The sequence below is a fragment of the Pezoporus occidentalis genome, unplaced genomic scaffold (assembly GCF_034315485.1).
Source record: "Pezoporus occidentalis ecotype Australia unplaced genomic scaffold, CSIRO_AGI_Poc_V1 ctg91, whole genome shotgun sequence".
NCBI classification, from domain to species: Eukaryota; Metazoa; Chordata; class Aves; order Psittaciformes; family Psittacidae; genus Pezoporus; species Pezoporus occidentalis.
Genome location: NW_026916273.1, coordinates 2100816 through 2244994, shown reverse-complemented (window position 1 = coordinate 2244994; position 144179 = coordinate 2100816). Strand labels below are relative to the sequence as shown.

The window sequence follows — 144179 nt, the reverse complement described above, 5'->3', positions numbered from 1 at the left end:
ATCCATAATTTTAGGAGCATCACATTCAAATTTGATCACACAGTTCTAATAAGATTAGTCTGAAACAATTTTTTCTGCATTTTAGGCATTCACAATGACATGCTTAATTGCTGGTTTTAATCAAGCACTGGCTTCATGTTAAAGTTGCATGTTTTATTTATTCCTGTAACCAGTGAACTCCATAGAGATTACAAAAATGTCTCAGGCACTTTTCCATCAGCATGACTGAGAGTGTAAGTCTGAAACCAGTGTGCAGTGCAGCATGCACCAAATGAACGTCTCTGGTACAGCACAGAATCCCACCACATGGGTCAGTGACTTCACTATGGCAAATTCTGCTTTAGATACTCTTAATGATATGAATTCACATGGCTTTGAGCTCAAATGAGAGAAATTCATTTAAACTGGCTGAATAATGAACATCCTGCCTCTATAAAACATGCAAAGTAATAAAGGCAAAGAACAGTCTTAATTAACAGGTTAGATCCTTATTTTACACCATGTGAACCTCAGTCAAACTGATGAAAACAATGGAAGGGTTGAAAAAACACTGGGATAGGGTTATGCAGATAAGTGGAAGGTGACAGGGAAAGGAAATCTGGTATTATTACTGGAAATTTCATATGTCAAAATACATTAGCTTGACCAATGAAGAACATGCTCCCTATCTAGTAATTCCCATAATCACAGGACTCCAGCCAAGACATGAAGAAAAAGAGAATGGATGTTTAAAATTAATAAGAATTCTTCACAACTTCTTCAATAAATCAACCTAAAAAGCAGATGTAGTAACTTTAATTTATAGCTAGGATTAAAAAGCCTTTAAATGCCTTTAAAATGTTCTTTGGGAAGCACAATAATTTGATTCCACTGAGACTTGTGTGCAAATGTTTAATTCTTCCAAAGAACCTGAACTTTTTATGACCTCTGGAAATTTGTAATTATTTTTTCTTTGCTTGTTGAGCTTTGGTTTCTTCACTGTGAAGATAAAAAAGAATGTCTCAAAAAGTAAATTTAGCATATGCTCTGGAGCCTGAGGTAATTATTGAACAGTTCGCTCCTCTTAGTTAGCTTAAGAGTCCAGCCATACACTGACAGGGGAGCTTCCGCCCTGATTTCAATAGGAACCAGAGTGGTTTTACCAGGAAAGGAATGGGGACCTGGTTTTGAAAATCCAACATCGCCATCTATTGGATTTCTACTCCGGGTGAGCGACACAAATTCTCTAACCCAGCCGGATTCCCTGGGTTTTACACACCACAAATTCAGTCTCTTTAACAGTAAAATCAGGAATATTTTTCATAAGGCAGCAACAGAACTTACATATCGTATCTAAAATTTCAATGAAGTCTCTTCCAGAAGTGATTCTTTTCTTTTTCAGTAAATCCATGAGGTAAAGCTCATTGGCAAGTTTACTGAAAAAGAACTACATTCTGCAGATGCCTTTAAGAATCCCCCCCCCCCCCCCCCTTAAACTTTAAGTACCTGAAGTGGCAATTTGGTTTCCATGGGAATTCATGTGTCTTGAAGTTTTATTCTGTTTTATTTTTAAAAGGAGACTCCAACACAGGACTAGAACCTATAAAAAAATGAAAGCTGTGAAAAGCACCTCCTTTAACTGGAAGCTTCCAGATATAACACATTCTTTTAGTAGAAAATCATTCATTCATTCAGTGTTCATTTCTAAAGTAATTCCCCTCTTATGCAAAACATGAATTAGCATGAGTTGCTAAGTGTTAGCAACACAGACAGTACTCAGCTGCAGAACACACCCCATGGCCTGTCCGTACCCTACTGTGAGTGCAGTACTTCGTACACTGTTGTGCCAGTATTGCACCTAATGTGACTTCAAGCGCCGTAACATCCATGTCAGCAAACTCTTGTTGTATCCCTATTCATTTACATTATCCGTCTTAAGCAGCACAAGCCTGATGTTTTCTCAGGGAATGAATACTTCTAAGATACACCTGGAGTTTCTAGCAGCCAATGGTTTATAAACTTCAGTGTAAATTAGCCATTTCCACCAAACAACAAAGGCTCCTGCTTTGATGACTGGGTAAATACAGAGTCCAGTCCACTGATCCCAATGCAACAGTCTACTGTGAGGAGCTGAACTCAGGTGGGCAACAGAGTAAGCCTGAAATAGTCTACAAAGATAACATCTTTTTAATATGCAGAATTCATAATCCAAATTTGCTCTAGTCCTGCTGTGCCCCTCCTGCAAAGCTTAGCCATTGTGTGAAAAACAAGAACAGTGCATATACACTGCTCAGTTTGTGGGCCTCAGGTTGGCTCTACCTGGTGAATATTCTGCTGTAAATATTTAAAAATGGCTAAAGACTGTAAAATTCAACTGCAAATCCTCATAGTCTCTGCCTGTTTGAATCCAGGGGTTTTGTTCTGCTTGTTGGCAAAACTTAAACCTCCCTTCAAGCTCAGATTTGAAGTACCTTAACACCTTTAATAATATGAAACCAGAATGGTACACAAGATCAAACAAGTTTAGGATCATCTCAAAGTTACATCAAAAAATCCACGTAGTCCTGAGCTGTGTAAACATGAAAGGTTCATCCAGGGAGCTCAGAATTGGAATACCTCACAGTTCATGGAAACATTTAAAAAAAAAAGTGCAACTTTCTGGTATGAAATATTAGACAATTGTCATCCACAAAACCAAATGAAATATGTGGGTATCACCAGCCTGCAGGAGGAAGTGGAAGCTTTTACACGCTAAGATCTGCTTTTAGTCATCACAAGACCCAGAATATTTTTCAGAAGGCAGGTACATCTTTTTTCTGATGTTCAGCTTTCTGGCTTTTCATATAAATCAAGCAAATGAGCAAGCACATGAAATTCAGCAGTAAAATGCCACTCAATGTGTCCCTGAAATCAGTGTAATTATGCATGCAGATTAAATGCCTAATTGTGTGCAGAGCTGTCTGGGAAATGTGGCCATAAATACTGGAGCTACAAAGTCCCAGCGTGAGATTTAGTTCCCAGGTATTGTTCTCAGGAGTTTGCTCAGCATTAAATCAGCTAGCCTGCAATTGTATTGTATGTCTATTGTTACATTTTATGAACATCTTACCCTTGGAAGTATGAGAAATTGGGACCTCTTATTTGGTCTTGTCAGAAGGTATTAGTGAACTCAAGGATATTAGGCTATGACTAGCCATAGCTTTATTAAAACAGCAGAGTCATTTCACCAACAGTTAGGCATTGCTGCAAACTAAAGAATAACTATTATGAATCTTAAAAATATGTGTATCAACAATCAAGCAAAATGCTCTACTCCTCCCTGCTACCCTCTTGTCTTCTATAATAGTATTAGTATCTATAAAAGGTAGGTAAAATCTAAGCTTATCTTGAAAGCAGCAAGAAAAAAAAGTATTTGCATACAATCTAGTACAAAATGTTCATATCAGAAGCAAAAGAATATAAATCTTCTTTCACAATGGTCCTCTCTATATTTCTTTCAGCACTACTGAGACAGAGTCAACACAACATTCTTCACTTCCTGCAGCTTTTCTTTCAGCACACTGCATTGTACTTGAGTCTGTTGATCATACCAGATAAAATCACCACCATCATGCTGTGGGGTTGGAAACACACAGAAAAAAAATTGGAAGGAAAAAGAAGTTTTGCTGGAGTAAAGTCCTGAGATATAAACTCTTTCTCTAACTTCACCTCGTCATCTTATGCTTGGCTCAGTAAAAGTGCTGCAGTAATAAAGTGTTTCACTTGAGGTACTCAGTGACCCTCGATTCTGTTAAGTGCTTACCAGGAGAGCTAAACCCATTCAGAACAGCTAGTAAATCTCAACAATACAAGCTGAGGCTCCCATTGCTGAAATTTTATCCAAACACATCTACTTATTCAGGATTATATGTGCTTGATTTTTTTCAACAGGTGTTCACTTAAACAAACATCAATGCTCTGAAAAATCCCTTAGCACCAGGAAGATTAAACAAATGACAACAAGTATTCATTGTTTGTATATATACAATCTACAGCTGTTTATACACTTTCACTTACAGCAATGAATTAAGAGGTTCTGAAAAACTGATTAAAGCAGTAATATGTTCTGTGTTTGAACAAGTAAGATTTAGTGGTAAAAACTGGCAACTGCCCTATAACCTGTAGAGTAAGTGCTTTGTACTAAGACGTGTATGTTTGAAATAACAACTTGTTCTTGTGTTTTACAAGCATAAAGTAACCTATGAACACAACACTCCTGTAGGGGAGGTTGAAGTGTAAAGAGGAGAAAGTGAGACATACAGAAAATCAGCTCTGGGGAACCTTAATGCCAGAAGTCATGCAACATGGGCTATACAGATAGCTGATAAGGGGTTAGAAAGTCTCTGCCTCTTCACTTGCCAGCTGCACGCTTGGTCCCCTGACCGTGAGCAGAGAGCCTCCAGTTCTCCTGGTGGGTATCTGTTTCCTGAACACCAGAGAAGTCTTTGGGACTCTACTTCATAGTGGCACTGAGAAGCAGTTCCACAGGAGAGAGATTCAAAAGCTTTCACTGAGCTGCAGCTTGCTCAGGGCTAACCTCAGGGGAAACCAACAATCCTAAACGCAGCCATAAGGCTCAAGGGTCACTGCTAAAAAGGACTCTTGCTGATATCCCCATCTTTATTAAAATGTGAAAGCTCACCCTTCTTGGGAGATCTAGGGTGAAGATTCATAAAGGAATAATCACCCATACACGAAAGCAAGGAACTGGGATTCCAGGGAGTGGCAACCTTTCCCCTATGCTGGGCTGGAATTAAAAAAAATGCTAAATAGATTCCAGTGATAAAATCAGGGAGACCCAAAGTGTCTCCAGATCAGAGGAGATGAAGGCAGAAAATTCATGTAGTAAAATGTGCTAGTTTTTTCTCACACTTTTTCCTATGAAGTCAGTAAGATGGTACGCTTCATCAAAGTTGAGGAACTCTGTTTAAAAATGTGATGATAAGGAAAAATTGTCATTCATTTTGGAATAGTAACACCATGGGATAGAAGTCAAAGACAGCAGGTAGATTTTGGAGGGTGCACAACAGTGCTGGCCAGGGACTGAAATTGGGAACCATGGCATTCCTGAAAAGCAAATGTTCTTAATCTTGGCTCCCACTAAAGTTGGAGCTGTGTGGAAGCTAGAAAACCCTTCCTCACAGTGTCAAGGCAGTATCTTGCTTTGATCAGCAGCAGCTCAAAACTTCTTTGCAGTTCCAATTTCTGTGGAGCTTTTGCTGGTAAGTAAGGTCTCACCTGGAAAAAAGGGCTAGCATACCATCCTGGATAGGTTGCTGACCCAAATGTCCAGTGGTACTCTTACCACCTCAATTCCTTCTGGGGATAAAATACTGTAATTTACTCAACCCCCTGTGCTCTTCGCACAGCCAGAGGAGATTTAAACAGTATTTCAGCAAATTCAGGACTGCACAGATTGATTTTGTATCACAGCTGTAATCTCCCTTTTCAAATGACGTGGTATTTAACAGGACAGCAAGAAGGTTCAAAAATATTTTCTGTTAAGTTAGAATAAATTACACAGTGCTAGCAGAACAGCAGAAAGGCACATTTCTGTGGGCTAAATCATTGCAGCTGGGATACTGAGAATGCTGAATCTACTTTTTATCAAGAGAGAAAGGGAGAAAAATCAACCATAGAGCTTTTGTTTGCTTTCATTGTAACTAGCCATGCTCTTGCCAACTTACTGCAGTGTTCCTATCTCTCGTGAATACCCACATCCATCACTGGCACCAACAGGCTCAGTCGTCAGAAACATTCATTTAGAAGCAGCGATTAAACAAATTGAGACCAGAAATGAATCTGGCATCAGAATCTTTGAGCGCTACCCCAACTCTGACGTGCCAAACATCCCACCGCCCCTTCAGGCTTTAATCAAAGCCTTGGGATGTCAGTTAGAAGTTGTTCAGAAATCAGAACACATCTCAGAATATTTCTAAAGATGCACCTCCTCCTCAGCACCCTATCTGGGACACATACACTGAAGCCCAAAAATGGAGTTCTGCCAGATTTAGTACTGTCTTGGTATTTTATCAATGCTAACTCCAAAAGACCTGATATGGCTTCAACAGTCGGTATATTTCCCCACAGCATGAGGAGAAAGAAGAAAATCATCCTCTCAATAAAAGAATGGTCACCTTCTGTTTTTAAGAACCCATATTCTCTGAGGATAACCCTTGACCAAGTCCTACCCACCAGAACAGGTTCTACCTAACCCGAATCTTGAACAGCCTATATAATGGAGGGGCTTTCTGGTAGTTATAGCTGTGTTTTGATGTTGTGGTGGGGTTTGGGGTTTTTGTGTGGTGGGTTGTTTTGGCAGTTTTTGTGTTGGTTGGGGGTTGGTTGGTTGGTTTGTTGTTTTTTTATTTTTTTCTAAATTAGAGCATTTAAGAACTTTAGAGAAACATTTTGAATTTTACCTTTCATCAGAAGTTTTTTACAGAAAAGCTGTTTAGAGGAAGGAAAACCTCATGAGGATATGCCTTAACTGCCTCATGGCTTAGCATAGTGATTTTCAATAAAAGGCACTGCTTCACACACCTTTGACTCCAGAACGTGTGACAATTCAAGTTTTGTTTCAAGATTCAGGATTAACATTTGAAGGGTACACAAAGAATGCATGCAAAGCAAGGTGATAGGGAGCTTTATTCCATGGCTTAATTATACTAGATAAACGAACCACCAGGCAAAAGCAGCGCAGGCAAGAAAACCTGAACCACCATCACCACCTGCTGCTGTAAACAGGACCACTCATTTTGGCCACCTACCAAGCCTTTCCTGTTATCTTTTTCTTCACCCCGACTGATCTTTCCAAGCCAGGCGCTATCACCCGAGACCGCACCTCACCCACAGCATCCCTAGCTGCGCCCTGTGCCTTATTTACCACATACCCGCGCTCCTCACCCACTTCAGGTAAGCCTGGGGGGTTCCCTGACAGTGGGAGGTCTGGAGGGGTGGTCTACCATCCCACGGACCTCCCTTACATTTAACCGATCCCTTAAGGAGCCTCCGGGACGGCAGCCCCCGGCCTCCTCAGAGCCACCCTACACCAGCCTAACAGGGGCCTGGCCCGGTGCCTCCAGAAGTGCAGTTTCAAGGTGCAACTTCTAACTTTGCAGGGAGCTTACATAGCCACGAGTCGCTCTTTCAGGCGCGCAAAAGGGATGTATGTGCCCGCGTTAAAATACTCGGCGTCAGCGCCCCGAGGAAGAGCGCGACGGGGCACCTCGGGGCACCCCGGCTGCCCGCCCTCTGCCTGAAGGGAACGAGCCCGCCCGCCGCCGCCACGAGATGCGCCGAGCCCCGCTCGCGCCCTCCCCGCCCGCCTACAACTCCCAGCAGGCCACGCCAGGGCTCCTCCCATTGACTGTGCCCAGCAGGAAGCGATCGCGGGGTGAAGGGTGAGGAGCAGGTGCAGCCGGAAGGAAGCGGCGGCGGCGGGCGCAGGTCTGTGCTGAGGCAGGGAGCGCGCCCAGGGGTGGGCCGGGCCCGGCCGGGGTGAGGCGGCAGTGGCGGCGGTGGTGGCGTCATGGGGGGCGCTGGCTGCAGCCTGGCCCCTTTTGGCAGGGGCTGGGATAGGGCGGAGAAGACAGCCGGGAACGACTGCGCGGGGCCTGGCTCTGGGGGGTCGAGATGGGGCTGACGGGGAGCGTGGGGCCGGCGGCGGGGCTTGCTGCACGGCATCCGCAGGGTCCTGGCTGGGCGAGGGTCTGCTGAGGCCCGTGGGTACGCAAGTATGTGCGGCTTCCGCCCTAGTGCAGTGGAAAAGACGTAGTATAGCGCAGTTCCGAGCCGGTCCCAGGAGTCCGAGCTTGTCAGTTAACATGGGAATAGTGTGCTGGCCCCCATGTCGCTGTGTAGTGCATGGAAGAAGCATGTACAGGTTCCTCCCTTCCTTGAGGGATAATAAGTTTCCCTCGGGGGATTTCAAGAGTACTTTTAAGTGGTTTAGAGATTCATCTGCTGACAAGGCATTTCTGCTGTGTTTATGAGGGCTTTTTCTTTCACATTTGTAAAAACCTATCCCCTTCAAGGAGTCCAATATGGAAGAGTTTAAAGATGCAAATTCACCTGAAGAATTACTTGATCACTTAAAGCTTTCCGATCAGAAGAGTTCAGAGACTGGCCCCCAAGATTCACAGAATCGCCACAATATTGAAAGTGGATGCAGAGCATCTTCAGCCAAAGATATCACAACAGCAGATGAGTGTTTCCATGACTGTCATGACTCCTTTGATGCAAAAGAACCTGTGTTGGATGATGAAGGGAATTTACAGAATGATGAGACTAGCTCAAGGAAGCAGACGGAACTAGATGAAGAATACTTACTAGAACTAGAAAAAGATATGCCGGAGGAAGAAAAACAGGTAATCCAAAGTCCCCGTGCTGAATGTAAAAAGATATATTTTCAGTGTCACATTTCTGAATGGTCTGTGACTGGCAAGAATGTGGACCTTTAAAACTCTTATGTGTCTGGTTTTACTGTTCTTAATTTCTTCTTTAGGTAACAAACATTTTGTTAGCTTTCCTTGCTGTTCTTAATCATCACATTCCATTGCAGATTTTTGTCTATTTTCAGCAGTGTGTCACGGTACTGTGACTCAGATTATAAGAAACAAAAATTCCCTTGTTCTGTGTTCTTTAGTTTGTGTGCGTTCATTGTTTTCACCTAACATTTCACCTAATTGCTGCAAGGTGCTTTTCCAAAACTCAAAGCAGGTTTTGGGATACGTTTCATATCTGAAAGGCTAGCTCATGTAATACAATTTATTTGGATTAATGCTGAAAGTATCCCTATAGATTACTTAAGCTTTAATCAAACATAAAGCATGAAATGTTTTATTTACCTTCAGTGTGGTTACATTGGCCAAAATATTTGGATAACAAACTGGATAATGCTGTTCTTGGAAGAAGTCCAATAGTCTCTGTAATGGTGTTTACTCCCTGTAAGTCTGTGTGAACCAGTTTTTTTTGCCCCTCAGTCAGTGTTGTCACTTGACAGCAGTTAGTTTCAAGGTTCTAATATATTATGGTCATCAAGTAGCTAGAAAAAAAAGTACTTTTTTTTTTTTTCTTACCGTGGAGATAACTTATTAAATCACTTCCAGCATTTGACTCTGTTTGCTTAAGTGATGGGGTGAATTTCTGCTGGTAATTATGTTCTCATAGCAAATAGTGCAGGGCTTGCTACTCATTTGTTGAAAAAAATTAGGGAAAAAAAAAATCCACTTCAGTTTGCAGGTACTGGGGGAGTAAAGACACTAAACTGAAATCTGTGTCCCAATGTACAACTCGTGTAATTATTTTTTAACACTGTTTTTGACAAGTTAAATAGCTTTAGAAACAGATCATGTTTGAACAACTGAGCTAGCCTCTTAAAATCTGATTGAATTATCCAAACAAGCAGTTACTTGTACTGAAAATTGAAATAGTGACAGAAAGTACTACTGTAGTCTTTGGCATCTGGGGAAAAGATGGAATTCTGATGTATTGTAAATTATATGAAGGGAAGACCTCAGCAAACTTTAATAAATAGTCCTGTTGCCATGAATTGAATCTTACTTTACTAAAGGAAATAAAGTCCTTATTGGAGGGCAGGTTGTACAATTTGGATCATAAGTAACAATGAATAACTTATTATGATGAGGGAAGGAGAGAATGGAGTAAGGGAATGGTAGCTGACAAGAGAAGGCAGGCAGCATCTCAGGAAAGCATTACTTCATAGGGGAAGATACAGTATTGTGTAGCTCAGTAGTTTTTATTCTGGGAACTCCCAAATCACCAAGAACAGTAGAAAAACTATTACTGTAATGGATGAGTACTACTAAAATGAGTCATTTGATGAAAAAGAAGGAGCACAGGGTCATATAAAATTTATTTTTTTAAGTGCTTAAAATCTTATGAATTAATTTATAGGGGCTTATTACTCTTTTGTACAGACAGGCTGATCTTTGCTAATTCAACTGACTTAGTAAAGCTGGACCACAGTTTCTTAACTGTTAGCTAGCCCTGACTGTGTTATATAAGTAAATAAATGCTGGCTATACCTTGCCCAAAAAAGTTGGAAACAGGGAAGGGCTTGGCAGTGACTCAATTATGCCGTGGTCTTACTGTCAGCTACTGTAAATAGGGAATGAGAGGCAGAAGTACGCAGAGCTAAGATGTCACAGGTAACCAGACATATTGTTTGTTACAAATCAGTATAGAGAAGTTTAATCAAGTGGTGGCTGAAATAGTTCCCTTGCTGGTAGGATGGAATTTCTGACCAAAATACATCAGTGAAAACAAAAAGGTAGTTTTTTAATCTGTTGTACAGATAGTTACGTTAATGTAGAAGTTCCTTGAGATAGAAAAGCAGTATGGGACTAGTGGGTGAGGGGAACATGGAATATAATCTCCTTGAAGTAGGAATGAGTCTAAATGTAACACTTGTCTGCTGCTTGACCTTGTGGAAATCACTTCATATCTATCACTTTCAATTCTGATATCTGTAAAATGGGCATAAGAATGCTGGCCAGTTGTAATACTTTGAGATCTAATACTTAATAACGGGGGGGTGGGGAAGGAGGTAGAGGTTATTGGGTGCATCCTTTGCCCCAGAAGAACCTCTGGAGGTCATCTAGTCCAATGCTCTGCACAAAGATAGATCAAATACATCAGCCAGCCCAGAGCCACACTGGAATCTCAGAACCTGGGAGGGCTGCACAGCCTCTCTGGGCCCCTGTTCTAATGTTTAACTACCCTTGTGGTAGAAACATTTTTCCTTTTATTTAATTAGAATTGCCTTTGTTGCGACTTGTAACCACTGGCCCTTCTTTTTCTGCATGCCCACAGGAAGAGTCTGTCTTAATTTTCTCTAGTAATGAAGTCTCCCTGAGCCATCTTTTCTTAAGGCTGAACTCAGTTCTCCCAGGCTATTTGCTTAGGCCATGGTCTCCAATGTGCTGAACATCCTGGGGGCCCTCAGGACTCCTGAAAGTTGATGTCTTTTTATGGGGGTTCACCAAAACAGGGCACTCTCCAAATGCATTTTCTTTGCTGCTGAACACAGGGCAGTAATCGCTTTTCCTTGACCTACTCACTACAGATTAAAAACATTGCATTGCTCTTGCATCTTTTCCAGTTTAAACTAAACAGTCCTGTTTTTCTACTTGTGTTTATTGCTTGTACAACAAGGAGCAGTGTCATCATGAGTCATGATGGGGCTTCTTCAGCAGCCTATAACTTGAAGGCAGCTTGAGAGTTTCATTGGCAAAATGATAAAAGCTGGGAAGAAATTATGTCATAGAATTGAACTTTAGAAAGAGCAGCAGGACTGGAAATTGGGTGTCTTAGTTTTCATGTTGCTGTTGTTTCTGTTATATTGTTAGGTAATCATTTAATTTTGCACATCAATTTTTGACTCCTGTAAAATGAGCAGAAGAGTTGTGACTGTTCAGTACTTGCAGTCAGCTTTGTGGAACTTCATTGAAAGGTGCTATGGGTGTATAAAATAATAACTGTATAAAGCTGGAAAGATTTCCTTAGAGAAAGTATTGAGACAGCTGCAGTTCTCATATTTCTGTAGGTTTATTTCTAGTGGTATTGAGCAATTGTGCCCTTCAGCTTGATTTATGATTATACCTAATGAAATGGAAGAATTCCATCTCTTAGTATCACCATAACTATTAGACTGGGAGTACTTATATTTTGAACTTTATGTTCCACAGAGAGCTTTTCAGAGTGGGTTATAGAAATGGTCTTTAAGATACAGCTGTTTTTTTCTTAACAAAATATTGTTGGTGTCTCTTACAAGAAAAGCTTGAGAAATCCAGAAACTAGAGAGGAATTACAAGCTTACAACAGTTCTGACTATTGAAGTAGCCCATTTTCATGTTCTTACCCTGCATCACCTTACATTATCTCTGTAGTTAAACCATTATTCAGGGTTATTCCTTAATTGCCTCTCCAGTTTCCCTCATAGTATATGAAATCGATGTCTACAAATTTTATTTTCAAAAGTGAAATATTTTCTATATTTTGATTGTGAAAAGAATCTGTTAAATGATGCAGCTTTTAAGAAAAAATACTGCAGTTACATTTTAAACCTCCTTCCAATTACTTCAGAGGTCATTTTTGAGAAAGGCAACATGATTTTTCTTTATTTGGTTAGTTGGGGTTTTTTTTTTTGTTCTCAGCTGGAGAAAATGAGGCAGAAATATTCCAAACCTGTTTATTTGACTGTTTAGGTTGTGACCAGACACTCAGCAGCAGTGCTGTATTTGCCACTCAGGCAGTCCTTGATCAGTTATTCTCAGCCCCCTGCTGTCTCCTTCATTGTGCTAGCACACCTCTGTGAATGTGCACTGAACCACTTACAGGGAATGATTCAAATGAAAAATAATGCTGTATTTTTAGATCAAGGGCACCGCTGGTAAAAGTAGACATCAAATGGCAGCCTCGTGATGGCATACAAGGGGAGATGGATTTTCATCAATTACACTACTTGCCTAAATAAGACAAACTTCCTATGAACTGTGGTTGCAGCACCAACCATAAACTATATACTCAAGTCATAAAGAAAGCTGGATTTTACCCCTGCTCAGATCAAATTTATGGAGCTACACTGTAATGGTTTGTGGTTTGTTTCATGTTTTGTTTTTAAACTAAGCCCACTGTTATATTTTAGCAGCTTGGGTTGTTTTGAATGATGTAGAAAAGAAAGTGTCTCATTTAATCTGGAGATGCAAAGACTGATTCTAGTCCTTGCCCTGTGTATTTATGCATATCCCATGTGCAAGCTTTCATGGTAGCAGCTCTGAGTAGAATTTTCACCCATGCAGAAGCTGCTCCAGAGATCAGAGAGGGAGGAAGCAGTTGTACATTTTCTCTCAATTATATTTTAAAAGCCCTATACAGTGAGATTTCTAATTTTAAGCAATAGGAGTTATTCCCAGGGAAACAGTATTGATACCGTAAGAAGTCTTCTCTGCACAATGAAGCAAAATAAGAACTTGAAGCAATATTAAGACAGAAACCTGCAAGATGTATTCTTAAAAACAGACGCAGCACAGGGCCTGGTTACTTGCCTGGACTTGCAACTCTGAGCTTTTTAAGAATTAAGCAGCCTGAAACAAAATTCACTTAAAGATTTTGTTGTTTCAAAAGCATGCTGGTTGCTGCCTCAGCAGAGGCACTGAGCAGTAAATTGCTTTTGATTCGTTACAGACAGATTTTTCTGGTTAGTTGTCATTGACAGTGATGGCTTTGACGTTGGTCTAGTCTACAGAATTAATCAGAAGACACCCAACAGCTGCTGCATGGTAATTGTTTCAGTCTGACCTGGTCCTCTTCTGGAGGGACACCCATTAATTACGAGTTTATGCAGCAGCAAGATTCTGAATCCCTCATGCCTGTGCCATCATGACAGATGTCTTGTTCTTTGGGCCTTGACTGTCAAAGATTTAAGCACCTGGCCTAGTGAGCTCTTATTTTGGCTATAGAACACTCCCTTCTAACTGCTGTAAGACCCTGGAATAAATATCCAGTATTCCTCAAAAGCAGTTCCCTTCTTTGGGCTGTTGCGTGTGCATTTGAGCTACAGCTGGTTGTAATCATGCTCAACTTCTATTTTAACGCTAGGAAGTGTGTCAGCAAGACAAGGAACACAGCTCTGGTAGGTTCTTGATTAGTATATTTTTAGCAACTTTGTGAGAATTAAGTGAAACCCATCTTTGAGAAATAGAATTTTTGAGTTATACCTGAGATTCCTTTGCCCTTTTTTCCCCAGAAGTTCTAGGATGTGTTAGAAAAGATTGTCTTAATCAACAAATCTCCCCAAACTGCTTCCTGCCTCACTCTTTCTTCGCCATGTTTCAGGTTGATGCTATTGTTCTTCCATAAATTACAGCTTCTGTATAGAATTTGCTTTTCCAGAGCTGATCTGGAATTTCTTCTGGAATGGCTTCTCAGGTATAGGCATTCATTTCAGCATTTGGTTATTTCCTAGTTCCATATATCCAATATAATATAATAGCGACTTTGTCAAAGTTGCTAGTGTTTTTCTGTAGTATTTATAGACTCAAAGCTAAGGTACAAAATGGAAGATGGGGTACAGCAAAGTAAATCATATTTTGGAGCAGTCCTCAGACTTGAAGATGGTCTCAGAACTCTTTCCAAGAAGAATTATGTAGTTGGACAAAAAAAACCCCAGATTATTAATACATGAGATAACCCAACTGACTGAGCAGCAGTGAAACTTACTGGTATTTTTTCAGTAATTTATGTTATAAGGGACATATATTTTGTTAATTTGCATCAGCATTCAAAATAATTTGGTATAGCATTAAAACTCGGAATACAGTTGGGTTTTGAAGGTGTCACAATGGAGTGAAATATAAGAAAAGGTGATCCCCTTATTCAAATGACCTACTTTAATAACCTGAATTCTGTATACAGTACAGCACCAATACTAAATATGCTGTTTTGGTCAAATTGGAGAAAAAGACGGATTGTTAGAGTAAAACTGCCCTGTCCTATAGTTTGCAAAATGAAACAAAACATCCTGTTATATTTTCCAAGTTAATCAAAGCTTGAGAAGTATATCTGTATCTGCTGAAGTAATTAATTCCAAGTGCTGGTGAAAAGAACTTAGATAAAATCTGGAGTTATATTCTTCCTGTGTGATTTATAGTTTGAGTTATATTTTTAAATAAACATAAAAGTCTTTTGTTGCAGTTAAAAGGCATTTTAATTGTTGCATTAAAAGGCAACATGATCATTACCTACATCTTTCTTTCAGTGCTGGTATCTGATTAGAGTTATATAAACTGAATGGAAAGCCTTATATTCAGTTTACATTTCTCTGGAAGATGCTGATACTGTCATATTGGGATCTTTTCAACTTGTGGTGGTGGTGGATTAAGTGGTCAGGTCCACTTTTCTTTCTGGGGCTGTTGCCTCTGGAACAGGAGGGACTGGATGGCATGTATTGTCACTCAGGAGTAGTCACAGACTGGCATATTAAACTGTCTGTCAAGGATGGATGTGATCTGTTGTCTCTGGAAGTGTGCTTATAGTTTCAGGAAAAGGTAGTGATTTGGCAGGAGAAAGTCTAACCTGTCTTTACCAAAGTGTTACAGTGGGCAAGAGATCAGCCAGTATTCAGCAATGCTTATTACTCTGCCTCTAAGTGTAGAGGGCAGATTGGGCAGTTTCCAAGCGACAGCTCTAGCAAGATTTGAAAAAGGATATTTGAGTGACTACAACCTTACATTGAAATTCAAATCCTTAAATGCATGATACAGCAATAGCTTCACAAAACTGCAGGGGGAAGCAGATGACTACTAATGGATGCTTTAGAAATAGAATTGGTATTTGAAGCTGAAAAATATATTCCTTATCTGTTTAAATTCCTCACTTCCATGCACCCTTTGAACTCCAGTAATTTTAAATTGACTTCTACTTGGTTACCTTACAAAAGGGTATATGAAACGCAGGTGTGTATTGTCACACTGTATAAATAGCCTTACAGAGAAGAGAGAGTACACATTTGCTGCTCTTGACAAAACTGGGGCCAAGAACAATTCCCTAGCAAAGTTAAATCAATTGATCAAATAAAATGCATAGGAACAAGCAGAGGAAGCATAGTTTGAGGCATTACAACCCAAGGGTGTTCGTCCTTCAGCTCTCATCAGCTATATTTAAGGATTTTACTTCCAGCTTATTATATTGGTTACTTTTTAAACAGGGAAAATGTGTAGATTTTCTTTTTTAATAGTATAATAATGCTTTAGTACTTTTATTTTTAACACAGAAGTTTTTTTGAGTTCCAGGGACTGTATTTGATGGCCTTTCTTTTGAATTGTTTATTGTCAGAAGGTCAAGCTGTCTTTTCTTATTACTTCAGATCAGGCCTTAATCTTCAGTACCTCTTGCTTGCCGGGCAGGTTTATGTTAAAAATCCTGATTTCTTCATAATATGGATGATTTTAATTCAGTATCCAAACTGTAAACATTTCTAAATGGATCCTTTAAGAATCTTATTACTAGTTAAATGTAGTTATTTCTTCTAGACTTAAAATATTTTTGACTTTGTACATCAAAAACTAATGCCTCTCTGCCACTTGGAATTGTCATCTTTGTGTTAATAAAATTGGCAAAACCCAGTCCTTAATATTTGACTGTCTATGAAGAGCAGAAAATCATAATAAATTGGGGAAGCTGTGCCTGACCCCGTTGTTGTGTATGAGCAGCCTCAGGGAATGTAGTGGGTCAAGATGTCTTTTCCTTAGGCAGAGCATTCTAGGAGTTCAGTCTGACCTACTTCCCTCCTGAGGAAAGGGTAGCCTGCCCTGCAGCTACTGAAATCCTTTCCTGAAAAATGAAAGGGTGGGGACACTGAAATGACAGTGTGCAGAATTTGTCCCAAGGACAAGTCACTTGCAATTTTTTCACTCAGAGCTGATACGATCACAGTAAACTGATGACCAGTCAGTTTGCAATTGTCCATCCAAGCTGGAAATTTAGCATACTGCATGAGAAGGTTAAGTCTTCTAACACTGGTTTAGGTTTTGGGTTGGTTTTGTTTGCTTGTGTGTTTTGTGGGTTTGGGAGTTGGCTTTTTCACCCTGAATTTGAATAGAAGACAGCATCCATTGGAGTGGTCCTTTCAGGTTAAATGTAAATTCATCCAAAGTAGTTGATTTTCACTGCTTTTGTGTTAGGATTTTCTGTTAAAGAAATGTATATATGGAAGAATAGATGATACACGTATTTCACAAATACACAGTATGCTTTGGAGAACGGTACATTTAGGATGTGACGTGGCAATATGTGTGCTTTTACGTTTTGTGGAAAAGGCAGAGGAATTTGCTTTTATGGATAGTCTGCTACTATGTATTGCTTAGGGGTCATGCTTCAAATGCAAATCCAGAATGATGCATGAGACTCTATAGACTTTATATATAAACTTTAGCTATAGGCTTTACCTTTGTGAAAAATATGGTGAGAACTTGTACAACTTGGATCTTAAGGGACAGCCTGAAACCCATCATGCAGAGATATCTTGAAAACATTGGTCAGGCTGTAACAGAAATACTGGTTGTGAAGCAGGACTGCATTGCTTGCATTGCTGCTTTCCCGAGTAAGCTGCAAAGCCATATACGGTGTTCTTAACAATGCTGCTGGCTTCTGAAACATGCTTAGACAACACCTTTTCTGGTCAAATAGTCAGAAGTGACCACAAAACTGTCACTGACATTTGAGTGCCTCTAACAGTTATGTGACTAATAGCCTCTGTCCTTCAAGTTTGATTTGCAGGCAAGAGGACATGCCAGGGAACAGGCTCTCAGAGGAGGAGTTGTTGTATGAATCATCAGCTTCCCAGTGTGATAGTTGTTAAACTCTTCTGTTGCTCAGAACTTTGATCTGCCCATGTTTCCCCAGGGAATACGGCCATACAGCCACCTTGGTCTTTCTCTGTGCTGTTGGAGGTCACAATCCTCTTGGCTACCTGAGAAGGAATCCCACAATGGAAGAATTTTCCTTTTATCTTTTTTAGGATAAAGCTTATTTTCCTGAAGCCTTCTTGCTGCAAATCGCCTTTTAGCATTTAATACTTACCTGGGGTAAACATGTGATATTTTGTAATAATTTTAATAGAATGGAACAACATAATGATAGTATAGGTAAAGCTTTTCAGCCAGTTTTCCTTGATTTTAGGGTTTCTGCATCAGGAGTACTGCCACCATGTCATTTTATACAAGCAAAGCTCTTTCGTTACTGTAGAGTTATAACTCTACCTTATGCAACAGTGAATCAGTTAATGGCACTTAAAGGCCGGTTCTAAATAGGTCATGAGCAATGAAGTCAGTAGGGCTGGTGTTTCAGACATTTCTTTTCTTGAATGAGGCTTGTCTATGTAGATCTTTTATGTTTTCCAGTAGGATCATCCTCTCCAAACCTGTTCTGTGCTGAAATCTGGCTGCTTTGTTCACTGGTATGAAAATCATACCAGTTCTGTTGTGCTTTCATTATATGCATTCAAGATGTTAAAAATTTCTTTCTGTGGAAGGCTGACTGTGTGTGGCAGTGGCCTTACTGGAGTGGAGCTATTCTGTCTGGCACTTGGGAAGTTTGGGAACAGCTTTCAAATGTAGTTAAGCACTCCCTGCGTGAATAGCAGAATCCTGCATAGATGATTTCGTGCTTGTGCCCTAAGTGCCTAAATTTGTTTGTACGCTCATATTTAGAAAGCACCAACTGGCTTGTGTACATTCGTGCGAGTGACATTGTGGAAGAACTGCTGTAGGTTTCTCAATCCATGCTGGAGGCAAGCCAGTTTCTAAATAGTCTGACCTATGTTTTCTTTGGTTTTGTTTTTTAAATATGAGGAGTAATGAGTATTAGAAAATGTTTACTAGGCAATAGGAAAAAAAAATTATCGATCTAGGCATATATTGAAAGGGTCAGATGATACTTTGCTGTGTAATTTTGTGTGTCACAGCTGAACGCCATTCTGCAGAGCCTTGTTTTCAGATCATTGTGATCTGTTACTACTAAGATGGTGACAGTGGTCAGGTGAATTAATTTCTAAAGCTAATAAAAGCAAGAGGAGAGAACCTCTGATTTTGTATTGTTTGTCAGCTACTTGGCATCGCTGTGAGATGGTGCAGCGCTCTACAAAGAGTACTATATTTAGCTGTTTCCAAGGAGATGTTCTGTGCGATATTGATAATTGCATTAATCCTTGATTTACACAATCTGCAGGAAGGGAAACTGCTCCTTTTCCTAGTGCTGGCTTTTTAATTGCTCAATGATCTGTAATTTATAGACACCTTGATGCAGGTCCTTTGTGTATGCACGTGTATTGAGGGCAAAACCAGTGGCAAAATGATCATTTTTCTACCATAGAAATGATTCGTGAACATGAGCATTGCTTTTTGATGTTACTGTCTGGCTTATACTGCTTTGTTTTTACTTGTGTGAGGTATGTGTGCATGTGAAAGGCTTCCATTGTAAATAGATTGAAGAGATGGCTTGGTGACATCCTGTGTTTTCTGTTAAAGGCTAAGAGCATTCATGTCAACTTCACTGCTGCCAAGAGTACTGTTAAGATATTCATGGTTGAAAACACAGCTCTGCTCAGCATGTGCAATTTTCAGTGTATAACAGAACAATCTTCCTGTCTCTAGGTCTGATGTTTAGTCACTCACTGCGTAAGAAATTTTTCCGCACAGTATCATCCATGGACCTGTTTCTAATGCAGTCAGTTCAACATGCTTTGTGCATGTAACTATGAATTTCAAGGAAACCTTCAAGACTTCATCTAAAATATATTCTACATAGTTGACCTGCACTGATTGGATTGGATTGGATTGGATTGGATTGAATTAAATGGAGTTGAAAAAGGAGCAAACAACCAGCTAAAAAGCTAATGTATTAGTTTAAACCATGTTATTCACTATGAATGCTCTTTCTGCATTTTGTTGTCCGTGAATTGGAGCTTTTTAATTGCCTTGTTCTACAGCAGTGTTTTATGGATATATATGAAGTGTATCATGTCACAGTGACTACAAGCAAGTGATCTTGGTGCTACTTAAAATTCTTCAGGTTCTATTTTATTCTGATTTCCATTCATACTTTATTTGGAACTGCAGCTGACCTACTTGTTCATTTCAATTAAATACTTTGAGACATTGTCTTTTCTTTTGTAGAAAAGAAGAAAGGAGAGCACAATGCTGAAAGAGAAAGGAAATGAGCAGTTCAAGAAAGGAGGTGGGTTGATAATCTTTTAACACCATGTGGATGTTAGAGAATCTTAATTAATACTTAGGTGATGTAGAAAACTCATGGGAAGATTTCACACCTATCATTATTCAGATTTATCATCTATATCATTTTTCATCCAGCTCTAGAGAACAGAAGGAGATAGGAGACCTCCTTAAGAGTTAAGTTGAAATCACAAAAGACTTGGATTACTAAAGCAGGGTTCTCATGAAAGCTAAGTGTTTAAAATCTAAGAACATAATACAGAATTTACTGGTTTCCAGTGCCATGATTTCTTTTGCTAATCAAAAAAAAGCTTCCACTAGGCTCTGAGTTTTGCTGCTGTGTGTGCTCAGAATTGATGCAGGACTCAGTGGTTCAGTAGCTCTCGTATCTTTGTACATGTTTCTTTTTCTCCACTGGCTCTATCTATGTTTTATTTGTGTATGCGTGCGTGTATCTATACAGACATCTATATACACGTATGTACATCTATATGTACTTCATATACATATGCAAATGTGTATATAGAGATGTATACATGTAACACAAATACATATATTTAAAAAATCTAGAGGCATGTACTTTTCTAGTTTATGCCACAACTGGATGTGTTCTGAACGTAACAGAAGGGTTGACCTGAGTAATAAATAACTGTACCAATGCTTTTAATTAAAAAGGGGGAAGTGTTTTTGACACCTGCCTTTCATTTAATGTTCTGGTGGGTAGAGATTTCACAAAGAAACCAGGAAATGCAGATTCATATTTTCTTCAGTCAGCAGGGACACAACCAAGTGACTTCGCCTTTCTAGAAGTATATCCTGATAACAAGACAGTGGCCTTTCTGTTGGAGGTCTCTTACTGTGTGCTAAAAAAGCAGGATTCCCGGGGAATGATTTACCAATTCAAGCAAACATCAGAACAGGCAGAAGGGAACTGCTGAGACCATGAAAGCAGCAAAACTGTAGTTTTGGCTGAATCATCCTATGAAGTCTTATCCTTCACATGTAGTTTCTTGACAAATTCTTTGGCAGATCTTTTCAGTGTGCCTGTGCCTGCCAGAGTGCTTACTAATGAGAAATACAAAACCTTTTAAGCACCTGGATGGTCACCAGCTAATATGCACAGCAAGAATTGCTCTGTATTGAGGCCAATGAACTTGTCAGCTGGCAGGGCATTGTTCAGTCCGTATAGGGCCTTTTCCTTAGAGGTGACTCTATCTTTATTGGAAAATGTATAACTTGATAATCCCACGTGGTTTACCACTGGTCCTTGCTTTAAACCAGACTTGATGATGGATGACCTTCAGGTGATAATGGGTTTGCCGTGACTGACCTTGAAGTCAGTCATTGAAGATGATGTGCCAAATGAAATATCCCTGTAGCTGCTTTGAACAGGTATCAGTGCAATGATGTTTTTCAGCACACGATTCATTTCAGATCAAGGATATGCTTAATCTAAAGTGATTCTACCTCTAAGGCTGGTACTCAAACAGAATGAAACAATTTCAAGGATAAGAATTATATGCACATCATGCTGCATTTGTTACATTAAGCTCAGTACTATATTTCTGCTTTAAAATCTGTTGATTTTAAAATAATGAATTGTCATTGATCTATGTACTACTTAGTAATGTAGTTTCTCTGAGAGCAGCTACCGATTATGCTTTAATACTGCATCATATACTGAGAAGTGTTTCCAAAGAAATCTTAGCCATGTGGTTCACTGACTGTACTGGAATTTGAAATAAATGGTCTGTTTTAGTTTTTTTTGCTATTGCATCTGCAGACTTTGGAGAGGCAGAAGACTCTTACACGAAGGCCCTGCAGATTTGTCCAGCCTGCTTCCAAAAAGATAGGGCTGTTTTATTTTCAAACAGAGCTGCTGCAAAAATGAAACAGGTGAATATTTTTTTTTATTTTATGAAACACCATGTATTGATTATCTGACAAATGCAGTAACGAAATCATTAGGGGTGTATGAAGGAGGGCAAAGAATAAAGCTGTTTGCTCAGTCTGTCATGCTCCCAGTAGAAATGCTCTTGGTTTTACTGAGGATGAATACAAACCTGTTAGAGTTGCCACTGGAACAGCTGTTCAAAGTCGCTCTGGTGCATTATGTTTAAAACGCTAATTTTGCTTTCATTTGCTCTGTTTTAATGAAATTCAAAGTTCATGTCTACAAGCATGTTCAGTGGGTGCAGACCATGTATTAAATTGTTTAGTATTATAGCTAGTTAGTGGTTTGGTTTGTTTTTTTTTTCCTAAAAGCCTGGATTGTCATATACTTGTCATTACTTAATTTGCTCAGATGCTTTGAGGCATAAGCAGCACTTCCTAACTTTATTAATTGGTTTTATTAATTCAGTTAGTCTGCTTCCTATACAGTTCCTTTATAACAGGTCAGACCTATGTAGTAGCACCTGGTCTGGATAGAATGGATATGGCTGTGTTGTTTATTCCATGACCAGGGACAAGGAAAAAAATTGAATAAACTCTAAACTGAGAAACCTCCCCATAATCCAGATGTTAACTATTCATGTAACTTGAAAAATAATCCAATAGTCCCCAAAGAAGCCCAAGGTGACAGAAGAACTGTGCATGTACTAGTGTATCTCGCCAGTATTGGTCAGTGAAACTTGACAGACTGATACATTACTCTGAAAATGGAGTCATGTTATTAATATTATGAATAGCTTCTCCATTAAATTTGTTCTTCCATATCTGCTGCACCCATTTGCTTTGCACTATAGTAGAAGCTTGTGAGGCAGATTTTGTTTTATGGAGAAGATAGTTCCTTGGGTGCGGAAAGATTACAGCTACTTAGATCAACAGTACAAGCACAGAATAGCCTGATGTTTTATTTATATTTTTTAAGCCCTTTTAGTTTGGATGAACATAAGATCTCTGTCTCAGCTCTTTTGCTTTCCTTCTTGTTTCATTACAAGCAGATTGCTTGGCTCTCATCTTCTAACTATGGTTGTCTGGGTGCACTAAAATCTTGTCCCTACCACTTCTGGACATCTCACGCATTGTCCCTATCAGCAAAAGCTGTATTAGTGCAGTATCTGCTCTCCAAATGTCTTAGCTCATACAGACAAGAATTTATCTGTGATTCTTGGGAAATGCCTATTCCAACCCCTTAATTAATTGACAAAGGTAGAAAAGCTGTAGCTCAGCTAAGCCAAGGCCTGCAGATGTGACTCAGCCTTTTGACTGGAGCCTGCTGCCGGCTGTGCAGTGCAGGCAGATTAGTGGGGCAGCCCTGCAATTTGAACACTGGCAGCCTTCACAGAGAGGAAGCTAATCGCTGGTAAAGAGCTTTGCATCAGAAGCAACGGTATGAAAAGCCTTGATTACATGAACATCCCAATTCCTTGGAATGCCAAAGTTTTTTGCTTGCAATTGTACATAATCTGTTTTGCAATAATTTCCAAATAGGTCTTTAATATAGCAAAACTATTTTGTGTTCTAGGACAAGACAGAAGCTGCCCTAAGTGACTGCAGCAAAGGTATGATTTTTTTCCTGTATGCTGCTTTTGTGCCAGATCTTTCATGCATAAATTACGCCATTTAGTGCCTTACTGCAGCACTGTAAATTCAGGCATACAGGTCTTTAAAGAATTTAAAGAAAAGCTCTGATGGGAGACACCTGAATCTAGACTTATTTATAGTATTTATTTTTTAAAATGTGTATCTTTTCCTGTCTGAAATAATTAAACCTGCATCCACCTGCCATTCCCCCTCCAAATCTTGGTTTAATCCCAGATTCCAAAGAACCATGAGGACTTAACAGAATTAAAAGTATCATCAAGTCCCTTTTATGCATGGTTTTTGCTTTATCACAAGGGCTTATGCTCTCCTGTTCTTGTTCTGCATAGTTTTCTCCCTGCAACTTGTGGCGAAATCATTTCAGCTGTGCATTGTTTTATTGCTGCCACCCACTCATCCATGCTCAAGTATTTGTTAAACTCCCTATGACAGCTGGGGAAAATATTCCAAATCCCCAATCAGAAAACTGATCCAATGGCTGTGTGCCAGTGCTGCTTGTACAGTAAACAGGAGTTTGTACATGCTCAAAGTACTGTTGAAGGTAACAAATTCTAGCTGGCCTCTGCATTTTGGGGGTTTCCTTGTTTTGGTGGTGGTGCATTTTGAAAAACACTTCTGATTTTGTAGTGGCTGAAAGGCACTCGCTCTGCTTTGCAGCAGTGAGACTTGACCTACCAGCGCCTGACATTCCCCAGGGACTTTGCTTACAAACTGCAATGCAACACTTGGAGCACAGCAGAGCAATTCACACTAACCTGCAACTTGCTGACTGTAGCATTGTCTTTGTCCTTCCAGAAGGACTGAGCTAGAATACTTAGCTAAATAATCCTAGATTTAATTGTCCCAAGAACAGTTAGTAATTATCAAATGGGCAGTCTCTCATATTGCCTCTTTCGGTGATGAAAAATGGATTAGGAAATTTTTGAGAAATTACCATTTGCAGGTTACTGTTAAGTTTAGCATTCAGTCTTAACTGCATCTGTAAACAGGGCTGCCAAGGGAATAAGGAGAGGAAAAGCTTAAATTCAGACAGTATGCCCCTCTGCTAACTTGTAGAGCTAATATAACTGTGGATTCCCAACCCAGTTTTGACTGCTTGATATTAAATTCAGAAGAACACCAGAAGTTCTCCTGGAGTTTGTCTCCACTTGAACTGAGAGAAGCAGAGAAATGCTTATTTTCCCTGCTCATCATAGGTATATTTAACTCTAGTGGTAATCTAACAATATAAACGTATTAAATATACAAAAGCTGAAAGATATCTTACAGGTCCTTAAAATTTCTGAAGTATCAACAAAAATATAGTATTGCAAAATTAAATGTTTGTGCACTATAAATCACTTCTATCCGTGATAGGCTGTAGACTTTAAATGAAACATGATCATTTGCATTAGACTTTCACAGGCAGATGTATGCCTTTCTGAAATATGACTTAGCTTTCAAACAGACTGTCGTTGATTCTAAGCTACATTATAAAGATGACTATTAAGAATGTAATACACACTTAAGAATTCATTTGAAGGATGTAGAAATGTTTCAAATAAAATACTATGCTTTGTTTTTGTTTTCTAGCAGTGGAATTGGATCCTAACTATATTAGAGCTTTGCTGAGGAGAGCAGAACTATATGAAAAAACAGAAAAACTAGATGAAGCTCTGGAAGATTATAAGGCAGTCCTAGAAAAAGACCCATCAGTTCATCAAGCCAGAGAAGCATGCATGGTAAGCCTTTTTAGTATACTTTGGCTTCATTTTAAGCCGAGGTCTTGTCTTCTTTTCCCGTGCACACACACACCCCATTCTAGTTTTCTGACTGAGGCTGTTAATTGTATTTTTGCATGTTCTAGAAAAGGTTGCCCAAACCACTCGTGCATTTTAGTAGCCATCACTTCAATATGGATCTGCAGTTTGGAGATCAGATACTTCTTGCTGGCTGTTAATTGTTTGGAGTCTTGTTTTCGATAGAATTATTTCCCTGATTGGTAAATTTGCAGTTGAATACCTGAATTATAAAATAATGACTTTCTTTTTTTATGACTTGATTATGTAATTTTGGCAACGAACAGGATTCTGTCAGCCTGTATCTATGTTTGTATCTACCTTAAAGTGTTGATATTTTTGTTTCTTCATTTAGCCGTTTTCTGTTCTTGTTCTTTGCTATGTCTTGTGTGTGTATTGGCCACTTAGAGTTATTTTACTAATAGTGACTGAAGTCTACTATTAGTCTTCAGAAACTTAGCCTTTCACTTGAAGAGCAAGGCCCTTTATGGTTGCTAACAGCAGTCTCTCCTGAATTCAGTTACTTTATTCATTCTTCAAAAAAGAATTAAAAAGATCTGCAGCTTAGTACTGTGTTCCAGTGTCCATTTTCACCACTTTCAATCAAATTACAAATACTTCAGGATTAAACTTTTATTGCAGAATCTTTGCCATATCTCTACAAGTGTAAGGAAATGCTTTAAAAGCTTCCTTTGCAAGGTAACCCCCATGCACTTCCTGAAACCCCAATCTAACATGTAGATAATCCCTAGTCAGTGGGGATTTAAAGCCACTGCCACAGCCTGCTGATCTGAGGTTTCAAGTAACTCTTTGTGGAACCAGCAGGAAGCGATTTTTCTAGCAATACTTAGGAAATTAATGCTCAGTGTGGAAAATAGATGTGGATTTGACAAGTTCAGAGGGTCTTTTCACAAAGGTAGCAAGAAAGGAAATTTATTTTGTGCAGAAGGCTCCTATGACAGGCTGCTTGCTGTTCTGATTTTTGAAAAGAGGTTATGAAGGCTCTATTGAAAGCACAAATGTGCTAGAGATGTAGCTAGACAGCCTGTGGTTTTGAAGGAACACTAATGCTAATGAAAGGTAGCCACTATGAGAAGTACAGTGGTGGTCACTTTTTACCAAAGTGGGAGCTTCAGGTCATGGTAGGTGAATGGTTTGCTGGCACCAGGGAGCCTGGAAAGAGCTGACCATTTTCTGCAGGGAAAACAACATCCAATCTATTCTTCACTTACATTTTATGGTAAATGGATGCTATTTTGAAATGTAATTCTTATTTGGACACCAAAATCCTTATGCCAATGCCTGACTTTGTACCATGTTAAATTTTCAAATGGTGTCATTGTTTTAGTTCAGCTTCACATCAGTGAAATCATTTGCTTCACCTGCCAGCTTATCTCTAAAACCACTTTGAATATGTTGATGCAGAAGTATTTTTAAAACACTTAGGTTTGCTTTAATTCTTCATTTGGGAAAATAAATCATTAGTAGTGATTCCTCCCTCCCCTCTCCTTTCCCCATACTATGGTGTTGGAAGTGACAGATTAGAAACCGCTTTTATAGCGTATTAGGCAAGAAGCCTTGCCTGAAATTACTTCCTTTGGGACCGGATCAGTTGCCCTGATGGCAGAAAAATATTCTGCTTAACTGTGTAACTCCTGTTAATGGTAAGGGTTTCACAGAACAGCTAAACTGATGTACTAACTGCTGCTTACAAAGCTGTCCCATTGCTTTCCTTGTGCTAACACTGCTACTAGCTCATGTCTGGCCCTAGGGGATGGCTGGCTCTATACGTGAGTCTGTCAGAAAACTAACTCTGCTAAAGAGAAAAATAGCAACAACAAGCAAGCAAAATAACCTAACAACCAAAAAGCCCCAAAGCAAATACTTACATAGTTGGCTTTTTGCAGTCAGATAAGTCCTGCCACAAATACTAGTGAGAAGGAAAGATGTGGTCAAGGCAGTACAGGAATTGGGGCCATCCCTTTTGGCAGCACCCATTGACAAGGTCGGTTTACTGTACTGTGAAACAACCCCTGATGCTTGTTGCATGCAGCTAGTTGAGAGCAGGAGAGCACTTTATCACCTAGCTCTTGGCAGTGGCTTATTAAATGACAAGCTTGTCAAACATCATTACTGCATGGGTAGTGACTGTGATGGGTCCATCACAGTCTAGAAAAGAGTATTTGTGTTGGCCTTTTTTACAGTCTCCTAGCTGAGAGTGCGGTTTATTTGGTCCAGGAATTCAGCCAATGAGTCTGCTGACTTTTCTAAAGGAAAGGATGGGGTTTACTTTCTGTAGCTTGTAGTCCTTTTAGCATGAGATCAGCTCCAGAGTGAGACCTAGAGTAATCTAGCCAGTTACTTGGTAGAATAGTACTAGCATATAAGGAATGTGTTTTAGCAGCTCATCATACAAAGAACAGCTGTGAACATCATACACATTTTTATGAACTCCACAGATTAACACTTGACAGTGCTGTTCTTCTTCCTGGCCATCTTTCAGGAATGCTTTAGAACAATCTGTAATATATTCTTAATTTTTATAGCTGGGAAGTACAGAGGTTGACTCTTACATCTACCTTCTGCTTCTTGACCTCATTTTACTAGGCAGAGGCTTTAGGCTCACATGTGGTGCAGAATACTTTGTACAAAATGCCCTTAATTTACACTGCAGTGGGATTCTGCCCCTGGGTTGGTCCTGTTCTTTGTCAAGTTGCAGGGTAGAAGCAATCTTCTGAGACTGAAACTTAAAATGCCCCTCTTAAAAAATTGTTAAGGAAATACAGACAGCTAGTTCTACAATTGTTAGAATATTCATAGTAAATCTCTAAATTTCATAATACAAAAAAACAGTTCCAGCTCTAATGTTGACTCCCATACGTGGCTAACGTATCTAATGTGTAGGAGACTAAGGAGCTTTGCTTTATTGTAAGGTAAAGTGCATTGCTCTCTGCAGCGTTTCTCTGCAGTGTTTTTTCCCCCTCACTGGTAATGGAAATGGTGCATCAAGAGAATCTGCAAATTAGCTTCTTTCAGTGTTAGAGCAACTCTCTCTCCTTCCTGTAGAGAATATATAGAAAATATTTCACATGCTGCTTTAGGGAATGTCATGATCTTGCTAAACGGCAGTTTAAAAATACTAAATGCAGAGTAGTTCTTTGCTTTTATTCCTGATTTGGTAACTTCTTTAAAATTTCAGTACTGTTTATACTGCAGGAGTACAGTGCTAGTATTTTGATTTAAATCCTGGTCTCACTTCAGTTACTTTTGACATCTTCAATGCTAAATTAAACAGTTTGAAATTGTAGTGTTTTGTGGATAAATAATCCCTACTGATGCTTTCCCAGAAAGTGTTTAATTATACAGGATCAATCTTTGGGTTTTGTTTTTAGCAGGTGGGTAACAGTGTTGTGTGAATTTTAGCTTCAGCACAGTTTTTAAGGGATTGGCAGGCAAGATAAACTTATTTGCCAAAAGAAGCTGCACTTTGAGATAAGGACAGCTATTTATCTGGTGTCTATGGTACTTGCAGACATCTTCCTGTAGATAACTAACCCTGCAAATACATTTCTGGAGTGAGAAATGCTGAGTTTTTCTAATACAAGTATTGAAACAAACAAAACATGGAGTATGTATTTCAGATCAAGGATATGTATCTTCATTTCCTGCCAAAGCCTTATGTCCAAATGTGAGAGAGACATGCTATGTATGCCAGACTCATGCAAGATACAACAAATTGCACAGCCACAGTGCAAACTGAATTTAGAGCCTGGGGATATTCACATGTTTTCATGCAGGCATCTTAGGTCCAGATCTGCACCCAACTTAATAAGGCCCTCTGGGTCAGCAGGATTCAGATGAGGTCTGACTGGGCTAATTAGATCTGGCTCAGTGGTGGTGGTGCTGGGCCTGGCTGGTTTCAAGCTTAGCCATCCATGTATAGCTGCGTTTTATTCCTTAACACTCGTTTTTCTGTTGTGATTTTTTTTCTGGGGTATACCACCTCTCTTCCCCACCACTATAGAAAATGAACTGTATTTGCCTGCGTTCACCAGTGTGTCCTGTATTGAAAAGGAATAGCCAGGCAGCCTTGTCCATGGGCTTTTTCTTGAGGTGAACAACTCATTTCATTGTGGCAATGGTATCAGAGTGATAGATCTATCCATGGTGACTGGAGCTGTAAATGACAAGAAGACACAAGCTTGGGAGAGTAATTCTTTAACAATGTTGAGAAGCCAGTTATCACAAGGGAAGTGTATCTGGAGTGAATTGCCATAGTCTGCAATAGTAATTAGTTTACTGGTAGCACCATTACAATACATTTGTTTTATTTGTGATGACCTCCACAAGAAGAGACTGCATAGTTATGCATGTAAGTGCATGCTGAGCTGCCAGAATTACACAGGAATAAGCATAGTGTAAAAGCTTGAAGTAGTACTGCGGAAAAATATGAGAAAGGATGTGTAAAAAAGTGACTGTCATTTGTAATATATTTTGGTTTAATGTTGTATTTAACGGATGTATAGAAAATGCAAAATCTAATTATACAGTGGTAAATTTAGTTATGTGACTACAAAGTTCTAATTAAAAACGATCATTACAATCATATAGCAGAGCACCAGTACTGCGTAAGGCTGGAAGATGAGTCACAGCTGTTCTAGGCATAAATGGGAAGGAACCTTTTGGAACCAAACTGTTAGGAATGCGTAGACCATGTGGTTATGTAATGGTCATTGGAAACATGTGCTAAGTTTGCTTGTGATGGTACAACAGATTTTAACACTGGTGCCAGTTTTGAGAAGGGAAAAGCACGTTAATGAGCTGTTACTTGGACTAGTACCTTGCTCAGGACAGGGTGTTGGAGTTACCTCCCCATGATGAACTGCCAGATCAAGGCTCTCATTTATATAATACCCTCTCCTCCTTAGAGCTATGCTATATCTTGCATAAAATCTACTCATTGAACTATGTCCCGAAGTTTGCAGCAAGTTACTTCAGTGATCTGATAAAGTATTTGTATTTAGAAAACCTTCATGTCTTCACAGTGCAGATTTCCCTCAGGTGTTATGCCACTGAGAATGGACGTTATGGATGTTTTCCTCAAATGCTGTGCCTGCATAGTCTCTTTACCAAATATAATGCATACAGCTGAGGAAATAGGGCTAAAATATACTTTAATTGTAAGTCTCTTGAATTCCATAAGCTTTTCAGTTAAAATTCCAAGCAAGCAGATCAGGTCTGGTTTTCAGCAGTAAAAATGCATGCCTATTTGAAACCTGCACTTACAAGTTACAACTTACTGTTTATGTGAACTGATGTCATAGGATGAATTGCAGGTTTCCAAAATAAGATGAAAGGGTGGTTTGACATAAGGATTTGTTTTAAGCCACAAACAGTGTATCCTGGGTATGTGCATGAAAAATTCCGTTAGCTTAACCTACAGAATTACTGAAAGCATGGGTCTGATTCCAATTTTTATCTCTGTCCACAGCGATTACCTAGACAAATTGAAGAGCGGAATGAAAAATTAAAGAAAGAAATGCTAGGTAAGTAGTGTGTACACATAACCTACAGAATAATCTTTATAGTCTACTAGAAAAACACAAATGCACGAGTAGAATGTCTTGTAGAAAATTTAGAGAAGGTAAAGCTTTAAGGAAATACTTGTTCAGTGTTAGACGAAACTCCTGATTTCTTCGTAGTTCTCTATTGCTTGGTTTCACCTACAGTATGTTCCAGCCAAATAATTTGCCCTTTCCGAAAAGGCTAATAGTTAAAGAAAGAACACTCAGGACCTTCTAAAACAAATCAATATTAACGCATGTTAAAATAAGGGAAAGTGGTTTGAAACAGACCAACTGCTCTGCCCCTTCTCTCTGCAAGTAAAACACTCCCGCGAAAGGGATCTCCTAAACCTTTGCGTAGAAGGAGTTGACCAGGTGTAATAACTGAATGTGTTTGATCTTTTGTCTGAAGAAATAAATTTGGTTCTTCTAACAGCACTTGCAGCCTATAGACCTCCAAGTCTTCATGTTTACTTTGATTTATATAGTATTTTGGTTCTCTTTATTTGGAGGCTGAATTAGACCCACCCAGCGTTACAAACAGGCATCTGGCTTTACTAGGAGTGCAGTTAGATTTCCTAACTCACTGTCTCTTGACTTTTTACAACTCTATACCAAATGACACTGTTGACTGTACCTGTTTGAGGGAAAGATAACTTAATCAATACAACTCATTTGAACCTACTTGCCTCCACCATCACGTTCTGTGGTGTTTGTATATGTAATATCTGAACTGGACTGATGTATTTCAAATGGATAACTACTTAAATAAGGTTGCCCAAGCAAGCCTGGTTTTCACGTGTAATACAAAGGTTAAAGCACTTCCTTGAATCACAGACTAACGGTTCTGGGGGAAAATGTCCTGCCCCAAAGAAGACTACTGTTGACATTGTCTGCTGTCTCCTACTTAACAGGGTTTGTTGATTCTCACGAGTTCAGACACTCTATAAGCCAATCTGACAACCTGGTGCTTTTAAAACAAGTTTTTATTTTGATAGAATATTTTGATTTGTATTGTTTAGAAAATCCACACAAAAGAGCAAGGACAAAAGACAATATAAGATAAACTAAGTGTACCTAACCCATTTCATACATCGCTTGCCATAGTTACCTGTTTGCTCGTTCTAGGTGTCACAAGTAGTAGATGAAATGCTATTCTGAGTAGGCTTTGAGGGTTTGGGATGGGAAAGGGGAAGACTGTTTTGCTGTTCTGCAGAGAATCAGGTTAAATGAACTCAGTCTGTCTTACATACTGTAACACTAATCCTTCAGGTATTTTTGAAGACTGTTTCAAGTTCTTATGCTGATATTTTTTCTTGCTGTGCAGGAGTCTGATTTGCTCTTGCTTTGTACCTGTTTTGACCTAGTAAAGTTGCACTGAGGCTTTCTGGAGCTTTACATCATCAGATTCTGTTTCCACCATTGTACTTATAACAAGCCATAAATAAAGAAGGTTAAGTGTGATAGTGCTAAAGATAAATGACAAATGCAGAAAGTGTCCAGAAGGATCATGACTATTTGTAGGATACGGGATGAGTTTCAACACAAAGTAATCTGAAAACAATTCCTGATCTTTTTTGAACTCTCCCTTTGTACCATTGTTACAGATGTCTAAAGGGCCTCACTGAAACAATAAATCCAGCTTTATAAAGTGTCTTTACAAACCTCATTCTATACTGCTAATCCTTGCCTAGATTTCAGACTGGATGTAATCTGTTTAAGTGTTAATCAAGTGGCAGTTAGGATTTCGGAACTGAACTGGTCTTTTTGGGAACCAGTTCAGACTGTTTATATTGGGATTCTCTAGAAAGGAATTCCTTCTCAATCATGTCATATACATGCAAGGAGATACACTGATGTTTAATGGTGTAAAAGACAGGAAAACCAGGCCAAGAGTGGGGTAGACAGTGTATGACCCTGTGTTCATCCACAGCCTCTGTATGTGACAGGTTCAAATAAGTTGTCACGAGTATTATTAAAATTATCTGGTGTCAATTGGGTGATATTTTAGTCTTAGCACTGCTTGTGATCTCTTAACACGAATTGAGAAGTTGTTTTTCTATAATACATTCACTTATTAGAACACTCAAAATTAAGTTAGGAATAGAGGCAGCAACCAGACTAATCTTTTGAGTATTAAAAAGCTCTCTGTATCTTGTTGGTAAGAGAGAGCAGTGATGGGTCTGGCAATGAAGGCCTGGGAAGGAAATACCTCCCAAGGTTTACAAAATGCTGCTGTTTTGTCTGAGGACAAAGAAAAACACTTACTATTGAAGGGAGATCAGATGGGAGTTCTGTAAGGAAAAACAAACTTGATACAGTGTGATAGTTAAGAGATTTCTTTGGATTATTTTTGTTGCACAATGTATATGTTTTAAGCTATTTCAGCTTTTCTTTTTCAAGAACTTCATTAATGCTATTTACCAACTGAGTACTGTATCAGAATAGACAAATGCTTGTGGTAGTCTGTTAGGAGATTATCTGACTGCTGGTTAAACAGTGCCAGGTATGCATGGATTCATTCTTGCTTTCTCACAGGCGGCTTAGCTCAGGTGTCTGGGTTGTACTCAAGATTTTTTGGTTCCAGTAGAGCAAGTCAGATGCATCTTAATAGTTCCAGACTGGGCCTGGTCCAGGAGCACTCACACTAAAACTAATCACCAGCAAAATCTTTCGAGTGAATGTCACAGTTCATGCTTTGACTCCTTTGAAATTTGGATATTCAACTGAATTCTTATTTTTGTCAATGAATCAGCCAGTAATGTGGCTTTTCTATGTTCTTATTCTTTCAACTGAAACTAAGCCCTGCTATACGCAACTAACAAACACTGTCATGAAAATGAGCTGTGTACAAACAGACTGAAATAAATGAAGTGCATCTTCCTCCTTCCCCAAGCGTGTTTCCTGTTTTCCAGTGCTGCAGCTCATTACCACATAGATTTGTCAGAAGCTGAAACCACTTCTTAAGTGATTGTGTGTAAATAAATCAGGGTACACATTCTTGGGGATTTTTCTTCCAGACTACCTAACCATGAATACTTGTTTGCAAGTGGTAGTGCAGTGAGATCGATGTCCCTAGAAAAAACATATTTTATTACCAAACCAAGTCCATTTCTGTTCTGTTCTGTAGGGGTCTAACTTTTCCAAAGCTGACATTTGTGCTTATTATTTTCATATTTTCCATTCAGTCTTTGCAGGTTAACGCTGCCACTTGCCACTAAGGTTTGCTCATTGCTGAGTTTCAATGTTAAAGAAAGGTTAACTTACAGCACACTTAAAAAATAGCTTTTAAATCCATGTGGCTCTTTCCCTTTATGCTTTCATAACGTGAGCATCCTCTGCCTTAGTGATTGCCCAGGATGTGAACATACACTGACTATTTTCTGTGTTATTTCTCTTCTGACTTTAAAGCCGAAGATTTCCAGCTATTGTGCAACAAGCTAGTTTTTGTTTAGAGAAACTATAATTATTGTGATAACTAGAACCAGCTCCTTTGGGGAGAGGATATGAGAAGAGGAGAAGTTTGGAACAGCTTTAGCAAGGTTTAGCAGGCTGGGAGCTCTGACAATAGTTTTCTGCTTGGCTACAAGGAGAGGCAAGTACACTGGAGATAAAAAACTGGAATAGAACATATGGCAGTCTGTGTAACCCATCTTACACACACAAAGTTCATCAAATCTAATTAAAACCTATTGGGACTTTCATCTTAAGTTACAAAGGAGTGCATTTTAGAAAACAGAGAGATGTACTTGGTTATCGGTGTGATTAATGGGAAGGCCTATGGGAGCATATTGCCTGGGCCTTCGTGCCAGCAAGAGATATTTCCAGCTACTTGAGATCAGCAAAGATATTTACTAGTCTTAGTGCCTGAAGAATTGCTCTCTTCTTTCTTTTTTTTGATACTGAAGAGTACATGTTGTATTTGCAATTACACTGCTAAACCCCAATACTGTACACAGGGAGGTCACTTTAAATAGTTCAAACCAGAGCTAATATAATTACTTTTAGTTCAGTCCTCACCATTTAGGGAAGGGAAAAGGATTTGCTCTTGCTCTTTTAATTGCTTAAGAAATGTTGTTGGTAATACAGCGAGTTAGAGAAAGATGAGACCTCATCAGGAAATTTGTCTTTTATCCAACAAAAATTCTTAACCCAAATAATACCCAGCTTTTCAAGTTCCAAATACCACATTAACACTAGCAGCTCTACTGGAAGTTTTGCCAGAAAGACTGAATGGCAGTTACTTTTTGGCTGTTACATCTTCATGTAAATCATGAGAAATCTTTCTGTGAATCTGCCTTTTGCAGCAGGATGTTAAATTGCAGTTTAGGTGAGTAATGAATCACAGACTTCTGAGCTGTGAATTGATCTTTACCAGTTGGTTTTCTTGTTAACCTCTGAATGTTGCTCTGCTGAAGGAACTTAACATGTGGAGTTCCAGGTGAAATGTAGACACAGGCCCTCTAAAATGTAAAGATCAAGATCTGTGAAAACAGTCTCACAGAGGAGAATGTGACCCTGCTCAGGGACAAGTGCGTGTTTGATTGCTGAGAACTCTTTGCAGCTGAGTCACAGCTCCACGTGCCTTCTTCCTTCCTTCAAGCACAGTCTCTGTCTTAAGAGAGCTTCTCTTTGGGGGGAGGGGGAGGTTGGACTTAACTACAGATCTTAATTTAGGGATGAAAGGAGTGGGGGAGGAGGAAATAGTGCTTTCCTACAATGATGGGTTTATGTGTGCCAAGACAGCAGGAGCAGTGCTTTGGGCTTGAGTTCCCGGAAAAGGCAAAGGCTTGCTTCTGCTTCATTAGCAATTTATGAAATGTGACTGCACCAAAAGGCATTGCTGTATGTGGATTTAAGTGAGAGAGCAGGAAGGTGACCTGTGACTGTATTGTTTTAATTATTCAATCCCCGTGAGATGAAGAATGAAGAATTATATATATCATATGGTCTTCAGCTTCTCCCAAAGAGCTGGCCTAGCAACAAACAAGAATACCAAGGCAGTTGTTCTGTGTTTATTGGCTCTAGTACAGCCGGAAAAGAGCCATCCTACTGACTCCAATTAGAAAAGACCTTTCACAGTTTCCTGAAACAGGGAAATTTGTCTGCCTGGCTCCTGAGCCAGCTGCAGCACCTGGAGAGCTTGGGAGCTGTTTACAACTGACTCGAGCAATGCTGGAGTATGCCAGGATACTTCCACCAGTAGACAAAGACACTTCTCACCCCAACGGAAAGCTAAGCATGACCAAATGTTTGCCTAGAAGTACAATAGCAACTATTCATCCCAACAGAGAGATGCTATGAACAACTTTATCGTTTTATAACCAAAATGGCTTTAGGATGCAGGATAAAATTATGAACTTAATAGCTAAATTAAACAGGGTGTAACTTAAGGAAGAAAACCACCATCAGTACAAAGCAGCTCACCTAGTATTAGATGACTTTGAGTCATCTGACTCTCAAAGACTCATATTGCTTTAAAATAGTTCCACAAATCCCTGAAAGATACTTGCTTGTGAACCAGCACTTAGATGCAAGATCTTACTTACTATGGCATATTTAGGAGTACTCTAATAATGGTGTTAGTTTTGTTATGTAGGATGGAGTTGTTCCTCAGAATAAACTGTTTACATGTTTACCAGCACAGTCACTTGTTTTCAACCCCAAAGCTGACAGTACCCACATCACAATGGAGATTGTTTCTAATTCATGTTGAGAGCCTATAAATACTCAACAAATTGCAGAGATTTACACAGCATTTACCTTAAATTAATAGATAAATCAGTAGAGCTGGACTGTGTAGTTGGGCATAATTCAATGGAGTTTTCCTTCTGCTTAACACTTGATGTGTTCTCTCCCCTTTTCATTGTAGGCAAACTGAAGGATCTGGGGAATTTGGTTCTCCGCCCCTTTGGCCTGTCAACAGAAAATTTCCAGATAAAACAGGATTCATCAACTGGTTCATACTCCATCAATTTTGTTCAAAATCCAAACAACAATAGATAACATGAATTCAATCTAGTTCTGCTGCCTTTTAGGCTTTGTGACCATGTGCTTGCACGTACCAGTAGAAGGATGCAGCAAACATTCTTCACGCTCCCCAAGTGAAGATAAGACTCAAGCATATTCATTTCCCTGCCAGTGAAATTATTTACAGTGTGGATGTCAAGCAAGTCATTTGACTTCTCTTAGTGATAACTGTGCCCACTGTGTGATTTTTATTTTCGTTCAATTTTCTTTTCTTTCCTTGTGGCATTTGGCTTTCCCACCAGTCAGGTTTGTTATTTTGGCTCATTCAATGCTGGCAACAACATTCTAGGAAGCAATTCAGTTGAACCAAAATGCTCACGCACCTGTAGCCAAGAACAAAGCTTTATGGTGTCTTGGGGAATTAATGAATCTAGCAGAAGCCTTTCTCCATGCTCAGCAAGTGGATGTGACTGAGAGCATGCATGGAAGCAAGCCAACCTCTTCTGTGGAATCATTTTTCTTTGTAATAAAGGCTTGGTATTTCTGTTGGTTTGTGAAGGTCTTGCCTTATTTGAGTCCTTCCCATGGTGGGATTGTTGTTAAAAGTGCTTAGAGCCACCCACAAATAATGTACTTGCAAGACATTAACTTGAAGCACTTGATTTGTTTTTGTCTTATTTACAGCAATATCAGTAAATTATGCTCAGGTTCCCCTGCACATCCCAGTTTGTTCACTTTTTATTTTTCTGGAGGCAACAAGGAAATTTTGTGCCTATATACACATGTTGGTGTGTAATGGTACTATGAAATCCATTAAATGTGCTTATCTGAGATTCATTTCTATTACAGATATCCATAGTGGCAAACAAGTAAGTGATGTTGAAGTTGATTGCAAAAGATCTTCAAGGCCTAGTATGTTATAAAGACTTTAAAGTATTTATATATATATATATATATATAGGTGCTGTTGAAGTAGTTAATTCAGACTTTGGAGAAGGGATGTCTTTTGTAATTGCTGCTTACTGGGGTATATATCAATGCTGAAATGTTTACATCGGAGGCAGATTTTCCTGTTGTCTCCATGCAGATTTCAATAGATGATTTAATGAAATCATTAGTGGTGGCTGTTGGTTGCTGGTTGTCATCTTGAATTTGTTTCAGGAAGTCTCAGTGTGTGTTCCTAAGACTGATATTGTAGCACTCCAGTCTTTACAGTAATATGCCTGAAAGGAACAGCCTCTCAAGCTAAGAGTTCTCAGTGCTTTATTTTTATTTCTGTCTCTGCAGCTGTGGAGGGTTTTTTGATTGTTGTTTAACTCTGTCCTGCTGCATTCTTCATTTGGACTTTGTAGTTACCTGCTCGCAATCTCAAGTCTGCAGTGAGCATTAAGTCTATGGGAAATAAAATGTCACTGTCAAGAGAAGAGAGAAGCCCTAATTCACAGCAAGGCCTATGCAGCCTCTAACATCGTCTGCATAATTAAAATGTCACTTAAGTAAATAACAGTGAACAGCCTCTAGGATTTCCATGTGCTGAACTGTAACTGTGCCGTGCTTTACTGGAGTAAAGTTTCTGATGTGCAAGGCTGAATTTCCTTTACTGATGAAGTTTGGGCAAATGGGCAGGGGTTGGATGGGAGGTTTTAAAGGAAGATTCTGCTCCTGAGAGCAGCCAGGGTGCTGCTGGAGATGGGTTTGCCCCCTGCAGATGGGTGTGCCAGGCTCTGGTATCCAGGCAGTGTGGGTACCAGGAAATGTGCTGGCAGAAGAGCGTGCTCACACCCAAGAGGCTGCGCAGGTCTGGGTAGGCTCATTAGCTGTAAAACCACTCTGCTTTGTGATCTGAGCCCTCTGGATTTAGGGAAGGCTTATTAGGTTGGCAGAGTGTTGGGACTAGCATAAATGTTAATAATGTTTCCTGAAATCTGGAATACTACAGACCAAAGGTGTCTAAGCTGTGCCAGAGCCCTGGGCAGAAGCAGCACTGGGCTGAAGCTCTTAAGTTTGGCTTGTGCCCAGGTGCTCAGTTATGGCTGAATCATGCTTTCCTATTTCTCCTTGTTCAGCAGAGGGTGGGTAGAGCTGTTGGTTCCTGCTGCTGCAGGCTCCATGTTGCTTGGAAGCAGGGGAGTCTGCATGCCCTTGGAGACAGGCACTGACTCGTGGGCTGCAGCAGCAAATGTTCCACTGGGGCTGGAGCATGGGGAAAGGAGCACAGCTCGGCTTTTTCTCATTTACCAACATCAGCACTAGTCCTGCATCACTCAGGGTGAAACAGATGAGGTCTGGGCCCTGGGTTCCACTCAGCTGCAACATATGCACACAGCCTTGAACATACATAAGTAAAACCACTTTACATTTTCTCTGTATCTTTGTTACAACCAAATAATCACCATCCTTACACAGGCAGACACCATGTGTATATATCATTTACCTGTGTATGGCTGTTGTGCAGTTACAAGCAACGGCTTTTAGGAACCTGCTGCTTGTCTTGCAGATGAGTTCAGTGACACATTTTCTTCCTTCCATTCTGTTCCTGCTTCATGTCTTTAAAGGGCTGGAGGGCTGCAGATGTGCCTTCTTGAGTGGGAGCTGGTTCACTTATTCTGGAAAATGAAAGCACAACAGAACTTTCAAGGTGATTACAACACACCATCAGGTAAGTGTGCAGCTTCCCTGCTGGGTGCCTGATGGGTACCTATAGTTTTAAAATGAAGAACAAGCGATGCTGAAGGATTGCAGCTGATTTGCTTTCCACACTTGTGTCTGATGTAATTGCATGGTGCAAAAGAGGCAGGTTTGTGTCACTGGAAACTGGGCACACTGTTACCAAGGAATCAAATCTGTATGTCAGACCTACTCGAAGTGCTGCTCTCCAGCTAAACCAGGAACCTCTGTAATGCCTTATCTGCCATTACAGCATGTTTTTTTCTAGGTAAAATTCCAATTAATTGTCTGAAAGAAATCCTTTTGCGTTGTCCAAATCCCAAACAATTGCATTTGCTTTGCTTTTTAAGGGTTTTTTTATTCTGTCTACACCAGTCATCACAGCTGCCACCAGAAGGGTAACTGGTACTTCCTCCTGGTGTAATTGGCCACAATTCCACAGCAGTGCCAGGGTGTTTGAGTCACACATGTCGGGCTTATAATAGGAAAAAAAATGTGTTATGAAACATAATGTTTTAAATACAAGTTCTCCTACACCACCAAGTTCCTTGCTAGTCTGTTCCAATACTTACTCACCCTTATTGTAACAATCCCGTGCCTTTTTTTCCGCTTTGAGTTGTCTGTCCTCAGCTCCCAGCCTTTGTTGCTTCCTACTCTGCCTGCCAAATGAAACCCTTCTCTCCGTGAGCATGTTTGCACAGAGATGAAGGGGCCCGTTGATCTGCATAAGCTGAAGAGACAGGGCTGCTGCAAGTCTCTCCCTACAAAGAAATTTATCCAGGATTTCTGTAATGTTTGTGTTTCAGACCTTACATTTTGTGACATTTAGGAAACAACATCAGAACCAACACTGAGATTTGTCTCCCTTTTGCTCTGCACAGCAGCTTTGTCACTCTTACTTCTTTCTTTGTACCCTCAAAGACTGTCTTAACCCTTTTGGCAAGAGATGAGCTAAGGTTTAGACCTCCCCTCAGCTTTTTCTGGGTAGGTGAATTACAGACTCCCTTTCCTGCAGGTGTGGATGATACTTTCTTCCTTGTGTTAATGCAGCTAAATGCAAAATTAAGGCCCACTTTGACTGGCAGGCCTGTCTTACTGAGGAATACAGGTTTTAATGTGTTTTTTCCACCATGCTTTTGCTTACCAGCATTTCAGGAATGACTTTAGCTTTGCTTCTCAATCACTGATGCAAGTATCGAATAAAACAGGGTCCAGCAGTGATTTGAGCAGAATCTCACAGGAAACATCCCTGTTCAAAGAACAGGGTCAAACTGTTCAGATCTGTCAGAGGACAGTCTTCATCCATGTGTGGATCATTTGCTTTATGTTGCAGACAGTTACCTGTAGATAACTGCATACACTGTAGAGTGTGCTATGCCAGGCGATGTGTCTTTACAATTAACTAAGCCTGGTTGAATGACAGGGTCTATTTTTGATAGAGTTTAATTGCATGTTTGCCTTTAATTCTTTATTAATGGATTTCTGATGCTGTTTTCTGATTCCTACCTCTCTCAGATTAACTGGCCTTTATCTGAGTTAACATCTTTGCCCTCTGTTGCTCCACTGACCTGCCTGAACCCAGCACACACTGAAGTGGGTGAGCGGGGCGGCTGTTGTAGGTGAAATACCTGGGCTTGTTTCCAGTCCTGTTACTGTTCTGCCTGGTTGCTAAGAGTGGCAAATACATCATCCCACTTGCTTCCAGCTGAAATACCAGACTCCAGTACCTCTATGGTCTGCAGCAGGCCCCCACTGCATTTGAACACTGCTTTTGTTCCTAATAGATTAAAATTTCTCTTGTATAATCCTTATCTTTTCAGTCATTTCTTTTTAAGCTTTGTCAAGATTACAGAAACTATCACTTTTACCTTCCTATATGCATTGTTTTTTTAACTGCTGCCTTTATATCACTGTTGAACCTCCTGGTCTACAGCCAAAGATTACCTCATTTTAGTTTTAAAAATATACCTATTTCCTTTCTCTAGCATCTTGTAAATGTCCATTATTTCTTTTTCATGCCTTATTTCTAGTAAAGTTTCCCAATTTTTCCTTCTAGTTTTACACTTTTTAAAGCAATGGTAGAAATGGAAAAACTGCATACATTTATATGTGGGTAGATGGGTGTAGATCTGTGGGTAACTCCAGATTCTCCTTCTGTAACCACCAACCTCCAGGACACACACACTTTTGTCTCTGAACATTGTGATGTGCCTCAAAGGAACACATCCAGGATCTTGTATTAGAAAACCTTTCTAGAAATAATGGTAGGAACCTCGGAGTGTCTCCAGCACTTTATCTTTTCATTACAAGGGCACTTGTAAAGTAGCTCAGCTGTTTTCTGATGGGCTTTTTTCCTCAGCTTTATCACAATCATTGAGACGTGCTCAGTAACCAGTTTAGTCTATTTAAAATAGCTGCTGCTTCTACTTACTCTGCCCTCCCTGAGCAGGTCATACCCAGTAATTGCCAGGCCAGTCATTTAAGTCATCCCATTACATTACCATAACCTAAAGGTTATGTTATTTTTTTTTCCATTTATAAGACTGTTTAAGCCTTCTTATTTTACAGGAATATTAAGAATGAGGAACCAGATCCTCTCTGATAATTCCATGTGGATTATTTACAGCACTAAATTTCAGATTGTATCCCTTTTGTTACCTCTGCCTCTTCACGTGTGATGGGAGTGGGATACCAAGAGAGATGTCTTCACCTCCTCTGCTGCTGCTCCAGCCAGCTCCACCTCCTGAATCAAACCTGGACACAGAAGCAGCTCAGAGTGAGTGTTGGGTTAGCACAGAACCTAAATTACTAAATCTAAACTACTACAAACCAGCAGGTGAGCTGGGCTCAGCCTGCTCAAGAGGACCTTCCCCACAACGGAGCTCTGCACACCATAAAATCCAAGATGTGCAGTACCTCCATTTCCATCACCTGTCTTCATTTACCCAAGGGATTGGAAGAATTGCTGAGGCTTTTCAAATAGCTTTACAGGGTCCCTGTGTTGTCCCATCCTCAGTAATTCAGCCTGTTCTCCTTCCTGCTGTTATCCCAGGCAGCAGACACTTGCTGGGTCTCTGTAATTCCCCAGCCATGGGTCTGCATTTCTGCACTTGCACCACCACCATACTCAGCAGTGGCCGACCCACAGGGCTTCCAGAATTGACACTGCACAAAGCTCTAGGTTTCCCAAGAAAGCAAACACTCCCTCAGCCCCAGAGAAATCCTTGTCTTCCCATCTCCTCAGCAAAGCACAGCTACTGAAGCGGCTCCACAAACCTTGTCAACATCCTGGTTGCTTTCATTTGATGTCCCTTTGCTGCAGTGGGAGGTGGGATGCCTTGAGGAGGTCTCTTCCTCCAAACGCTCACTCTGCCACCCCTTGCCACATACCCTGGTGACCAAACCCCATGCAGCATCATGACCAAGTCGGCAGCAGAACAAACCCCGTTACCACCATGCAGTGGGGGCCCTTTTGCTTTCTTTGCTCTTTCTGCCCGTGTGAGAGTGCCAAGGCCTGGCCTTTGGAGGAGCCGAACACCTGCAGTTCCCTCAATCGCAGCAAAGACGTGTGGGATTTAGCACCCCTTTAAAGAAAGAACAGACCAGCAGCTCTCCATTCACATCATAGGGTCTGTGTCCCAAAACACCAGCCCCGGTGGCAGGAGGCAACTGGAGTGGGACTGACATGAGCCGTGTCCATGACTGACCGTAGGCACAGTGCAGCCCATTCCCTCCCACCAGCAGCTGGGCAGGGATCTGAGACCTCTCTCTCAGCTCATCACATTGGGATATTCAGGACTCAACAAAGCGCCAAGCTTTGAAGCCGAGTCCTTCCTTCCTTGATTAGCACAAAACTTCCTTAAGATCTACCTACACCTCTGATTAGCACCGACATAGCCAGAGAGAAAGGAACTGCTGGCCACCAGTTCCAAGGCTTTAATTAGCTGTGCTATTCCCAAGGGATTACTGCAACAGCCAAGCTCTGTCGCTGGCTGCTGCAGCCAAGAACCAATTATATCAAAGTGCCACCTCTTTTCAGCAGTAGGTAAAGATGTGTAGGGGCACATTTAATGTGCAGCATTAATACGTTGCTCATTCACAAGCTTTCCCTGCCTGGAAGGATCCCAGCATTTCCTTGTTCAGCAACTTCATTTCTTTCAGATCTGTGCAGCCTCCTGCTCGACAGGATGTAATTGCTGGGGAGTATCTTTCATCAGCAGAAGCTCTGGTCAGCCCGTTTGTCTGCTGAGGCACAGTAAATTGTCAGGCTCTCGGCTGCTGTGGCATTAAGCCAGAGTCATTACAGCCTGCCCTGAAAAAGCAAAGCCCTTTATACATTGAAGGTCCTAAACCAACTGAAAACTAAACTAAACCACATTTTTCTGATTCTCTGTTCTAATGCCCCAGTTGGAAACCTCACTGTCTGCAGCCACGATTCCAGGCTGGAATCCCCAGACCTGCCCATTTCCCATTTTAGGAAGACAATTTACAAAGCCAGGATTCCTTCAGCAGAAGCAGCAGCAATAGGTTTGTCTTTCCTAACAACTGAGATCAGTACTCTGGTCCTGCCTCCAAGCAGTGCCTGCACCGCGTCCCCAAGCTCCCTGCAGTGCCTGGATGGGTCCCTATTTATAACACTACGTTTCAGATTGCATCACTTCTTTACCTCTTCCTTTTCACGCACGATGGGAGTGATACCCAAGAGAGAGAGGTGCACAAGTGTGGGTCCCCCACAGTTGCTGACAACCCAGCCCTTCACCAGCCACAGCAAATGAGACCAGGAGTGCCCAGGCTTTGGTCGTGCCCATTCAGCTGGGACAAACACACATGGTCGGGCAGGTTTTCCGTTCTGTTGCTAACCCTGGCATGCGAAATGCCACCTGACCCCGTACAGCCCCATACATGGCTTTGTGGGAGGTGCTCCTGAGCATCACCCTCCCTGCAGACTGAGACATCCATGAAGTGGGATGTCAGGAAGAGGGGAAATGGCATTATCTACTCTAGGCGGTAGCTGCTGGAATAGCTTCCTAAATGTATTCCTGAAGTGGTGCTGGCAAGCGCCAAGTGATAAAATGGGTCCCTGGAGAGGCAGTGGAGTATGGGCTCTGCTGCCTAATTGCATTTGAGCACAGCTTCTCATGAGTGCATCTTTCCTTATCTCAGGGAGAACGGCTACGTTTCCATTAGCTCACTTGGCTGTGGTGCTCCATTGTGGGGCTTTTTCTACCTCAGGAAGGAAGAACTGCAGTATTTGGAAACTTTGGGAAAGGAGGAGGCTGGAAGCTGATGGATTTACTGCCTACAGCTATGGCCCTGACCTGCCCTTGACGCAGCGGTTCTCTCTGTGCACAAATGTACTTTCTTGTTCCTGTTCCAAGCTCAAATACAGCTGAGGCCACGGTCCTTGCAGCCAGCAGTAAGTTTACTAAGCCAAGACATGACCAGTGAATGGCCTCTGGTATGATTCTGCAGTATCAATGAAAAGGCATAGGAAGTACAGCTACCCCAGCCCCTGCCCTCACAGCTCATTCCAATGTCTTTGTAAAGGTAAGCAGAGCACACCGAGTGAATCACAAAAGACTTGTCCATATCCATCTGAACAGCGTAGTATTTCTGGGATCTTATCTTTAGCATGGTTCAGTATTCACCCTTTTACACTATGGTGCCTCCAGCCCCTTCCTCTGATGGCTCAGAGAGCTTCAACATCTGAATGAGCCCTCCAGCAGCCTGTTTAATATTTAATGACCAAGACAACCACATTTGGAAGTTCCAGTCCCTAAGCTCTTAAGATGCAGAGCTCTTAGCTGGGTATCAGAATCAGAGCTACCCCTCCTGGGCTTTGAATATTTACCCCAAACACATCTGCAGGGATGTCCAGCCTGCCCAGCACGGAGCACCCACTGCTTGTGCTCCAAACCCAGCAAGGGAGGAAAACAAAGACCACAGAAACACTCAAGGGAAAAGCAGGATCAGAACCCTCAAAGCGGGCTGTGGAACATGAATTAAACCCAGCTGCCAGCACCGTCTGAACCAGCAAACAATGTGAGCCTTTTCCTACTGCCACCTTTCAGCACACACTGAAGCTCACTGCACGTGGCCTTCAGAAAGCCCTGCCTCCACTTGCCCTCCCGGCACCAAGAGGGAGGATAACGAATCCACCCACCATGACTTGAGCAAGGACAAGGGAGCAAGAGGCAAAGCCTGACAGCAATGAGCAGCAGTTGACCCCAAGGCCACACATTCACATGGGTCTGTTTCTGCCCCAGCAGTGGCTGCCAGGTCTGCTGCACCGGGCTTTGGCAGTCTGAGCATTGCTTTACCTTTGGCTGTGCAAGGGGCGAGCTGCTCAGCTTCCCTGCTGCACTACAGGGCTCCTCACAATACACAGCCACAGCCTGGTGCCATTCCCAACCTCCCAGGCACCGCAAAAGCACAGGAAGGACCTCGCCATGCAGACCCTTAACGCTGTCAGCAGCCCTGGAGGATACTGTCAGTCAGGGATATTAGCCCAGGGAGCACAAAGGTACCAGGAGAGCATCTCCTGTGTGATCTCCTTAACCACAGCTGAGGCTTCAGGCAGGTGAAGCATCCCATGTAATGCTTAAAAATAATGAGTATGGACAGCGACTGAGTTTACTGCATCAATCATCTGTTACTGATCTAGCCTCCAATTTCCTTAATAAATCTGCCCGTTGCTCTCACCCTTATTTCTCTGCACTCATCCCTCACGCTGTAGCTGGCACTGGCAAGCTACCACAAAACCCTCCTGCGCCAGAAGCTGCACTGAGCAGCTGCTCCGTGCACTTTTGCCCTCATTAAGTATCACCCTTTTGATGCTTCAGGGCAGCAGTAAACACTATTGCTGAGTGCCATTGTGCAGGACTGGCTTCATAGCCGAAGGTTGGGTTACTTTTATACTTTTGTCACCGAACCACTGGAGTGAAGCTTAATCAATGGCGTGATTGCAGAACTCTGAAATGTGCCTGGCTAACCTCTCTTGTGGGCTTCACAGTCACGCAGCAAATCCAGCAGACTCCCACAGCGAGACGCTACCAACACAATGTCACAAAGGAAAAGCCATTAGTGAGCAATTACATTTCAGCAGGATTTCCCTTCTCCACCACAGCCTAATGAGGATAACCAATTCAAGAGGAACTGCTGCAAGGATGAATGAATAATGAGAGAAAGAGGATGGGAGTTCCCTTCATCTGGACAGAGTAAGGAACAAGCCCATGAAGGAAAAGAAAAACACATATGCTGGAGCTCTGCTCCAAGCAACAGACAGATGTGGACGTTTGCTCACAGTTATAGGAGGCACCAACTGGTTTCGAAAGCATCATGAGGCCCAGGGTAGAGACAACGGTCGCTACAGACAGTGTACAAGCACACAATGGCTTCACTCCAGGAGTTAATTCAATTCTGGGGAAAGACTTCTGACTGTCAACAACGGCCACTGCAACAACACACCTTACTTACAAAAGGGTCAGTACCTCTGCATCACCCATGAGTTCCTGCACCGTAAAAGAAGTAACGCTTCCTTGAAATAAGAACTTTCTAGAAACCAAGTTTACCTGAGCACCTTCTCTTTTGTGTGGCCCAGGAACTGAACTGAAATGAGGCTATCTTTTCTTTACAGTCATAAAAATGCAAATGGAAAAATAAAAACCATGTAAATGCTACCTTCTATTTAATGGCAGAGTGCAGCTCTACACCTTCTGCCATTTGAAGAAATACTTGCTGACATGGCCCTCCTGTGACTGCAGTGCCAGAGAAGGCACCACGGCAAGGGAACGCAACTCAGCGCGAGTCATTTCTTCCCTAAATGAAGAAATACGCAGTTACACTTACCTGCAATGGACAGATTTGTCTGACACTGTTCATGCTGCAGGAAAAGCCAGCCAAAGAACAGATGAGCAGGCAGTGTGCAGGTGTACCCTTCCTATGCTTGTCTGGTCGCAGTGAGATCGGCTCAGCCCAGCAGGGCTGGGAGGCCCTGAGCTCACACTCACCGACTGCACTGGAATCACGTCTGCAAGGGGCAGCAACCTCTTCCCAGGACATCCACCTTCCTCCTTTAACCGGGACTTGGTGTGCCTCAGTGGCAGGCACAGAACAGAGCCATCAGTGCTTCTTTGTCTCTACAACGTACATAAAACCTTTTCTTGCTGATTTACACAAGAAAAAGAGAAGTTTTTTTTCCTATTGCTTGTTGGGAAGCATCCGGCTGATTGAGCATGAGTTGGTATCTTTTATCCACTGTGATGAAAGGTAAGGCTGGATAGAGACTCGTCCACATGATAGACTTCCAGCAGTGGGCCAGTAACCTCAGTTCAATCTTTGTTTCATTCAGGAAAAGAAAAATAAATAAAAATAGCATAAATCCAAGGCTTTCGGGTCAAGAACCAGTAAATCAAGAAAGTTATGACATCAAAACATTATTCAACATCATTTCCCTTTAAAAGAGCACTGAAAAAAATCAAGGCTTTATTTGAATAAATGTTACACAACATTCTTTATCATTTACTTCTCAGCAAACCTTAAAGGGTGAATCATATTTTCCTCATTCAAGTCTACAAAATGAAAGAGGCATAGTGACCATTCAATATACAGACAAGAAGGTAGCACGGAGCAAAGCTTAAATATTAAGCAACTAAAGCAAAAAAGTGAAAAGCAATACATTACTGTAATTCTCTATCATTAGAATATCCCTGACAATTTCATTTCAAAATGAAAATCTGGTTTCAAACAAAATGGCTGCAATACTTTCTGTGAAAACAAACGCAAATACAGTTAGCTACCTTGTCTATTTTTAGGCTATTTGCTTATATACCCATATTCTCCAATGCAGAGACCTGCATCTCTCTTAAATGTATTCTTTATATTTCAGCTGCTGTGCACAAGTGCTCACAAGGTGAGGAAACGAGAGCACTGGTTAAGAGTCAGATGTCACACAGGCAGGCACTACTGGCTTCTACTTACAACATCAATCAGTTTTCAATCCAATGTGCAATAACCCTGCTATTACAGTCCTGGGCGTTTTTCCTGAGCAGAAACTGTTTTGTGCCATGTTGTTTGGTGGCTTCTTTTTTTGTTTGTTTGGTTGGGTTTTTTTGGTGGGGGGTAAAAATGCCATTTATTAGGCTAAGACCTTTATTCATTGTCAATACAATCAGGGTTGGGTGTCTGGAGGTGAAAGGCTGGCACATACATGGCATCAAATTGCCTCCCCTTTCCTTGTAGAACAAACATTAATCTCAGATTCAGAAAAAAAATCTTTGTGGTTGATTATGAAAAATGGTACGATTTGAACCTACTGCACAGCTTTGTACAGCTCATTTGTAAGAAGCAGGCTTAAGTATTCAATTGCTGGCTTTATAAATAAGGAATTTGCCTCTGAAAAACAGAAACTGAACCAGCACGAAGCATGAACCGCCTCAGTATGTGTGCCATTGATCCACCTACCCTGGATTTAGATTCCTGTCGCAGCCTCTCACTTGCCTGCTCTCTGATTGTTTAACAAGTATAAACCTGTTGCCAATATCAAAACCAAATGATAGAGTTGTCTGAACCCCAGATTCTATGTGATTAATTTAGGCTCCATAGTGAAGGCTAGGAAACTGTCTCTGTGCTGACACAGACACCTCTCAGAAAGGTGTCTCTGTTTTTCAGTGAGCTAGACAAAGCCTGTATTTTCTCCAATCAGATCAGGAGATTAGTAAGGAGGAAAAGAGTTTACTACAAGTCTTTTCACTTCTATAGAAACAGAAATTTGACTTTTCGTAGATTATGTGCACATTTCCACTTCTTCAAAACAAATAATTGTTTCCCCAGGTTGTATCATAAAACCCCTGCTAAGAATTTTGTAAGAAATGATACTGCTGAGAAAGTGTGCACACAATGTCAAATAAGTAGTGACAAATAAATTACTATTTAATAACTCAATATTTCAGCAGTGTGTCCAGCATTCACAAGCTCCACTGAAATAAGTCTTACCAAACACCTCTGGGGGAGGGGAATAAAATGGATAAAACCCACTGGGTTCCTTTGTTTTTGATTTACAGCTATTCAAAGAAGTCAATGCAACTCAGCTCAACAACCACCAGCAACACTAATAAACCCTTTGCTCTACTAGTTACCTATCTGAAAAATGTTTATGTCAAAAGAAAAACAATAACCCATGATTTGAAATAGAAATGCCATTCCATTTGATCACTCTCCATTCATGATTCCCGTCTTGTTATGGTATTATAAGCAAAATGCTGCTCTCTGCGTTGTAGCCCTTCTTAACGTTATTCCACAATCCTCAATTCCCTAAGTGTTACAATAGCATAAATAAAATGCAACCATATTCACACAGAAGGAGCTTTCCCATAATACAGAGATACATAGAGCTTGTGGTCACTGTCCCTTCCATCACCTCTATGGGAAATATTGGTCTCATATAGCAGGACTGTTCATATTTTACAATACAATTGGTTTTGGACATGCTTTTGATCACAGATCACAGCTCTGCTAACACCTGCACTAAATACTAACTAAGCCTCATAGAATGGAAAACTGCAATGCTAAAGTTAAGAATTAAAAGAAAAGTTCAAAAGTTACAGTCAACTTCCCAGGCAATTGGCTCCATCACTGGCACCTATCAAAACATACAAACGTGACTGTCACATTACAAAAAAAACCCAGTTATTTGCAGTGATTCTTCATACTAATAATTCAAGTGGTTCCTTGCATGTAAGTGTCAGAGTCTTTCATCATTTCATGCGCCATTTATTGCAAAAAAAGTTTTATAAAATATTTCCTAACATCTTTTTAAATTTTAAAGAAAATGTACATTAGGTACAGGTACCCTAGCAGGGTGCAAGGGGCTTTTAACAGATTCACCCCCTTTCCCCTTCAAAAAACGTTTACTACTTGGTGAAGATTTCAGAGGAAAAATAGGACAATTCAGTCTCAGATTTCTTTCAGTCCTGATGAGCTGGTGCTCTTCGTGGCAGTGTAGTGAGGTTCCATAAAAACAGCAGTTGACTAGTGTCTCTGCGCTGAAAAGGGGAGAGAAAGGGAAAATGGTTAAATGCCTTCCAGTACATACTGCAAAAGGAGGTAAGCAAAGTGCCCAGAAAGGTTACCAGTTCACCTGCTTTGTGCATTGCTTGCAGAAGACAATGAAAATCTTGACATTATCACAAGACACACACAAGTGAACAAACTCCTCAGTCGACTGGAGTTTTAGGAGGAGCTCCCATACCAATCCATGTTCTATCTCATCCCATTTCAGCATCCAGAGAGAATTTTTAAAGATATTTAAAGATTGCTGACGGAGGGGATTAACGCACAAAGTCTACACAATGCTGCATAATTCGCAATACAAAGCTAAATCTGACACTGTAATGGCATTCCAAATGCAAGACCAAAGTGTGCATGAGAGCACTGAAGTATAAACCTGCTTACAGTGGTTTTTCAGCATTATTGCTTATGTTTTCCCATTTCCGCCACAGAACTGCAATAAAATGATGATAAACCAGACAGAAGCAGTCCAAGTAATAACTGCTGCATGAGACCACCACCAGTGAGTACCCATTTGGGGCAGCACAGAATCAGCACAGCCTGCACTAACCTGTCTCTTATGTAGGCTGGAGAAAACATTGCTCTGGAATAAACCACATTGGAGGAGATCTCTGGAGATCATCTGCTCCAATCCTTTTGTTCAAAACCACACAGGAGAACAAAATAGGTTCCAACAGGACCAGGCCAGCCTGGCTGATTCCTTTTACCATCCTGTTGAGCTTTTGGCTGCTAGGATTATTTGAAAGGTACATACACATTTTCCTGTAGTGACAACAGCATTCTGAGGAACACAGCTGAATTTTAAAAAAGACTTGTAATACTGTCAGGAAAATCCTGAAGTTCTTTCTAAACAGACCATTATTCTGAGTAATATGCAAAATAACTACAAGAAAGGACAAGTAGGAGAGAGGATTTTGTGGAAAGGGTCCTGCCACAAGACAAAGGGGTAACTACGGAGTTTCTAAATTGCTCAGTCATTCTCTGTGCCAGAAAAGGAAAACATAAACCATAGAAACCCATTTTATATCCTATACAAAGCAGTATAATGAAAATAGGAATGAAATTTTGGAAAAGTTGTAACAGAGCAATGATGGATAATTATGAAATTTAAAAGACCCAGGCAAAGATGCACTGAGCTGCTATCGGCTGACAGTACACTAGCATGCACTCATTCCAATACCCAATGGGTCTTCATTTGGGTAGATATCAGAACTGATATCTAATTAAACCTATTTTAGGTATGGTCCACTCCAAGATGCATGAGATAAACCTGCAGAGGCTCTACAAAGAGAAGGATGCTAGACAAAGTCCCACTGTATTCAGCAGTACTTACTGTTGGTGCAGGTAACTAAACACCACAGTATTCCAGGCTGCAAAACAACCAATCTCTGGGTTTCCCAGAGATCTTCCTGCTCCTGGTTTCCTTGTTTTAGTTACTAGTACTTCATTTAAAAGACTAAAATGTTGCTAAATTCTTTCCCAATGTTACTTTTACACATCAGCAAAGGCAGAAAGCTGTGCCTACAATCACCAGCAGCAGATGTACTGCCTGCAGGTACATCCTACAAAGATGCGATCCACATAGCAAAAATGTTTGAGGATTGCTGGTTTAGGAGAAAAAATACATAGTTTTTAATTTTATTTCTGCTTTATTTTTACATTATACCTGTCAAGTTATTTAATCTGATCATGTAATGCAAATTTCAAGAAGCAAGCCTAAAGATTAAGTTAGTGAGGATCTTTTAAATAAAATATATAGCAATCCTGACCTATGGTAGTAAAAGACCCAGTTAACAGGAGTCCAGAACTGAGGATGATTAACTTCCTTGCCATACCATTTCTGCTTTCCAGAAAACAGCATACCATGAAAAGATGCTAAAAACACTCAGAAAAATGAGGTACCAACTTTTTTTGAGCTTAAACTAGGCTTTACTGGCAAAATTAAACTACAACGCATTTAGCAAACAAAGCAGCAGACAGCAAAACAAAGTGTCTACCTATGCAAACACTGTACTGCCCACTGAAGAACTCTGTGCTCAGAGCCAGTCTGATACCATGAAATTCTGCTGGACAAAGTAGCTACTCCAAGTTGAAACTGAAGCAATGGATTAGAATTCATGATGAGTATGATCTTTTTGCATTTTTGAGTAAAAAAAAAAGGCAATCTTAGGGCACTACCTATACAACATTAATAGCATTTTACATCCATTGTGCAATGCAGCCTGTGATAAACCCATTTTTTCATATCCTGAGAAATACAAATAACTGTGGCAGCAATACAACTGCAGGAAATCCAGTTCATCATCACTTTCTTCCATGTCTTAGATTTGTCGTGCTGTCTAAAATGCAAAACCCACCAGCTATTCCTCCCCTTGTTAGGGCATGACTCAGATGAAACACCAGTTTTCCCCTCCAGGTAAAAACCATAAAGATGAGATTGTGCCTTCTTTTGGCTTTGTGTCTTCACACAAAACTGTGCATACACACTGCATTTGTTATGGTTGAGCTCCCAAGAATTCCTTTATTATAGTAAGTAAATTTGCTTAAAAGAGAAGCAGATGATTCACAGTTGTGGAGTATGTTGGAGTTTCTTTGTATTTTGCTTCTCATTCTTTATTACAAGTACTATAAAAACTATTCCTAATTAGTCGCTCACACAGTCTTTACACTGAAATTCAAAGCCCTCTTGCCAGTGGCATTATAATCTTTGTTGAAGTGATTATAGGATGGAAGAAAGCTGAGACAACAGAAGGTGAAAGAGCAAAGGGACCAGTTGCTCTCATGGATGTTATGATTTGAAGGCAAAAACCCAGGCTAAAAAGTAGATTAAAAAATACAGGTTTAACTTATTTCAAGAGAGCTTTTCCAACTGTTGCAGAATCTCATTATTCTAACACATACCAACCATACACTTCTTACCTGCATGTTTGGCAAAAATAATGAATGAGTTTGTGTGGGAAACTTTGCGTTGCCACAGTGAAGTTGACCTCAGAGTGCTGTACAGATTTAGCCTAGACCAGTGAGGAATAACCTCAGGCTAGATTGCTATAAGGTATGAAAACCGATTAGGGGATTTCTGGCCTGCCCAGTTAAAATATAATTGGTTTTACGTTGTTTAATTTGGATCAACAGCAGAATTTTGTATAGAAAAAGTTTAAGGCAAGAATACAAGACCAGGTTCAGATATAGTGACTGAAAAATAAAGCCACACGTGCAGTCACATATCTTATTCTCCTTGTATTGTGGAGGAACATTTCTTACCCTGCGGATTTCCCTGGTGTGAACCATGCGGAGCTTGGACTGGTGACCCAGAGAACAAAAGGTACAAAGAGTAAAGTTACAACAAAGGCTGTAGTGTCCCTGGGTCCTCACAGACAGCACTTCTACCCCTGCAGACCGCCTGTGTCAGCTCAATATCCATGTCATTAAATTCCCCGGCCCTTGTGAACGCAGCAAGTTGTCTGTTTTATCAGTCACACAGCGAGTTCATTCACTTTGTGTAACCCACGATTTGGAGGTGAGGGATGCCAAAGCCTGTTTCTGAGGGTACAGCTCTCCCATGATGTACAGTAAACTCACAGCAGCCTGGGCTCTGTTTTGAAGCAGTTTCATTCAACTGCTAGAGACTATGGACTCACCATAAAAGTTACCACCAGTAACAAACCTCAGTACTTGTGTTAGGACGAGCACTGACTTACGGCCTTTCACTACAGCTGTCCCACTCAACTGCATTTTACTCAGCCACTTTCCTGGGAGTCATCCCTGTAATGTGGATTCCAACTTTCACATGAACATTTTCATGATCCTGTGTATTTGCTGCTGTCAAAAGAGAAGCAGTGTTTTTGAAAGGCTATTTTCTTTCTCAAAGGAGAAACAGAAAGACAACAGGCAGCCATCAAGAGGAAGGAAAGGCAGCCCAGAAGGACAAGGAAAACAAAAATAGCAGTATCTCCCACCACATACTGTGAAAGGGAAGACACACAGTTCTTAGTTACAGTAACATATATGCAACTTCTTTAGGGGACTAATATTTTGCCTACATGCAAAACTACGTAACAGAATAAATAGCACATGCTATTTTACTGCTATGGATACCAGTTAGGGGTTGTTGAAACAGGCTTCTCTTCCAGATCATGAAGTACTAAAAGCCAGCAGAACTGCTGCATTCTTCTGCACCCCAAGACACTGTTCAACAACAGGGTCTCATCTACAAAGAAAACCAAGAGCAGTAACACTTTCTTTAGCTTACATGCCTAATTCCCTGCACATGTAACACAGTATCAAGGATTAGGTCCCTAAATCCTTCAACACTTGAAAAATCTCCAGAAAAATATCTTTTTTTTTTTCCTCAAAAACTAATCAAATATTGCTTTAGAATCCCGAACCACTGCAGAAGTACAATTAAACACCGGAGCTTCCGACAGTCAAACAAAAATCCTAAATGCTACTGACTAAAAAATGATGCAAAATTAACATTTAAGTAAATATTTGCTTTGAAATGTAACTCTTTAGTGACAAAGCCCTTCCCCTTTATGCACCTGTTAAAAGCAGGCAATGACAATTCTGTCATCAGAATTATGCTGTGTTTTTGTTACAGAATCTTTTAGTGGTGATAAAAAGCTAGTGAGCACACAGCTTGCCATCCAAATCACAGTTTCACAGCATACGGCCAGCATGGATAAGAATATTTCTTATTCTACTGCATACCTTGACATCAAAACCATTAGTAAGCAAACACGAAAACTGACCTAGATCTATTAAAAAACCAAAACCCATACCACACTAATTCAAAGTTAACGTGTTACTTAAATGATGTCATCCAAACACAATTTTCCATAGAAGAGGCCCCAGGCAGGAGATGCAGTGCAGTTTTACCACACGTGGAAGCTAAGAGTGTGGTTCAAAGGCCATACTCCCAGTGTACCAAGCGTTATTGCTGCGTGACTGAACAGGACACAGGAGGCTGAATCCCTCATTTTATGCATACTTCTACAAAGATTCCATTTTTCCAAAATCAAAATTGTTAATAACAAAATTACAGGAAAGAGAGCTGTGACAGGCTCAGGATAGATCATCTAACCTATTGCAGGCCCAGCCGCAGGATGAACATAACCCACTGCTGACAGAGGTTAGTCACATCTATTGTCTTTACAAACTGTAATTACAAAACCAAAGCAACTCTCCAAACAAGACCCAGGGTTCCACTGGAACAACTGGAGTAAATATTCTACTGCCCAATCTTAACTCCCTATCTTGTAATTTTAAACATTCCTTCTTGTCCTAGTCACAAGTAAACAGGTGCCCCTGCACCTATCCCGCTGGCAGTTACAGACCTGGCATATTCTCAGTTCCAATAGTCCTTTCTTCCTTCTCGGGGCTGAAGAATAAAATCACTGACATAGGAACTGCATTGCAGTTGTTTAAAACATGCATGGTCCTGATGCTGAAAATAACTTTTCAAGCATGTAGCCCAGGTAATTCCTGCAGATACATTTCTCTTCATGCACTGAACGAGCAAAGCCCAAATTTAAACTTGCAACAGGGGATCATAATTTGTTCCCTGCACCAACGTATACCTGCAGCCTGTGTTGTTGACATCATCCCCTTGGACCACAGGTAGGTGTGTAGGTAGAGAAGATCAAGGACTACACACCTCTGCTGGCACAAGCACAGGAAACCAGTTTTCAGCCCTGTGTGTACAGCAACTATGCAGGAAGGTTATGCAGGCGCACAAGACCATCTCTTATTCCCATTTGTCTCCCTACTGGATGTGCAAGGTGGCTCAGGTCTTCTCAGGTAGGAAAGTCCTGGTCTTACCAATGACATTCATTTCCATGAAGCTGCTTATCCTACTTCATGCCAAGAACGTTAATTGCTTTTCCCTGGGGAAAAAAACAGGCCCATGGATTTGAGTTCCCTCCAACTGGTACCTGGCATTAAGCTTGCCAGCACTGCCCCAGGGAGTCATCCCCAGCTGCCAAATCTGGTAGCAAACAACAAAACTATTCAGGGAAAAAGCGTGATAGCAAGCTAGTCACCAAATCACTGTCTCCATAGCCATGCCTGGGAACTGCTATTTTGCCTTGTGTTCACAGAAGGGCACTTGTGTCACAGTTTAAGATAAAAATCCATAACTTAATCTAAGCCAGACAATTGGTATACACATCCCAGGTGTTATGGGGAAAAGACTGAAATGTATGAGTAAATCATAGGGAAGTATAAGCTGCTACTACGATATAAAAATTAAAAATCAATAATCAGAAATATTTCAGACTAAGGGGAAAAAAACAATGCCATTCAGTAAGAGTTTCATAAAACCTCACTTCTTACCACTGATGTCAGAGAAAGAGGAGCTCAAACTAGAAGAGGTGCATGGAAACACCAGTAAGATGAGAGGGAACAGAAAAGCCATCTTACAAGGGGATCGTCTTTTATCTAAATGGCCACACTCTATAAATACACTAACAGGATGACACCATAGGAGGGAACTATTTAAAATACAAAGTTGTTACAAATAACACTAGCTGAGGTATTATAAATGTTGAATAGGAACATGTTGTCTTAACTACTAAGGACATGTATCAAGTTTCTTCCCATTACATATTAAGAATAATTTGAAGCTGAATACATCCACATTTCACAAGCTTGGATCCAACAGATCTTTAGCTAGTTTGACAGCTACTACAAAACTTTTCAATGCTACAGCCACTACCTGTCCTCACGTTAAGCATGGATGATCTCTTATCCCTACGGTCATGTCAGAAGAAGCTTTAAGGCAGCTAGTAAAACTTTCAAGTTTGTTTTTAAACACTATACCTGCATTTCTACCAAATGGCTTACAACACAAAATATGGCCATCTCACTGTCCTTTACGCATAAACTCCCTCAACTTCCAGTTCACAGTCTTCACCTACAAGTCAGTGTAGTAATTCCACTGCATCAGATGAATTTGCTTATTCCTACAGGCATTTATTAGAATTATAAAGAGGAGATGAACTAAAATAGCTTTCCACTGATTGTCAGCCTCCTCCTTTCCAGAATTCTTCAGCCAAGAAGGCAGCTCTATTTTTTCCACTGTACTTTGGAGAACATGCATAAGGACAGATGATAATGCTCCTAAGGGCTAGCTACTAAGATTTATCTTTCAAAATCCATGTTCCTATTCTTCTCTGACAACTTTAGCAAGAGCTTATAAAAGACATAAATGGAAATGAGAGTTAACCAGAAACAAACCTAAGGCCAGCAATGTAGAAAGCAACTCGTACCCCTTCCTCACCTGTGCTATTTCTTAAATCACATTTAGAAACAACTTGATAAAAAAAGAGAAGCATTTTATAACATGCTGAAAAAAAAAGGCTTCTTGGCCTTGTATAGTTGACCTAAATTACCCTCACTAAACACACCTCTCCTGCTAAGGTAGCTGTTGGATATGTAGGTTTCAAACTAAAGACAGCACTAACAAAAAAAAACCCAACCCACCACCATCATATAATGAAAAGTGATTATCTTATTTAAGAGTTGACATAAAATTGCAACTGATTAGAAAAATAACAAAGATTTGTTCAATTTCCTGTGGAACTGCAATTCAGACACATAACAATCATTTCACATTTGTTTCTAGCTTCACTCATAAAGTGATCACACCTTCCAAAACTCCTCTTGAAAGAAAACTTTAAGTTTTGGTATAACTACTCTCTCCCAAAACATTTTAACTGAAGCTAAAGATCTTCAAAGAAAAAGTAGGCTTGTGCTATAAATTCATCACCGCCCATCGAGTTTTCCCCCTAAACTGAAAGGCCATGCATATTCAACAACCACACTGAGGAATCGCCTTAACTTAAAAAGACATCATTTGGAATTTTGTATATTAAGCTGATGGAAAAGTAACAGTCACTCTACTGATGCTTGCCTTCTCCAGACACAGGCTGCTCACAACAGTTGCACAGCTTAACTACACAGATGCACTATCCTAGCACGGCACACGCATGCTCTGTCACGAGTTATTTGACAAGCCATTTAAACTGTCAGGCTAACACAGCCATGGTAGATGTGAATCCAACGCAAGAACAGCAGCACACGTTCAACGTGTAGGCATTGTTGAGAGCACAGAGGCACATAAAAGCATGGCAGCTTTTTGCAGTTTACAGCTAAAGTAGCACTTAGCTTTGTCCAAGTCTACAAAGCTAATTGCCAGGGAGCATCCATACTGCGATAACCACGGTTATCTATTGTTATCAGATTTTACATTAAGCCCAACATTTTTTCCACAGTAACCTGGTTTTAAACTGGATTATAGCTAGTTGTTAGCTATTTCAGAACGAAAAGAAAATCACAGATGAGTATGAATAGAATATTTTCAACCTAACGTAAAACACAGTGGTGTAAAAAAAAATAAAACTGTTTTGAGACCTGCTAAGTCTGAAATGATAACATACATTCACTACAAAACTCAAGAAAGACTTCTTAAAGACAGATCAACTACAAAATAAAACTAAAACAATCTAAGAAACCCCTTTCGTACCTGTTACTCTGCATTTCACCAGTGAACTCCTGAGCGAACTACGTATGCTTTAGTCCTATTCTTACTGTATTAGAGATAAGAGTACAAAGCTTCCAGGTCCATTTAAAGAAAAGTTAACAATGTAAATATTGATTTCACTGCTACTTGGCTCAGAACTACTTGCAACCAGTTCTCCTGAGCTTCAGAAACTCAAGGAACTAGTGTAGACATCTAAATCACATTATATGGGTTCTGGACTTCAAAAAGCAGCCTTGCTCTAATAACAAAGTACGGCTTATTTAAGTAAATGAATAACTGTTTCTGTTTGCAGGAAAGAATACAGAGAAGTGAAACAGGATTTTTTTTTTCCCCCAATTGCTTTTTCCACATTTTGAAATTTATTGTGTGTTTATCACATTCAAAAAGCATTGACCAGTGGGGCTTTTGGGTAACTGTTAGAATGCCAAAGAAAAACTGGTGTATTTGGAAGCTTAACTAGCACCTAACAGAGATGACTGTAAACTTGAACAGCCATGTATTTGACACTTTATAGACTTCCAATAGTTCTGTGGGCACAACAGAATAATTTGAAAAGGTAAAAAGAAACTGAATGCTTTGGAAAGACCAGACAGTATCGTGGACATATGAAACTAAAATTAAAAAGATTTTAAGGGTTTGACGATTAAATCCTTACCCCCGATTTCACATCTGTTTAAAATCTAGTTTCAGTCTAAGCTTAAGTTTTTACATGTCATGATTGCCTACATGGGCAATTATGGAAAAAACAGGATGAAAACTGCTTTGGGATGAACGCTGAGAGATTCTTCACAAGGCATTGTAAGGCTGAAACAGGAGTGGGCTGGAGAGGAGACAGTAATTCAGTAATTCACATGGTCAGATAAGGACCAAAACTAGAAGGAAAAAAAATAATAAATGCAAAGTCAGTTGCATGAAAATGCCCCAACACTGAGCAAAAGACATGCAAGAAAAGCTGCAGCACCAGTGGAGAGTGGGTCTGATTAGGTTTTGATAGCTGGGAGAAAACTGAAAACATTTCCCCACTGTGTAAGTGACATTATCCACAGTCTTCATTCAAATATATGGAACAAAATCTAATTAAGGGAGAAATTTGATAAACTTTACAGAAAGCCCTTTACAGAGCCAGGTTTGAAACCAAAGGGACAGATGATTGCTTCATCTCAAAATTAAGACTGAAATATACCAGTAGTACTTTACAGCGAGCAGTTATCTTTAGGAATGCGTGAAAAAGGACAATTTACTTTTTTAAAGGGTGTCCTCAAAATCCGGCATACAGATAAAGTACTCTAACATCCTGGACTTTTTTTTTTTCCAAAGCTTTTTGAGAAACACACACAAATAATTCAGATTTAGTCAATTTTATTTACAGTTTGTTTTTACATTGCAGAGCATTACACAATTACATATTCTCATTTTCTGACCTGCAAACAGATACCTTAAACGGAAATATTTAAAAAAAAATAAAAATGAAGTTAGATACATCCAAAAAATGCAACAATTACACATCTGACAATTCACAAAGTGTAATTTACTAGGACGTATCCTAAGAATTTAGGAACAACCAGTCAGGAGAAAATCTGACCAATTTCAGCAATCAATTATTTACACATTCAAAACAAAGCCTCTCTTAATCTAAACCTCCAGGCAAATGGCCTGAAAGATTTCTTCAGGAAGAAAGACCAGAAGTTATGATTCACACCTATGCAGCATTAACAGCCCTTGATCCCAAATACTGAGTGACTTCTCAGCTTTGTCTTAGAGCTACAGGCATCCCTCTCAGCTTTTCAGACCCTGAAGTGTTATATTTGTGCCCCCATGTGCATAGAAAGGTTGAGTGTTTAAGTGGTCACTACGATAAAACCCCATTTAATCTGGTCTTTAAGCTACACGAATTCCTCTTCCTTAAAAGTTTCAGCAAGCCTTCTAACGCCATTTAAACTGGCCAGTGTAGATTGGGGCATGCCTGCCTAAGATGTTTAAGCACACTTTGAACCAACTTGCACTGGCCAGACTAAATACATTAGAGACTATTTAAAATAATCTTTAAAGACCATTTAGACAAGGCTTACATTTCTACACTTCCCTGATGGGCCACCTAATTAAAACAAACAAAGAAAAAAAGTCACAGATACTACTTTCATCCCTTGTGTTAACCTTTTGTCACACAGCAACTAGTTATATACTGGGTAGAAACTACTAAAAAATTCCCTGCAAATAAGCTGCCTTTCAGCTGAGGCTATGGCTCCTATGCATTGGGTGTTTGAGGAGGTTTTTCTTATTTAAAAAAAAAATCTCACTTGAAAAATACTGAAGTTCTTACTTTCAGCTAATTTTGATTGCATGTTCAATTTGTTTAACTGTCAAGAAACCCCTACAAATGGAACAACTTTCGTATAAAAAGAGCAGTCAACCGAGTGCAACTTCTGACTTGGCAAGTCCTTCATGGTACTTATCTAACTAGGCTATGAATTTTGTGGAGCCTCCAGATTTCTTGCCTACCTTACTTTCCATGCTCACGTTTCAAACTGTGTCAGCAGGGCCCGAACTTCGGGAGTCAGCTGCTTAGCAGCTTTAGCTGCCTCTGTGACGGCCTTGCGGTAAAGACCCTTTCTCTTCTTATTAAAGCGCAACTGGAAGCTTTCTAAAAAGGGGGATAGCTGTGCAAGAGCAAGAAAAGATGTTGTTGTGGAGCCAAACCATGAGATACGAGCCTCCTGTCGAACTAAAAGGCCATTATCTTTCCGGCTCACAGTTATGGTAAGAATACGGGCTGGCCACCAAGGGAAGCCATAAATCTTGGCCCAAACAATGTCCCCTACACATACAGTCCTGCCATCTGGTGTAACACATTTAGAGACGTTTTTGGAAAAGACTTCTGTTTTCAAGGAATTACTGAGCTTTTTCTCTTCCTTTGAAGAAGAGGAGGAGGAGGAAGGTGCATGCATGCTGCCTGGAGGAAAATCAAAGCTTTCAGTAGAGCTACACTCAGAGTTGGTAGATTTCAAATCATCTGTGCTATCACTACTACAAACTGATGCACTGGAAGAGTCAGATTTCTTTTGATTAAGGGTCATGTAAACCGTTATATTGCTTTTGCTGCCTCTCTTGCCCAATGTCTGGTGTTCATCCTGATCAACAGTTACATGCACTTCACTTGTGTCCTGAACCTCACTGCTGGCCTCTTCAGGGCCTTCTGAGGGGCTCTGATTTTCTGAAGGGGCCTCACCTGCTGAGCGGGTGGAGGAGCAGCGAGACTGGGGCTTAGTTGCCATCTTGCCACTCCGTATTTTCTCAAGTCCTGTCTTGAGAGAAGAGTCATTTTCTTCATTCCGATACCTTTGTGGCTTTAAACGCAATCGGGGTGGGAGGGAACCTGAGCTGGTGTTCTGAAGACGCCGTGTGAAGTGGACCTTTGAATGTGCATTTTTGGAAGAGGAGGTTGCACTCTGCTTCTTTTGTGCCTTTTCTTTGGCCATTTTCAAGACTTCCCGAGCTTTTGCATGATCCATGTTTTTGCTCTGGAGAACTTTTTTTGTATTTAACTGCGCTTTTGAAGTATTTGCTTGTGCGGAAACTTTAACTACTCTGCTTCTGCTGTGGGCAATATTTGAAACCTTGACCACAGCATTCCTTTTCTGGCTTTCATTTTGGCTTTTTCCATCCACTTTATGGTCAGTCTTAAGTTTTTTATTCACAGTAGTCACACTCTCATTTCTTCGTTTTTTGTTATCCTCATATTTTGAAGAGTCACTTGCATTGCCACCTTTTTTTATTTCCTTTTTTTCTGCAACAACACTGTTTTTGCACTTGTCACATAAGACCTGCCGGGGTCGTAGTTTGATAGCATTCATGATAGAAGTGGGTTCCTCCCTGTACATTTTACGCTTGGGCCGCTTAATTTTCCGGGGTGGAGGCTGAGGTATTGACTGGTTATATGTGTCCCTGATAAACAAAGGAGGAGGATATGGCGCTCCCTCATGAAAGAGAGGAGGTGGTTTAGAAGTCCATAGGCTTTTAGCTATGCTAGGTTCTGATGGCTGTGTGAGAGAAGAGTCATCAGGGACTGCAGCATTAGATTCACACTTCACCTGTGCCTCATCTTGGAATGGTTTACTTTGGAGCTGCATGGCTTCAGGTTTATCCTTGTATTCCCTTTTCGGAAATATGGTCACAGGGATTCCATGGGGTCCAAACCTTAAAGAGAAAAAAAAACAACATAGAAAAAATTAAAGGTTTTGAGGGATCTTTTGCTTCACTTATTAAAAAGCATTTGAAAACCTGTCCACATTATGTAGCCATGAAAGACACGAGTCCCAGGAAAACCAAAGCTTCATATCCAGCCTTACAGAAAGCTTGAAAAAGCAGAACAAAACCAAGTCAGTAGAGAATATGAAATGATCAGCAAGATGCCCTGAAAATGTAATTAAAAAAACATCACCTAGAGACAGCAGTAAAAGAATTAACTTTGTACTTTCAGAAAATGCTCATAAGTATATAAACTACACACTCATCCCGTCAACTCCAGATCTACGCAAGAGTCATTTCCATACTAAATCAGCTTATGTGAAGAAAGCATCTTCAGTAAGATTTATAAAATTCTGCTATCTTTAGCAAGGCACAACAGGTCAAGCATGTTCCAGATTTAACTGAGGCAATGAACTGCATCAATGCTTGCACTGAACAAGGAGTGCCCTCATTCTTTCTCCACAAAAGATTAGCACTTCACCACCTGATGCACTACAGCCACAAATTCGCTAGCCTATTAGTATGGGGTTTCCTCCAGCAAAACTACCCATTTTTTTCAACGGAGTAGAAACCATTCATCCTGGTTTATGAACAAACAATATTTAAAGCCTTTGTCTACTTTTCTCTGGACAGCTCTAGATCTCTGCTGCCCCATTTGACCCACACAGGACTACACACTCTGATCAGAATGAAAAACCCCAGCATGATCTGCACATTAGCTCAGCTTTGCTACAGGAACAGGAATAGCCTGCTGCCTGACAGGTAACTAATACATACTGCAAAGGGTTGTGCTATGGGAAACATTTTATCTGTTTGCAAGGTGCCTTCTCTGCAGAGGACACCAAATGATAAATACATTCATTTTACAACAAGGTATCTTTTAATCCCCAACACAGGGTAGGAGGGATTATAAAAGCTTTAACCTTCCTTCTGTTCTACTCTACAACCAGCTGAGGTACCAGCCTCACACAGAGCTCTCACTAGGCTGCCCACTACTCTTGAGCTCCGTCTGACCCCAGCTCCATTACACACACTAGGGTTTAGCTTAGATTAGTTGGTATTTTAATAGTTAAGACCTTACTGCAGTAACAACATGATAGACAGGATTGAAATTCAAATGCCAAATCATCCATTTTGATCACTAAACAAACACCATTATATTTATCCCACCCCATCTGACAGGAGAATGAAGTAATTACCCAAAATTTGTCCTCAGGTTAACGTTAGTTCATGTTGCACTGCAGCTCCTCAACTGCAACGTCCTTTTAACTGGCTAAAATTTATTTACAATCTATGGTTGCCTCTCAACTGAAGATAAATGCTGAACACTGGTTTATTTTCCATTCACACTCCAGCAAGAAACATGCAACTTCCACAAGTGCTTACACGTTGGCTTTGTATCTTCAACACTGGTTTTGAAAAAATGTCATCATATGTGTTAGATGATTTTTTACACTGTCACCAACAAAAGCCATCACTTTTTTGTCCTTTTGCTTATCTGTTGAGTCTCTTTTTACACTTAAAAATTGCAATTGAAGCTAACAACCCATCCAAGATTAAATTATCTATCCAGCTTGCACTTCATTACAAAAGAACAGAAAACTGTAGGCAACCTAAGCAAGAGTCAACCAAACAATTTGGAAGGGAAGTTGAACATGTGACAGTTTACAGTTCAGTATCAACATGGGCAATGTTGTTACCCTATACCTAGGTACTATTACATTCATACCACTGAACTCTGGAGACAAAGGCAGAAGCCCAGGTGGGCATTTAGAGCAGTCCCACCCCTTCCTGTGGGTTGCTGATGAGTGCTCTTTACCACAGAATATCCCACCATCCTATGAAAATTCATTTCTAAGGTTTGGAATGACTCCAGTCAAATTCCACATGTCCCTCCAGAAATGAGCAGCCTAAACAAATGCAGTCTACTGAACTAGTGATGCTACAGTGAATTATAAACATTTAGCAGCTGATACAGGCTTTTCTTCAGCCTACAGTCTGGCACTGAACCACAAAGGACTAACTCATAAGCAAGTTTTAAGTTCTCTGAAGTCCCAGAAGTCCACCAAGTGTAAAGAAGTTGCTTTTCCACAAACAATTTTCCTTCTGCTAAGGATTATGAGTAAGTTACTGAATTCCAGGTAGGGCTTTAAAAAAAACCTATCAGCTGATCATTAAATTAGCAATATTATCAAGTATTACTTGCATCAAGAACCTCAGCTTCTTTAACAGCAATAAGATCCAGACCCCATCTTTCACCACCTGATAAAGGTGACAGGATCTGGGGAAAAGTTCATTTACTGTAAGAGTTGAGAACAAGACAGAGCCAGATCTCTACTGTGCAAACTCCAATCCTAAAAACCTCAAAAGCAGAACAAGACAGGAGCGTGATATCAAATGGGCAAAACCCATGCAGAACACTTACAACTCTTTCACTGTCTCAGGAACTGCATTTCCTAGCCCCTCACAAGACACTTCCCTAGTCTAATGCACAAGCATTCCTTCTAGAAAAGATTTATGCCGACTCCATGTTAGGAAATCAAGCACTGACCAGGGAAGAAGTGGATGAAAAGGACTATAAGGAGGGTCTCCAGAAGGATCCCATTTCAGTACTTCATCTCTTTTTCTAGATTTTCTTTCTACTGCCTCACAAGCAACTCCAGTACAATTAGTACTTCAAATGCACAAAAAAAAAGCCTAATGGAAAGCCCTGCATGAGTGATACCATGCAGGCACCGAAGATTAATACTGCACCTTAATCCTTTCCTTCAAGCATCTGCATTACACACAGGCCAAACAGCTGAAGTGGAATTTTTATCTAAGCAACAAACCTGCTTTAGCAAGATACAAAGCCAATCCAGACAATCTCTGAAGCCAGAGTCTGGCTCACAAAAGGCACTGTTCTAAGACACAAACTAGAATCTCCCATCCTTCTCTACCTTAAAATTAAGGAATTGTAGATTTAGAGAACGTTCACAGATATTGCCCAATTATGTGAGAGCAAACAAAGAGACTATTCTTGTAACTGCTGTGTCAATACATAAAGACATGACTAGTCAAAGACACAGTCCATTTGAAGGACAGTCTCTTGGCTTGCCAAATGTACTGAGTATTACTTCCAGCAGCTGAGCATATGATGCCTTCTCTTTGGCCTCATCCAACAGTAGGTTGTGTTCATAAACATTCAGTTTTTAGATGATCTTTGTTTCCCCCATGATGAATGAAGATCTCCAGCTATGCAACTTGGACAAACATGAAAAAATAATGAAAATTGAGGAGAACAGCAGCAGAAAACCTTAGGAATGAAACAGGAGAGAATAAAGATAAGGAACTAGGTAAGAGAATGAAGGCAAAACAAAGAATGCCCTATTTTTCTTAAAAGGGGTAGAATAAAGATGTGATATTAAACCTATTCAAGACAAGGCATGACACAGCATGTAATTACTTCAAGAGCAAACACAAGTATTTATTGCACATACTAGAATTTCAAGCCCTACTTACATGCACCCAGTCGGTAGACCTTGAAGACAAGTACTTTTCATATAGTCACAGTAATTTTTGCCACACCAACTACATGTTTGAACTAGTTAGGAGTGCCACATGTATGCAGTTGTGAAATTTGGTCCATCTACAACAGACATGAAGATGGACTAAAAGGCTACCATATAAAAAAAAAAAGGTTAAAAAAATCCAAACAAGGTAACTCAGTTGTATCATGCCATTTACTGATGCACACTGGTCAATGCCTGATTAATGACTGGCAGTAGATCACCTCTTCAAAGAAACCATCAGTGAGACTATCTACATATTTCTTGTGTCACATATTGCACATTTAAGTACTCCTAGAAATTGCCTTGTCTTTATTCTAACAACAAACTAAGTAATTTTTTTTAGTATACTGATGCCAAGTTATCACCTGTCTCTATAATAATATTCTTCTCCTCCAGAACACACTATTCTTGGAAAGACATACTCCAATTACTGTTTGCTTGGGGAAAAAAAAAAATAATCCATTTGTAAATAAGTATCAGCTGTTCATTGTATAGCCCACTCGTGTTATACAGTTCTACTTCATACTAGCCTTTGAAGGAATAGGATTCATTGATAGGGGATCTAAAATTGAAGTGTTAGGAAAAGCAAAGTAACAAATAGGTATTTCAACCTAATATAAGGCAGTTTGTGAAAGCAGAGCATGGCTGCTTCATACTTATTCAAAATTAGAACCAGTTTTTCATGATGCCAGCTTCCTCTCCTATAAAGGTGTATCCTGGCGCTTATTTGCTTTGAAAAGGCACCTCTAAAAGACAAGACAGTCAAGACCCACTGTAAGAAACTTATCTCCAAGAAGTTTTACCAGTAACCAGTGCAATCAGTAGGATCTAATTATATTTCTGCTATACATAGCACTTCAATATACATATGCATTAAAGACATAAATAGCAACAGGAATATCAGGAGCTATATTTAAATAAGAGACTAATGAGGGAGGCAAGATCAAGTCAGGCAGTCCAGTGATCAATTGACTAGGGTATGCAGAGACAGAAACGTGATTAGAAGTCAGATTTTAGTTCCACAGTTTGCCAACTGCAAGTTAATGAACAGGTAGCTGTGGCATCTTTTTTAACTACGTATAGTTAAGAGTTTGGGTATAAAACCTAGAAGACTGTCACTTAAAGCTACACGGATCTGTATAGCAGGTTGGTATTATGGACATGTAAACTTCTTTAAGCAAAGTAAAAACACTTCTTTCAAATCTAAGTTGTATAGCAGAATTACTGCAATGAATACATATTACTATTCAATTTGCATGCAAAACAGTACTGTTTAAGAGTATTTTTTTAAATAAACGAGATAAAGAACAAATGCCATTTAAATTCATAACTGTATGCAAATAAACATCTAAAAAGTACATCCTGCGGCGAAGTATTTTTACATTACTACATAGTCTTAAGCTCTCATCTTTAGCCTCCAACATCTAACTTCTACTTCTCTATTAAAAGAAGCAAGAAGGAAAAAGCACCTCGTTCTGCCAAGAAGAAGACCCACTGAACTGGTTCAGAAATATGCCACTGCAAGCACACTAAATTACCATCAACAAAGCACAGTAACTTCCAGTGTTGTGATGAGTATTAAATCAAGTCTGTTGTCTTTGAACTGTGTTCAAAGCTCATCTTCACTAAATCAAACTATGGTAATCTCTTACACTAAATACCATCCTTGGTGTTGCATGTCTTGGCTTTTGCAAAACAACAGTTTTTATTGCATGGATAAAAGTTCAAAGACACTTAATGCTGTGAGTACAACAACATGCTGAAATAATGTAGAGCTAAGTATATATATATATATTTCATCCATGTAGCTAAACTAAGGGTTTAAATTATAATATTCAGTGTAACATACAATTAGATCATAGCTATTTGAACAAAATATTTCAGAGCATTTTCAAATAACCTGCATTCAACACACAGATTATGCAATAACCTATTTTTAATATACAATTTACGTGGTGTGATAAAGTATGATATAGAATACACTGCACGATGGCAGGCACCTTACTGAAAAAAGTATTCAGAAGCCGAACTATCAACTCAGTGGTTTACTCACCTCCCAGGCAATGTAACACAAGGCTAAATAGACTAGAAAATGCATATTTCACAGAGCTCTAAAAACATATCAAAGGACTGAACTGTCAGAGACTTTTCGGAAATAACACATCATCAAAAATAGATGATGCCTCACAATCTCAAACTCTCAGAATCAAGAAAAATTTGGTTAAAGATGCAATAAAGCAAATTAAATAACACCACAATCCATATCTAAACAAACTAGTAGGACACTTACTCAAAGACTTTTGCTAATCACTGTCAGCTTAGTGGTTTTCAGACAGGTACACTTGCCTGAAATCCAAACTCTTGTTTCTGGGACACTTCCAAGTCAGAGGAAAGACAAGAGCAGGGTATGTGTAGAATTGAGTTTGACAGAGTATCTCAGGAAAGCTGGTTAGAAGTACCCAAGGTAGCAGCTGATCTTAATAATTCCTAACCACCATCATCTAGGTCTTCTACTGCAACCATTAACCAAGTGGAAAACAACTACTGGATACCAAACAAAAGCCGTATTAGCTTACAGTACACCTCTCCACAAAGTTAGGAGCCCTTTGGAAGTCTTCAACTTCCAGGAAACTGATTCCACTCAGGATGCCGATGCAGACTTTGAAGAATTATCCACTGTAGAGGCAGAAGAATCTCTATACATCGATAAACCTGAAGAGTACAAAAATAATCACTTCTTTCCTCCCCTAAAGTGGGAAGCTACCTCTCACCTTTTCACTGGAAGGTTTTCTGTAACTTGGGAGTTCTATCAAGGATATAAAAGTAAACTTTAAAAGATAGAATACTTTAAGTTTAGGCTTCCTGCTAACTATAACAATTTTACTGGAATGCTTATGAAGCTGAAAGTCTGTTTAAACTGAAATTATCTTTTAATTCTCACATCTGTTAGCATTACTAGTTTCAAGTCGGTTCCATTTTAAAGTATTTTGCTAATATATTTGAAAGCATTACACAATTGCACAACTTTATGATTAAAGCTGAATATACACTTCAAGATCATCCACATACCAGTCAGAACAAAGACACGTGGAAGAGAATGGTATCATTTCTTAATGGATGAGCTGCAAGCCAATTCAGCATCAAGATGGATAAGATTCACCAGAAAAAAAAAATAAAGCATACTGAAAATTTCACCTCCACCCTGTCTCTCAACACTTCACAAATCAAGTCAAGCAACTCTTAGAAAGCACTGGCAATCCATGCTGTTTGAATGCAGAAAAGCACACCAGAAGAGGATGGTTTAATCATTATCTTTTTCATCATAGTCCAACAAAAACAGTAGTAGACTGTTTAGAAAGTTTGAGCCATAATCCACAGATGCTTATTTACAAGCAATATCAGGATTTACTGGTTTGAGAAAGGGGAAAGTCACACCCCTTGCACTGGCAGAAGCAGATAGGCAAGTGTTTTCAGGATAAGCAGCAGCTTTAACATACATTATACCTATACTGGCAAAATCCTAAGCGCCAGCCCAGTTTTGTTAGCCATCTTCACTTTCCTAGTGGAAAGTTGGAAATGAGTAAGCCTTTCAAAAAAAAACATTTGATAAGTGACCACAAATAACATTATAAAATTTTGGATAAAGACACAAGAAAAGCTATTCTCATCTAGAAGCTGAAATATTACAAAAAAATAGAAAAATTTAGGTTGAAAGCAGCATCACAAGGTCTTCTGATCCAACCCTGTCCTCTAAGCGAGGCTAAATTTGTCGCTATACCATTCATTACAGCCTCTGTCAGTCACAGAAAGATACACACAATTTAAGTACACACACTCACATCACTCCTGTGCTTCCAGTGTTCTGGGGACAAAAGCAAATATCAAAGTGTTATGGATATTCCTTAAACACTAGAATTTCACCAAGATCCTTTACACTTGTCAGAAGCAACAAGAGATCAGGTGATGAGCTGGAGGAACACCTTGCAAACTGAGTGTAAGTTATAAACAACCCAAACCCAACTAACCAAAAAGCTTCAGAGTTCACAATCCTGAGTAAGACATTTTTTACTGTTGAGACATCATAGAGCATCAGTACTTCTATAGAACTTTAACCTTACCCAGACAAAGTCAACCAAATATTGTCCTATTTATTAAATGAAGTTATTAGTAAAATAGATCTTAAGAGCAAGGAGAAAGGTGCTGTATTCTTTTCAAGTAAAACTTCTGCTGTTTCCTTCTTGCATCAATTCGAGAGTACTATTTTTCCCCCCTCCAAGCTTTCTTGACATACATGGTTACAACACACTAGATTCACCATGTGGAGTTCATACCAACCAAAAGGGAGCATTCATAGACCTCAAGTTTCAAGAAGTGCTAAATGTAAATTATTTTTAAAAGCCAACAGATGTTCTGCAGATTGAGACAACACAAACTAGGGAATGGATGCAACGGTTCATTATTTATCCTTATCCTTCTGCATAGACAGTTCCATGAATAAATGGGTAAAACTGTAGAATTCAAGAGTTGCCAAGAAAGAATGTTGGAATTGAAAACTGCTACTAGGATTACATGAATTTGAAGCTGTCTGCAAGAGTTTGTTTTCATCGTATAGTTCATGTGTACCTTGCTGCAGGAAGTCCTTCCTTATCTTCCACAACCAAACCCCAATTAGGATATCATTTCAGACACCTGACTACTAGCAACACACCGGGCATGTTCTGGATATCTAAGGCTTTTAGGTAACAATAACTTTTTGCTCTCCCCTCCCCCCCCAAGAGCTATTATGATGACACACAAGGCAGAAGGGAAACAGCTTGGAGAAAAAGACAATAGGAAGACATGCGTGTCTATCACATTTAGGACTAGAAGGTAAATTTTAGTGAAATGGTAAAGCAACAGAGTCCAAGTCCTGACTGTTGGCAAAATAGCAGAATATAAATTTAAACCCCCTCCTACCCTTAATCTTTGGGAAGGGGGAAAAAAAAAAAAAAGAATTGTAGAAATAATTATCTTAGAAGAGCAAACTAAACCCAGGACTTCTTAATCCTACATTTGCAGGTTTACAAATGCTACGTTCATCAACTATTTCCATACTGTTTACTTCCTCCAGGTGCAAAGCAAGATTTACACTAATTCTGAGCCAGCAGGTGGCATTAACATCTCATATACCCTAAGCAGTGCTGCTCAAATGCTGGAGACAGGAAAGCTTACCAGCTCTATTTAAGCCCTACACCTAAGGAGTAGTTTTCAATGGCAGTTTGTACAGTGGAATGGGAAGTTAACTACATGCATGAAGCATTCCATTACCCACCCTAACAATGCAAGTATTGCCTTCTCCTCCCTGATGCTTGGCTGCAATTCCTGTCTCTCCTACCTGCATGACTCCATTAGGCATACACTACAGGACTCATATCAGAACCTTACCCTAGCACACAATAAAACACTTAAAAAGTAATGAAAATAGTAGTAATAAACTTTAACAGCAAAATCACATTATTTTATTTGTGCAATGAGCCTTTATAATAAGAAAAGTGGGAATGTGTCCCTCTAAATTATTATTTACTGCATAGGAAATGCATTTGGGACTCAGATGTGGGTTCCTGTTTTCTGCTGATTTTTAAAACTTCCTGTGGAGTTGCTAAGACTGCCATTAGTACAGGCAAATACTTCCTTACCTCAAATAAATCTAGGAAGAAAGTCCACTTAACACCAATGCGCTTGTGTTCTTGTGTTATAAATTCCTAAATGAACATCCTATTTACAGCATATAGGAGAAGATGAAACCAGACCTTTAATATAAACACCACTGACTTCATATCAGCATCCACAAGAATAAAATGCAAAGTCAGTGAAAATCCACCCCAAAAAAAAAAAAATCTTTAAAGCCAGAAATATATGGGGACATTCTTGCTTTTCTCTCACCTTGAAGTACAAGTAATGCAGAACAAGACTTGAGAAGGCTGAAAAAAAAAAAAAAAGAGTCTAGTGGACAGGTTTTAAAACAGTCATTAAAACTTAACTCTTCTTAGTACTGTATGGAAGTAGCACCTTCACTGCCCTGGACGGGAAAGAAGAAATTAAGATCCAAAGAGGACCAGGAATTATTTTCTTCCCAGTATACAACGAAAACAGTATCTGCATGTGCAGTGAACACATCAGCCACTTTCTAAAGCTACTGAGTAAATTCTAATACAAAGTTTTACTTTTACTTAATAAGAACTGGCAGGTTTAAGATATAAACTTTTCTAATGCAAAAGAGATCAGTAAGATTATTCCCCTGTACTTGAGTGAGCTAGTGAAGATGGCTTTCTTTTTTGGTCCAGTGGAAAAACTTAGTTATAAGAATTCCAGGGCCTGCCACAGATCCAGAAGGAAGTTCATGAAAAACTAATGTTCTACAAGCTGCTATACAAAAAAAAAAAAAAAAAAAAAAAAAAGAGCTGATATCTAAACTGTACTATCATTCAGTCACTTATCACCAAAGTTATAAAGTCTAGAATAAAATTTATGTCTTGAGTACTCATTTAAATCTTGGGACCACCTGTTTTCTGACAGTGCTTCACTTTTCTTACAGGTAGCAAGCTCTTGGTTTATTTCTAGAGTTTGCTTACCACTTCATTTCCTGCCCTGGGACACCTGAACAGAGACTTCTATTCATCTACTTATATTTACCTGTCACCAGGCAAATACTGTGGACCCTACGTCTTGAAATTCAATTCTTGTCCAGGCACACTGAAGAGCTTGGCTTTTAGAATTTAAATTTCACCTTTTGGATTCCCATGCCACAAGCACCTCTGAAAGAGGTCACATATCATATGAATGGGGAGAAAGGAGGAAGTGCACTGCAAAGGAGAATCTGCGAGTAACAGCACAAGCCTTCATGTATCACTCTTCCACAGTTGTTACTGTGAAGACTTGCCTCAGGGCCTGTGCTTAAAAACAGGGGCATTGAGATGCGTGCTTCCACTGAAGCCACAATGTAAATGCCCACATTTTGCCTGCTACAGATGACCTTCACTGTACAGGGCTGCAGTAGATGTGCACTGAAGTTCCTTTTCTCATGCAGAAGAAAACCTCAGGCGAACGAGATGTTTGTGGTCAATGCATGTTTAGTAACATATGATGTCTTTCAGAAGGGAGAAGCTGATATTTTCCTTCTTCATATATACAGACTCACAGAAGTACACAAGCATGCGCTTTGTCACTCTGCTAACCAGAGCAACAATGCAATGTGCTGATATAACTTCAGACCTACAAAAGAATCGATGTTAAGTAGCATTACAACTTCAGCTGTAATGCCTTCTGGCCTGCTCTGAGACATTTCAGATTTCACACTAGAAGCGAGTACAGTTTACAGAACACATTTTACTACTTGGCTTCAAAAGATAAACAGGTAACTTAGCATTTCAAACCGCAACTACTGACGAATTTAAAAACTTGCTTCCATAACATTATCCAGAACGTGGGTTTCAGAAAAGGCCTTCTGTTTCAAAAATCAAGAAGCGAGGTCCAGGGCAAGTGTGAAGCTTAATACCTTTCTTTTTAGAAAGCACTGACAATATTGATGTCACAGCAAGTTATTAAACAGCTACTAGTAATGTAAAAGGGAGTTGTAAAAGGCATATGACCACATACAAAGCTTAAAATTTTGGGGGGGGGAAAAAAAAAACCCAAAGCACTGCATTTTTTGCATACCAATTATTCTAAATAACAACTCTGGTCAGATTTCACTTTTCTCTTATGCACTTGCCTAGTCTTTATATGTCTAGAAAAGAAACACTAAACCAGAAAGTTATTTTCACCTGTACATGGTAGTTAGATTAGTTATAAGATATACAGTGTCAATGATGACTTCTGGCCTCCCAAGAACTCCTTCCTATAGGAAGGCAATGAAAAAACGCAACCCCTAAACCTTACATTCTGACAAGGCTTTAGGTTATTTTGTGATACACAACAGGCCTCCCCAAAAAGGGTATTTAAGAACCTTTTAAACTCCACCTCATTCATTGCATACAAGGGGCAATCAGTACTAATGACTGTACTTCACGGCTGTAATAGCCTGCTTGAAAACCATTATTCTGAAAAATAGTATGTAGTGAAAAATAAGGTTACCAAGGCAATACAAGGCACGAGTCAATCAGATCTCTAGGTCTTTACGGTGGTAGAAAGGCTGGAATAAAAGCCAGCATCTGTAGTTCAGGTCCTCTTTCCCTGGCAGACAGAGAAGCTGGATGCCCTACGTTAATCTCAACCCAATTGAAAGGGAGTGACCATGTGCTCGCCACTCTTCCGGCTCCCCCCTTTTCTCATTCCCACTCGGGACTACTTTTGTCAAGGACAGCACAGTGAGGCAGGTACCCACGGGCCAGCCGCCGGCACCGCTCGCACGCCGGCAGAGCCCGCTGCCCGTTCCGCGCTTTAAGGCCGGAGGCGGGCGGGGAGCAAGTGGAACCTGCCAGCCTGTCCGCGCTCCCTCTGTCCTCTGCTAGAAGGGTCGAGGAGGATGCCCGTGGGCTGCTGTCTCTGCTCCCCGGGGAGGACGCGGGGGCAGGAGCCGCTGTGCTCCCAGGTGGACCCTGGATGGAAAGGGAGAGCGGGCGGCTACCATCGTGCCCCTGGGCCCCTGCTCAAGCCACTACCGCCGCAGGGCGAGCCCACGCGGGCCTCGGGGGAGGGCCCCCCCCCCCCCGGGCAGGAAAGGAGCAGAGCAGAGCGGTCAGGCGGCCCCGAGCTCGCTCGCTGGCCCCGTCGGTGGGTGGGGGCTCAGGAGGGCTCCCCAGTGAGCTCTCACCTTTTAGAGAGGTCCATGAGGACCCCGGAAAAAAGCTTCTCTCCCAGCCGAAACGAGACCACCAGGGCATCCTCGATGATGTGATCCAGGGTGACCCGCACCTCGGAGCCAGGCAGCAGCGGAGCCTCCGCCTCCCCTCCGGCCGGAGCCACGGACACCGGGGACTTGGGCTCGACAGCGGCGGCATCAGCAGCATCCGGCTCCTCCTCCTCCGGCCGGGACGGCTCCTCCCCGGGCTCCGGCTCCGCGGAGCCCCCAGTAGCCGGCGGGCAGGGCTGCGGCTCCTCCTCGGGAAGTTCGGGGTGCCCAGCAGGCGGCGGGCAGGGCTGCGGCTCCTCCTCGGACTCCGGGCTCGGCGCTCCCCGGTGCTCGGCCTGGGGCGAGTCCACATCTGGGGTGGAGAGCGGCAGCTTCTCCGTCCTCTCAGCTTCCGGCTCCCGAGTCCCGGCGGGGCTCCGGGCTCGCTGCACAGGCGGCGGCTCCTCGGCCTCGCCGGGAGCAGCCTTTCCCCCGTCGGCCTCCTCCCCATCAGGCACCACCGACTCCACGGCCTCAGTGACGGCAGGGAGAGGGTCCGCGCCGGCCTCGCTGCCCGGGATAGGCTCCATCTCGGGCTCCGCTTCGCCGGCCCCCCCATCGCCCGGCACCGCTGCAGTTGCTGCCGCCTCCGCAGCCATGGCCGCCATTTTCTCTGCTGCTTCACCGCCGCCTCCCTCCAGCAGCGGGATCGATAACCACGGCCTTCCCCGCCCGCCTGGGAGGGAGAGCCCGCCCCCTAAGCTCGCATCCGGCAGCCTATTGGCGGACGCGGTGCGATTCTCTACTTCTATTGGAGAGCGGAGCAGTCCTTTAAGCCCAGCGGGAACTTCTGGTTGGCTAGAGGGGTCTTCATTCAATGAAGAGTCGGGAAGAGGAAGGAGGGGCGGGGCTCGGTGCTTTGCAGGCCGTTACAGATTAGAGGGGTTGGGCCCCAGGGGCTGCTCCGCCGCCTCATTGGCTGCAGGAGGAGACGCTCCCGCGGGAGGCCGGTAATTGGCGGAGCAGAACGTCCGTCAGGGAGGAGGCGCGGATCAGGAGCCGCGCGGTGACCGGCGGCCGGGAGAGGGCGTGAGGGAAGATAGCGAGGGCGGGAGAGCAGCGGGAGGGGTTGGCTAGCCCAGGAGGGGCAGCCCCGCGGGACAGGGGCAGCGCCCGCACCTCACCTGTGCTGCGGGGCGCCGTGTGGCAGGCGGGGAGTGCCACGTGCTGCGGGGGCGAACGGGGCCCCCTCTGATGGGAGTGGAGGGGGGCCAGTGAAAACCTGTGGTGAGCGGGCGGGTCCCTGGGGAGAGTGGGAAATGTGTGGAAGGCAGAGGGCCTGGTGCCTTTTGTGAGGTAAATTAACGCTGTACAAGATTAAGTAGCACGAGTTAGGTGCATCAGGTGAAGGTGAAAAGCGCACTGTCAAAAATGGGATAAAAAGTCTCAACGATTTCCCCCAAGGTGGTACTCACAGTCAGTGAACTAACCTTGTGGGATCAGTAGTTGCTACCGTGTGGGCATACCCTCTCTCCCATATCTGCCCCCATCTTCTTCCTTCACCCCAAGGTAGAAAATCTTGTATTTCCTAAAAAAAAAAATAAAAAAAAAAAAAAAAAAAAAATTGTCTGTTGCACCCATGATTTTACATTTTGGGAAGTCGAGTCCTTTGTAGAAAGGAGCAATTTGTTATGAGGAAGGATGGATGAGAAAGAAAAGTGGGAGCAGCTGGAGGCAAAAATACAAGTGCTCTTACAGTGTGAGTTGCTTTACTTTTCCTAGTGCTATTATGAGAGATTTATTGTTTAGCAGCAAATGAAATTTTCTGAAAATACAATTCGGTGAGATTTTTTTTAAAGTATTCCTTTCTTTCATGATAGTGACTGTTATTGGCAGGCTTCAAAGTTGCTACCAACTGTGCAAACAGCTACACCCCGCGTTGTCAAGTGAAAAAAAAAATAAATAATGGGCATGAAGAAGTAACAAATTTTTTGCAAGAAGTATAAGGAAAAAAAAATGATCGGTTTTAGGGCTTCATATTACACTCTATTTTCTTCTTTGTAACAAAAGTGAGTTATATGTAGTTAAAGGACTACAGTAATGCAAAGAATTTTTTTGGTAATAATAAACGAGGGCATGGAATAGTGTCCTATAACAGTAAAAAAGTTTTGTACAATTGTATGCAAGTAAAATGATCTTGCAAGCTGCTAGCAATAGGATTTTAATAAGTAACAAATGCAATTAGTAACTTCTCTGTTGTCCTGAGCGTAGTTTGACTTGCATAATAGACCTAAAGACTCCGCTTTGTATCTGCTAGTGGTTTACATGGTGAACATAATGTTTTTGTTATTGGTGGTGTAAAGCTTGTAAGCAATATATAGGAACATCACAAGAAAGCTAGACACGTTTTGGGGGACAAATACATTCGAAATATAGTTCACAGAATTTGCTAAAGATAAAACTGCTTCATAATTTTTTTTTAATGTTTTACCACCATATCTGTTAAATGGTTTGGTAGTGTGGGTGGGTAAAATAGAATATGTTTATCGGGGGAAGGAGTAGTAGATACTGAATTACGAATTTCTTTTTTTCCAGTCATGCTTGCAGCTTTGTGAGTCTGTCTCACAGAGAAACAGCAGATGGATTTAGCGTATGATCTGTGGCTTGAAAGAAACCAGAGTTGGTAAGCTTTCCAAAACTACCTACCATAATATTACTTCCTAAATAATTTTGATGCAATTTCGTTAGAACATATTTGTAAACGATCTGTATTCCATATCCTGAGGCTATAATGCTTTGAAAATGGCAACTGTTTAGGCACCCCTAAGGCTGAATATGTTCTTTGCCAGAATTCTGGAGAATTGAGATTTGTGTTGCTACTGAGTTACCTTCATTTCAAAGCTATCCCTGTGCAAGGCTTTCAGTTTTAATTCAGATCTGAGATTTCAGGGTTTTCTGTATGTTCTGCGAAGTAGAATACAGTAGTGGCTCTGGAAGGTTCAGAGTTGCAAATGGTTCATGAAGAGTTCTCATCTTGAAGGAGAATGGTATAAAAGAAGTGGTTGTAGGAGTGGAAGGAGGCCTCTGCTGTTCTTTCCTCACTTTTCTTTTTTTTTTTTTTTGTTCTGTGCAATTATGACACATATGACATGTAGAAAATGATGATTTGTTTCCCAGAAACTTTTTACCTTATTCAGATGAGTTATAGAACAGATTAAAGAAACACATTGATGAGGATAGCTCATACGTAACACCAGAACTGTTTTTACATTGCTCTCCTACGCAAAGAACCTCGTTGTGCTTGGAGGTATTCCAACTGTATTTCAACAGACCAAACTACACTCTGCATGCATAGGACTGTTCTGCACATTAGAGGTATGGTCATCTGCTCAAATGCTGTTTTCCTTATTACTGTCTTACACTAGTAATAATCTATTTGTTCATCCCAGTACTAATATTGTGAGGAATAGGCATAACATTAGCTGGAAGGGCTGGCAGAGTACAGAGGTATGTATTGTCATGTATTCTAATCTTTTGTAATTATTTTTTACTCAGGAGATAGACAGAAGTTTGCAGAAACAAAGTTGCCAGACAGCTTTCACCCAAGGGAGGCCAGACTGTCATGCCTTTTATATAAACCAGCATGGCTCATGTAGATACTTTGTAAGGTTGGTGATTTTAATTGTGCTGGCTGGTCAGTTCGGTTAGCCGCAGTTCATTTCTCTGGTGTTGCTGTGCCATGGCATAGAATAATGGCAGTAAATTCTGAGCCTACAAGAAATTGCCAACTAATACAAAGAGACTACTCAACCCTTGAGCTGATGGGACATTAAGATCCAATAGCTCCGCCCAGCAGGCTTTTTGTTATGTTAAGTTCATACTTAGGTAGAGGATAGGCGTAAAATGGAAGATTTCCACTTGCAAAACGTCTGCCAGGTTAGTGCTTATTGAAATCCACCTTGCTTTTCAGCAGGTGTTGTTTATGGCAGACTGTTAAAATGCTAACTAACATCATTTACATTTGCTGGAATCCCTGGCAATCCTTATCAGCGTAGGAAACAAATCTGGATCTATGGCTTCTTAACATTCTCAGTTGTTTCATTGAGACAACAGAAGAGATTATGTGCTTGACCAAAGCAGTTTAAACTACTGGGGGCCAGGAGTCTTAAAATGGAATATAAACAGCTCTTTTGTAGTTCCATTTGAATCTTGAAAGGTGCTGTATGTGGTTTTAAAAAGGTAAATAGGGACATTTATATACCACTCTAATGGCCAAGAGAAATGTAGTACCATAGGTACTACTTTCATAAATGAAAGTATGCTAACAAAAGGCATGTAGATGCAGGATGAAACTAGTAAGTTAAACAAAAAAAGTGTTAGCTATATATCCTTTTTTCATCCCAAATTCCTTTCATGACCATTTAATTTCTGTTTATTTTAAATACAGCCTGTAATCCCTTTAGGATAGGGTTTGTCTTTCTGTGGCTGATTTGTATAGTGATTGGTGTAGCTGGGGCCTTGTTTGTATCCTGGAAGCTTTAGAAACTGCCAAAATAAAATGAATGAAGTTAATGAAAGAAATTGTACTAGCCCACTTACTGTAGATTTCTGCCAGCAAGTGGCAGAAAGGACAGAAGTAGAAATAAGAAACTGGATTTGAGAGAGGAACTGATACAATTGGAGTGAACAAAATTATTAACCTGGAGGCAGGAAAAATGCAAAGCTCTATGAAGATGTGTTAACAGCATATTGACAGGTTGGGTAGCTGAAGAAGTTGTAGGAAGTTTGGGCTGAGTGAGTGAATGATGCCTGGAAGAAGCAGATATGATTGTATCTGTATGCCTGGGTATAGATGGGTGAAAGAACTGTTTCTGTGTGTAAGCTGGGATGCAGCAAGGATCAGGTCTGGCAGACTTGATTGCTTCTCAGTATTAGTGATACTGATTTGTTCAGTCATGACCAAAACGTATTATTGCATTGACTTAACTATGAATGGAAGATTTTGATGTCTGTAAATGGTCACGGTATGTATGTGTGCTTCAATTAATTAGTGCATCGGGTTAGGGTGTGTATCATTGAAGATGATGTATAGTGGTAACTTCATTCTCTGGGCACCAAGTTCTGTAGAAGGGCATTACCATGAAAGAGCCAACACAAAATGTAAGATTGTAATGGAACAATATACATAAATGGAGTGTCATCAGGGTTGCAGTGAAGCCAATGTGTGTGATTGCAGCATAGCTACAAATAGCTTCCTTGGAGCTGATTTAGCTCCCGGTAACAGAAACTATGATAGCAGTCCTCAGAACAGGCTGCACCCTGGTAATTACCTAGCAGTTGGAATTTGTGGTGTTACTGATATCCAAGCTAGCTGGATATGTGTGAGGTCACTACATCTGTTCATGCCACAACTGATCTGTCTTAGAATAAGCATATGAAAGCTATAAAATAGTTTGTGGATTTAAAGGGAGTGCTTATAGTGTCTTGGTAGAATTGTAGATACTTTTCCTAATATGTAGACCAGGGTGTAAGAATTAGATGAGGGTGTAAGAATTTTAGATTAGAGATTTACAATCTGAAGTTCTGACAACCTTGCTGTGACTTTGTAACTCCTCACATAAAAGATATTGTGGTTTATATACATCCAATAGCTTCAGTCTTTGCTGGGTCTTCAGCAACAACACCAAGAAATAGTGTGCTACAGGAAGCATCCTGCTTTTCTGCCTGTGTCATTCAGAATCATAGTAGCAATAGCTTCTGCTGTTGTCATTGAGTAATCTGCTTCTGTGACCCCTAGGAAAAGCAAGGTCTCACAAAAACCTCAGGGTTTTATGCTGTGTTAAAAACCCATTTTAATGTTATTCAGTGTTTGATCTGCTATTGTTGTGACATTTTCAAGGCTTTCCTGTTTAAAAAGAAAGTGTAACCAGCGAAAGGCAATATATGTAAGCAATGCAGGAGTATAAGCAAGCAATCAGAAAGTAAAGATTGAGTCTTGAATGTGCTGCAGACTCACTGCTTCTCTAATGTTAGGAAAGTGATGAGATTAAAACAATTGTTAATTACATGTAAGCTATTTTGAAACTTCATCATTGATTTATTATAGAAAATTGGTATGGAAGGAAAAAATAACGATTCCTTCCCAAAATGTTTGGTAACTGATTTTTGAAGCCATATGAATGTAGGACTCATTTGTTAGGTTTATAAATGATCATTAAAGGATCATTAAAATCTCACTGCATGCACATGTGCCCCAGAACGGAGAACTGATTTAAACCAATCTCCAATAGCTGGGGGTGCTTAAAGAAAAATTGCAACTATAAGTGAGCCCTTGGGGTGAAGCAGTGACATTAGCACACTGCTGACATGTCTCACACTTTATCATTTTAAAGAAATTTGAGTCTAGAACTTCTTGTATTATCTGATTTCTGCTTTCTTCTGAAATGTGTGCATCTGTAGGTACTGCTGGTATCTACAATGTATCTCCACATATTTTTCCATTCAGATAAAATGACTTTGAAGATGCAAAATTACTAATATTATTATTGTTTCATGTTTTGGCATCTAAAACCTTATCTCTAGTTTTGCATGCATACGTTATAACTGTCTTTATTGAAAGATCTTTCAATAGTTTAGTATAAATTTTAAAAAGTAAAGTCATCATGTGCTGAAACCTAGGTTTATAGTGTCTCTTATACAGTAATCATTGTTACTAAATGATGAACTTATTGATTATAGCTGCTTCTTTGTAGATAAAGTGCCAGTCCTTTTCTCACATGTATATGCTAGTTCTCTTCGCAATTACTTATTTTCAGTACTAAATGTTAGAGGGGTGGAATGAATTTGTTCATTTGTATGATACATTTTGTAGTACCCATCTAGAACAATCAATTTTATTGAGTCTTGGAGACTCAGTAAGCTAAAATGTGACCTTCTTATTGGAACTGCAAACCTGGCTGGCAGCTGGGCTGACCACCTCTTCATCAAGCATGGCATGCCGTTCAAGTAGTCTGTCCCTCTGTTGTGGCAGACCAGGTGGTTAACGTGGGCTTAAATTACTAAGAAAGTTCATTTTCAGTAGTGGTTTAGGTATAGAGGAAGATATTAACATGGCCTAATTTCAGTGCCTAGATTAAATGGACAGTTCAGGATTGCTGTCAGGACAGTGGTTCAGAAAGGGATGCTAAGGTAGCTCTGAAGTGATCTGTCCTTTTGACTATTCAGGAACTTAAATTTCACAGTTTACACATTTAAATTGTGATTATCACCTGTACTGCCCTATTCTCAAGATGTAAGAACAGTTCTACATATGTTAACAAGTGTCTCTTTGGGCAGTGAGTGACCATTCTATTCAGGGATCCAGTTTCATTTTGCCTTGATTTTGATGCTAAGGTTAAGCATATTTCGAAAACATAAAGGCCTTGGGCTCTGAATAACTTCATAACTAAAAAAATATTTATGTTTTCAAGGCTTATATGAAACATAATGCAATTTCTGACTATTCAGGAATCAAATTGCTTACATTATTTTAAGCAGATGAGTATTACTTATAGAAGTGTTCTATAAGTAATGGTTTTATATGATTTTTTTGTTAATTTTTCTTTATGGTTTTAGGAAAGTTTAATTTTCCAGTTCTAAAATAATGTGTACTGCATTTTCTGTGCTTTGCAAAAAGCAAAACTTTAGCTAATGTATTGTTTTGGGTGGCCCTTAGTGCCAGATCAGCACACCTGGGCACTGTGTTACTGAATTTAAGATCTAAGGAAACTGAAAATTAGTTTCCTTCACATTTTATTTTTTTTCTTCCTGTGTAAGAGTTGTAGTGAACAGAAAATGTTTTCAGTAGGACATAACTGTCACTTTGTTGTTCTTTCTTAGGTAATCTAACACTGAATATTGAAGTTTTCTTTTGTCTTACGACTGAACTGAGTTGGGGGAAAAATGCACTCTGATAAGCAAGTTGGAAAGAAGATTCAGAGTTTTACTTGCCCCTTTTGATTTCCATTTCTTTCTATTTTTTTTTTTTTTTTTTTTTTACTAAGCCCATATAGTACCTAATTCATCTGGGACTTGTAAACTTTATTTGCAAATTATATGAGCATATGATTAAGTAACAGTGCTTTAACACATTGCCCAGTGTGTGACTCAAAAAACTGTAGCAGCTGCTATGAATCCACTCCAAGGGAGAGATAGAACACTTAGTTTAAACACTGTTTCTCTTCTACAAGAAAGAGTCCTTCTAGAAGAAGTCCTCACAAGGGGGTGTATTTTACTGCTGTGTAAGCTATTATTCATTTTGTGGCACAGAAGGACTAAGATCCAATGTCTCATGCAGTGGCTCAGCTGACTGCTTTCAATCTCTTAAGCTGCTGGAAGTTGTGTTTGATCATAACTGTTCTAAAGTGGTTTTGTTTGGAAGGGACCAAATTGCAGAAAGTGAAAGTACTGTTGAAAAGTTTCTCAGGATTTTCCCTGCCATTCCGAAACCTTTCCCCAAAATAATTTTTGGTGTTGAACACATGCATTGCTATGTACAGTAATATGGAGTTAGAGTAAAATATATGAACATTTACCTTTAAATTATATACAGTGTACTTGTTTGCTGAGTGAGATGGGATACACCTTCCTTTAAAGATGAGTGTTGAGGGGTTTTCGTGTGTGAAAAAGCACACGAATAGTTCCTCTAATTATTTCCTCTTCATAAATGTTACTGCGTTGGGTAAGCAGCAGATAAGAAACATTTTATGTCCCTCTGTTGAAGCACTGACATGAAAATACAAAATATATTCTAATGTGTGATGGATGAACACATCCTTCCTTCAGGGTAGGGATTAAACCCATTTGCTAGAATGTCTTTATACATATTTCAAAGGCATTTAGGGCCTTTGAAAACAGACTTTAAATCAGTTGGTAAAAATCCTCAATGTCCAAAGCAGATGCTAATTTTGAAAATTTGTAATTGTTTTTTCTCCATAGTCATCTGGCAAATCCTTGACAGAGGTGTAAAAACCGCCGTGTTCATGTAGCTGCTGGAGGCAAGAACACCTCTCTTAAATCCATGACTTCAGTTCGTGTCTGCTAAGCATCAAAGACCTAGTTTGTTTCTGGCAGTTAAATGTAATCCTGTGATGTGTTTGTGTATGAATGACATGAACTTTATTAGCTTTTGTTTACCATGGAAGTGCACAACTCAAGCAGGCAGTAGCAGGATTTTATTCTCCAGCCCATACTTTAACTGCAGTGTTGTTCTTATTCTGATCCCTGCCTGCTTCCCAAGCAAAAATACCCACCTCAAATTAATTACTATAATGTTCAAGCTGGCTTGGTGTAGGCTATGAGTTGAAACTCATATGCTACTGACATGCCTCTAATGCATTGGTGACATGGGATATGCAATTTATCTCACTTGTCACTATTTGGCCACATTATCACTGGAGCTAGGATAAAGTTGAAGGTCTGAAAGCAAGTATAGGTAATTTTGCATGGTAATTAATTTAGTATTTCTCATAGAAGTGTTCTGAGCAAATTACATGTCTCTTTAGTCTTAAACAGTATGTCAAAGCAACTCTTTTGTTCCTTGGTTGTGGAAACACAGTAGTTTTTCTGAGGTCATTCTTTCTGCATCTGTAGACAAACTCTGTTGACCCCAAGATTAACAGAAATTAGAACTGTTGCAGTGTGGCTTCTCCCTACCTGTGGTCTCTGGGGATAAATCTCATGTCAAATAGAAATAACAAGAATGGTAAAATACTGACTATAATTACTTAAGGAAGTGGCAGTCCTATGTAGTCTATTCTCATTTAGGTTTTTATGCTGACAGAGCTTAAGAGGATAGGACAATAGAGGAAATAGAATTGGCTAGTAATCATTTGGAGCCATTGTACCTCCCGAGCTGAAGCAAGCAGTTGCCAACACATCTCTTACACTGTGTCCTTCTCTGTCACTTATTTGTAGCCTCAGCTTTGCTGGCTGTGAAATATGGACAATAACTTTTCATTCACCAAAGTGTAATGTGGTTTAGTAATAATGAATGTTTAAAAACAACTTGAGGATGAAAAGTGATGTGTAAATGCTAAATGTTATCCTTGACAAAGGCACAATAACAAGATAATTAGTCTTTCATATGCATCTAGTTATTCCATACATTAAAGATTAATTTCTCTCCTTAAATTAAGAGTTATTACCACATTCAGCTTTCTTACTAATTGGTTTACATACCAATTGAATGTATTTCAGTAAAATGGCTGGTGAAGGCTGGTGAATCACATCAATATAAAGATATTCAGGGTAACATTAATTTCTAATTCCACTGACTTTTTAATCCAATTACACTGACGCTGAATTTGTCTCTTATGGTATCTGCAAATACAAACACACAAAAGCACTAACAACAGTTGGAGAGGTTAAGGCCCTTTTGTGTATGCTAATGTCTCTGTGCCTTATGTGTACATTTCATCTCTTTATCAGATGCGCTGCTCTCTGACTAAAATTAGAATGAAAACTTACAGTTAGCAGTTTTTAATGCCAATTTGGTTTTGGTTTGTGTTTTTTTTTCTGGTGGGTATTGGTTGGGTTTTGGTTTTTTTTGGTACCATTTTGCCAGAGGATTGGTTCTCATTCCTACTTTGTCTATCTGTTTCTTTTCTGTTTCAGTCTTTCCACAGAGTTCCCTTTTATCCACCCTCTTACTTCCTCAGGCCCCATCTGATGTGCACAGTTTACCAAGTCAAGAAATTCTATCATCACAGACAAGCATTTTCAACTCTTCCGATCTTGAAAATGTCTCCTCTTTGTATTTCTGCATTCTTGATAAAAATAATGAATGGTCACAAGTGTTTAATAATAATGATGACAAGTTTATGATTAATTTTAAAATATCACAGGTATTGAGGAGGAATATATAGGGAAATAAACTGGAGAGATTGCTCTCAGTAACCTTTTGGGGAGGAGGGTGGAAGAGGAGAGTTGTTGTGTCCTTGTGTCCCTACTTTCTTTGGAAGGCAGTACAGATTTTTAGGTATTGAAATTAAGGTCCTTCTCACCCTTCACCTCCTCCCCTAAAATGAGAACTAGCTGAGGACAGTGCTGCCATCTTGTCAGTAGTCTAGGGGCATGCATATGGAATTGAGCAGCTGGAGCTGAGTGCTGTCGTCCCATCTCATCTTTAACAGGGAAGTTAATCTTGCAAAATCTTGTAATTTCTCTGCTGCTTGCTTAACAGCTCTTCATTTGGATCAAGAAATGTGTGGTACTTGAAGTTTCAGGTGGGAAATACCTTCCTTCACCTAATAAAGGGTAGCTATGCTATAACATTGTGTTGTCACATGCCTTAATTCCATCAGCAGTTTTGTATTTGTACCACTGTCTAACCAGACTTGGTTAGCCTAAAGTTGTAGAGACCTTTCTTTGCTGAACCCCCATAAGCATTAAGTATGCAACAGGGAAAATGCTGTACTGTTTTCAAGACACAAACATTCTCCTGCACACTGACAGCAAAATATGCTCGGCATGCAGTGACATTAGTGCTCCCTGAAATAAGAACACTTGAAAGACAGTCTGGCCACAAGACTGCAGAGGTCAGTCATTAACACGGTGAAATGACAATGTGAATGTTAGGTCTAGTTCTTTCTCGATCTTAAACCATTTTGCTCTTTTCAATACATCACGTTGTGTTCTCTTACAGATCTTTATTTTCATAGGTGTCTCATGCTATTTTCTTGTGGACTTGAAGTTGTAGAACCTGTTGTGCTAAATGTATTTCAAAACAAATTGTATCACCTGTATTTTATGCATATCTGATACTCTTGTTTTCTTACCATTACCTAATCTAATTCCAGGTAGGATCAATTTATGGACTGTTCAGGCTCAGCCTATTGTTATGTCAGAGCTCATCAGCACTACCCAGCATGGTCCTTGGCAGTTCACTTCCTTTGATAAAGTCAGCTCACTTCTTAATTGCTTTTCCGAGGTTATCTTGTAACTTCTAAGCCTGAGAAAACAGTATTTGCAATTGGTTTGCATGTCAAGAGGAAGAATCCTTCAAGCTAAGAGCTTGCTTTTTTATCTTTCAAGGGTGTGCTTGGTTATCAATGGGAAATTGTGTTGTGTTAAAGAGACTCCCTTTAACTCAAGCCTTATAGCCATAGAAAAAATATTACATCATCTCCAAAACAAAACAGGCAGTAGTTCTGATACTGTGATCAATAAACCACTGTTGTTTGTGTCCATCAGCAGGTCCACAAACCCATCTCAGAGATGATTAACTTAAGAGACTTGATTATCCTGTCAATGATAAGGACACATGGCTGTCAGTGAAAAAAATTGCAAGATAGTAGCTATTGCTTGTCCAAAAGTTTGGGGAATCTAAAGTTGGAGTGACTCCCTCAGAACGAAATGCTAAGAAATCCTTTTCCTTGGTCCTGTCACAGGCAAGTCCATAAAATTACAAATGCCAAAGTAGAATAACATCTGTGTTACTGTGTCATCCAACCTGTGTTTAGCCATGACTTCTGCATATCTATCTGTTGGCAACTCTAAAGGCAGATGATGTATGTCATTAGAACTGACATGATAACTTGCAAAACCTTGTTTGTTCCTTTTAACTGCATTCCCTAAGATAAGAGTGGCTGGATCTTGAGGTTGAGCTCCTGCGTTTGTTGTTTGTCGTGATTGTCTGTATTCTGCTTGACAGTTGAAGTTGATGGAAGTTTTGCCAAAGCACAATATGCAGAACTGGATTCTTGTTTATATCAGAGAAGCTTGTTTTGTTAGCAGGAATCTGTGACATTCTGACAGGCGATTTGGGGACATTGAGCAGGGTTTCAGAGCATTTCAATGAAATCTGAACTGTTGCATTAAAGGCAGTACAAGGACCTAAGCAGGAAATGGTGGTGTCTCACAGAATGCTTTTACCCACATGACGCAGTTCTCCAGAGCTGTGTGCAGCCCATGGAGCCTCACAGCCAGGCTGAATTCAGGATGTTGTGAATGTGTGCCTCTGTCATAAAGCTGGAATGTGGTTCTCCAGATTTTTGCGATTCTTCCATTGGTCAAGTGACTTTCTAAAGCTGCAAAAGCCCAGTTTTTGTATTGTTGAGGTTATCAGGAATGCTTGTGGTTTTGTCATGTACCAGAGTCCTGGCTTTTCTGTTTTTTTCTGCCTGGTTAATGTCAGCTCTTCAGTGTGGAATCTGCTGAGGCTGTATAGTATTTTCTACCAAGTATCTTGTGGTATCTGTAGGCTAGGAGTTTCAGTGCTGTAATTAAAGAATATAACTGTATTTTCTACGCAGTTGCTCAATGTCACCACACTTCTTTGCTTTGTTACTGGCTAATTTAAATATGAGAGAATAGGTAGTGGAGTAAAGTAATGTGCCTGCCTTAGGGAAGGAAACTTGAATTGTAGGTACTGCAGATTCTTAAACTGTAGTAAAATGCATAAAAGTAGTGCAGAATGTTTAAACACATGCTATTTCACTGGGATGATAGCAGTACTACCTGATTTTGAATTACATATGAAGGATGATTCAGTATTAGTACCTTTTATAAACCCAGTTTTCTTATTTCTAGAGTTGTTCAACAGAAACTCTCCCTCTAACCCCCCCAACAAATAATGAAAAGAATAATGCAAGTCTTCAGCAATCATTTCACTATTCTTGTGAGGAAATATGTTGGTGTAACTATGCTGCTCTTCTCTATAGTTCTACTAATCAAATTCCCCATGTGGAGTTAATCACAGAATAAGGGCCAGGTGTGCAGTAGCACAGATATGCTGATGTAGCTGTAGAACAGTTGTTTTTAACAGATGGGAGTTCCTTCCCCACTACAGCTAAAACCATCATGCTGAATAGTATGTACTCCACTTGGAAAAGATACCTTTGCCAGCCTAAATTTATTTCCGTTCACTGGAATGGTTGGTTAGAAGTGTGGTGGCTTTACTTCAAGCTTCTAGTAGGCATAATGAGGATGCAAAACCATTGAGAACTGATTTTAAAATGTGTTTTTGCCAGCATAGTTTATATTAGTTTGAAAATACAGAAATTAAACTGCAATATGGATACTTCATTCTGAAAAGGGAAGACACATTAATGACTGCTTTTTTTGCAAGATTATAGGATTCCTCTAGTTAGGCTCAACCTAAGTAATGGAATAAAAAGAGAGGGAAAATTGTTAAAAAAACAAATTAACTGTACCTTGTCATTCTGTTTGTTGTGGGGGAAAGATTGAGAATGATGTAAAACTGCAACACTGCTTCCAAGCAAGCTGCCCTTCATACAAGGTTCATTCTTTGTGGTTTTGAGATCTGCAGTCTAGATAATTAATGCTGGAGCATTTAGTGTTACTTTCACCCCCATGTCATTGATTACTGTGTCAGTTAGATGTTACATTTACTGAATGTTCCATCACCAGTTCCTCTACTTCAAGCTAGTGTATGGATGAGGGTGGTCAGTTTGTTTTGCTTTGGCATCCATTTGAGTGGCAAAAGTGTCCTGATATGCGCCTTGAATTTCATGATGCAACCTGTAAAGCCCATGGAATTTTACCCGATGTTTTTCACCTGCCAGTGTCCTTTTATGCATATTTCCTAACATGACCTGTGCTGTGCTTGCAGGCATAGAACAGACTTTGCTACTGTCTCATGTATGAAATACGAAAGGTTTAAATGCTTGTTTAAGCCACTGTATTTTATAAAAATACAAAGTATTTTATAATTCAAAGCACTGATGTCTACTTTAATATATTGTAATGGTGGAAATTTGACACTATTTCTCTGTATTTTTCATCATGGGTTCATATATATATGTATGAATGGGCTTCTTACTGTGGTACAGTGAAATTTTTAGAATTGCAAGTGTTTTTTTGTCCTCTACGGCATAAATTTTGTGTAAAAGGAATTCATGATACTCCCTGTATTTTTTCCTTCAGAATACAATCAAATTGGCTGATTGATAAAAGCTTGGACCAGTGATAGACCAGGCAAATACGGCTTCTGCATTCAGATTGGAAGCCAGGAATTCTTTGTTGCATCAGCAAAGAGATTGTAGTTACAATTTGACTGTAGATTTGCTTTTTCTACAACAGTATCGATTTTATCCTAATTTCTGAAGTCACCCATGGTGAGTTAGAGCTGGTCAAGGCAGAATAAGCTCTTGAATCATTCCCAAATGATGGAAAAAATGAGTCAATTCAGAGAGCTAAGAAAGTAAAGACAGCCATTATAGGCATAAAGCAACCACAAAGCTTTAGATGGTTCAGTGGGAGAGAAGGTCCACCCAGTGAGTCAAGGTTGAATATAACTGATTTCAGGACTCTTATTAGAGCTGGTGAATGACCAGAAGAGAGGTTTGAGAGCCTATGAATGGGTAGGAAAAATGGACCAATACTTAAGTTACGGGATTGGGTTTGGATTAATGTAAAGCAATACATCCAGAAGGGAACATGTTTGAGCTGTGGCTTGGACTTGAACATTGCTCTGAGGGGAGACCGGGGTAATTAACAGCATGTAAATAGGCAGTGGGCTTAAAACTCTGAGGCAGTGGTACAATTCCTTGCATTCGTTAGCATTTGTGTTGCCAACTGTATCAGCCTGGGTACACAGACTGCAATTAATAACTGTGCTTTCTCAAGAGTTCTGGGAAAAATCTGTGCTGCTGTCATAGACCACAGGGAGTAGTTATTATTTTGCTGTTAGCTGTGGGAAAACTTCTCATGCAGAGATCTAGAAAACAGGAGAACCTGATGCACACCAATAATACATCAAAAGTTATGTTTAAATATGCTTTATTTTTTGATAGTAGTGCTTCCTGACTGATCATAGGCAATATACAGTGCATGCCCTGAGTCAAGAATCAAGAAAAGCTACTGTAATACAGAGTGTGGTACAAAATTTGCTGAAAATTCCTTATCTAAAGGCAGGACCCCGATAATTTAAATTTACAGTTAGGTATGTACTGAGACAAAATTCTTTCTTTCAGTTCTTTTTTCCTCATTTGTAGCCTATTGCTGCTACCTCATTACTCCACTGTTCTTTGCTAGTGCAGTAAATCTGGAGACCTAATGGTGCACAAGCCCCTTTGAGGACAGCATTGACTTTTAAAATATTCATTTCTATGCGGATCAGGGATATCCCAGTCTGGCTGTAATCAGAGGAAGAAGGAAGGAGACAAATAATCACTGAACATGACTGTTTAGGGAGCAATTTCTGTCAAGAAAACAATCAGCAGCAAAGGTGGATATGAGCTGGCCTTGCACCCCCAAGCACAAGTAAGAGTGATGTGGGCTTGTTTGATAGCCATAATAGTATAATTGCTTCTTTCTATTCCTTCATCCCCAGCCAGCTGCTTCTCTCTCACTATGCTGAAATACCTGTTGTTTCTCTCTCTAACTGCTGAGCAATGTAGGGGTGGTGAAAGGTGCCAGACAGACAGCAGTGGGATCTGCACATCTTTGTTTATACCCGGTGTGCAGGTATATCTCAAGCCCTAACAGGCTCCTTGCTCTACTGGGGAGATCCAGCCCTGACCTGCAGGGAAAAATCGTGCAGCAGATTCAGGGCAGTTCAGGTCTTGGTTATTTTTTAGTTTGTCAAAATGGTGCCAGCTGTGGTAGTGAATTGCCTATTGTGGGACTGCAGGACAACTCTGCTTCCAGCCAGTGATCCAGAGATCAGTTCATAGCTTGAGTTATTCCAAATGGAATAGACCTTTGTGCTATGAAATCAGTTTGCAGCAGCTCTCCAGCCGCTGGGAGTTGAGCTGACTACCAAATTTATCTCAGCCAGACTTAATGAGCAGTCATCAGGTGGTAATGATCCTACCCATCTTGATTTAAATGTAAGTTATGGCAGGGGTTGGATTCCATATCCCTAGAGTAATTTCTTGCACCATCCAAACCTCATCAAAGTGTCTTGGTGAAAATGATTTAAGCTAACATGTGCTGCTTGTTGGCAAGCAGCTAAGGGAATCCGTGTATCAGTACATCTGTGGTGTATAGTACGTGGCTCAGTGATAACATGTTAACTTACAGTAACTTCCTTATGTGCCTCAGTCCTGTGTTTTATTTCAGACAGAGGAATAACTCTAAGGTTTGGGATTTCTTTTAATATCAGGATAACAACACTGGCAAAAGTGTGTCCATCAGTGCCACCTTCAGTGGGTAAACTCTCAATTTTATTCTTTTGAGAGAGAGGTATTTGATCATTCATTATGATAGTGAAGAAAATAAACAAATTATATAAACTCATACCCTGTGTGAAAAAATAATACAGAGGCTACAGCAACTCCAGAGCTGCCTCAGCCAGGCATGTCACATAAAGCTCTCTTTCTTGTTAATTTTTTATTTGGTTCATGTCTGTATGTAGGTCACAATGACTTTAAAGAGAAAGTACTGACCAAACAAAAAAAAACCTTTCAGGAAACCCCCACTATTGTTGTAGGAAACAACAAACAGAAGACTAAAAATTAATACAGAAAGAATTTCCCTGTTCACTGCTATCTTGGTTAGTTTTGATTCCAGTTACTGGTGACTGAGCAAAGGGGACCTGCAGCGGTTGTGTTCTCAGCTTGCCTGTCTCCTGTTTGTAAGCTTATCCAGTGCACAGCAGCAAGATGCTATGAAGCTGATTCAAGCCATTTCTCTTCCTGGCTTTTTGTGCTGTGATGACCCCATATAAATCAGGTCTAGCTTGGTCATTCTTCCTCAGGAATAGAGAAGAGATGTGAAACCTCTTGCTGCAGCTCTCCGTACCAGGCTACATTTCTGTATTCCTTCAGTCCCTAATTATAGGGTATGGACAAAAACCTCTCCAGCTGCTTCCATGCTTGTGAACATCACTCAAAGGCCAATAGCCACCCTCTGATTGTGTGCTTCTGTAAGAATTATTCCTTAATGCAGGGACCTACATAGTGCATACATCTTTTCTGAGAAAACTACATTTCAGCTTTGAGGAGCCTGAAGAGTCGGGGGAAAGCAGATCTTCTCTCTAGTCTTCTGGTCAGCCTCAGTGCAAGCACAAGAGTAGCAGCATGTGACCATAATCTAATAAGCTTTCTTCTTGGAGAGGAAGCTGGAGGCAGTGATGCAGCTGTGAACTTAAGGCACAGAAGGTCTTAATGCCTCTGGCCAAAGAGCACTTAGTGACACTTGGTTTGCAAATAGTAATGCTTCGTGGCAAGAATATGGATAAAAAGCCCCCCAAAACCAAAGTATAAACTAGACCTACAAGTACAAATCACCTGTAGAAAAGCTGACTAGAAATGCAGATTGATGGTTTTAGAATCAGCAGTGGAAACCAATAGATTCCCTTTGACTTTAAAATCCATGTTATAGACCCAGATTTTGTCTTACAGTCCATCATGTGTGATTAGCAAAATTAAACTTTATTTTTTGTTCTATTCTATGTGCCAGTCCCTGGAGATAGCAATAACTTTATAACTTTAATGCATTGTGCAGCAGTGGAGGTGTATTTTTATAGTGAATCATCTTTTCACAAAAATTGGGACTTTTGAGACAACTGTGCTCTCGAAGGATGATGTTCCTCTGCAGAAAACCATAGTTTTGAAAGAGTGGCCTTCTTGATGCTAATCACTATGGTTTCTAGTAAATGAGGAGGTTTGGTGAACTAACTGTGTCAAAGTTTATTTGCATAGTAATCAACAAAAGAAAAAAAAAAAAAACAGGTGCTTGGCACTATTTTGGGTCCTTGGTAAAGGAATTAACTTTGTAAGTGGTTTAAAACATTTGAAAATTATTTTCCAAGTTTGTACCAAGTAGAACTTGTGAGAGTTATAGAAAGAAATGGAATCTGTTTCATGCTTGTACTTTCCTACTATGTTGTGAATTTGATTTTTGGGCAAAGGACAGCCAGGTGAGTGTGAGCCAGGGTGTGCCCAGGTGGCCAAGGCCAACAGCATCCTGGCTTGTATCACACAGTGTGGCCAGCAGGGCCAGTGAAGTGATCATCCCCCTATACTTGGCACGGGTGAGGCTGCATGTCAAATCCTGTGTTCAGTTCTGGGCCTTTCACTGCAACACAGACCTTGCTGGAGCGTGTCCAGAGAAAAGCAATGGTGAAGAGTCTGGAGCACAGGTGTGATGAGGAGCAGCTGAGAGAACTTAGCCTGGAGAAAAGGAGGCTCAGGGATGATCTGTCACTTTCTACAACTACCTGAAGGGAAGTTGTAGCAAGGTAGGGGTCAGTGCCTTCTCCCAAGTAACAAGCAATAGGACAAGAGAAAATGGCCTCAAGTTGCACTAGGGGAGGTTTAGATTGGATATTAGGAAATATTTCTTCACCAAGAGGGTTGTCAAGCACTGGAGCAGGCTGCCCAGGGAAGTGGTGGAGTCACCATCCCTTGGAAGTACATGGTTTAGGGGTGGGCTTGGTACTGCTGGGTTAGCAGTTGGACTCCATGGTCTTAAAGGTCTTTTCCAGTCTAAACAATTCTATGATTCTAACACTATGGCATTTTTCATTTGGCTCACTTCCCAAGGTAGAAATGGTTGCTTGTATTGTCATAGGCTCATGATTTATGTTGGAAGGGACCTCCAGAGGTGATCTAGTCTGACCCCCACTCAAAAGTTGTCTAGTTAAAGGCATGATGCCTCAAAGTTTAGATGATCAGGGCCGTCTCTATCTTGAGCAGTGCCAAGGATGGAGATTCCACAATCTGGCCGGGTTACCTGGACCAGTTTTTTACCAGCCTCATGGTTAAAAAAAAAAACAAACAAAAAAACCCCATAACAGCTAATAGAATTTCCCATATTCCCAGTGGTGTCTGTTCTCTTGTCACCATGCCTCTGAAATGTCTAACTCCATCTTCTCTCTTTCCACCAGTAACGTAGCTGTAGAAAGCAGTATGGTCTCCCTCGTGTCCTCACTTCTCCAAACTGAAGAGACACTGTTCTTTCAGCCTTCCCTCATACATCATACCCTTCAGTGTTAGCATTTCCACAGGTGGCAAGAGGAAAGCTAGGCATAAAAATGCAGGCTACCCAGAGATTTAATCCTCTAAGTATAGCTTTAGTTGCTGTTAATTATGAAGTGTTTTATTGCAGATTCCAGTATTGCTCAGTGGGAGACCTGCTCCCATTTTGTATTAGCTCTGTTTTTTCCATATGTTAGCCTTCTTTCCCATCTGATTTTCCCTCTTTCAGCATTTTGTGTCCCCTATCCCATCTGCCAAAGTGAAGGTCATGAAATAGTTGATATCTGTATGTAAAGTGTGAGCCTAACATTCAAAGGAGATGAATAGAGAAGGATAAATGATTATTTCTTTTCAGTTATCTCAGCCTGCTTTGTTTACGGGCTCCAGAATACAGCAGGGTAGTGGATTATACCCAGGATATGTTGAAAACTATCCCATAATCGCAACAGAAGCTCAACAGTCAGAAAGGGAGAACTGATTTTCAGATGTGTTAAGCAGTGGTGGACCCACCATCATTCTGACCTTGGGAAAAGTACTAGCACAATTCCTGTGGCCTTTGCAACATATTTATAAAGGATATTGACAGTTTCAAGAGTAAAGTGTACTGGAACTGTAAAGAATTGGTAATTAATAATCACAGAGGGCTGAAGAAATTTGTATTTCAGTCCTCAGAGACAATTCAAATCAGTATCAGAATGTCCTCATCACACCTCTGCATTAGCAAGTTGAGAGGGATTTTTATGATAAAGGCTGACCTTGCTGTCATCCTGGCTTTGCATGCAGGAATCATTATCATGGCTTATTCTGTGTGGAGAATTCTGCATTCTGCCAAGAAGCAAAATGGAAAAAAGCAAGCACAATGAAAGCCAAAGGCAGCCCACCTTGAACTGAAGTAATGTTCTGTTGCAAAGCAGCCCTTGTCAACCTGAGCCAAACAACCACTTTGTGTGAACAGAGAGTAAATTCAAGCGAAGATGATAGTGGCGTGTTTACAGAACCTGTCAGATGCTTCCAGCAAAAGAGCTTTGAAGGTGAGTGGAAGACTTGCTGTTAAACAAGCACCAAGTAGCATTTTCAATCAAGACCTTTAATAATCTGCCTATATCTTGGATTTTATGCATACAAAAATTTTCAGTATCATGCAGGGGTATTTTGGTTTCTTTAAATCTCCTGCCATTTAGGGCACAAGCTGCACAGATTTTGGGGCAGAAGTCTATCTGTGACGTACTTGAGCGTTCATTCAGCTTAGAAGCCGAATTAGAGCATTATCACTAGATGGCAGTGTGGTTCATGACACAGATATGTCTCCCTGATTTTCAGGGCCTCCTCTGAAAGACCATGCTTGCTCTGGAGAAACATTCAGAGGAATTCACGCTGGTTTTATAACCACCTCAGGCTGCTCACCAGGGGAGGCACAAGGATAATCCTGGGCACTAGAACCTTGTGTTAATGGTGGATGCAATTGGGTTTTAAGTTATATGCAAATTCTGTCAAAGCGTTTTTGTGTCAGATGAACCACAGTATTGGGAGGTTGGCACCTTACCCAGTTACTGAGCTCAACATCCAAATTTTTAAGCATCCTGAGAATGATGAGTGATGTGTAGATGTTACCAAACCGAGGCATTCAAATGTGCACATTTATGTTAAAAATGAAGTTTAAAAAAATAAACTATTGTCACTGTTAATTTTTGTTGTTGGCTGCTGCTTTCCCATCATTTGGGAGGGAAACAGCTGTTGTTTGGTGCTAGGAAGTAAAAAATTGTCCAAGTGGAAGGTCAGATTTTAAAGTGTTTTCCAGATTTTCCTTCTGATTCCGGAAGGAAGCTTGAAGAGTAATCTGGTTTATTCCAGGGTTTAAGATAAAATCACACCCCTTAATAACATAGTCTCATTTTCCCAGTTTTCCATCAGTGTTGCTTGATTAATAACAGCATATTTATTGCTGACCAACTCAAGAATAAATAAAACCATTGAAGAGAGACACTAGAGGCTAGATACAGTTAATGGAACAAGCCAAGGCAAAGATCTGCTTGTTTTGGAGATAGTGAAGAAATAGGATGTGAGATGTATGTATTTTTTCTGCTACAAAAGCATATTTCCCCTGTTAAATGTATCTAAGGAAATCAATTGTGAATCATACACATCAAAGCTTAGCTGAAGCCCCAGTAAAGTACTTGCATGGAAAGAAAACTGGCTTTACTTGTATTTCAAGATGTGCTTTGCAATTTTCAGACTATTTCTGTTCCTGCAGAAATAACCTGCATCAGTATTTTCAGTGTGGCACTTTATAAAGGCAGCAGCAGCATAAGAAAAATTCACTCCAACACTGGTTTCTCATGTCTGCCTTTGAGATCCTTTAAGACAAAATCCTTGCTTGCTTGGCTTACTGGAGTAGTAAATAGCTTATCACCAGATAGCTGTCTGGTCCATCTAACTCTTCAAGTGGCCTGCGGGAGAAAAGAATAGAGGAAAAGCTTGAAAGAGTGAAGGAGATGGGAGGGAGCTAGTAAACATGATTTTAAAATATAAGAAAAAGTCAACTGCCTTCAAAAAAAAAAAAAGAGACTCGGGAACTGCAGCTGAAAGAATCCTTTGGAATAGCAGAATTCAACTGTGCATGGGGTTTATGTCCACAAATACAGCAGCAGGTTTTATAAGTGCAATAGCTGGAGGTTAATACACTTTGGGAAAATTGGTGGAGATATAGGGCAATGTGCTGGAGGTGGAGGGGTGTCTATTGTTTTAGCAGACAGCAATGAATCAGGTTTTCTGGCTATTAATCTGATTTTATATGACCTAGGGCAAACTACATAATCTGTATTTAAAATACAGTACTATTACTTTAATGATAGAGGGCTGGGGAGCAGCAGTCTGGAAAGCAGGATGCATAATAAAGTGTGCTGTGTTTATTCCATGCATACTGAACTCTGAGTAACCCTTGTAGTAGAAGGAGTTCCCTTGGCAGGCCAAGTGGGGAATTTGGCCTTCCTTTAGTTCTGCATCTTTATGTATTTGCCTCAGTAACTGTTGATGATCCAGATACACAGATGTTGAGATTACAGAAGATGCATGAAAATAAGGAAGTTGTGAAACTGTAGTCTTAAAAAGCACCACTTTTTTAATCTATGTCCCTATGCTTCAAAACATGCTCATTTTTTTCAACTACTCCTTACCAACACCTTCAATTTCTGTTAGATTCTCAAATACAACAAAATACATTGTCTTGCAAGCCTAAATAGTAGTCTTTTATTCATTAGATGTTTGTTGTTAAAAGTCCATCATTTCCTTCCTTTCTATCCAAAGGCTAAACAGCAGTAGCCTATGCTTAACAGCAAATAATGTGAGTAAAATTGAGAAAGGCAAATAATTTGTTTATAATCTCCTTTTTTCACTGTTCCTTGTATTACATCTGTAGATTTTTGAACAGAGCAGCTTTTGACAGAATTCCTACAGAAAAAACAAGTTAAGCATGGTGTTATATATTGCTCTTTATTGACTTCAGTAGACGCAGTTAAAGGCAAGCTCTGTGCAGCATTTCTCCAAGAAAGCCTAAATCAACGTCATGTGTGCTAAACCATCAATTCCTTGGTTTCTTAGGTGGAGCAAAGCATTCTATGATGATTGCAGTGGAGTGAATGCTGCCTGCTAGAATGCAACCACAGGGTGCTGCAGAAGAGGTATTTGAGAAGTAGGAATAACTGTAAGATATGCAAGTCTGTTCAGTGCATGGGAAAACACAAGCTCTAGGGCTGCAAACTGCCCAGCTATGGTAAGAGGCCTGCCACCAGAGCCCATGCAGAGCTCCAGTTTGTGCTGCAGAAGCAGGGTAAGTTTCTGAAACACTGAGACCTGGCTTCAGCCCATGTTCATCCTGCTGCCTTTTAAGCCTAATTTGAATAAATTATCATACAAATTTAGTGGGTAGCTTTAGAGAGGAGGCTTCCAGAGCACAGTGCCTTCCAAGTACCTTGTGGATTGTGGCTAAGAAAGAATTTGATTATTTTTTTCTTGGTGGTGGTGATGGTATTTGGTGGTAACAGCCTATCCCATTCAGTTACCCTTCCTGCTATCAGCTCCCATAAATTTTAAATGCTAATACAGTGTACATTCATTTTACATTAGTACGTAGCTTTCTTCCCCACTTTTGGTGATGGCTGAGGATTGCACAGAAAACCACAGCCATGTGACAGAAGTCTTCAGATTAGACTAGATTACCTTGAAGATAAACTCCCATATGGAGCCATGTTGTCCTGATGTGTCAGCAAGTACAATTGTATTGATACTATCAAGTAATAAAATCTTTACAGCACATCACGTGAACTGTGTAGGTAAAGGGGAGATGACTATTGCATTTTGGTCAGAAAAGTCTGAAAGAGTAGTTGTAATGATTCCTATCTTTAGGGTTGTCAGTTACTAATTTTATTAGAAGTAGAGTTACTTTCTTTTAGGCACATCTGGTAGAAATATATGGAACAAAGAAATATGTAGAGGTAGTGTCTTTAACTCAGTGTGCAGAATACTGCAGATAAGGTTGAATTATATCTCATTTTAGCAACTGTATTAGACTAAAACCATTGAGGTTCAAAATGTTCCATAGTGACTCTTAATTCAAATATGATATTTCAAAGAAATCTTACCAATTTTGTGTGAGCCAAACTGCTAGTAGCCAAAATTATTTTTACTTTGTGTTTTCAGATTACACAAGTGAAAACTGGCATAACAAAAATCTTCATGTCTTCTGTTGTAGTGGTTACTAGAACTTAAAAATTGAGAGAGCTTCCTATTTCTGCTGTCAGTCTCCACTGAATTGGATGCAGTTGTTAACATTTAATATTATTAATTAAAGAGAAGAATCCTGAATAAAAAGGATCAATTAGATTCACAAGAAATTGCTGGTATCAATCTTACTGTAAAACCAAAAGATTTTAGGATGTCTGTAACATAATCTTAATTTAAAAGGTGGGGAGTGTACCAATGAAACCTGTTGTTGAGCTGGAAAATGTTATAGGTCCCAGTCACCTCTGTTCCAAAAAAGTTATGTGAAATTGGAGGAAGTGAACAGGAATAGTTGGATGATAAGAAGTAAAAAAAGTCTGTCATTTCAGAATTGTCTAACAGTTTGTCATGGCTTAGCCCAATTTATTTACCCCAGCAAAAGAGAGAACATAACTGCTGTCTTATGGATTTTGGGGTAAACTCAGAGAAAGAAGCTCTACTTAAGAGGAGGGGCACTGCTGGCACAAGCACAAACAGACCTAGAATAACCATGCATCGATTTAAACTAGAAATTGGAAGAGGATTTTTACATACCAGGGGATAAACTGCCCATTATGGTAACAAAGACAAGAAGCTGCATAGAATGCTATCAATTCCAGAAGAGACTGAAGAGACAGAGATGTCCTTCCCGGTTCTTTGTTTTGGTGCCTCCAAGTCCAGGAGTGCTGTTTTGATTTACTTGGGTGTTGGACTCTGAAGAGACAACAGGAAATAATGAATTCAGAAAATTTGTAGAGCCTTCAGCTTGCAGAAAATTTGTTCAGTGACCCTGAACTAAGCACACATCACCAGATCAGCATGAGCATATTTCTGCTTTTCTTCTCCAGAGCCTTGTTTACAATTATTGGTTTGGACTTCTTCATTCTGTTCATATAGATCATAATGTATAACTCAGACTGTGATTACAGTGAGCATTCTTCAGTGTGGCATAGCCACCTTGTGCAGATATTCTAGCTGCCTGTTCCTTTCTCCATTCCAGTACTAGTGCTATGCCAGTACAGCTGTTTATGTGATCATGCAAAGAACTGATCCAGCTGAAAAATACCTTTATATTTTATCTTTGCTATTTCTAATTCAAATCACACCCTCACTCTGGTTGCTACACTACTGCATAAAGGGTTGTGCCAGCACAAAGTAGGAGGTGACTAAAGGACAGGTAGGAGTCACTTCAGCAATTTAAACAGCACTGTCATCCTCAGGCTGCTCTCAGTCTGTGGTTTGCAACCCCTCTGGGCCAATGAAAGATCTACATGTTGATGATGATGGTGCCATTCATCTTTCCCACCTCTCTCTTATAGCTCCTGTCGTACTGGCAGGGCCTGACCATGCAACTGAGACAGTTCAGGGAACCAAGTCAGCTGGAAACTGATGAAACTATCTGAAAATCAAGCACTTATTTTTACTTCTTTTTTTCTTTAGGTTTAGTTTTCTGTCTTTTCAGTTGCCCAAACCAGACCTCAGCAGTCCAGTTGAGGTAGCATTTGGAGATCAGGAACACCAGTCAGGGGCAGCAGAGCCAAACACTTCTTACAGAAGCTGTACCAGCTTGTACAGCTTGAATGAATCACTTGGTTTCCTTGCTTTCTGGAAACTACTTTTGTGGAGATCCAAACTAAAGGTTTTCCTGATAAGAATGTGTTGGCAGAAAATAGTTGAATTTCCTTTTATGGAATCCCCAAAATACTGGATTCTGGGAAGATCTGTGCCTTTGTCCTTCACAGATGGTTCTCTCAGCTGCTGGTAGGATCCTTTCTTTCCTCTCTTTGTTAGGCAGATCCTACCCATCAGAATGCCACCTCTGGGTCAAAGACAGAGTCAGTACTGTGTCACCTGTAGGAGTCCTGTAGAGCTGGCTGGAGCATCTCTGGTACGCAAGCAATAGCTTTTTGGAACTTCAGCCACGTCTTGCTTGTAGGTACTTTTCTACTGCTTGCGGGTTTAGAATAGTAACACCTAGTCCTGTACTAAATGGATACTTTATAAGGCAACCTTGTAATAGGGCTCCCATGGAATTACATATTACATTAACGCCAAATGAGTTCATTCTAAATTCATTATGAATGATTACTCGAAATACCAAAGGAATTAATAATCATTAGCCATTTAGTGTGGAGGATTGCTGAATAATTGCCAGATACAGCTGTTTTAAGAATTTACAAGCTTTCCTGATCAGGTTTCATTCTGAAAGAATCATTAAGTGCAACTTTCTTTTCACTGGAGAGTTCCTACTTTTATTTTGAATCTGTACTCCTTGTTCAATTGCATTCCACTTCTAAAAGCACTTCAAAGATAGTTACTCAGCCTAGTTCATTCAGTAATGGAATTACTTTCCTTATCTCCATTTTGTCTTTGAGTGTATCTCAGCTGGCTTTATACAACATATCTGAAAGGTTAATAAACTTTAAAGCATGTTGGAAGACATTCAAGGGCAGGGTGACTCTGACATGACAAAAAGAATGCAAAAGTGTTGTATTTATGACTTTGCAGCAAGTAAATTCTGAAAGTAATGGTGTCCAAGGCCTTTGATTTGGTTCTTGAAAGTTCTCTCTGTTCCGACCAGCATTTGAAGACTCAGCTGTTTTGCATATCAGAGGTAGCTGGCTTGGGAGACAGAAGGGATTAACTGCTCACTTTCGATGAACTTTTCCTTTGGGTATAAGCTTCCACAAGAGTTCTAAGTCTTTGACAGCTCATTTATGCTGTCAGCAATAGCCACACAGTTGTAACTCACGTCATCCTGATAAATTCAGTGTTGAGCTTTTCTGCATAACTTCTCATCGTAACCATAGTCCTGACAACATACATTCAAAGATGAGATTTATTATGTTGATGTTGGGAGAGTGACTCAGGTTACAAAGTTAGGTAAGCACAACTATGAATGCATGGGTTTCAGTTGTTTGGGGGGGGGAGTGGGTCCTGCTTGGTGAGACAAAATCAGAGGTCTAAGGTGTCTGTGCATCTTAAACCTCACAGAGTAAGGTTGTAACCCTTCCATTCTGTCTGCAAGCAGCACTGTTCCTCTAAACATGCACACTCTTATTTGTGTTTGTCACCTGAACCCACTCAGTGGGTTTTACAAATGCCAGCGGGCTGCAAACAGCATTTGCACATAAAGTCACTTAATTACACTGAAGTTTTGGTTCAACTGCAGATGATTCCCCCTGAATCCAGGGAAGCCAGTGTTTGGCCCCTGACCTAAAATGTTGCATTAAACCTGTGTGAAGCACAGTCCTGTGTCTTGTTGATTGGCAAGATAGCAATACAAATGGATTTGTGTTTAAGCAAAGGCTAATGCTATATGATATGTCAGTGCTGCCATAAAGCAATGCTTAAGAAATCATCTTCATTTAGAGCTATATCCCAAGATGAAATATATGAAGGTAATTGCTTGTATAAATAACTGATATATTTTTATATATTATACCAGTATAAATAATATATTTAACATGATTCTTACTGAGCTGATTATAACCAGAATGAGATAAGCAATCCCTCTTTGAGATTCAGCTGTGGCACGGGGCTACTGCAGATCTTGGTATGTTCTAACTGAAGTCAGGGGTTTACATGGGTGAGGAGAGGGCTGAGCAGGACACACTCCCTGCCATCCGGGCCCTGAGCGTAGGCCACCAGATGGCAGGCAGTCTCCTATGGAACAACGGTAGTTGACGTGACCTACATAAAGAACAGCTGCATCTTTCTCCGTTGAAAATGACAGTGCCAAGTACGCTGACGATAATGGCACTTTCTGAAACCTGTTGTCAGCTTTTGCACCTGAAGCTTTTTATTCTTTTGCCTTTCTCTGTTATGATTCTCACCTTGTGCCAGAGAAATATCTTTTATTTTTATCACTAGTCTCAGTTATAGCTGTTAATTCAATTGGATTTGAACTGAGTTCTGTTAAGCACAAAAATGATATAGCCAAGGTTGTCTGCAGGAGAGTGCAGACTCTACATTCACAGACTCGCAGAATTGCTATGGCTGGAAGGGACCTCTGGACATCATCTGGTCCAACCCACTGCCAAGGCAAGGCCACAAAGAACTGGTTGCATGGGAATGTGTCCAGGTGGGTTTTGAATGTCTCTGCAGAGGGAGACTACAACCTTCCTGGACAGCCTTTTCCAGTGCTCTGCCACCCTCAACATAAAGAAGTTATTCCTTATGTTGAGGTGAAACTTACTGTGTGTTAGTTTATGGCCATTGCTCCTCATTCTCTCACTGTGCACCACTGAAAAGAGTTGGCACCATCCTTCTGGCATCCACCTTTGAGATATTGATATACATTAAGGAGATTCCCTCTCAGTCTTCTCTAGACTAAATAGGCCCAGCTCCCACAATCTTTCCTTATAAGAGAGGAGAAATTTAATCCATTCAACTACATTGTAGCAGTTAAAATGGATTAAATACTTGTATTTAAAATACATGTATACATAGACATGGATTTTTATTTTATTTTATTTTTACTGGATAACTCTGGAGTTCTCTGCATCCTTTATTTCAGTGATCAGCACACCAAGGATGAAGCACTGCTGTAGGGGTATGCAAAAGCAACATTACATGCTGACAGCTCCCAAGAGGCAGGAAAATAATACTGTAAATGCAAAGTGTAAGGTCATTAAATGAATACTGGTTTTAGCTGAAACTTAAGAGATAGAGACCTTGAAAACTAACACAATTGTACAAGTGACTGTGACTGCAGTAAATTCAGAGGGCCTCTTTTTCCTTTATTCTTGGAATAAACATTGTTCTGACTCAGTGTTTGGAAGGCCACTTAGTGAAATTCTTCATTCTCCAATACATTATTGAATTTTGCTACATTTTTATAACAAGGCAGGAATGAAAATAAGGATTTGTTTTGGAATAAGTGAGCAGAAACACAGGTGCAAATTCACAATGCACATCAAAGACTTCTCTGCACAAACAGGTAGAGATGACTGCATGTTCGCTCAGAACTTATTCTATGCTGATTCTGATCCTGAGCAGCCAGGAAGAGCAAGTGCATTTATTAACACTGTGTAGCCTTACCTTTATTGTTTGGATGGATGCTGGTAACCTGTTCTGGAAATCTCATGTACAGTGTTAGTGTCCAACTCCCTGGAGGTGAATAAACTCATACTTTATGTGTGTCAAGAATGACCCACCCAGTCAAATAGTTACTCATTGGTAACTTACTATACTACACACTGGCTCTATGCTGCAACATTCCCACTGCAGGCAAGCTCTAAGTATTTTATAGTTGTGTAGATGTCAGCATTTTTATATCACATTGCAAGAAGCTATCAATGTAATTTGATCTTGAGAGAGAGAACATAAAGGCTCAAGTACTGTTCATATACTCTGATTATCGTTTTCCTGCTCCACAGAGCTGTGGCATTTTTCTTATCCAGTTCGATCTATCCTCCAAGGTCCACGTGGTGTTACTATGCCAGTAGTATTGTTTCCCAGTATGTTTTATGTAAACAGAAGAGTTTATGGCTTGAGTTCATTTACCTTCTTCACAGGGTTGTGCATGTCTCTCTGGAACAGCAGGAGCCCAATGCAAGACAAGCCTTCAGTGCTCAGCTAAGCTGAGGACAGACTCAGCAGTCACCCACTCTCCAAACCACAGCTGGGACTGGACATTACCTGGTTATCTTTCAGTATACACTGAGCCACATGGAGATGATAAGAATTTTAACTAGGGGCTTGCTTGCTTAGCCGATTGTGCTAAACAGCTGTAAGGATTCTCACATCCCATCAGTGAGGAAGTGTGAAACTGTTTAGAAGCAAATGGTGTTTCACAGCTCTTGTTGTTGGCTTCTGAAGGCTTGTTTATTATAAGAATGTTGAAAGTAATGTGCTATACTGTGGACATTAGGTTAGTGCCTGCACTTAAGTTTTCTTACTGCCTTCATCATCCATTCACTATACGATAAGCTCTCATAAGTCACTTTCTCTCAGTGTTTCAGCTTTCCCATGTATGAAATAAGCTTAATGGTACTTTCCTCTAAATGGTATTTTCAAATCTGTGTATGACTGAAATTACTAGGGGTTTGCCTCTATTAAAGGTATATAGTTTACACTGCTGTAGCTTAACTGGCATTTACTTAGCTTTACCATGGAAGTGAGAACTGAGGCTTCTGTGTATGTTCTTGTTTTCCATACTAATGCTGGTTTTCTTTATTTAGATAGGGCCTAAGCATCTGGGTCCAGCTGATAAAGTTTCATTTTCAGTTGTTTGCTCCTGCACAATTGGTTATTAAATTCAGCAATTTTGGGATTAAGCTGAAAGAGTTGTAATTAAAAAACCTAAGTATCAAATATGGTTGTGGGATAGTCACAATCATTTTACAGACATCAAAAGTGCAAAGGAAACACTGGTGGTAAAAAAAGTTTCTCTTTCCCTTCCCTGAATCTCATGTATTTGTAATAGATACAGAGCCCCCCAGTTCCTTACTTTTCTCCCACACTCCTGTGTTTTGAATGCTAATCACAGGACACAGAAAATGTTCACTGAGGGAAGGTATGTGGCTCTTTTTTATTTCAAGTATGGATACATCCTTTTAATTGCATGCAGACAGCAGATGGTATGGCTTTTGTGGCATCATGAACTCTAGCACAATATAGTCAGCCACTGCACAGCATGGTAAAATTTAAATCTGAGTAAATATGGGGAGAGTGAAGGGTTAGGGGTGGGAAGGCAGTAATTCCTGGGACATTTGTTCCATTTTGATTTTACAAATTGACCATGATCCTGTTCTGCTTCACTCATGTTAACTTTCTGCATCTGCTCCAGAAAACTCTTTTCCTGCCAGACACATACCCCCAAGCAAATGTTTTAAAAAGTTTTAAAAAACTTCAAAAAAAGCATCTCCATTTGAAAGTGTAATGTTTTCTTTCATAGGAAATGTAAGATTTTCAAGTTACTTTCTCTCAGACTTCAGAAAAGGAAGTAGGTAAAAAACCAACCCAGAAATAACATAAATTCCCAAGCCATGAGCATGAGGTAAGCTCTTTACTATGCACAGGTATAATCTCTCATAAAACTGACTTGGAATTTTCTGAAGCTTTTTCTGGTCAGAATTTTTTTTTCCATTAGAAGCCCCCTTCTTGCCTGATTCAGACTTTACACCCATCAGTCAGTGTGTTCTTCTGAATCCATCTCATTTTTCCCCTCTAAGGAAAAGTGTTGAAACTGCAGAAATTTTCCTAAGGCAGGGAATGTTTTCCTATTCAAAACTCACATGCCCTGTGAATTCTGTCATTGGTTTAAAGGCCGTACAACTTAGGACCAGCGGAGGCTTTGTACAGAAGAAAGCAGCTTAGCAAGTAAAATTGAAAAAATAATACAAATTAGAGAGGATTCTTTTCATTGAGTTGCAGCATACCCTGACATGTGATATGCCATTAAATATATGAGTACATAGCAAATATATTTAAGTTTAATGAAACCTTAACCCCCAACATTTACTGATTTAAGGGCTTATTGTAGTATGCTGTGACAAAATATTTGGATATAGGCAGACTTATTTCTAGTTCCTCTAGAATTTAATGCTGGTATGACATAATCTATATCCAGTCCCAAATCTGTGAGGCTGCATCAAGAGACAGCCAGTATGTGACCATAAAGGAGAAGACTTGTAGGAGGCAGCATTTGCTAAGAGGCACCGTTCTTTCTCAGTTCAGTACAAGAGCTTGCAAACTACACTACGCCCTCCAACATGCAGGATTTAGAGCTGAGGGAGTGTACAACTGACTGTGTGAACTCAAAGACAGTGTTATTGATCATAAAACTATTAGATGTAACAGTGTTTCTATTTTGTAGAGTTTAACCATAATGATATACCCTGATACATGATATTTAACATTTTTCTGAAGTCTCATTCCATGACTGAATCTTGTCTCGATCTCTGATAGAGTGTAGTATGGGTAAGTATTAACTAGAAATTCAGAAATGGTTAGATAGAATACATTAATGTGAAAGTACACCAAGGAGAGCAGTGGTGAAGTTTAGTGGACCTTTGTTTTTCATGTTTTTAATCACTTAGTCTATGTTCCTGTTCTTCCGAATAGTTTCTTTATTCTAAATAGACATATCATTGTATTAGCATGTGGGATTAAATTAATTGCATTTAAGAAATGGAACCCACTTTGCACATAGCAACACTTGTTGAACTTGCGTTATGTATTACTCCAGATTTTCATAAAACTGGGCAAAATGGGAGTTTCCTTTTTGATTTTCTGTTCCTTCCTGAATTCATTAATTAAATAAAAATTCCAATCTATGGTGCCATTCTCACATAAATTTTAGGAATAGTTTTCCTCAGATTAAAAACAGTGGAGCTATGCCAATCCACAGCAGCTGGGAATTTCCTACCCTGCTAACTGTGTGTGACAGTGGATTTGATAGGCACAGGACACCTCCTGTATGCATTCTAAATTATCCGTCAGACTTCTTGTCTTTTAACATATGATTCTCTTGCATAAATCAGAACTCTGCTGCTCCAAAATATAGCTTTTATACCTTGTGCAAACACTTCCTAAGCAATACACAAGACTGTTTGTCTCTCAATATTAAATAAGGTATGCGAACATCATGCCATGGATGTATCTAATGTACTTTATATCTGAGTAATGTAAAATATTTTATACTTCTTTTTTTTTTTCTATATGGAGATAAGGTTAAGACATGTGCAGGTGCAGTAATTTACCCTGAACCCTCTCACTGCCCATATCCTGCCAGAATTACTTAGGAATCTGTGCAGCTTGTTTCACATTTTGAAATCTCAGGACACTGCTTCGAAGCCATTTTCTCCCCTTTTAACATATTTTACCATTATTCTATCCTGAATGCAAAAAGCAGTGGAATCTTGAAAGAAAAAATGTATCACTTTGTTTAAATATGCACTAAAATGGAAACTGAGCTTTTGTCCCTGATTTCTGCTGATCTCCACATTATTTCCAAGGATGTATAATTGAATTATAACCTTGATTTTCATACAGGTCAATGGCATCCATGCTAGTGACTCACACACATCATAAAAGTATATTTCCAAGGGGTGTGGATATAGGTGGGCTGAACAGCTTGGGCTGGTTTACAAAAACCGGGGCCTCAAGCCATCTGCACATCTCCATTCTTTGTTCCAGCTGCTACTCTGCTCTACAAGCCACATCACCAGGGCAACATGGCATTTACAGGCAAATACGAGTTTGAAGGCGATGAGAACTATGATGACTTTGTGACGAAGATTGGTGAGTATGTTGTGGGTGTAAGACTTCAAGGTTATAAATTAGTTAAAAAGCCTTTTTTTTTTCTCCTTTTTTGAAGTGCTTTTTACTGAAATGTGCTGAGATCCACAGGGGCTAAAAGTGGTAGAAGCGCTCTACACTTCAGCAAGGCGATTCAGTTTTCATTCTTATGGCACTTGAGCACTGCTAGCTGCAGAAAATAGTCCTGTTTTACAGAATTAGTATTTCATTTCAGTGACAGTAAAATGAAGGGGCAAGTTGTTTGCAGTTTGATGATTGTGAAGGTAACTTTTTCTGTCCCATTCATGAGTAGGGGTATAACTTTAGTATGAAAACACTTGTCAAAATCTTACACAGTAACAGGTTTCTGTGAATGCTTTCAGAAGACTGTGCAAATCTGTTTCAGAGATTACCCCATAAAAGCTTTTTATGGACGCTGTGATCTGAACACATAAGTTCAATGCTTGTGTTTATTAATTTAAATAGCACTAGCACATAGTGAATAGGTATGTGCAGCTACATAGCAAAGGCACATACAAAAGGTCATACATGTTGAATTGCACTCATCTGCATGTGGAGGTTAATAGAAGGGGTTATTTGCACATATATTGTATCTATACATGTATTCTGTTTATCGCTTCTCAGGGAAAAGGATGTAAGACTAAAACTTATTTTAGCAAATGCACTGCTGTGTACCTATAGTTTCCTTTATACCAGTCATTTAAACTCAGGGCTTTGATATTGCTAAGGACAAACATACCATTAGCATGCTTCAATTCAAATACAGCTAGTAAGCTATTAGATTTGATAAACTGTATGTTTCTATTGATTAAGGTCTCCCCAGTGACAAAATTGAAATGGGAAGGAATTGCAAAATAGTCACTGAGGTGGTGCAAAATGGAAATGACTTCACCTGGACACAGCATTTCCCAGGAGGCCGTACCACAACCAACATATTCACAGTTGGCAAGGAAGCAGACATGGAGACAATGGGTGGTAAAAAGTTCAAGGTAAATTCGTTTAGCTCTTCAGTTCTACCCTGTCTCAGTTGTCTTTTAATTTAGGGTGAAAATCAAATCTGTCTCAGGCACATCTTCCTTAACTTGATTTTCTCATCTGTCATAGCTTAGAAACATGGAATTTGCCTCCATTTCTTGATGCCCCTAGCAAAATATTTAAATCTGATTTTAAAGAGAACTACAGCTTCAGAACTGTATGTACTAATAAAGAATGAGGGTAGAGTGTCAAGCACCTACTGGTATTGCAGCTCAAGCAAACATAATGCTCATTGCAACTCTCTATAGTTAGTTGGCAGCTGTGTCATGGTCCAGCAGCTGCAGTATGCTGAGGGGAGTGCTGTGGTCTCTAGCTTTCCCCATGCCTGTCTGCAGTGCTCACCTTTTGAAGTCACTTGTACCTGAGCCTTAAACAAAAGGCTGTATAAAGTGAAGGTCGGGAAAAAAATATTTCTGTATCCTCCTTCCTATTGGAAGTACAGAGCAACCTGCAAGTTAAGCAGCCTCTTGCAAGATGGAAGATTACGCAGTACTGATCTGCTCGTGTCACAGACAAAATCTGGATACAAAACCTGCTGTAAAATTGTTGCTTTATTTACCTTATTAATTTCTCAACTATTTAAAGGAATAAGACAGTTTGGAATAGCTAAACTCTGCATCTGTGAGGTGTCCAAAACCCTGCAGTAGATAACTGGATAAATGTTTTATACATATTGGAGAGACAGGAAAACCAGTAGTTGCATCAGAGAGCTGTAGCAAACAGAGCTTAACAATAGCATTGCATGATTTCCAGAACTTTTTTAGTCACACCTTTCTGATTATGAAAGGTAAAAAAACTATTTCTTTGGCTTTGAGAAGTCTTTGTGAAACCTGACAGATAGAATAAGACACAATTCTACTTGGTCAAACTATTGCAAAGTTAACAATTCTGAAATACTCCAAATTCCATTCTTTGTGACTCTGGCACTTCAGCAATTCAAGCCTATTAAGTAACCAAAGATGGAGGCAGAGTAAATGACTCAGTAGAGAAACCGCTGCCTTTATAGTATAGTGTTGCTGAACAATACATAAGTTAGTAACATGGTTTTCTGGTATGTGGTAGAATATATCCACTCTTCATTCTGCAAATTAATTTTTTTTCCCCTTGAAGTATAACTGCCTCATCTGTTTTTATTGCTAAAAGCAAAGATAAGACTGACTAGTTATACAGACAAGACTGATTTTGTGATGGAATTACATACCTAGTTTTGGTGGTCAGCTGGGCTGCTGTAGTATTTCTGGCATACTTCTTCCATACAGAAGAAGCTTTTAACAGCAATTGGTACAGGATCTAGGGTAAAGATCCACATCACTTGTGCACAGTGACTTTCGTGCTGCTTGCAAGCAGGTTGTTGGTATCAGAGAATGCTACTTGTTAGATGGACTGTTAGATGAACATTTTTCTATTTAAATTGTGAACATATAAGAACTAAAGCACCAACATTTTAGTCTTGTTCATGAAGCTGCATGTGTAATACACGACAATATTTTTAAAGGTAAAAGCTTCAGCATCAGGTTTACAGCTGTTTACTGTGTATCTGATAATAAAAATGCCAGTAACCCCAGGGAATATTAAACCTTTCTCTATTACAGGCAACTGTAAAAATGGAAGATGGGAAATTAGTAGCTGATTTTCCCAACTATCGCCATACTTCAGAGATTTCTGGAGGAAAGCTTGTGGAGGTGAGTTCTCAAATATCCAGGTTAGCTTATAAAAACCAAACCAACAAAAACCCCCTCAAAAGTAGCAGGCTTAAAATTCTGAGTTTTACACAAATGAGATAATTGTTCTCCAAAAGCAGTAAGTGATTCCTTTCAGGGAGGATAAGCATCCTTTCTTGATTCACAGAGTAACTTACTTACGGTTAGTGTCTGTTGAAGATGCACTCAGATATGACTGGCACAGACATAAGTTAGTTCAGGAAAATTTTTGAGAATCAGAAAACATGATGTTTGACAATCCTGTTTACAAGTTTTACTGTAAGTATTGTAGTTTCAATGGTCTTCCAAAGCTATGTTGCCATTTTGTTGATAACTTGGAGGTGGTGAAAGCAGGATACATTTAAGTTATCCCTAAACCTCTAAAACTTTTTGTGTAACAATATTTTTGCACTGTGTATTTCAAACTTGACAATGCCATTAAGCTTATTTTTTAATGTCTTCTACCCAAGGGTGAATGTTGCTTCAGTAAAGGATAGGTTCTGTGAGCCAGTCAGCAGGTCTTTTCGTTTGTGACACTGAAGCTATAATTGCAGTGTTCAACCCAATTTTAATTTGTTCTTTATTCCAGATTTCTACTGCTTCTGGTGCAGTCTACAAAAGGGTCAGCAAAAGGATTGCTTAAGACAGTGAAGCCAGTCTCTTCCAGTGCACTGGAAAACATTCAACAATACAAATAAATACGGATTGTCTTTCTCACTCTCTTTCATTGAATTTACAAACATGAAGAATTGGTTTTCAGAGTAATGTTATCCTCAAAATTAATCATACTCCATGCCTAAAAATCTGACAAAAACTAGAAAATCAGAATGCAAAAATCAGAAGATGCAACAAAGCATTGGGTGATGCTGTCCAGTCTTTCAGGGTATGATGCATACTTAGCATTTTCAAATGTTGTCTTCCACCTACTTAATAGAAGTTCTATTCAGTTTCTGTCTAGAGAATAAGACAGTACTCTGCCCAAAGTGTACATCAAAATGCAATACCTGATAAATACCTTTTGTCCTATTACTGGTTGGAGGGCAGAAATTTAGGAGCTTGAAAACAAGAGAAAGTCAGTGTATCACTCATTAAAATATAAGCTTTCATACTGCTATCATGGTTTTCTCGTTGTCAATATCCCCTCCTGACCTGAATTCCTAGAAGATATTTAAGGTTTTACAGACAGGCTCCTATGAAAAAATGTGGAAGTCTTATTTTCTCAGTTCAGTCCTGTTATTTACATAAAGTGCATATGCGAACCTGTTTTCTTGACACAGCAGGAATTAAATATAAAAGTTTTTGGATTCACTGTTCTAAACCACTTCTGGCCAATACTGGGTCCACAAAGATTTTCCCTTTTCATGCTCTTTTTTTTCCAGCTTGTCTTGCCTTCTGGATCCACTGAGCTGTTTGGCCTCTCAAGCTAACCAGTAACTAGCCAGGGCATGTGTCTTGTGTACACAAAATTCATTTTCTGATTGGGTACATGACAACTGATTCGGAGAAAACTCCAGGAGCAAACTCGCCAACAGTTTCAAGTTGACAAGCAGGTATTCATTATTGCGGCTCGGGGAGACACGGGGATAGCTCCTCCTAACGTGTGTCCCTGTATTGCTACTCAGGCCATCCTTATATAATCACTGGGCATACCATACATATTCATGAGGCTACGCTTGAATTATATCATTTTCCAAAAAGTTTCCCGCATGTATACAAAAATGTGATGGTGGTCTTTGAGGGTCGTTTACTTCTCCATTGTTCTTCATAACTTCTGGCAGTCTTGGAAGCACCAGCTTAATGGGTTCATTAACACCACAAACATGGCAATTATCCTGGCCTTCCATTTATCAGTTAGTTTAACTGTACCCACCCTGGACATCTGCTAGTCCCAAATACTCCCCGTCCCCAGGTTGTTTCTCTAGTCTGCTTTTCTTACACTTTTTGTACTAAGGTCCTAAGGACCTAAAACTATGTCAACTACCTTCAAGCACCCCAGTTATTTTCCATTACAAAGCCATCAAACTTAGAACTGATTGTGCTTTTGTGCCTCCTTGTCTCACTGTTAATGCCAGTCATTTTGGTATGTTGCATTTAAAAAGGCTTTTGATTCCTTTTTATATTTTTTCCTCAATAGAGATTACTAAATTTTCCAGCTGCAACAAGGTTTCATCCAGACTCCATCAGTTTAACCCGAACAGGCTACATGGGTCTTATGACCAGGTGTTGCTCAATGTGTTGCTTACTCTGCAAGGCAAAGCATAATGCTGAGCTCTAATTAAACACAAGTAAAATCTGAAACCTGTTCAATCTTCAGACATTCTTCTGATACTTACACAAACAAATCTACCGATTTCATAGAATTCTGCTGAAATTCAGCCTCTTCAGTTATATGAAATAAGCTTACTCCTTGTTTGAGTTCAGGTGAGCTAGTACATTGTTGTGCAAATATGACATCTTAGAACATTTGGGTTTAGAATATGCCTGTCATATTCAACACTTAATGAATTACACAGAGTGACCCATAGAGTTAGGCAGAGGTAGACATTGGGCAAATGTTATATGAAACTAAAGCTTTTAGTGGAATTAAGGGATAGTACTGTTTTGTCTGAACCATTTACTCTCCCAAGAGCCTTCTCTGAAGCAGGTGATGCTGATACCTTATGATTCCCTGCTTTGAAAACAAAATGAAACAAGGCACCACTAATTCCAGTTCTAGAGGCAACTATATTTAGCTTACACAACTGGCGCATTTTGTTTTCACATTCTACATGTGATTAACTCACTCTTCATTATACAGACAACAATGCTCTGAAAGGAAGGGTGGGATTCTTATCTAGCCTCTCTAGAAAGCATTTAAGGGGTGCTTTCACATGGGAAAAAAAAAAAGCATTGCTGCTTTTTCAGCTGGCTTGTCTTGAAATGGCAGCAGAGAGCAAAATAAACCCCTTGTGGGGTGCAACTTGCACAAAACTGTCACCAAGAATCCACCAGTTTGGCCCACATTTGCTAGTATCTAGACTTCTCAGTAAAAAAATAGTACTAAACTAAATTTTGTTCAGCAACACCTGCACACGTTACTGGTGAGTTGATTAGACTGATCAAAGAGCATTATATACACTTAAATTGTTCACTACAGTGTGTAAAACTCGCTAAAACAAAAGGATCAAACAGCGGCTTTGACAACTTTGCAAACACCAAGTTGTGGCTTTCTTACAAATAGGGAGAGGGTAGTAGTTTCCTGCTTAAAAAAGCAGCAAGCTGCAGGTGCAAGATTTTTAAAGCTCATTTTAACCATTGCTGCCTGATCAACATTGGCAGACTTCTTCCATCTGTATCCCTGCTGCAGCTCTTGTCAGGGCTCACTAATATATTTGGAGGCTTTATTTTAATGTCAGCTTTCTCTTTGGTTGTGGTTACCTGTGCAACATCCTCCCCCCTCTTGAGTAACTAGTGCCATAGCCCATTTTGTATTCTGAGCCATGTCTTGCTGCATTTGCTTCTGCAGCAGCTTTTCTTGCTTCCAAGGCTGCCAGGGAAATACAAGCTAATCAACTTGTAAAAATTCTGATCTATGACTATGCTGCAAGTGACACCATCAAACAGCACAAGCACAATATAAGAAAAATTCATTTGTTTAAAAATTAACTCAGCTTTGCATGTACCTCTGCAGATCACTCCAGACAGAGCAGCTTTATGTGGGCTGCACTTTTACATTTGCTCTTCCTGATGAGGTGTTTTGACAGGAGAAAAACAAATAACCAGAGACATGAAAAAGTATTTACCTAGAAATTAAATGTGTGGAATTGCCACCAACATTCAAGGCACTGGGGAGAGAGCTGTCAGTCAGCAGTATTAAGCCAACTCAAATTCTAATAGATCTCTCCCCTTTCAAAGGCTGCTCTTGGACTTAACCTGCCCCAACTCCACCCATGATACAACAGCACATATGGAACATGGAAGTCAATGCACAATTCCTGCTTAGAATGTAGTCACCAGAAGAAAGACTGAATGTATAGCTGTGTTCTCCTATTCAGTCTGTCAATCTCCTCAGGTAAGATAGCACCTCCAAAACACACTGGCCATCTGATCTGCTTTTATATCTCCACCTTGTCTCTGCACATTTTCTGCCTTTCTTGTGCAGTGACCAAATATCCTGATCTGTCTAATCTTTCACAATTTATTTTTTAGCAAGGTCTTTCCATCACAGGTCTTACCACTCTTCTATAAAACATTATGACTGCTCAGATCAATTATTTTGAAGGTATAGACATGTACTTTTTACTAGCTGTTAAAAGCTAAGGAGAAACCACAAAAGGAAGAGGGTACTTCAGCTGTGTGGTGTGTTTATTAGAAACTTTTACTGGGAACTTAGCAAGTATTTTCACCATTAAGCACAATGGCAGTCCAAAGTATAACACTGCACATGATGCAAAAACTATAAGGGTGACGGAAACCTCCCCCCCAACAGTACTTCCATGTGTATGTTGTTCTTTATGACTCTTGAAAGACAAAAGCACACACTGAAGTCTTCTGAAAATAAAGTTTAATATAAATATAAAGCTAACAGAATAAAAGACAAAGTTCTCTAAAGTTCTAGAGTATTTCTGATGAGTACTGCCTCCTCAGTTATAGTTTGCATTTAAAAAAAATCAAGAAGATTGCTCTAGCCTGCTGAATGGAAGAAATTATTAGCTTGATACCAGTTGTGTTCTTGGAACATAGTACACAAACACATGTTAGCATGCAGGCTCATTTTCCCCTTCCACCTTAAAACACCATTAAAAGCAAGTCTCTAAAAATATAATTTAAAACAGCACTATGGGACACAAGGTGAAAAAAATGCCCCAAGTCAGTAAAAGCATATTGCACATTTCGTGTATTGCTGTCCTGAGAACCTTCAGAGAGAAGGCAACCCAAGAGTACTGCCTTCAAACAAACAAACTTACAGTAGGTTGCATATATCAAAACTAAAGGTTCACATTTGCAGAAGTCCATTTCTTGTAAAAATATAAATTACCATAAAAGCCTCTACAGTTTTCTGAACTATGAGCCCTGGTTTCAGTTGAGAAAGAACCCTCTGGATACATGACAGTAGATGTGCATCTCATTGCAAAGCTGCAACAGGATCTTCAATTTACCAGCTACATTTTCCAAGAGAATGCAAAGTTGGTATTGAAAAAACTGAGTCAGCACTGCAGTCAAACTCTCATTTCACAGTAAAGTTAACCAGTTCCCCACCTTTGCCCCATTAACACCAGTTCTTCTGTCCTGAGTCCAAGCTACTGCTAGAAGTCATTGAGCCCAAAAGATAAAATAACTGAAGGCCATGAACCTTTTAAGAGGTTTTCCAGGAGGATTTCTTCAAGTAACATTAAATCCCTGATAAAGCTCATGAACAATTTTATTAAGAATAATCTCCAGTCTCAAAAGCAGCAGCATGTTAAAGATGTAAGAGATGATTTAAAGTTTTGGTTTTGTTTCTAAAATGCTTGAAGGCAGAGTGATGTTCTGTTCAGCAGCACCATGTTCAGATTCCAGGAGAATTTCAAGTCAAAAATTATTTGATAGTCTTCTGGCCAGTTTTTCTTTTTTTCCTTTTATTCTAAAGTCTTACTCCTGAACTATCACTCCTGATCAAAGGAAATAGAAAGTGTTCTACATATAGATTTCTGCATAAACAAAGTTCACATTTAACTGATGCCAATTTCAGTATATTTTAGTAAAAGCTTCCAGTAGTATAAGCTGCCAGTGTTCAAAGCAACGCATCACTAGGAGAGATAGTACTCCATGTTTTCCAACAACAGCTTTTAGATAACATTGCTAGTTGGCCATAAATTCAACATATAGTCCAGCCTGAAATAACTCTTCAACACAAGTTTTCAGATAACTCTATTGAGTCACTAACTGAAAATCAGAAGGAAGTAATCTCCAGAGTCCCACACAGATGCCTCTCAAGGTGACATTGAGTGAGATATATTGACAGATTTCTATTTCTCTCTCTCATTAAAAGCCAAAGCTACAAGCCTTGGCAGAAAGGCATCAGGTTCCAGTCATCAGTGGATTCGTATCAACATTGTCTGAATGGGCAAGTCATAAGGATGCTGTTTCTCTATGGTTTTAATTCAGATTCACGTCTTGTATCAGAGTCTCTTCTTCAGCTTCTATTCATAAGACCTTTTTCTCCTGTCAGTATTTACCAGTCAAAACACCCAGCTGCATATGAATGATTATCACTGAAGTAACTACTGCCACAAACCATGGAAATGCAGTGTCCGCTCTCTGTTCCAAATGCCACCTGCACGGCAAAGGGTGTCTGGATGGGCAGAGCCTGGGCAGGTGGCTGAAGGCTGGGCTGAAGAGCTGTGTAGGAGTGCAGGGAGCTGTCAGTGCTCCCAGCAAGCAGACCACTGGGCCTGTGGGCCTGCTGTAAAGATTCACGATAAGCTGAGCACAGATCTTGTACTGGCCACTGGAACTGGGAAAACGTAGCTGAATGCTGTGTTAAAGGGTGGTAACTAGATTGCTGGAAGAGAACTTGAGTAGTAGCTTGGTAACTCAGATTTCCCACTGCTTCCTGTTCTTGATGTTGAATTGTTACTTGCTTTTTTACATTATTGGCTTCATTGACGTCATTCTCATAATACCTGAAACAAATTATAAGTAGGATTTATTAAAAAGAACTTCATAGAGGCTGCATATATGCCAAAGTGTTCACCAGTTGGGCTACATTATCAGCTTTTTTGCCCTAGGTGTATATTGTGACCCTAGTTGCTTTCACAATTAATTTCTAATTATCCTGCTGCAATCTTCACACACAACAGGTCTATGGATTATTTTGCATCACAAGTATGTTTTTACTGATGGACTGGCTGTCTTGGAATCTTAAGTCCACAACACAGAGAAATTTGAAATAGTATTTGCAGAGTATTAAAGTGCATATCTATAAAGGAACAATGCAAATTCCAACTGGATATTAGAAAGAAACATTTTCACACTTGTGGCTATCACGAGAATGATGATGCACTGCAGCCAGTGGCCCTGAGAGGTTAGGAAGTCTCTGTCCTTGGAAACAGCCAAAATTTGACTAGACAACATCCCAAGCTGTCTGATTTATTTAACTTCAGTTGGCCCTGCTTTTAGTAGGAATTCAGAAGGTCCACCATCACTCCCAGCCTAAACAGAAAATTTTAAAAGCCAAATAGAATGATTAAGACTGTATGTGCTCACATACCAGAGCAGTATTGATGCATCACAGTCATGTCCTTTACTAGAGAAAAAGCAAAGAACAGTTCTGAAATGTCTCCCTAGTGTATTGTTGGAGATACACTGGTGTGTCTCTGCAGCAGGTGTATTGTGGGTACAATAAGAAAACAAAGGGAAAAAATATTTCATCAACCATCTCTAAAACCTTCCATCCAACCACACAGACAACCAGTAGAACATAATAAACACTAAACTGTGCACACTGTTCTGCATTGTAATTATTGTTAAATACAATATTTAGTAAAAGTGACCTGATTTTTAATCTTTTATTCCTCTCCCCAAACTGAAGATGGAGACTACTAATGTAATATTGTACTATCTTAATTCTAGCCAAACAATTACTTAAAGAAAATAAAAATAAAACAACATCTTAACATCTTCTTAAAAGCACAAACAGGTTTTGTTCCTTTCTTACATGAGCATCATCTCAATGCACGGGGCAAGATGTTCCAAGGAATAGCATGTTAGCCATTCAAGATGCATTGTCCAGACAGGAGAAACCTGCATACAGATACGTGCAGCACAAACACAAGCTGCAGCAATCAGAGATGGACGAAAATGGAGGAAAGTGGGATCTACAAAAGAAAAACCAAAACCAAGAATTATACTCCTGCTCATCACTGAAGGGAACACAGTATACATGGCAAAACAGGACAAAATTACACCCACAACTTTGTTCCACACATCTCAAAGTATTAACTCATGACCAGAAAAAGCCTCTCAAAACTGGATGAAGCTTTCCTGAAGATCTCTGTGCTACTTGTTCGTAACTATTATCAAGGCTTCAGTAAGTTTTTATTTCAGAAAAGGCCACAAAATAGACTTTGCTGAAATTTGTAGACTGGTCTCAGCTGAACCACAGTTTGGTACTGGCAATTACACACAATATTAGTGTTGAACCCAGCCTATGAGGATGCTGTAGTTCACTGGCTCTCACATGGGCAGATATTAGAAGCGATGCTACAGATAAAATCATTAAAAGCCCCATTATTCTAAATATGTCTTGCAGCACAGGACCCTGTAAAAAATATCATTTAAAAAGATTCATATATTGAACTGCATATCATATCTGCAACTGACAGTAGTTCACAGTCTGTGGCAGACCTAAACTTAGACCCCATTTCTGAGAGCCTCATCAAATAGTGTTCTAAGCTGAAGGAAAAACTTGATCCCACCTAGAGATTTCTGAAGAGACAAGACACTTGCACACAAACAAGGGTCACCTCCCATTTGCCATCTGAAATAACTGCAAAGAGAAGCCATTTTGCACAGATAACTTTGTGCAATCCACATTATGACAAGTTTTAAAGCCTTTATCTCTTTCAGACTTTTGCCTTTTGCCTAATGGAAGATCATTCTAGCACAAAACTAATCCTCCTACCTTGCACTGAGAAATCAAGGAAATAATATGCATATTTCTCCAGAAAGTCTTTGGCTTCAGTTGGCGAGGTGATGGGCCAGCCATTGTAAAGTTCATTCTCTCCAATAGACATGTAGAGGTAGTAGTCAATGTAGTGTGCTGGTGTTGGCATACAGAGGTTCCAGTCGAAGATTTCCAAAAGCAGTAATTCTATCGCAAGCAAATCTTGCTTGTTTAATACCACATTCACTTTGCACATGTACGCCAGGTTATTTAAGAGCTCCAACTTTGGAACTTTATCTTCTCTATCTTCAAATTTACCTGCCAGAAGAGATGGTTTTCAGGTAAGATTTATCATTATGATTGAGCATCCAAAAGCCAGTAAAGAACACTCCCAGAAAGTCTAATGATAAAAGGTGCTTTTTAAAGAATGGTGAGAAAGTACAGTGACACAAGAAAGGCAACAGACTAGCCAATGTATTCCTAATATCCTTTTTACAGTTTTGTTTTTGTTGGTATACTATCAGTGACAAACCCAGGATTATAAACACATTAGGATTACAGACAGTTTTGCTGACAATAAATGGAAGCAATCTGCTGAGGGGTATTCAGTCAAGTGTGTAGAAAGTAAGCAGCATGGGGAAAATACAGCAAAGGAAGATCTAATATTGAGAGAAAAAAGCTCCTTTGGGTATAAAAGCTAAATGCACATGCTACAAAAAGGAAGACATTAAAAACCCCTGGGCAACACCACCTTTGCCCTTGCTGCTTCAGAATTTCTCTTTGTTCCTTCCTGTCTTGGGGGGCCTCATTAACTAAGGTCACTGAATGGCTAGGAGAAGTACACTGTAACCAAGTGATTAACATAAATAATTCCTACAGGGTTAGGAGAGAGCATACATTTTCAGCCAAGACAGCTGAGCAAAGCTCCACCTTCTTCTAAACTGTATTTACCAGCCTACTGAAACAGCAGTAGCCTCTAGAATGACTCAATTTTCAGCAGTAAGTACAAAATGCAGTCATTTTGTACAGAAAACCAGGATCTTGCTCTATTTCATAAAAAGCATCCTCCTTTCATAAAAAGTGTCCAATAGATCTAGTCCTGGGAGTCAAATCCGCTGAGAAATACAGCAACAGTGTTACTCTGCTACAAACTTAAAACAATAAAATCTTGTTAAATTCACAGTTACTTTTTAACCAAGCTGATAAAGACCTATCTACCAGACTCTCCTTGTTCAAGAGCTAGCAACTATCGACCACCACTAGTTAATTTCCACTGCACCTTAAAGAACATCCCTGCTGAAAAACCCAAACCCATAGCTGCTTAAGAGTACTCTGCAGTTACTTTTCCTTTTTGTTCTTGAGGGCATATATTCCACAATTGATTCTTGTTTCAGTTGTCCTTTTGCTGCCTCTGTAAGAGTGCTCCTTTACCAACATAGACCAAGTGACAAGATATCGGCATGTCATATGGCTTCAGTGTCTTGTCAAATCTAAGTGACTCAGTATTGCACTAGAAAATTGTTTTTAAAAGATGTTCCTAACCGTTTGAGATAGCAATTCCATCCAAACTGTTTCCAGTGTATTAAAACTGACCATTTTCTGTACTCCTAGCAGCTTGAATGTCTTTTTAACACATTCAAAAGTGGATATGAAATACATTATAAGTGTAGTATGGCAGCACCTCACCATAAAAGAGCAGAACAATAGCAATGAAAAACAAAATTCATCCATCATATTAAGTACAATACAAAAGGGTTGTGGGCATACTGTCAGTGAAAAAGCCCTTGAAATTCAGGAGTCTGTATATGTGTTCATGAATCTCCTTGTTACCTAAACTTAGAAGTGTTTAAGAAAAATTAAATTTGAGAGGAAAGTTAACCCTTTGTTCTCCTCCTTCCCCCCAGGTGATGTCAGCCTGGTACAGAAATTTAATGAGTATGCTAGTGGAAGTAGGAGAAATCACTGCATGCCCAGAAAACTACAGACAGGATCTGTCATTCTGGCTCCTGTAAGGTCTGTAAGCTCCTTTCTTCCCACTCAATTTTGGAAATTTCAAAAGGTCAAACTATAGTCTGGAGAGCAGCACAATAGTGTTAGGAAGGTATCATACTAACAAAGGACAGAGCTATTGACTGGAAAATTCTTCTTTTTAACTTTCCACCTTGATCTAAAACACTTCGTTTCCAAGTTTATCAAACCCCTTCCTCACCTATTTTGAATTGAAATCTAGAGAGGACACCAAAGTTATTTCATGCCATCAGACCAAACAGGTCAGAGGCAAGCTGGCCATGAGCAAGTTGGAGATGTTTTTTAAAATGCAGTGTGACTTTTTCCAGTTCCCCAGTTTCCCTAATTTAAGGATATCAAAATATAGCATTCCTATTTTTGTTCCTTCAGTTGCAGCAGTAACTGAGGTTCTATGCACAGCGTATTTATGCTGAGAGAACCAGGACCTCCAACACAATCGCTGCAAGAGTATTAAAGGCTCAGCCAAGACAGTTTCAAGTTTAATACTGACCAAACAAATAACACTGACTTGTTTAATCAACATCACATTTTGGGAAGAAAACCAAAGCTGTCTCACCTAAATTATCACCTGGAGTCTGTCCTTTGAAGTCATTTGCATGCTTTTGAAATGCCACCATAGACACCTCAAATTAAAAGTTTGGTCTTGTGTTCTGGGGTTTGGTTACTGGTAAAACCATTTAGTTGTCACTATTGTCACCTCAAAAAGTTTTTCTTTGAGGTAACAATTATCAGCCTTTAAAGCAATGCTTAATTTAAGAAATATGTGGATGCTGCAAATTTTTATACAAGGAAACTTACTGAGGTCAATAGGGTAAATAAAATAAGATGAACCTGTAACATATGTTTACATTTATGAGAAACTTTTTTGTAAAAATCTAAATAAATGGGGGCAGAATGGAACATTTTTAATGTGTGTAATACCACTGTGATTAATGATAACAAGGTATTTCCAAGTTACTTTAGATGATGTTCTGTCCCACTCCAAATTCTACAATCAGATGCTCCCCAGAATAAAAAAAAGTGAGTGCTTTTTGTGTTACACATTCACACTTTTCTTTTGATGAATGAAAGCCAGAGCAAGTCCTGTTGTCAAGGGGACAAGGCTGAAACTATAAAGAAGTGCATTTCATTAGCACATTTGTCACATTATCAGAACAGCCTATCAATCCATGCCAGCTTTTCTCTAAGAAAAAATAAAGGTCTTAGAGAAGCATCACTCCTATCAAATATACCCTGAAGAACTGCTTCATCCACTGCAGCAGGCAACTGGATGGAGCAGTCACAATGTAAATCTTGCTACACAGCAGCAGTTCAGACTGATTGCTACTGGTTGGGTAGATGATCTTCCTGGGGTTTTACATGGGCAGCAAAACAAAGGCAGGACATGCAGGCAATTTCTTTTATTACATTTTCAGAGTCCTTGAGAAGACAAAGGAACAAAAAAGACTGCCAATTTAAAGATTCACTAAAGTGTAAATATGTTTTGTCCCATACACAATTAAAATCAATCCCAAAGAAGCATAAACCAGTCAAACCCATCTAGCCCAGCATGAAGAAAAGACCTGTGGCTGCTTGTGCAGCTAAAGGCCTACTTTTCTTTATTCCTACACTGTTACAGAAGGTGGTAAACCAAACTTCTGAGACTCTCTCCCAGGCTGCACCCAGACACAAACACAGCTTCTAAATGTCCTCTAAGCAAGGGAAGGAAGAGAGAGGCTATTTTAGAGATGCCTTACTACAGTAAAGTTTAATTAATCAAGAAAATATTCTGTACATGTTACGTCAACAGGGAAATAAAAACAATAATTAAGAGCACAGACTAAGTTTTACACTCATCTATATCCTGTACTGACACCCATTATTATCTTTTATTGAAAAGAAGTAGCTCAGCTGTCTTTGTCACAACAGCTACCTGCTTAAGAAATGGAGACAAGGAACAATAGAGAATGGATGAGAAAACACAGTCAAACAGGAAAGCTGCCTGATGGCTGACAAGAGCTCCACATAGTTAATGAGGAATTAGGCAATAAAGGATTACCCATGCCCTAAACTGAGCCCACTTAGCACGGACATCTTTTCTTGCTCTAATTGGTTTTACTGTCCCGAGTTAATTCAGCTGCTGAAATCCACTGGCAGACTAAGGAGCTGAGCAAAATAAAGCCAGGAAAACCGTAAGAAATACCCAAGTACTCTGTGAGGCAATGCAGCACTGGATGTGCTGAGCAGTAAACCAGCTTTGCTTAAATCAATACATTTAAAAACTGTTTTCATGTCTCCATAGCAGCAGAAGCCTCTTGAGGAAGAAGGGCCATAAAAACTAAAATTGCTGGAACATTCAGTGCCAATGAATGGCTGAGATGTTGCTTTTATCAGGTACAGAAGCACCTGCTGCTGAAGGGGGTTAGCTCTTCAGGAAAGAAAGGAACAGGTTTCAAGACCCAGCTAGGATTTTACAGCAACAAGCAAAAGCTGCACTGCTTTAACTATACTGATACACCATAACTGTACAGTCTCTGTATAGTACAGTTAGAAAACTCACAGAAAAAACAATTGCAGTGGTTTAAGACTTACTGTCCAGGTGCTTGCTTTCTCCCCAGAGTTTACTGCTCCTGCAGCTGGGCCATCTGAATTGATTGTGTCAGTGCAACTCATCTACTCTGGGGCAGCTGGTTTGCACAGCTTTCAGCAGGCAACTTGAGTCAAGCAGCACTAAAGCAGATGGGCTATCTTTACACAATCCCTTTTTCTAACAGGACGCTTAGGGCCAGAGCACCTTAATATCGCTATCATTTTCTGTAATAAATTGCCCAATGAAGATGCAGTTTACAACCTGCTGCTGCTCAGCAGTGCCCCTCTACAAGGATCTGCCTTCTCAGCTGCCTGGTGAGGCAAACTGAAAGCTCCTCAATTCCCTTCAAAGTGTTAGTTAACCTAGATCAATCCATCTACTGACAGCATCAGACAGATGATTTTGTCTGGAAAAATAAATCAGAGCTTACTAAAAGCACTGGGGTGCTCTGGGGGAAAAGGAAAGTAGTTAACATTTTTTAGTCACTTATAGGAGCATCTATCTATAGCCTGATGCAGAGACAGAGTCCTGGCTTCTGTGCAGGTGTACTGGTAACTATCCTGGCTCTAGATCCAGCTGGCTTGGCTGAAGACCACCAGTCCCAGCTGTCCAACATTACTTTTCACCAAAAACCAGCATCTCTCCTTTTGAACAATTAAAATCACTGGACTTCACTAATGATCTTGCGGCAGCAGGAACCTACAACCTCTTATATTACCACAGTGGACCTCCAAAGGAGGTTCTCCGTCTCTAGTCATGTACCTAGCCAAAACATTCACATGGACAGGTCTTTCTGTGTTACAGAAAGATGTTCAGTTTATGATTCTGATTTAGATCATAAAGTTTCCCTTAGTGCAAGTGAAAGAGATGGGCTATTCTAAATGCATTCCTAAAGTAACTGTGACATCAATTTTTCCAGCAACTTTTCCTTCCCTCCCCAAATAGCACTTAGTTCACTGTGAACAATTTTTACCATTCTTTTTCAGAATTGATTGAGAGGAAATAACAACCACTGATGACATTAGTAAACTTCAAAGCTTTTATAGCTGTTGTGAGGAGCTAAACTATCTGGAAGGAATTGCCAGAAGCCTTCTATTATTATGGTGTGCATGCATTGCAAAGAAACATACATCTTCTGGCTAGTGAGTAACTGAATGATATGAGGGACACACCATCCACATTCCTCTCAACTGCAGCAAGTCCAGGCTGAACATTACTTGGCTGCTAGTGCAATTTGTTTGCAACAGTATTAACTTCTCAGCCCCTCCCAGTTATTACCCAAGTGGGAAACACTATCATCATCCAGTTTCCCTGGCTGGGGAAACTGATGACCCAGTCAAAATGGGAAAAATTAGAAATTAGCCCAGCTAACTAAAGGACATCTAGCAGAATGCTACATTCTCCATCATGACAGCACTGCTGTTGTATGCTATCAAAAATAGGTGATGACAATGTCCGTAGGTAAAGGAAAAGAGACGAGTGTTTGAAATCCTTTAGATCCAGAACAGAAGCAACAAGCTTCAAAGCAAAACACAAGTTTACAACAATTTTTAAACTTAAGAATAGTCTTCACTTAGAAGTTTGCTGCTTCTATTTCAAAAGTTGTGTCTAAAAGCTTCTCTATTATGCCTCTCCCACCCCCAAAGCAACCCATACTTACAATAATTAGTGGGAATAAGAATCTTGCCTCTAACTACACCCCATCTTGCTTGTGGCCTGCACACTAACCTTAACAACCTGTTTTTTTCTAAGGAAGCAATCAGGAAGAAAACCCAGAGTTTCTCAAAACATGTTTATAACAATTACTCAAAGACAGTCTGTATCAAACAGTCATTTTGATATTATGTATATACCACAACTATTATTGGGGTTTTTTTTTGCCCTCTACAGTAAAGGTGTATTTTTTTTCAGGACTACAAGTCTCTTGCAACACAGCCTGCAGAGCACTTTTGCTGCAATCCTCTGCTGAAAAACCATGCCACTTCCTACAGTAATGTTTTACAGGAAGGTCTAATTACTGCACTTGCACTAACAGGCAATGAACTAGTTTTACTCTTCTTTGCTACAGTGAGAACTTCTAAGGTGACTTCAGGTTGGTACTTCTGACTTACTCAGAATCTTTTACTCCAAAACATTAATTTTGAAACTAATAAATTAAACATAGGAATTCCCACTTATTGTAGAGTGGTTTTTCTTGACTTGCATCACTTTGAACTACACATACCAAAAAAGAACATTATGATGGCCCAGGCAGTAAAAACAGAGCTTACTATGCTCCCAAAAGTCTCCAGGCTGAGCCCTACTAGCATTTTAAACCTTACCTATACAAGTTAATGAGGAGTTAATTTTGTGCAAAGCTGCTTTGGTTCAACTGTCAATGTTTTGTTTCTACATGTTGGTAGAAAAGCTGCCTTTACAGTAGTTGATCTTTTCCCCTTCCTGTAAGGGACGATTTTATTCCAAATCAAGATGTATACATGCTACTGCATTGCTCTGATCTTAGTTTTAGAAAGACTCTCACACTCTTTAGTTCACTAGACACAGGCTTGCTCTTTTAAGCAAATTGCTTTCCCCCTCACCCCCAACAGGCAGAAGTTACAAAACATTTCCCTCTAGTATTATCATAGGGCAGTTTGTGAACTTCCTTTTCCTTCACAGTTGCATAGAGATGGCCTTAAGTTGCATTTTACTTCAGTTATTTACATAATGAAAGTCTTGACAGCTTTTTTGCTTCTTTTAAAATCCTTGAATATAGATGTGTAGCACAAGTTATGCAGTTGAGCCAAGCTTATTAACAGACTGCTTTATGCCTTGATTTGAACTTCATTAGGCTTTACCCTAAGTAGGTGAAAGCTGTTAACACAGAGAAAACAGTACATGATATATGAGGAAAACAACCATCTGCTCAAAAGAAAAAGCCTTAATAGACAGCAGCCAACTTACTTGCTAGGCGAAGACAGAAAAATGAAATTATGTAGAGTTGCTGGGCAGTCACATCATAGCGATCCATGAAGAGGTCCAGTAGATAGATAGCGAGATGCCGGGCTGTAGGGCAGAGGTTGCAATGGTTGCTGAGCACAGTCAAGACATCAACGAAGTATCGGCGCATCCCAATCTGTGGTGAACGAGCCTTGTACACAGGCAATTTAAGTTCCTATAGGGAAAAAAAATAGGAAGAAAGGTACTGAAACAGAAAGCATTTCAGTGTCTGGAATCCCAAACCAACACCCACCACCTGCTATGGCAAATGCTTAGCAGCTACAACACTGATTGACACAGAAATCAGGGCTGGATTACCGCATGTTTTGACAGTCAGTTAACTTCTAATACTTTGGTCATCCACACGCTTTCCTCACCAGCATTAATCATATGGGCAAACACTGTAGTTTGACCCAGGAACAACTTGCTGTTGCTTTCTACAGAACACCAAACTTCTTGGCCATCTTAAAGGATTCCTTTTTAACTTTGTTCACCCCAATTAGGTTGTTACATAGACTTTTAAGAGTTTCATTAAGCAAGAAGGGCAGGATATGTTTCCCTGATACTGACCCCTCCTCAGCTGCCCAAGTTACTAATATTTAAGAATTTCACATTGTATGTGGCTACAGCAAGCAACAATGAACAAAATGGGAGAATGATTAGACTTTCATCATTATAGCAAGTTCCAGTATTTTCTGTAGTAACCTCTTTCAGCATTTAAAGAGCTAATTATTAAACTGAGACTGTATTTCACATACAATATATGAATTTTCATTTCCAAGGGAGAATTACATAAGTTTATGGTCTACCTATGCTAGCTCTTCACCTGCAAGTGTTTTTACACACAGATTTGTAGCCACTACACAAAGGGTAGCTTAAGGGTGGGAGTGAAGTTGCTTGGGAATACCTGTAACAGGCTAAAACCATTTTCTCTCTTTAGACATGGTCTAATACTAATGCAGTTACCATGGCCAGACTTGAATTAAAATGGGCTGAACACCATGTTGATAGGCATGGATTAGAAAAATACCCTTTCAGCAAGGTGTACATCTCAAGAATTTATCAAGGTAATACATAATTTTTGCATTACCTATATTTGAAAATAAATCAGAAGTAGTACAGTGCAGCAGGATAGAAGTGGTTTATAATGGAATACAAAGCTGCACATAGCAGTTAATTCTACTACGTAAGTAAGGTATTTTTTCAATCAAGTGCTGGGAAGAAGTATCTGCACTGGCTACCCCAATACAGGAGTAAGAGGCAGCACCTTGCACATCTGGCACGGTGGCTGCCCACACTCCTTTCATCCCCTGGAAGGAGGCATTCCACAAGGAGGTTCAACTTATCAGGGAAAAATAGCTACACAATCAGACTCAGAGGGGCACACAACTGGAAACCAGGGAGGCTCCCAAACAAGAAGCAGCTTACAAAGACAGCAAGCTGAGTGCTGTTCCAGATGATTGCTTCCCAGGCCTTTTTAAAGAAAGTCAGTGAAAAACACATTTCGGACTGAACAGACACATGCTGTGGACAGGCAAACAGCCCTTTGAAACCTGGGACAGCCTGCTCTGGGGGATTAGAAAGAAATCGCCCACCAGTAACAATTTATAAAGCAGGGAGACAATGGGACATGTTCCCCCCACTGTTTTATACCCAGAAAAACCCCATAAATTTGATTTTTCAACTGCCTTATGTACAGAGATTTCAATCCATCAGTGCAAGTGACATATACAGTTTCAGAGCAGGAATTCATAGCATACCAATAACAAATGTTCTGGCAGAAATGGTTTAAAGCTCAGTGCTTACATCAGTTAAAATAGCTGCATTGTTTTTAACTATATCTATACAAATCACAAGCTAAAGTAAGATCAGGTGGCAATTCTACCTCTGGCATATTTTGTTCTTCTAGGTGACTGGTAGGAGCTTCAAGTTTCATTTTCTGAGATGTTTTTCCTGTTTCAACAGCTAAGTCTCCCAGCAAAATTATGCCATACACCAGGGCCAGCATACATATTTATTGTGATATTTGATTTTTAGACCGTAACAATACATAACCAGTAGCCCCAGTTATACATGTAGTCAAAAATTCTGACATGTCTCAATGTTACAGTTCAATGGGTGAGCATTAGAGGCTCAGAATTAAAGCAGAGATCCAGAGTTTTGCATCCAAACCCCTGATGCTCAGAAGCCAGAACTACCCCTCCTCAGCCCACTGCACTAGCAAATTCAAAGACCAGTCAAAGCACTGGATTTAAGCCAATAGGATTATTCTGTTACCGGTTTAACAGACATTTACTCCCCTGTAACACATCTGCTTTTTTTTATTTATTTATATATATTTTTTTTTTAACAATCTGTGACTATCAAAGGGCACAAGTGAAAGGCATTTCCATTTTTTTCCACCAAAAAACATGCACATGGGCTTCAGTATAATGAGACCTGACAGCACAGACAAGGTTCAACTTCAGGATTACTGTTTGGAGTATCAGAACCATGTGCTGTGGTTTCTTTCAAGATCAAGTTCACAGGTATTAATTCATCAAGGGTAATTATCTGTGTATAGGCGACAGCCTTGCCCAGCACCATACAGCATGAAGCAGCTAGTAAGTGGTTTAATAAGTCTGCTTTTACACTGTACAGAGCAGCCCTAAATGGCGAGATTTTCTTTTAAAGGAAAGCAAGTAATGAATAGTTTAACAATGCAAGAACTGAACAGCAGGCTTACAGTTATCAGCACTGCTGTGGGTATGTACTTCCTTCCATCACCCCCCTTACCCAGGATTCTTTAGCATAAACTCATCAAGCAAATAATTATTCCTTTGAATTAAAAAAAGCCTTTGCTGCTTTGGGGATAGTGATGCAGAATCAGCAAACACAACTCAAGGGGAAAAAACGAATTAACTTCTGGAGAGCAAGAATAAATCGTTTCAATTACTTACTTTTTGCCACTATCTCCAGGAAAGACCAAGCCTCCTTGTCTGCTGGAACTGCCCTTTCATATGCTGCTTCTGCTTATCTTTGACCTGTTTATCTACTTCAGCAACTTTGCTTTGGGCTACTGAACAATTACCACATTGAAATGCTAAAAGCAGCAACACACATGTCTTGGAAATTACTTGGCCAGCTTTGCTCAATCTGTCGATCAGTGTCTCTCCACAAAAAGCCTCCACAAAGTCAGACCACAGCATTTAAAGGGATCACCACTTAAACTCAAAACATGAAAAATAAGGCTTGGACTGAGAAACAGTGTTAAGGTGAAGACAAATTTTAAGCTGGCTCCTCCTACCAGCTTCAAGACCTGACCTTCCAAAAGAAGGGAGTCAATGTAAACATTTTTAAGTGGTGTAGGGGACAGCAACCACATCTGAAAGCCAGACAGGCTCCAGACATTAGCCATTCATTCTCTGCAGAGACAGCTCACCACCAGTAACCTGACCACTTCAGCTGGCACAATCCATTACCTGAGCTTAGGAGACACGATTTCGTCTGGTCTGGATGGCTTTATAACTGGACTGAGCAAAAGCACTTCAGAATCCATCCCTAAAGGAGGCACTAGGCAACAAGACTAAAGAAAGCTTTTGAGCAACCACAGGAAGGTGAGGCTTTCACTGGCAATTTAATCTAAATGAGCCAAACAGCGATTGAAGTGGAGAGGAAGAAAACTTAACAGGATCACTTCCTCCAGCTCCCTTAAAGCAGCACCTGACTCAGGCCAGTCTATCCAGCACTTAACCTCCTCCGAGTTCCACATCAGGTGGTCTGGTGTTCAATATGGCAAGAAATTCCATGCGTACATTTTTCTCTGTCCAATTTATTTTCACTAAAACTCTTCTCCCACTGGTAACCAGTAATGAACTGACAAGCAGTCAGGAAGAAAAAAAAGCAGTAGAAAGTTAGCAAGTGATATGACATTGTGGTAATAAGGTTCACTAATAACGATCAGCTCTCTGAACAAAAGTGGAATTCATCAAGGTATTTTAGAACGACTCACAGGCTTTTTGACAAGAAAAATGAAACGCAGCAACAAATATGCCTCAGGTTCTGAAATTCAGGGAGCTGTTAACTAAATCTGGTTTTCTACCATGCAGTTTTCTACCAGAGCACTTGGACTTCAGCTGGGATCTGTTCTGTGTCACAGGTCAAACATGCAGCACCTTCTGGCTCCTGCAACAGTTCCAGTTCTCCTTGCTGCCCTCCCTCTCCCAGCACCAGCAGTTCCAGCTGCAGGGTACCAGGGTACCAGCTGCTGCACAGCCAATCTCCAGAGAACTGCATCCTCCGTGGACAGCCAAGTAAATTACCTCAACCTTTCTGGAGCAAAACAAAGCACCTGAGCCAAAGCTCCTCAGTAACAGTAAGGACTATTCATCCAGAAATAACTTGCAATACTCCCCTCCACAGACACAAGCTTCATTTACTAATATGAACTTTATACTTATCTAATTATTATATCTTATTATCTACTTCTGTTTCTGGATACCTCATCAGAATCCAACATATAGCCCCTGCTACCACAGCTCACAAATGTTCACCACTGATCCTAACCCAAAATCTGGAAAAAGAATTTTCCAGCTGATGAAAAAGACACCCAATGAAGTGTAACTTAAGCTTCAACAAGTTCTCCATGATTCTTACTAATCCAGGGGAAAAGTATATGAAACCAAGATACTACTTGTGTGGTGTCAGTACAAGGCACTCAAATTTAAAAGTGCCTTTGCTACGTATTTAAGTCAGAAAAGTAGGAAAAACCATGGTAACTTCGGCAGTCATTTAGCTCTCACTATGTTGCATGCTCTGGAAAAACAGCCTGTACGTGACCTCCACCAGATTCTTAAGAATTCCTATAGCAAGAATAACAGATACTGCAAAGTTGTTGGCATTAGAACAGGAAAAAGAAATGCCTGTAGATGAAAAATAAAGGGAAAGCTTATCTAGCAGGCTATTAACAGTTGTTCTTTGAAAGAGACAAACTCCTTCCTGTTTTGTGTTCTAAGCAAACAGCTTTCCAGCTGTGGGAGAAAGGTGCCAAACTGACCTCTTGGATACAATTATTGCACTACACATAAGAAACCACTAAAAGCTACCTCCTCTAATGTATTATTTATGCAGGCAAGAAGGTGACATGCAAAGAAAAATTCATACTACTTTTTTATGCAGGAGCTTGAAAATTGAAAGCACTCTGCAGGCTGTTTTGCAGTAGGTAGGTAGCATGCAACCAATTTAATACTGCTATTAACATCATGCTGTTCTTCTCCCCTCCACAGAGCCAATCCAGACTGCAGCACTGTGCCTCCCAGTAACAAAATCACACATAGGAAACTTGCTGGTGAGTGCTTCTATGCTTAGCCGAGTGCAGTTTAACTAATTGATCAAAAAGATTAAGAGTTAGTGTGTTTGTGAACAGTCTGATAGTACAGCTGACGCATTTAGCTTTTCCTCAAGATCTGAACTTAGCATAGACACTTATGCTTCAGGAGTACTACTGAGATGTCACACAAAAACCCTGGGGCAAACCAACACACTATTGCAACTGTACCTGAAAACTTCTTGGGCTTGAATCCATTTCACCCTTCAGCACCCTTGCAACAGCCCCAGGCAATTGAAATTTGCAGGAAAGTTGAACTAGTATTGTGCTTGAAAATCAATTACTTTACATGTTCCACTGTGGATTCTTATCAAGCATTTCATTAAGTCCTTCTTACACACTTCAAAGTACTCACAAGCAGCTAATCTGAGAAGGGTCAGAGACAGGAGTGTGAAAATTGAAATTCCAACTTTAAGGAAAAAGAAGAGAGATCATGAATAACCATGTACTTTATTAGGACACCTGTTCCTTTCAGCTTCATGCACATGCTGCCATCTATAACATAAGTAAATTACAGCAAGCAACTAGTAATGCTATTGTTGCTGATTTTCAGAAGCTAGGGGATTTTGTGTGTGTTTTCTGTTAAGTGAACAGATTATGCTTTTGTTGCAGTCTCGGATAAAAAAAAAAATCCTTCTATTAATACACCTCAATGCCTTTTACACCTACTTTCTTTTACAGCTGATTAAAACTGCATCAGAATGCAAGGTTAATGTCTTATCCTATGAAATGAAATAGAAAAGAGCACAAAACCTTTGCATGTCCACAGGTTCTCATCCAGATCTTGTTTTAAAAAGAAAACCCAGAAGCAACACCTACACGACACCCTAATACCTTCCCTCTGCTCAGAATGTCACTGGCTAGTCTGCACCACTCTGCAGTTCAGGCTGTGTCAGAGAGATCTGACTACGTCAAATTAACCATTTAATTAAGCATTGAAGGGGTGACCATTTTTTAAATTAACAAGGACAAGAGTGGACTTCAGAGGCTAAAAGATAACACAGTACTTTGTTACATCAAGACCTTCACGCTATCTGCAAGTTAAGTAAACCAGATGCTTTGGCCCAACTACATGAAGTACAGGGACATGTACTGGATGCAGTGAGAAGGGGGAAGAGGTGGTGTTTTTACTGAACAAAGTTAATAATAAGATCCTGCACTAACAGGAAGATCTAAAACTGCACATTACTTAAGAGCAGTGAAGGCCCCTCACAACAAACCCTCTATGGATTACACTCCTGCTTCAGATGACACTCCAGACAAAGCCAAGGGAAATGTTGCATGTCAAAATAGAATGAAACACATCGTGGTGGTAAACAGCATTTCCTCATTAAGATTTTTAAATCAAGAGGAGGTAGGAGATAGCTGTGGAGGAGCATTCACCTAGAGGAAATCACTCATACATTTCTACCACTTAATGGCAAAGAACTGTTTGCTTCCAGCAGAAACAGGATCAGTTCTCCTCACCTGGCTGAAAGCAACTGCAGACAGTAATTTGGACTGCCTTTAAAAAGGTCAAGTTACAATTTTTAACCTTTTAAATTCACAAGCAACAAGTGTAAAATTTGGCTCTGCTCTGAGAAGCTATGCAAGAGATAAATAAAAGGGAAATGTGGGCAGATTAGCAATTCTCATTAATTGCAGGAAATGAACATATCCTGGAAGGAAACAGCCCAACCTAAGCACAAAAATGGGGCAGGAATAGCAAACAGACATCAGTTTTTTCTGGGATACTCAGATTGCCTTCTACAACAAAGTATTTCCTCGATTTTAAACAATAAGCAAACAAAAAAACCCCATCACTGACTTGTCACTCAGCTTTCCACTCTTATGGAATATTCTGCGCTACTAAAGTGGAGAGAAAAGGTTTGGGCAGATGTTGCAGTAGTCCCACATCCATACAGAGATCTCTGATTTTTGACATGGAAGTCAGCTACCCAGCACAACCAGTACCTTTCCATTATCAGTGATGCAGGGCCACTGGAGAAGTTGCTAAGTACCAGAAAATACCACCACATACACACAGCATAGTTTCTTTGCTTGGTGTGTGTTAGACTCTTCTAGTACAAACACACTGAGTATGCTCCAATTTTTATTTTCCTTCTCAGACATGTTTAATACTCTGGCCTAATCCAGGAGAATATTTAACCTTTCATTTAAAGCCTAAGGATGCATGTAGCACTATTGAAATTTAGGCATTTTGTTCCACTAGGTCTGCACACTCAGTAACTAACACAATACAACCCTGCTAAGCTGAACACTACATGCCAATAATCACAGCACAGATATTTTACTAGTCAGACAATTCAGAGGCTATTAATTTCCTCTGCATTGAGCTAGAGCCTTTGGGAAGTCACAAAGCATCACAGCATCTTTCAGCCTTCTCTGAATGAGAAGTCAGGTATAGCACGCACATTCAGTATCTGCTCTCATGCAGAACATAACCCATCAGATACAGCACACAGCATCTGTCACAAAGGACATCATCTTTCAGTGAGGTTAAGAAGAATTCCCAAATCCAGCTGGGGGAATGAGAGGGATGGCATAACACTTTCTCCAGTTGTTAACATAAAACCTGGGCTGTTTCATGGTAGGCATATTTCTGTATTTGTGTGCCTAAAATATTTTTTGAGGAAAAAGAAAAAAAAACAAAACACCAAAAGTGCTTTTAATGATCCTTCAGTTGTTTTCAGAAAATATTTGCTATTTAAAACAAATTATTTTAAACTGCCTATTTTTACCAGGGACACATGCTGTTCCAGGCTAAGACTCCTCAGCAAGTGTCTTAAACCAGAAAAGTCATTCAGGCTTGAGGGTACCTTTGCCTGAATCTTCTGTACTCTCTCCATTAACATGCTCATACACTAGTAATGCACCAACACACTAATACTCTAGGTTCAGATGCCTCTATTGAAGCTTATTCTGTTCTAATGCAATGGCTACAGGTGTCCCTAAAACTGGTCCATGCTCACAACACTGACTTCAGCACCTCAAAACTACTTATCTTCCTGAAACTTTGTTGAAGGATCCTTTTGAGAAATTCCACAATGCTCTACAGTAAATTCTGACACTTCAGACATCAAAAAAGCAAACCTTGGCAAAAGAAAAATGTACATCACAAGAAGTGAACCAAAGGAGCTTTAAGGCCTGTGATTATTTTTGCTTGATATACTTGCAGTCTGGATTCTCATGTAGTACTTCCTTCAAAAAGAAAAGTCATCCTTACAAGACAGGCAGAATTAGAATTATAATTGTCCAAGCAGAAAGAGTTGTAAAGCTTCCTCAGGGCAGAAAATACCCCCTTTCTGGGGGTCCTTTGAATTCAAACAATTCTTGTCATTTCAGCTGGCCTAGGTTAGTATCCATATACAAAGAACAAGTTTTTGCAATTTAGAGTCAGATGCATCCAAAAGCAGGCTGAAGACTGAAAGTCGATTAAAAAGGTAGTGGGCACACAAAACGAAATAAATAATCAAAGCTGCCTCACACCCTTCTTTTAACACCCCGCCAAGTCGATTTTCAGTTATTCCTCCCTGTACTGAGGAGGACCTGCCTCAGCTGGAGGAGGCGAGATCTAACGGAGCCCCTCGCAGATCCCTAACAACAGTTAACTTACCTGACATAATTTATTGCTAAATGCCTGTAAAGAGAACAAAGGGAACAGAATGTCCAAAGCATAACTTTGCTAGCCTTAACTTTAGCAACTTAAAAGCTATGTCAAGTGCAGGTTGTCAGTATTTGTCGAGGCCTCTCTCTCATGTCACCTCACTAAACAGCACTTCAGAGCTTCTCCGAAGTTCGGAGCCTGCCGAAGGGAACGCGAGAAGCTAACGATCAGCTCGGTGGTACCTGTTTCCCGTACAGGTTCAGCGCACAGCCGCCGGGTTATTCTGCAATATTATTGCAGGGCACTTTGCGGGTTTTCTACTCCACGCGTAAACGATACATGTAACTTCCAGAAAACCCACTACAAGCCCCACTATAGCTGTTTATTCAGCTCTTCTGCAGCCTGCCAAGGAGCAGGATCCCACCTCTTAACTCTAACTCTAGCATTTATCTGTTGGAAAAGAAGCAATGCTCTTTCTCCAGTTCCATAATACACTGATTTTTGACGGGTCAACAGCAACATCCTCTTAGGGTTTAATGCAATCAGTCATCAGCGCCTTCACCAAGTTAACGCTACAGGGAAGTCACAGACGGGTATTTTTAAGTAGCAGCTTTCACAGGTTTGGCTTTGAAAAGGTCTCGAGCAGAGCACAGGGAAGGGCTCGGTGCAAACCTGCCCCTCCGCGACGGGCAGAAGGGGAGCTGCCGACACCGAGCCCAGCCGGGGCCACTCCGGGCCCTGCTCCACGGGCCGGTGGGGCGAGAAGGGGGGGAAGGAACAAAGCGGGATCCAACCTTCATCCTCAGAGCGTGATGGATGTCTGCTGCCAGCTCCTCTTTCCACCACTCCTCCTCCATCCTTTTCTTTCCATCCAAAGGTCTGGAAGAGAAACGGGACCGCTCTGCAGGGAGGGGAAAACAAACCAGACAAATCACCCGAAGCCCCGCGGCCGTTTCCGCCGGCCCTCCCCGCGGCACCAACCGGCCCCGCTATCAGCGCTAACGACTGCTTAACCCTTTGATTTATGCACCACGCCCGGGCCGCCTCCCCAGCCACCCCCCCGGGGCCGGACCGGCGGTCGGGACCTTCTCCCGGCGCTTCGGGAGCGCTGCCGGGCGCGCACCCCTCAGGAGAGCGGTGCTGCTCGGAGGTTTGTTACCCTAACAACCGGCCGGTTGCTCCGCGCAAGGACACGTCCTTCCGCCCCAGCGCCAGCGGCCGTTAGCGGGGGTACACCTGCGCTGTCCCGCGCGGCGGCGGACAGCACGGGGCGGACCAGGGAGCCTCAGGGCGGACCAGAGCCGCCGGAGCGGTGCCCTGGGTCTGTCGCTGTTGGCCGCACCGGAAAAGGCAGTGCACGCAAATCGGCCGCAGAAAATGGAATGTAAAGCGTGTCCCAGTAACGAAGACTCTGAATACTCAATAAATATCCCCAGAGTCAACAGAAGAGATTGACTTTTTCCTTGGCTTATGATTCCCAACACAAGATGCCCTGACTTAAGCTGCCAGAAATCTGTAGACAGAAGTGCTTGCTCATGTCTGAGCATGAGGTTTGGTAGGACTCCCTTTCAGGCCACATGTCAAGGTTTGCCAAGGTCTCACCGTGCCAGAAAACAGCTGTCCTGTGCAGACACTGAGCTGGGACTCAGCTGGGGGTACACTCCCTCACGTTCCCCATGTCACCACGTCTTGTGTCTTTGGAACGGGTTGCATCCCTGTTACGCAGCAGCACACAGCACAGACTACAGCAGGACCCTGCTGTGATGCCACAAAAACTGGAGATGGGCGGGTCACCATCAGAGCTCAGCCTGGCCAAAGCTTCCAGACTGGGCATCAGTCCCTGTGTTGCCCTGGGAGCTCAAGGATGCTCATCCATTCCAAGTTTTAAACCAAAGAGCCCAAGAAACCACCAGGCACTACGGTTCCCAGCCCTCTGAGGAACATCTGTATGGTTCAGTGGATGCTGCAGCAGACTAAACTGAAATTTTCCAACAAGTCATTCTTAGCACTCTGCTTAGCAATTCCAGGTGCCAAAACAATCACCACAGAACCTGCTTTATACCCAAATCTCACTACTGACCCAGGAAGGATGAAAAATGTTCACAAGAAATGTTAGCAGGCCTAGCAACAGCTTTCCCATTTAAAGAGCTATTTTTTCTCTGTTGATTTCCTGAAGGAAAGGAACAACAAAAATCTGCTGCTCCAGTCAAATGTTTGTGTTGATTTTAGTGTTCCTAGGAAAATATTTTTGTGATCAAAGAAAGTTGTTGGCCAGATCTTCCCAGAAGACATACCCTAGTTGTTTATAGTCCCATCTTTGCTGGCTTGGCCCTGCTATAAAAGGCAGGCAGTGAAGTTAAGTGGCAGCAGCTGTTAAGCCTGCAGATAAAAGCTGCCACCAAGTGTCCATCAGAAATAATTTTCCCTTATTTTCTTTTAAGCACATCCTGGAACCCTTAAACAAAGCACTTTGGTGCCTTACATTAAGGCAGAGAAAAAGATATCTTGTCTTTTTCTTAAAACTGAGCATGTGCTTAACTGTTTTGTTGAACAACAGCCAGAGCATTTCTTTACAAGTAGTCTGATCATGGTTCATACAATAATACATCAATTTTCTGTAGCAGCTTTTATATACAAGCCTGATAGCAATAATTCTATTTTTTTACAGTGTAAATCAAACCAGTAATATTATTTGAAAGAAAGTGTGTCAGTTCTTTGAAATCAAATTTCAGTGATATGAACATGGAATAGATTTGCAGAGCCTCATGTCCACGGCATCTGTTGATTTAAAGCTCTTGCATTTCCTAAATCTGAATTAATAAAAAATTATCTTGAGATTCCACGTGAAATAGAAAACTGTTCCATGTGATGTTGGGTTTAACTTTGCAGCCAAAAGACTTTGTTTTTCCAGAACGTGGTCCGTGTGTTTCACTCATTCCATTTGAAAACAAATTCTGATGTATTAGAAGTTTCCTTCAGTAACTGCATTGATATTAAAAGTGAAAACAAATAATGTTTTCCTTTCTGCAGCGTGGCTGTTAGCAGTCTCAAACAGTGTCTTTGATATCATAAAATATTCACAGTAACAAATTAGAGTAGTAATTCTGGACTTGATAAGAGCTCAGACATAGCCTTGAACCTTGGAATTGCTCTATTCCAAAGGAGGGAGTGCCAGCAAGGCCATGGACATAAACCAAGGGATCCAGAGCTGTTTTGATAGTCAAATGAGCAGCACACAGACATTATCATTATCTGGTTGATATTGTGAAAACTGACTGCAGCTATGGTTATCATTTTCATCCAAACAGGATCAGTCAAAAACATCATTAGGTTCTGATATAACAGGTAAAGTTTGGGTTAAAAAACAGTCTTTAGCCACAACAGAACTGTGTTGATTTCATTTTCAAGTGTTTTGAAAGACTGACATAAAGATAAAATTCCCTGGACATTTCAAAAGTAGGTTTGCATAGAGTTTATGTTGACTTCAAGAAGGTTTATGTTATTTTTCATCATTAGCAAGTCAAGGCACAGGGACAGAGTCAGTGAAATTCACCAGTGAAGCTGAATTTGTAAGTTAACAGAATTGTCAATGTTTTCCCTTAAAAACCAGTTTAACTAAGCAAGTTAACATCTTTATCACTAGTGCTACCATTCTGGGTGCTGGGGCAATAAAACTCCTTTTAGGCAGGAAAACTGTCTGAAAACAGCAGAGAATACCAACTGCAAAGTGACCCTAAGTGGCTCATACGGCAAACCCCTATCTTACTGGCCAACATGAAGGGGTCAGAAGACACAGGCAGTCAGTTAAGGAAGCAATGCAGTGGAAATGCAGTGGTGAACAGACAGTCCCATGCACAGAGAGAGGCTGTTGCTGTCTCAACAAGGAGCTGGGCTACTCTTAGTTGAGCCTGGTTAGGAAAAGTGGGCTTTTTAGTCAAGCCTCAGGTGTAACACAAGCAGCATCTGCTCATGCCTGTACACCTGAAAGGGAGACTGTATACATCAGGGGTATACTCCAAGAAGCCACTGGTGCATATATTCACCCCTCTACCCCACCTGCTACCAAAGGCAGAAAGAAACTTCTTTGGCACCCAACAAGGAGGTTGGTGCAAACAGGGACCACTTCATGCCAGCATAGGGCCCAGCACCCCGCAGGGATACTGCTTCTCCTCCCCCAGCTGTGCAACCCAACTTGCTATTACCCAGGTGCCTCCCATTTCACCAGGGCCCCAAAGCTAAATGGTGCTCAGCAACAGCTTGAGCATTATTTAAGCCGATTTGAGTACTCTTGCATAGTGAAGTAGTTTTTTTGTGGATAAGAAGGAGAAGTTTCTTCAATTCTGTTCCTCTGTGTTCTTCCATACTTTCTATTACCCTCTGTTATTTTTGTGCATTTTTGTTACATGGTCTGTCTTACTGAACCCAGTTTTTCTCCTAGGTTGGTTTTCTGCTATGTTTAGAGAGAGATATCAGTGCAAAGCAAGGAGGTGCAGCTTTGAGCAGCAAGAGGTAAGAAGGGCCTTTTCTTCAGCAGCATTAAACTGGAATTATGTGATTTGTGGAGTTGTGCGTAAGTCTGCTTGTCCTGTTCTTCCTAAGAGTCAGCACTGGTGGGGCTGGGCAGGGAGGGCCTGATATACTAGTAAGAAAAACACGCAGGGGAGGATTCTGTGAGCTGTGCCCTCGCTTTGCTGGATTAGGCTTAGTCCAGAACCATTACCAAGCTGATCAGAGGCAGGGGGGTTCTCGCCTCCCACAGATGGCAGGGATGAAGGCAGGGTTGAGAGTAGAGCTGTACCTTCTATATGGGACTCATGGGTTTTGGAGAGCTTCAACCTGCTTTCCTTTGCTGTTAGTAGAAACAAGCTATGTACAATTGTTATTTTCATTTAGACAATGCTACTGGATAAGGACTGTCCTTGGAAACTAATTATTAAGCCTGGCTGGTATGAAGGCTTTAACCCCAGTGAGCTGCTGTTGGGTGTGTAGGCATGCCAGACTAAGACTGAGACAGTGCAAGAAAAGAGCAGTATTACAGATAGCATTTTAGGCTTTAATAAAATATTGTTGCACTTCTGTGTAGCTTAAAGAGCCTGTTTTATTCAAAGACTTTTAAATGGTCACAGTTCCTAGCTCTCTGCTGATGCAGAGTGGTTTGGGTCTTGCCTTGGAACACTGAGAGCCCCAGGGGATGTTCATGAGCCTGTTGCAGCCCAGTAGCCTGAAACATCTGAGCTTTGTCCCTGAGAGCTAACATGAGGCACTAGCCAGCCCCCTCCCTGAATTTCCCCTTGAACCACATTATTCCCTCATCCCTGCTCCTTCCTGCTCTGAGTACTCACTTCCTTCTTCCTTCTCTTAACTAGTGGTTTATGTGTAAATCAGAATCTCCGTGAACATATCCCTCCTTGTTAGAGGCTTTCGCTTCTTGACCTGCATATCAAGCACCGGGGGACATGGCCTTTCCTGCACAGAGCTGCTGTGAGCAGAGAGGAATGTGGGGTTACAGCAATGCATGGAGAGCTGTGTCTCTTGGGATTGTACTGTCCTGAGGTAACTCCAGTTTCTGCTGTTGGATATGTCTTGTTTCAAGTGCAGAAGTAGCCCTTGGCAGTGGAAAGGGACTGCCAGGAGGTGGGACAGTAGGTATGGTGCAGAGAGCCACCAGCATCCATGTAGCCCCAGGGCTGTGTGATGCTATACATTATAATGTGGGCATGGTCCTCAGGGAAGTGGTGCTACTTAGGCAGCACAGCTTCCAGCTGTGACATCACATCATTGCTTTCCAGACACTGTGTACACCATGTCAATGGTTAATGTTAATTTTCCATAGTGAAATATCTCTGTTATTTTCTTTCCATTGCTAGCATTGAAATGTAGGGTTAAAAAACCTCCAAACCCTTGAGGTCCTTTTGTGCAGACCAGCCCTGAAGGGATGGAAAAGGGCTCGGGGGGGGGGGGGGGGGGGGGGGGGGGGGGTGGGGTGGCTTGAGCTAAGCAGTCAGAAGCTGCACCAGGCAGGAGCTGTCCTTGGGTTCATCCAGTGCTGAGCACTTCCCACTCTGCAGATGTTTGTGCAGAGTGCTCAGGCAGCGTGAAATCAGAGTTGTGCCTGAGCTGGAAGAAGTGTAGTGCTGCAAGGAAGTGGGTGTGGATGTGGGATGGAGAAGGCTCTGTGGGAGTCAAGACAAGCTTCTTTAGTAGAGAAACCCTCCTCTGCTTTGGAGGGGACCTGGCCAGGTATGTGTGTTCACAGCTGGGTCCATCCTGGTCTCTGATGAGACACCAGCTGAGCTTTTTCTCTGTGGCAAATTGAACACTGGAGGTGGTGCCCTTGCCTTTCCTTGCCTCCCTGTGCTGCCATGTTGGATGTCCTGGAGGGACTCATTTGTACCAAAACATGGTGCAAAGGGCAGTTCTGACACTTGATGGCAAAGGGGGATGCTGCAGCATAAGGTCTGGCAGATGTGGACATTCCTCCTGTCTTCCTGGTGACATCTGCCCATGTGCTTGCCCAGCTATCACCATTCCCAGCTCTTCTCCTGCTGTGCCAGAGGTGCAGGCAGCTGCCTGGGCTGAGGCGAGCAGCCTGTGTGGGAGCAGTGCTCTCTTGAGGCGCAGCTTGGCTGTGAAAACCGCAACTCATTACTTGGTGAATTTCCAGAAATTTATGTTTCTGGAATAAAGATACTTTATGTAAATCTCAGTTTCAGTTTAAAACAAAGTAAGTAACTGCTTGGCTGGGGGATAATGGCAGCACAAACCAGAATGCAGCCTGAAGATGCAGAGGCAAGCTGGAATGTGGTGCTTTAAAA

General features: G+C 40.3%; 4 protein-coding genes and 1 long non-coding RNA gene across 17 annotated transcripts; 2 read left to right on the top strand and 3 right to left on the bottom strand.

Moving 5' to 3' along the window:
• Nucleotides 1-7879: 7879 nt before the first annotated feature.
• Nucleotides 7880-37188, top strand: TTC1 (tetratricopeptide repeat domain 1). Its single transcript, XM_062605269.1, has 7 exons — nt 7880-8387; nt 19716-19776; nt 21556-21668; nt 23242-23278; nt 24891-25039; nt 30588-30642; nt 36533-37188. Exons 1-7 carry the CDS (start codon nt 8064-8066, stop codon nt 36664-36666), a joined length of 873 nt encoding a protein of 290 aa, XP_062461253.1. The 5' UTR covers nt 7880-8063; the 3' UTR covers nt 36667-37188.
• Nucleotides 27998-36604, bottom strand: LOC134156867 (uncharacterized). The gene is made up of 2 exons (XR_009962099.1): nt 36424-36604; nt 27998-29273 (listed from the first exon to the last, which is right to left on the bottom strand). It is a non-coding gene; the product is annotated as an uncharacterized LOC134156867 (long non-coding RNA).
• A 1867-nt stretch (nt 37189-39055) lies between the features above and the next one.
• Nucleotides 39056-76405, bottom strand: PWWP2A (PWWP domain containing 2A). Of its 6 annotated transcripts, XM_062605264.1 has the most exons (4): nt 75491-76405; nt 62130-63097; nt 41956-42051; nt 39056-39236 (listed from the first exon to the last, which is right to left on the bottom strand). In XM_062605264.1, the coding sequence occupies exons 1-3, from the start codon at nt 76174-76176 to the stop codon at nt 41966-41968; spliced, it is 1740 nt and encodes a 579-aa protein (XP_062461248.1). In that variant the 5' UTR covers nt 76177-76405; the 3' UTR covers nt 39056-39236; nt 41956-41965. The 6 variants fall into 6 exon arrangements, with proteins under 6 accessions (XP_062461248.1, XP_062461251.1, XP_062461247.1 ...); XM_062605267.1 differs by lacking the exon at nt 41956-42051 and having other exon boundaries at nt 39057-39236; nt 75491-76404; XM_062605263.1 differs by lacking the exons at nt 39056-39236; nt 41956-42051 and adding an exon at nt 47765-50339 and having other exon boundaries at nt 61403-63097.
• Nucleotides 76406-77134: 729 nt separating this feature from the next.
• On the top strand, nt 77135-133722 carry FABP6 (fatty acid binding protein 6). Of its 8 annotated transcripts, XR_009962112.1 has the most exons (8): nt 77135-77267; nt 77389-77454; nt 78104-78191; nt 109333-109437; nt 110269-110444; nt 112083-112172; nt 116083-116241; nt 122721-123250. XR_009962112.1 is itself a non-coding variant. In XM_062605321.1 (5 exons), exons 1-5 carry the CDS (start codon nt 78161-78163, stop codon nt 112831-112833), a joined length of 456 nt encoding a protein of 151 aa, XP_062461305.1. In that variant the 5' UTR covers nt 77823-78160; the 3' UTR covers nt 112834-113302. The 8 variants fall into 8 exon arrangements, 1 of the variants encoding a protein (XP_062461305.1); XR_009962116.1 differs by lacking the exon at nt 77389-77454 and having other exon boundaries at nt 77144-77267; XR_009962113.1 differs by lacking the exons at nt 77135-77267; nt 77389-77454 and adding an exon at nt 133657-133722 and having other exon boundaries at nt 77823-78191; nt 122721-122824.
• CCNJL (cyclin J like) lies at nt 116717-138560 on the bottom strand. Its single transcript, XM_062605317.1, has 6 exons — nt 138488-138560; nt 138159-138265; nt 128357-128567; nt 120835-121134; nt 119869-120028; nt 116717-118834 (listed from the first exon to the last, which is right to left on the bottom strand). The coding sequence occupies exons 2-6, from the start codon at nt 138219-138221 to the stop codon at nt 118384-118386; spliced, it is 1185 nt and encodes a 394-aa protein (XP_062461301.1). The 5' UTR covers nt 138222-138265; nt 138488-138560; the 3' UTR covers nt 116717-118383.
• Nucleotides 138561-144179: the final 5619 nt, after the last annotated feature.

Bases quoted from the DNA above. Each gene is read 5' to 3' on its own strand.
- FABP6 (XM_062605321.1), top strand. From the start codon at position 78,161: ATGATCTGTGGCTTGAAAGAAACCAGAGTTG. The intron at 78,192-109,332 runs GTAAGCTTTCCA...TCTTTGTTCCAG, and splicing joins CTTGAAAGAAACCAGAGTTG to CTGCTACTCTGCTCTACAAG. The intron at 110,445-112,082 runs GTAAATTCGTTT...TCTCTATTACAG, and splicing joins TGGGTGGTAAAAAGTTCAAG to GCAACTGTAAAAATGGAAGA.
- PWWP2A (XM_062605263.1), bottom strand. From the start codon at position 76,176: ATGGCGGCCATGGCTGCGGAGGCGGCAGCAACTGCAGCGGTGCCGGGC. The intron at 63,098-75,490 runs GTGAGAGCTCAC...TTTCTCTTTAAG, and splicing joins CTCATGGACCTCTCTAAAAG to GTTTGGACCCCATGGAATCC.
- TTC1 (XM_062605269.1), top strand. From the start codon at position 8,064: ATGGAAGAGTTTAAAGATGCAAATTCACCTGAAGAATTACTTGATCAC. The intron at 23,279-24,890 runs GTATGATTTTTT...TTTGTTTTCTAG, and splicing joins CCTAAGTGACTGCAGCAAAG to CAGTGGAATTGGATCCTAAC. The intron at 25,040-30,587 runs GTAAGCCTTTTT...CTCTGTCCACAG, and splicing joins AAGCCAGAGAAGCATGCATG to CGATTACCTAGACAAATTGA.
- CCNJL (XM_062605317.1), bottom strand. From the start codon at position 138,221: ATGGAGGAGGAGTGGTGGAAAGAGGAGCTGGCAGCAGACATCCATCAC. The intron at 120,029-120,834 runs GTAGGAGGATTA...TTTCTTTTGTAG, and splicing joins CCTTGATTTCTCAGTGCAAG to ATCCCACTTTCCTCCATTTT. The intron at 118,835-119,868 runs GTAAGAAAGGAA...AATTTGTTTCAG, and splicing joins TGCATTGAGATGATGCTCAT to GTATTATGAGAATGACGTCA.